Source organism: Sorex fumeus, unplaced genomic scaffold (assembly GCF_029834395.1).
Source record: "Sorex fumeus unplaced genomic scaffold, SorFum_2.1 ptg000092l, whole genome shotgun sequence".
Lineage (NCBI taxonomy): Eukaryota > Metazoa > Chordata > Mammalia > Eulipotyphla > Soricidae > Sorex > Sorex fumeus.
Window position 1 is genome coordinate 9,201,513 of NW_026606149.1, and position 121,583 is coordinate 9,323,095.

General features: G+C 54.1%; 3 protein-coding genes and 1 non-coding gene across 4 annotated transcripts; 2 read left to right on the forward strand and 2 right to left on the reverse strand.

The window, feature by feature from the left end:
* Positions 1-7,636: 7,636 nt before the first annotated feature.
* LOC130039628 (cytochrome b5) lies at positions 7,637-34,768 on the reverse strand. The gene is made up of 5 exons (XM_056131513.1): positions 34,536-34,768; positions 14,158-14,286; positions 12,037-12,066; positions 9,184-9,218; positions 7,637-7,936 (listed from the first exon to the last, which is right to left on the reverse strand). The coding sequence occupies exons 1-5, from the start codon at positions 34,662-34,664 to the stop codon at positions 7,855-7,857; spliced, it is 405 nt and encodes a 134-aa protein (XP_055987488.1). The 5' UTR covers positions 34,665-34,768; the 3' UTR covers positions 7,637-7,854.
* Positions 34,769-43,584: 8,816 nt separating this feature from the next.
* Positions 43,585-43,748, forward strand: LOC130039667 (U1 spliceosomal RNA). The gene has a single exon (XR_008794946.1). It is a non-coding gene; the product is annotated as a U1 spliceosomal RNA (small nuclear RNA).
* Positions 43,749-45,546: 1,798 nt separating this feature from the next.
* Positions 45,547-93,918, forward strand: CUNH18orf63 (chromosome unknown C18orf63 homolog). Its single transcript, XM_056131526.1, has 13 exons — positions 45,547-45,680; positions 47,346-47,424; positions 48,638-48,694; positions 49,603-49,714; positions 51,871-51,912; positions 53,663-53,739; positions 58,909-59,018; positions 61,255-61,351; positions 61,461-61,552; positions 63,105-63,288; positions 76,374-77,174; positions 86,756-86,827; positions 93,808-93,918. Exons 1-13 carry the CDS (start codon positions 45,547-45,549, stop codon positions 93,916-93,918), a joined length of 1,968 nt encoding a protein of 655 aa, XP_055987501.1.
* A 2,062-nt stretch (positions 93,919-95,980) lies between these two features.
* Positions 95,981-109,291, reverse strand: DIPK1C (divergent protein kinase domain 1C). Its single transcript, XM_056131517.1, has 4 exons — positions 109,106-109,291; positions 101,748-102,365; positions 97,692-97,856; positions 95,981-96,234 (listed from the first exon to the last, which is right to left on the reverse strand). Exons 1-4 carry the CDS (start codon positions 109,289-109,291, stop codon positions 96,016-96,018), a joined length of 1,188 nt encoding a protein of 395 aa, XP_055987492.1. The 3' UTR covers positions 95,981-96,015.
* Positions 109,292-121,583: the final 12,292 nt, after the last annotated feature.

Genomic DNA, 121,583 nt, shown 5'->3' on the forward strand with positions numbered 1-121,583 from the left:
AGCGCCCGGAGCAGCCCTGGGAGATTATAAAGATGCTTTGACGACTCCCCCGCCAAATGATTGTCGTGGGGGGATTGTTTGGGCCACACCCGCCCCTGCAAAATCAGAACTTCGTCTTATTTCAAGTTGGCTTTGGCTCAGACCTGCAGGCCGGCCCCCTCGGCAGGGCAGCTGTCTGTCCCTGCCCCCTGCCCCCGTGAGGTGCCGGGGCCGTGCCCGCGAAGGTGCTGGCTGAGCCCGACACGGTGAGAATCATTTCTCAGCCGCTGTCGGCCACAGCAAGACTTGAGGCAAGTGTGCAGACGTGTCCTGGGTCGGACCCTCATCCGGGTCTCGGCATTTCTCTCCTCTGCCCCTCAGAAAGATGCTGTGGGGACTTCATCTCTGCCTGCACCCACAGTGCTCAGGGGTGCTCACCGGGAGTCTGCACCCAGGAAGTCTCTGTGGTCAGGAGCTTGTGAATGTGGGGCAAGGCAGCATGGACATAGGCCAGGGGAAGTGGACAGAACAGGGACCACATTTCCCACATTTGCTGCATGGAGGGATGGTCCGTGGGAAGCGAACCTTGGGGCTGTATGCCTGGGACTGCCTTGGGTTTCCCTCCCAGATCAGCCACTCCTCCTGCAAATGTGCGGCCCCAGGGCCTTTGCACCTGCTCTCAGAAAGGATCACAAGCAAGGAGCCTCAACTGTCAGGGAGAAGTCTGTATTCCTGGCTGTCTGGTGGGCGGTTGGGGAGGGGTGTGGCAGTGGGGGGCATCCTCACAAGTGGTGATCTTACGTTCAAGTAAAGCATTTTTTTTCTAAGAAAAAAAATATCTTTCGTGTAAAAACTAAACTCTCTTGCTTCACAGAAAGAAAAAAAAAAAAGTCTGAGGTTCTGGAGCTCAGCCCTCGGAGTCTGGCGGCTTTCACTGCCCCACCCCGCGGCCTCGAGGCCTCTGATAAGCTCCAGCTAAGCTCCAGCTCTCCCAAGGCCTTGGCCCAGCGCCAGAGCTCGGTGTCAAGAGTAGGGTCAGAACACGCCCGCTCAAGCCGGTGGAAGTAACTTGCTGGGTGGGTCAGTCGATTCGGCTGGTGCTGGTCAGAGCGAGCGTGCGGGAGGAAAGGCCTAGCCGTGCCCAAGATGCCCCTTTGAATCTCCAGGGCAGAGTCAGGAGCAATGCCAGGCATGGCCCCCAGTAGGAGCTAAGGACTGACGGCTCAGCCCGAGTGGGGCAGCAGCAGCGGGCAGGGGTCTCCCTGCGTTTCCCGGGCCTCTGGGCACAACTAAGGGAGGGTGCTCACGGGCAGAACCCCCAGTGCTCTCCCACGGCCCCCCGAGGCAGGAGAGCACTGGGCCAGGAGGAGACCCCGGGGAGGAGCAGACCCAGCTCCCCAGGGACCCCATTCTCGGGCTGATGCTCCCCCCGCCCCTCGCCCAGGCTGTTCCCTCTGCCCACACCCCCACACCCGCCTTGCTGCGGCCCTGTCACCGGGGGCTGGCTGGGGGCGATCCCCACGCCGGGGTTCCGGGGAGCCGCAGACTCAGGCCCGCGCGAGGACGCGCTCTGGGCAGAAGGAAGGCCAGGCTTCACCGGCACAGCGCGTCCCCAGCCAGCGCCTTGCCTGCACAGGAGAGAATCTCAGGACACAGAACAGGGAAGCAAAGTCATTTTTATTGAACAAGACTTAGAGAGAAGGGCTGGAGTGACAGCACAGTGGGTGGGGCGTTTGCCTTGCACACAGCTGACCCGGGTTCGATTCCCAGTATCCCATAGGGTCCCCAAGCACCGCCAGGAGTAATTCCTGAGTGCAGAGCCAGGAGAAACTTCTGAGCATCGCCAGGTGGGACCCAAAAAGCAAATAATAATAATAATAATAATAATAATAATAATAAAATAAAACACAACAAAACAGACGTGAGCAGGGAAGGAAAATGTGTTCAAGAGAGAACTTGAAAGGAAAGGCAAGAGAGGAAAGAGAAGAGAAAGAAAGCTGAAGGGTTTGCGGGCCGAAGGCTTTCCAGAGGAGGCATCGCGGTTTCTCTGGATTAATTTCCCTAGAGCTCCCCCCACGCAGAAGGCAGCTGGGCCTTGTCAAGGGTGCCGGTGGCCTCTCCCGTCTCGCTCCTGCACTGTTCGAGGCCCCTTCATAATCTCGTAGAATCTTCTGTAGCTTCTCCTTCCCTGCCGGGTCCTCCCTTCTCTTGGCTTTCTGCATCACCGTGAAGCCTCAGTTTCTCCTCTTTAAAGAGCTTAATATTCGCACATCCAAGGGACGTGGTCCGCACACCTTGGGGCTACTCAGGACTAGGCAACTTCTGCTTATGTTTGATCATTCCCTAAAGCTCCTTCCCCGGGCCCTACCCAGCGGGCTGCAACAGAACCAGGGGACGTTTGCTTCACACTGACTGACATCGAGGCGTTCCGCCCACCCACGGGGGCACCCTGGACTTTTTTTTTTTTTAATTTTTATTAGTGAGACACCATGAAGTACAGTTGTAGACTTACAAGCTTTTGTGCTTGGGTTTCAGTTATACAAGGATCAAATAGCGATCCCTCCACCAGTGCCCATTTCCCACCACCACGGGTCCCAGTATCCCTCCCACCCCCACCCCCCATCCCCCCCATCCCCCCTGCCTCTGTGGCAGGGCATTCCCTTTTGTTCTCTCTCTCCTTTTGGGTCCTGTGGTCTGCAAAAGAGGCAATGGGTGACAATCATGTTTGGTCTATAGTCTACTTTCAGCATGCGTCTCCCATCCTGGGAGGATCCTCCCAACACCCTTTACTTGGTGCTCCCTTCTCCGTCTGAGCTGCCTTACCCTGGACTTTCTGAACTTCCTCAGGACTGGCTGGGCTTCGGGGCGACAAACCTGCCCCCACCTCCTTGCCCAGGAAAACCGAGGACGGCCAGTGGCATGGGGCGGAGGGCGGGAGGATGACGCTGTCCTTCTCTCTGTCCTCCCAGAGCAGAGCCCTGATAGTAGCCGGCACCAGGTGTGGGCAGATAAGGCACCACTAAGTGGGCACAGCCAGGCAGGCGCGGGTCCGGGCTGGGGCAGGCTCGGGGCTCCTGCCCAGTTGGCGGTCACTGAGCTGCTCTGCTCGTGGCCACATTTCCCCAGACTCAGGTCTCACCCACTAAACACCAACGTCCCAAGGGGGAGCATGAGTTCTCCCGGACGGGCTACATCAGCCGTGACTCAGGCCAAGTGCAGAGAGAGGCAGTGTCTAGAGAGGGAGTCCCGCGGGGGTGGTGGTGGGGGACAGGGGTGACGGGTGGGGGGGTCGGCTCTGGGCAGCTGCACGGGACTGACCTCGAGTCTCACAAGCCCCGTAAGGTGGTCGTCAAATCGCACCTGTCCCCGGGCGACGGTCCCTGACACCCGTTTCCCGGGCACCGTGCAGCCCCACCTGGGGCCAGAAGTGGCTGCGGGGAAGTCAGCCCTCGATTCGGCCCAGATTTTCCAGGTCTGTTCGCTGCCTTCGCTCACAGGGAAGAATTCCAGGAGAACGTGAAGTTTGATGGATGTTTGGGGGGTTGCAAGGGGGTTTCTCGCTGCAGTGGGGAGAGCCAAGTCCCTGGGACAAAGAGTGTGTGTCCAAGCCACGCATGTCCACATCCCCGTCGGGGTCGCAGCCACGGTTCAAGCAGGGGAAGGCGTTGCCCTGCCCGAGCTAGCGAGTGCGGCCGCGGCTCCACGCTGCCCTCCATGTCCGTGGCGGGGGCTGCCGAGGAAGGAGCTGGGCTGTCCAGGGTCTGTGACTGACGCCTGGTGTGGCCCCGTGGGCAGGGCCTGCCTGGAAATAAATCTGCCTCTCAAAGGCTCCTGCCTGGGCTCCTGCCGCGGGCCCGAGGCCTCTGGGCCGTCCAGGCTCATCTCTGCCTGGTGGGGCTGGGCCGAGCTGGCTACCCCTGAGGACTTCCCCAGTCCCCCTTCCCCTCTTGTTTCGGGGGCCACTCCCAGTGGGGCCCGGGAGACCACGTGAGCCGCGCAGGTGCACACAGGCAAGGGCCTTCTGACCCTCTGTCCTGTCTCACCGACGCCCCATTCCGGAGCCAGCCCCTCCCCCACTCTGGAGAGCCAAGTCCATCTGGAGGCCTCCACTGGCCCAGCCTGCTGGCCGCCTCCCCCCGGCCGGCTCTCTGCTGGAGAGTGCACATGGCGAGCCAGAGTGGCCTCCAGCCCTGCTGTGGAGGATGAGGGTGTCCTGGGCAGGGAGGGCAACATCACAGAAGGTTCTGGAAAGAGATGCCAGCTGTGACGGGAACGTTTCTGACGGCCCACCCCCGGTCAGGGCCAGGACGGCTTCTTTGATAAACGGATCAAAGACTGGACTTCTCCCCCTCAGAGCACGTGGGTGCTGCCCTCTGGGGAATGGGTGCCCTGCTCAGGCAGAAACGTCACGGCCGGTCTCGTCCCGGACTTTTCTGAGGGGGGAGGGAGGGTGACACACTCACACTTCTCTCCCCAGGACCTGTGCAGAGCAGGAGAAAAACACACGGGCCGGAGCTGCCTGCCCAGAGCCAGGAAGACAGGGTGGGCTGCTGGGGTCTCCGCCCGCCCACCCACCCGGCACTCGGGAAACTGCTAGACAGGTCCAGTCACAGGGCAGGGCAGTGGGACACAGGCACTGGGTGACCGGCTCCCGTGAATGTGCCTGTGGCCCTTAAGAAAGGGACATGTGGTCATGGCAGTGGGGGGAGCCTTGGCGGGTCCCGGATGGCCCGGGTCCTGCCCACTGGCTTCCGGCAGACGGTCATCCCAGCCTGCACAAAGCAACGCTCGCCACTGCCTTTCCAGAACCTTCTTCCGGAGACTCTCCTCTGCCCTTTCGCTTTCCTCTCACCCTGAAGTCGTTTCGGAGTCCGGCCATGCGACCTCAGCCCTTGCTGTCCACCTTGACCGCTCTGAGGGCCAGTAGCGGAGTGACCACCTCCCTACAACCCTTCCTGCTGACGCATGGGTTCCCGGGCTGCGGGACTCGAGACGGGGGTGCGGAAAGTGGGGTTTCTCCCCAGCTGAGACCCTGTGGGGTTTCCCAGCACCCTGAGGGGCAGGGGGCCACTCGTAGGGGGGCAGGGGAGAAGGGCCAGGTTAAAGTAAGAGAACTAGCAGCCCTCACACACACACAGAGCCCAGAAGCCGGCTCAGACTTGTATCACCCACACGCTGACTCTCGCCCAGGGGGCAGACGGACACCAGTTGAAGGCAGCTCTGAGCGGCTGCTCCTGCCTAAGGGGCAAGAAGACCCCAAAGTTAAAGTTGCCACATCGAAGCTTCCTGGGAAGATGAAAACACGCTGTGTTAGTCAGAAATCAAGAAGGGGGAAATCACGGCCTCCCCCCTGCAGCGCCCATCTGGGACCCCCTCCCCAGTATCTGTCTGGGGCCCCCTAGCCGGCATCCATCTGGGACCCCCTCCTGGTATCTGTCTGGGACCCCCCTGCTTGGCGTCCATCTGGGACCCCCTCCCTACGGTTGCTTCTCTCTGCTGACCCATGTGCTGTGTCTTTCTTCCCGGAAAACGTGCCAGGTGGTGTGAGACCCACGTGTCTTGTGTCTGCGCCTTCAGTGGTGGGGACAGGGACTTGTCCGCAGTAGGGGCAGCCCTGGAGGTCAGCCCCAGAGGTCAGCTTCAGGGAGGGGCTGAGGACTGGAACTTCAGCACCCACAAGCACCCTCCTGTCTGAAGATGTCCGGGAAGGTCTCTGGAACAGTCGTCTGTGTTGCCACGGGCATGGCTGGGGCAGGGGCTGGTGGCTGTCCCCGCCTGTCCCCGTGACCCCCCAGGGAGCCACAAGCTGCACCGTTTGTCCCCCAGCCCACGGCCAGAAGGAAGAGAGCAGGCACTGACGAGCGCCTTCAACATCCACACATCATGGCCCTGCACATACCTGACCCAGGTTCGATGCCTGGTGCCCGCTACAGTCCCCGGGCACCGCCGGGAGTGATCCCTGAGCCAGGAGTGATCCCCGATTACCACCGGGTGTAGATCCAACACCCCCCACCCCCCGCCAAAACCCTCCAAAATAAGAATCTGCAAATGAGGCTCGTCAGCACTTGGGACAAGAGAGCCCTTGGTTGGGGGAAAGGTTTCTCGCAGCGCCCAAGGCTGAGGCTCTCAAGCCGGACGTTTCCAGGGCCTCCAAACCAGCCGGTCACTCACTGAAAGGACTGAGGCCGCGAGCCCCGGCTCCAGCTCTGACTCCTCCCCGGGCCGCTGGCCCCTGACAGTGCTCGGGGTGCGGATGGGCCGTTAGACGGGACACCAGGGCCGCGGCTGCGAGAAACACAACAACTCTGCCCTGGCTCCCCCTGCAGGAAACGTCCTCTGGGCCCCCGTGGCCACGACGAGCTCACTGCTCCCGCCCCTCGGACTACCGCTGCCCAGCCAGCCCCCCCGCCCCCCCCGGCCCGCACCTCTTAAGAGTCCCGGCAAGGGGCAACTGCAGGTAGCTCACGCCCACCCCCGGGACTCAGCAAGGCGACCCCAGATCCGCGGAAACTGGCGCCAGGCCACGCGAGTGAGCTTGAGCCTCTGAACTGGCTGCTCAGGGCAGCGACACGGCGTCCAGGACCTGCGAGGTGCTCCTCAACCCTGCACGAGGGGCCCCTCGATCCTGCACAGTCAGGCAACACAGGACTTCACTTCCCAAAGGACTCGCAGGCCTCCTGTTTCACCTAGGGGAGGAGAGGTCTGGGCCCCGTGGAACAGTGCTCAGCTGTGCTGAGGGGTTGCTAGGGGACCGTGCAGGGCTGGGATGGAGCCCGGCCTCCCACATACGACACACGCACTGCATCCACTGCACGGTGATTCAGCACCCCCAAAACGTGCTGGCCGGCCTCACCGCTCAGAGGCTCAGGGGCTCCCTCCAGACCATGCGGGAAAGAACGTGGGAGGAGGAATGAGCAAGCCAGCTCCCGGGAGCACTCACCCAGCCCGGCCTCTCACCAAACAGTCCCGGAGGCACTCACCCACTCTGCTCCTCACCAAACAGCTCCCGGGAGCACTCAACTAACCCTGCCTCTCACCAAATTGCTCCCAGGAGCACTCACCCACCCTGCTCCCCACCAAACTGCTCCCAGGAGCACTCACCCACCCCACTCCTCACCAAACAGCTCCCAAGAGCACTCACCCATCCCATTCCTCACCAAACAGCTCCAGGCCTCTCACCTAGATCCCTGACACCCCTCCCTCTCAGACTGACTTCCGAGCACTCAGGGATGAGATTTCCAGGAGTGGGGAGAGGGGGTGGTAGTGAGCCCACCCCTGGCGCTGGACAATTGCTGCTGCTGCTGTACTCTGCAATTGCCGGGCAGACCGTCCAGGGGCAAGGCGCTCGCCCCGCACACGGCCAACCCCGGTTCAATCCCCGGCAGGGCAGCGTCCCCCAGTGAACCAACAGAGAAGAGGCGGGGTCTCCCCGGGTGCTCCGGCTCTTATCTGCTCAGCGCCCTCTATGGGGGTCTTGGGGGTCTTCCTTGGTTTCCTTCACTGGAAGGTGCCCCGGAGGGTTTCTCAGCCCCAGAGGAGGCAGCACAATGGGGGCCACGGACACCCAGAGCTCAGGGCCCAGCGCCAGGGGTGGGACCATCAGACACGGGCGAGACGCCGAACAAAGACCACCGAGACCCGCACGCAGCACACGGGCTACTGAAAAGCCAGGTGTATTCTTTCCAAAGGCCACCCTAAAAGTGGGGCGTGACAAGGCACACGGCAGCGCTGAGGATGGGCGGGGACAGTTCTTCGGGGCTGGCTGGTCTGCAGCACGGGGCGGGAGGACGCGGCGTCAGGTCACTCCGGGGAAGGCTCACTCGGGCTCCCCGCGCCGCGCCTGGAGCCGGCTTCGCTCTCGGGCCCGGAGACCGGCTACTCTTCAGACAGGTACATGCGATACAGCAGCGCGACGGCCAGCGCCGAGACGGCCGGGATCACCCAGTTGGACCACCAGCTGCAGGGGAGACACAAGGGCCGGTGAGGGCGGCCACCCCGCAGCCTGTGTGTGGCCCGCTCACCCACGGGGGACAGGAAGCCGCTCGGAGCTGCTGAGGGGCCGGGGGCGGGCTGAGGGCCAGCTGGCGCCTATCTCCGGAGCCGTCGAGGAAACACATGAGCACGCGGGACCCTGGGTGCCACCTTCTCTGCCCCTGAGCCGGTGTCTCCAGACCAGAGGGCACCAAGGAGGGTGGAGTCGCTCGGACCCATGCCAGCCCGCTCCGGGAGGCTTAGAATCACAGGGTCTCCCTCTCACAGGGCCGCTGCCCACCCTGCAGGCAGGAGTCACAGGGGTCTGGACGCCATGGTCACTCGGGGCCGGGGCTGCCGGGTCCCACACCCTGGGATGCGGCTCTGCAGAGTCAGTGAGTGCAACGGTGCAAACACTTCTTCACGCATGAGGGTCTGGACCACGCAGGGGTGCAGCTGGCGAGTGCTTCCTGCAGGGCTGGGCCCTCACTCCTAAGGTCACGGAAACGAAGGTTGCACGGCCCAGAACGTGAACGAGGCCAGGCCCTGCTCACCCCACATCTGCGGATCGCCAGGAACCTCTGATCCTCTAAGACCTGCGCAGACACACCTGCCCCTTTCAGAGATCAAGTTCAACGGGAGGCTTTAAGCTCCAAAAGGATCGCGGGTGTCATTTGCATCGTGGGGTTTTCCGTTTCCACACAGAGGTCCAGATAAAACACAGGGTGGGGTGGTGCCGTGTGCAGGCTGGGCTGGGGGTGGGGGGAGGGGCAGAAAAATCTGATGGTGAAATAAAATCAGCTAAGACGTGTGGGTCCAAAAAAAGGGGGGGAAATGTGATGGCAACTATACAAATCCATGTGGTAGAGATGCCAAGAGTGCGAACGTGATCCCGAACTCTGGTAAAGAAATCCTGAAACTGGGTACATCTAATTACTGGGTTCAACGTTAGGGCCAACGTACAGAAGGCACAAAGGAAAAGTGAGCCATGCTCGGGGAGGCACGCTCACTACGCTAAGGCCACAGCTGGGCGTCACACGAGGACAGACAGTGGGAGACGGGGAGGCACTCCGAGGAGCACCCACAGTGGCTCAGGGTGGAGTGGAGAGGACCCCGAGGGTGCCACTCCGAGGGACCTGAGCACCTTTAAGGCGCCATCCATTGGAGAAGAAGCCCCAGTACCTCACCCTGTGGCCACAGGCCCCTCAGCTCCTCAGCGAAAGCCCCACGTACCTGGAACTCGATTCCACAGTAGTGATGAGAGATTCCTGGAACACAAGAGAAAGTGTCGGCCGTTACCGGGAACACTTGGACGGTCACCCTTAGCCCCTGTTCACCGCCTCACCCAATGCCTTCTGCACACACGGAGCGAGGGAGAAGTTCAGGAAAAATGTCTCTTCACTGAAATGCCTGGTCAGGCCGGAGAGACGGCACAGCAGGCTCGGCGCTGGCTTTGCGTGCAAGAGGCCCGGCCCATCCCCAGCACCCCATAGGGCCCCCTGAGCACCACCAGGCGTGGTAAGCCACCGGGTACAACCCAAGCACCAAAAACATCTTAGAAAAAAAATTAAATAATATGTTCTGAGTGGGGGATAAAGGGTTTATCTATGTTTAAATGATGAGCAACATAACCATGTGGAGAGCCTCACGGAAGGTCCACAAGGTGCATCAAACACCCGCACTGTCATTCAGGCCTCACCAGGGGGACGGAAAGGACCTTGCTGCTGTGTTGGGGCAGCTGGGTTCCCCAAAGGCCTCAACCGATGTCACTAAACATCAGTTATTCTCATCACTGAAAGGTTGTGTCAGCCCAACAGAGAGAAAGGGGAACTGTTCCCTGGGCATTCGGAGCTGCCCTCTGACCTCCCAGCGGACAGGACAGTTCTGGAAGATGCTGACTGTCCACACTGTCATCCGTAGGAAACTTCCAATGAGGCTGAGCAGAGGCTCTTCCATGGTGAGGGCATGCTATTCCTTCCAGAACTTTCTAGAAGGTCTCCTTGTGAGTTTTTAAAAAATGGTTTGAAAAATTTCATCTGGAAAGAGAACTGAGGCTGGCTCTGGGGAAATCCCAACTTCCCCGAACAGCCAAAGCCTCATCAATCACAAACGTTGGAAGCCGAAACTGTGTTAAGAAGCTTTTCTTTTAGTATTCACACCAGCCAAAGTATTAGTGTGTCAAGGAAGCCATAAATAAGCCAGCTTCATCAGAATCCACTTCTGGAACCCCCACGGGCATCAGAAAAGAAAGGCATCAGCAAAACACCGGCAGTCAGCAAGGAAGCAAAGCCGCACTCAGCAAGCAGAAACTTCTGGGGGGAAAGGCAGAAATCTCAGCGGAAAAGGCAGAAATCTCAGCGGAAACGGCAAGAAAAGCAGTGAAGAGACCCACCAACCTTTCAAACATGGCCTTTAAGATTCCTGACACAGTAGGGGGAAAAATAAATTATTTTCAAAAGGAAAACACTTAAACATTTTTAAAAGCAATTCAAGTAAACACTTTGAAAGCAACAAACGGCACACGACCTGTTAAATCTTAGGAAACCACAAAACGTAGTCCGAGCACTGCAGGACTTGTTCTCGAATTTTGTAGACTGAATAGGATTAACAAGGGTGAGCAGAAATATCTAGACATGCAAACAGACAGTGAGCAATGAGCGGGACGACACGGCTCTGAGCGTGAAGATGCCGCCCAGTGGCTGTGGAATAGGACCTCGTGCTGCCCAGGGTGAGCAGAGCCAACGGGACCTGCGCGTGAGCCGGCCTTGTGGACCAAACGCGGGCAGCACTTCAGGGAAACGGCACCGGCGCCGTGAGCACTCACGTGAAGCCACCAGCACCACTTCATACCGGTGACCTTCCAAGGAACTGAGTCTTAAGACAGATGCGTTCACACACACACACCCACACACAAACTCCATTTTTAAGTGCTCCTTGTCTGGAAGGCTCTTAATTCAGAGATGCTTGAGGTAAAGCCAGTCTGGGTTACCACTCTGATGCGGAAGAACATGCTCGGAGGGGTCCAAGTGGGCTCCAGCATGCAGCTCCCTAGGGCCAGGGAGAGCACGGGGCAGGGCACTGGCCCGGCACACTGGCCTTTCTGGCCAGAACCACGTAAGGTCCCTGGAGCCCTGCCAGGAGCAATCTCTGATTCCAGAGCCAGGAGTAAATGAGCGCAGAGTCCCACGGGCTGCGGCCCCCAAAACAAAAACAGAACGAAGAGTGCAAAAGCTTTCTCCCCGCTTGGTATAAGTCAAACTTTCCCGAGTCCTTTAATCAGGCTGCCTGCTTGGACTTCGGAGGAACTTGGAATACTGCCTCCAATTCTCACTCTGGAATCACACTCAAGTAAACCAAACTGACCAGCTTGGAGAGAAGGGCCGGGGAACCAGCCTAAAATTCATATTCCTGGGAATAGTTTCCCTTCCTAGGAAGAAAAGTCTCGAAAATTATCTCACTTCATTAAAATTAAATTTCACCTTAAAAATTTATAATATATCTAAATCCCAGAGCTGACGAACTGCTGAGGAAGGCATGGGGTGTGCTGAAGCCGACTTTCAGTCTTTAAAAATAAGGTCTCAGGTGGCTAGAGCCGTAGCACAGTGGGTGGGGCATTTGCCTTGCACGCGGCCAACCCGGGTTCGATTCCCAGCATCCCATATGGTCCCCCGAGCACCACCAGGAGTAATTCCTGAGTGAACGAGCCAGGAGTAAACCCCATGCATCATCACTGGATGTGACTCAAAAAGGCAAAAATAAATGAATGAATAAATAAATAAATAAATAAATAAGGTCTCCGCCCAGGCCAAACCCTTCGGTTGGGGAAGCACAGGGCTAATTCCACAAAGAGGCGCTTCCAAGGAGTTAATTAGGGTGAAGAATCACATTGTCTGCTGGAGTCCTCTGAGGAGACCCACGGGCTCCCTTGAAGAGAACATCACGGCGGGTGGACAGGCAAGCACGAGCCTACGGAGCCACACGGCCACCTCACCCAGGCGTGGGAGCCCTGGTCGGGAGCACAGAGGATGGCTGCTTTCCAGCCGAGAGCACGGAAGAACAAAGGGGCACGGAGCTGGTCACACTTACCGCGGGCTTGGCTATCTTGGACCTGTCGTCCTGCAAGACAGAGAAAAGAAAGCATGTCACTGATGGAAAACCCCTCTGCCAATAACCCTCCGCCCCTGTAACCAAAGATTCCCCAAAGCGTTCCTACTAGGGACCAACACTTGCGGGGCCGGGGGTGGACGCTGGGGTGTTTAAACAGCGAGCTTGATCCATGCGCCTTGACTGCGACCTTAGTGGCCGGTGACACTTCCCAAAGGTCACATTCACGGGACAGTGCGTGTCCTTGTGGCACTCGAGCTAATTCGGGGAGCAGTCACGATCCGAGTATGCTCTGCCCTCCCCTGGAGAGCATGATCTACTCATGGATGTCACACATCTATCCGTACATGGGATATGCAGTACACAAACAGCTCGGGGTGTCTCAGTGTACGCACAGACATGCCTCTGTTCTGTGTATGTAAACAAACATGCATGTTTTATCAATGGCACGCACATCATTTTGAGGTTCTTGTGCACACGGATACACACTGCCCTGCGAAGGCTCGGCAGGGCAAGCCTCAGACAGCCTGGAGCACTTCAGGGTGGGCCAGGAAGAAGGATCTGGGGTCCAACTCTCCCAAGGCACCACCTTCCACCACCCCTAAACACCTCCCCGTGCCATGCAAATGGGCGCGGACCAGGCGCCCCCTCCCTCCCCGCCCCCGGCCTGGCCCAGAGCCCCCGCGAGTTGGGGCTGGGGCGGGTCTTCCCACCGACTTTGGTGCTCTGTGGGGTCAAGGCAAGCTGCCTGGTTTCCCTGTTACTGAATGTGTGTCTGGAAGCGCCAAGGCCGGCTGCTGGGGCGGTGCCAGCAGGAGGTGCTGGGTGTGAGGACAGGCCCCTGGGGTCAAGGGGAGGAACGAGTGCCCGCAGCTGCGGGAACGCTGCGTCCCCAGCTGCCCATCCCGCTGACCTCAGTGGACAGGCAGGGCAGCGGAACAACCACACAGTCACAGAAAGGCCCGACTTTATGTGCAGACCTGGGCTCTGTGAGAAGCTCAATGCAGCCTGTGTTTGCTGAGAGTCAGCGTGGCCCGGGGTCACAGAGGAGTTCTCGGGGCTGGCAAAGAGTGAGGAGAACGTGTGGGTCTGCAGGGGCAGAACGGAGGCGCTGAACGCCGCTGCCTCTTGCACCTGAACCAAAGTAGCCTCAAAGGGACGGAAGCAGAAGGAAAGCGAAGAAACTCACTCCGGTGCAAACAGGGGAAAATATACCGAGACCTACGCTGGCTGAATGGACCCCTCCCCCAAACATACAAACACACACACACACACACACACTCTCTCTCTCTCTCTCTCTCACACACACACACTCACACACACTCTCACACACACTTATACACATACAAAACACTCACAGACACACACATACACACACTCACTCTCTCATACACACACACACTCACACACACTCTCTCACACACACACTTATACACATACAAAACACTCACAGACACACACACACTCACTCTCTCATACACACACTCACACACACACTCACACACACTCTCTCTCACACACACACACTCACACACACTCACACACTTATACACATACAAAACACTCACAGACACACACACATACACACACTCACTCTCTCATACACACACTCACACACACACTCACACACACTCTCTCACACACACACACACACACTCTCACACATACTTATACACATACAAAACACTCACAGACACACACACATACACACACTCACTCTCTCATACACACACACTTACACTCACACACACTCTCTCTCACATACACACTTATACACATACAAAACACTCACAGACACACACACACAGACACACACACACACACCCCTTTCCAGAACCCGCTGCTCCACAAAACTTGACCACAACACTCTGCAGCCAGGGCAGGACCGTAGGCTCAGGACTCTGAGGGTCTGACAACGCCCCCGCCCCCACCCCACGAGGCAAATGCAAAGAAAAGACAGTCCTTTGTTTCTGGCCTGGGGCCTTCTACGGAAGAACCAGAAAACACCTCTTGCTTTACTCCTTGTCAAACGTGAACTATCAGGTCCAGAGCGAGGCCATCCAGAGCCGCCCACGAAGCGGGAGAGGCGCACCCAGCACCTACCGGGTGCAGCTCCCCGATGATGTACGTCTTGGACAGTTCTCGGGCATCTGTTGAGTGTCCGACATCCTCGAAGTTCTCCGTGGCGTCACCACCGGCCTGTTCCCGCAAGACTTCTTCCCCACCAGGGTGCTGCTCAAAAGGAAAGAGGGAAAAATCAGAGCGAGAGAAAGGTGGCTGGAGTCCCGCCCGTGCCTGGGGGTCAGCGTCCTCGCTCCACTCAAGTCCAGCCCTGACTGTCCCGCAGGGTCCCTCCCCGAAAGCGCGACGCCCACTTCCTCCACTTCCTGGCTCCTTCGCCTGGCACTGACGCACGAGGCAGGCTTCTTCCAACCCCCCGACGATGTCCTCGTCTCCCATCACTGTCCTGACCTCTCTCTCCTGGCGGCCCATGCCCTGGTCTGGATGCTAAGCTGGTGGCCGTCACATGGCTGGGCCCCTCCCAGAGCAGAGCAGAGGAAAGGGAGCCCAGTGAGAGGCGCTCCACGTCCTGCGCCCCGGTAGGAAGGGAGGGAAGGGCAGAGAGGGGGTGTAGGAAGGACCCCTCAACTCGCTCCTCAGCTGGATCCCTTGGCCTCGGAGGGAGCTGCTTGGCCCCATGCTGCCCACCGTGTCCAGGTGCTCGGCCACTTTCCTTGGTCCAACCAAGGGCAAGACGCAGCCGACTGCAGAGACGCACCAGCTGTCAGGCGAGCGGAAACAAAGGTCTTGGTTTTCCCAAATATTTTTGTTGGGGAAAAAGAAACGGTTCTTAACCGAAGCAGCTGTACCAGCCTGATCTGAGCCTGAGCGGAACCAAGTCAGTGCTGGCTGCGGTCTAAGGGGGCCCCATCTGGGTGCAGCAAGGGGACCCCCAGGGATTCTCGGGACCATGCAGGTTCTGTGACGGGCAGGATCACGCTCGGTCTCGCACGTGCGGGCGACAGCTCTAGGACTCTACAGTCCTCCCGGGAGCACGAGAAGCACAAGATATGGAAAAAGCGGGACCCCCCCCAGCCCGTACTGAAACCCGCCTCTGCCCCGCCACCATTTAAATGGCGCTGGGATGAAACAAATCTATTGACTTTTTCTTGATTATTTGTGCAAGTTACCCTTTCGCATTCATGGAGAGGACAAAAAATAAATCAAGGTTGCCCAGAATCTTGCCTCTAGCAAGAGCTGGACACAAGTGCATGGGGGTGATTTTTCAGAGCACTTTCCCTGAGCACACAGGATATGCATATGTGTATGCGTGTGTGTGTGTGTGTGTGTGTGTGTGTGTGTATGGATGGGTGATTTTCAGAACACGTGGGATACACGTATGTGTACATGTCGGGGGGTAATTTTTCAGAGTGCTTTCCCTGAGCACACAGGATGTACATAAGTGTACGTGTGTGTGTGGGGTGATTTTTCAGAGCATTTTCCCTGAACACATGGAATATACGTATGTGTACATGCGGGGAGAGGTCATTTTTCAGAGTGCTTTCTCTGAGCACAGGGGATGTGCATATGTATACGTGTGTGGGGGGGGGGGGTGATTTTTCAGAGCATTTTCCCTGAACACACAGGATGTGCATGTGTGCATGTGTGTGTGTGGGGGGGGGGTGATTTTTCAGAGCGCTTTCCCTGAACACATGGGATATACATATGTGTACATGTGGGGGAGGGTAATTTTTCAGAGCGCTTTCCCTGGCCACACGGGATGTACAAATGTGTACATGTGTGTCGGGGGGTGATTCTTCAAGCGCTTTCCCCGAGCTCACCACTCTCAGGAGGAAAGCAGTCTGCCGAGTGCAGAGACAGTGATGCCTCACGGCACCGCCAGCTCTGAGAACTCAGCAAACGCCAGGACTCGCTCATGGGGCGCGACGGTCGTGTCTGGCACCGAGCTTCAGGCCGGTACATCTTCCCAGCATATTTCTGGGAAATATGGTCCAGTGGGGGCAGGAACGAGCCCGCACACGGCCCCACCCGGCGCCGGGCTCCCAGGGGAGGCAGAGCCCAGAGAGAGAGCTGAGGGCCCAGTGTGACCCTGGGCAGCACATTGGCCCCTGAGATGGGCCAGGTGTGGCCCTGGAGGCTCCTGAGCACTGTAGGGGGAGGACCTAGGGACCCAGCACTGAGGGTCTCAGCTGCTGCACCTACTAGTGACCATCTGATGGCTGGGCATCACCAGGAGCAGCCCCGAGGCCCCGAGTAAGCCTGAGACCCACCCCACCAAAGTTTCAGTGTCCTTAAAACTCTTCCTCTATGTGACTCGTTTGTCTGGCTATACTTTCAGCAAACACAGTGGCCCAGGCAGGCACTTCCTGCCCCAACTCCCAGTCCACCGCTGCCCGTTCCAGGACAGCCTGCTTACTCCTGGGGAGAACATGAGGGCTGTAAAGAGACGGACTGACCTGGCCCCCAAAGACCAGCTTGGGGTGAGGCCTTCGTGCTGGGCTCCATGGCCAGCAGCCGTGAAGACCCAGAGAGTTCAGAGCAGCCCTGGGGAAGTGGCTGGCTTGGTGGCACCTGGACGGGGTGGGAAACACAAACTGGCCTTTGCTAGAGCCACAGAGCTGTGGCCTCATGGTTTTCTAAGGGCGAGAGGAGAGGAGGGTGTCCAAGACTGTGCGTCTGCGGAGAGCGCCCCGGCCCCGCTAGGGAAGAAACAGCTTAACAATTCGTGGGGAAAACACATCGCTGAAAAATTGCCTTGGGAGAACCACCCCCATCTCCATGGGACAGAAAGAGACATGGCGGGAGGGGGGGAAATACGGCGCAATGCCCAGCTTCTCCCGAGGACAGAGGCAGAGATGCAGAGCCGGACACAGAGAGCCCACACGTAGCCAGTGGCAAGAACCCGGGACCAGGCTGAGGCAGGGCCAGCAGGGACTTCTGTTGAAGCTTGGAAAGTGTCCCCTCTGTTTCTTTCTTTCTTTGTCTTTTTGGGTCACACCTGGTGATGCTCAGGGTCACTCCTGGCTCTGCACTCAGGAATTCCTCCTGGCGGGGCACAGGGCATCATACGGTGTGCCAGGGATCAACCCCGGGCTGGCTGCATGCAAGGCACGCACCCGGCCTGCTATTCTGTCGTGAGATTTCCTGAAGGATCCAGGAGGACCAGCAGGTCCAGGGCGGGTGGCCAGAGGGGAGCGACCGGAAGAGGTGAATGCACCAACAGCAGCCGAGTCCAGGGCCCGTGATGCCCAGCGGAACCAGCCCGCACACAACATTTGCGCCTCGCGCCCAGCTGGGCAGAGCCCAGAGAGAGGGCCGGGGGCACGGGAGGATGCGGACACAGGGTTGGGATGGGCGCGCTGGATGGTCAGACCCAGCAGAGAGCGGCCCAGTACTCTTTCCGCCTGTTTGCTGAAAGAAGGGAGATTTGGGGAGTCCCCAAGAACACTTTTTTTTTTCTGAAAAGGCACCAGTAGGTCGAAGTTTGGGAAGCTCTGCTCTAACCTGATCAAAACCCGCTTTCTAACCCATCTAACCCAGTGGCGGGCCACAGGCGGTAACTTCTGGAACATTCTATGTGCTTCTCCGCCGGGCTCGGCCAACACAGGCTGTCAGGGCAGCCAGCTGTAGGGGCCATGGGCGGGCCCCGGTGCCAGGGCAGAACTGCCCTCTGCGCGGAGGGTGAGAACTCGGGAGGGCTTGGCACGGGAGTGGACAGCCCGAGCCAGCAGCGGCCAGTGGAGGGGGTGGTGGCCAGGAGTGCCCACTCCACACCCTCAGAGCGGGCAGGGGACTTGAGCCAGGAGGAACGAGGGAAGTGCGGGCAGCACAGCAGCAGCCTTGGGCCTGGGGTGCCAGGCCCGGGGCGGGTGGACGTGCCCGCCAGATGTGGCCGAGAGCAGACGCTTCCTGGACCAGGAGTTTGCACAACTGGCCAGGCCAGATGGAGACGGGCTTCAGGGCAAGACGGGTGGGCAGAGTGTCCCTCCCACTCCCCAAGACCCCCCCACCCCATCCCCGACCCCACCGAGCTGGGTTACAGTGAGACCAAATCACGTGTGAACGGAGGGTTCCAGAGAGCGCTCCGATCTGCCACCGAGTTAGCCAGCAGGCCCAAACACGCAGCAGTCATGAGCAGGAGGTGTGACGAGTCACGCAGACACACTCAGCACACCTTTGGGAGACGGCCGCGGAGGGCTGAGGCCTGTCATTCATTCGCGGGATGGGAGGTGCAGAGACGAGGAGGACCCAGAACAGCCCCTCTGGGTACGCAGATGGCCAGAGGCGTGGAAGAGAGGAATTCGGGCCGGCGCGTCTGACACACGCATGGAGATTAGAATGGGAAGGGTGGCCCTTCGCGGGGCGCCGTGCAAAGCAACAGGGGCAGCAGGGGGACCCTGGCAGTGGCCGCGCATTTGCCCTCCCGGGTCAGGAGACTCCCAGTGCAGGCCACGGGCTGTAGCAAGAGTCTGGCACAATCCTCACTACGTGGGAAGAAAAGCTTTTGTCAGGGACTCCGTGAGCCGTGAGCCGGTCACTAACCGGGACTTAGGATCAGGTCTGACCGGTTTCACTGTCTGCCACTCCCGGGATTTAGGGGAAGGATGGAATCTTTCCCCACGGTGACAATGCCCGAGGCTTCATCACCTGGTCCATTTAGCTGACTTAATAACGTGATATCGTTTTATGGCACGAGCCCCCATTTTAAGCAGAGCCAAAGGTCTACGTGGTCTCTCGAGTGCTTTGGCTGCCCTTCAGGTAAGGAGAGAGAAACCACTGCAACTGTACTTGTGGCTTATAGGACTTGGAATCTCCTAAAAGCGTAAATGAGAAGAAGAAAGAAGGTGTTTAGGTGATTGGTGCTAGGCAATGCCATGCAGTGCCCAGACCCAGAGGAAGGCGAGACCCCTCCCCACTACCTGTGACTGGCCAGAGCTCCAATACCAAAAAGGGCCATCACAGGCCTGGTCAGTAACTCCTCCCTGGACACCACCTACCCATGAAGAATGACGGGACATACTCAGTCATTTGGCCAATGTTAACTCAGAGAGTGAACAGCAGTCTCCCCTCATGCTTAAATTTATTATTATAATTATAATTATAGCTATAATTATAATTATAATTATTATTAGGCTGGAGTGATAGCACAGCGGGTAAGGCATTTGCCTTGCATGCAACCGACCCGGCCGACCTGGGTTTGATTCCTCTGTCCCTCTCAGAGAGCCCGGCAAGCTACCAAGAGTATCTTGCCCGCACGGCAAAGCCTGGCAAGCTACCCATGACGTATTCGATATGCCAAACACAGTAACAAGTGTCACAATGGAGATGTTACTGGGCCCACTCGAAAAAATTGAGAAACAACGGGAGGACAGTGACAGTGATTATTATTATTATATTTTGAGGTTGGGACCAGAGACTCTAAAACCAAGGTCCTGGAAGAGAAAAAGGCAGAGTCTCCTGCCCCCGTGCCTGGCTGTCCTCACCAGGGCCCCTTGGAGGAGGGCCGATTGAGTTTCCCTCTCTGCGCGGAGCAGAGCCCCGACAGCTGAAGACCTCCGAGACCCAGCCAAAGCCATGCTGAGACCACTCTCCACACACTTGAACAAGGAACTGGCAGACGAACCCAGGTGTGCGGGACCTGGGGCTGAGATCTCCAAGCCTGCTCGGTTCGGGACTGGGCCTCCTCCACCCAGCTCCCCGACCTTCCAGTAGCTAGACAGTTACGCCCACCAACTGCCGTGTAACCCCATCCATGGCCAGGATCCAGAGACTCTAAAACCAAGCGGCCACGCAACCTCTTATTCTCCAGTTTTCACTCTCAGAGAACCCAGCAGGCTACTGAGTATCATACCCGCCTATATGCCAGACTAGGAACACCTGCAAAGGTGATTAGAGGCTGCCCCAAGAGCTTCCATCCGTCTCGAAGAGCCCGGCAAGCTACCGAGAGGATCCCGCCCGCACGGCAGAGCCTGACAAGCTACCTGTGGCGTACTCGATATGTCAAAAACAGTAACAATGAATGGTCCTCAGTCCCCTGATCCTGAAGGAGCCCCCAATATCTCATTGGGCTCCACTAGCACGTGACAGGGACGAATAGAGACATTGCTGGGCCCACTTGAGTGAATCGATGAACAACGGGGTGATAGTGATAGTGAGGTTGGGGCCACACCTCTCAGTGTTTGCTTTATTATTATAAACACGTGTAACACACTTATTTATTTATTGCTTTTTGAGTCACACCCGGTGATGCACAGGGGTCACTCCTGGCTCTGCACTCAGGAATTACTCCTGGCGGTGCTCGGGGACCCTATGGGATGCTGGGAATCGAACCCGGGTCAGCTGCATGCAAGGCAAACATCCTCCCCACTCTGCTATTACTCCAGCCCCTAATAATACACTTTAAAGGTAAAGGGAAACTCTGATCCATGTTCTCCCGGCAGTGCCTGGGGGCCTGTGAAGCGCTGGGGATCGAGTCCAGGCTTCCTCCCACAAGCCAAGCACGTGCTCCAGCCCCGGGGCCACTCCCCATCTCCCCTCACCTTTAGTGAGGGGCACTGCGACCCCACTTTCAGGCCGACCCACCCAACAGGTGCTCTGAGGATAGCACACTGCCCTCCACCAGCTGGCCTCGACCTGCGACCCCACCCGCCTTCCTGCCCACACACACACACACAGCCTAACAGGAAGAAGCAGCTTGATCCTGAACCATTGTGTGTGTGTGTGTGTGTCTGTCTGTCTGTCTGTCTGTGCAGTGCTCTTGGGATTGCTTCATATTTTTTTTCAACATTTTTAATTAAAGCACCATGAATTACAAAGTCATTCACAGCTGGGTCTCTGCCATCACCGGTCTGGCCACCAGTGTCACGCTCTCTTGGGGTCACTTTCTTGAGCAAGAGCCTGGTGGGCTGCTGGGACCCGCACCCAAGGGGTAAGTTAACATCCTAACCGAAGGTCTAGAAAGCTCAGCCAGAAGACCTGGGGTCCACAGCACAACTGTACACCCCGCACTGTTATACCTGACCAGCTGTATGACCCGAGCTGATGGAGCTGATGGTGCCGGTCACGGCCCTCAGGGCAGCTGACAGGCCAGGCGGGGCAGGGCCTGGCAAGCCTGGCTTCACCTGACTCCCGAGGGCCCACGCTGTGCAGACTAGTTAGGGGGGCGTACCCCACGCAGCACGCACCTGTCTCAGCTAAGAGCCCACACGCAGGAAGAAAATAACTCGGTGCAGAGAAGAAGGGCAGGAAGAGGCTTATAAGGGGCGGGAGAGTGCGGGTGCGAGTCGAGGCCAAGGACAGGGTGGGCACTAAGGTGAACCACGGGTGACAAGGCCAAGAGCGTGGAGGCCCAGGGTCCCCTCTGGCACCAGAAGAACAGCAACGCCGAATAAACAAAGAAACGCAGCGGCTGAGTTTTCACCACAGCAAGGATGTTTGACACGTTTAGGAAACCCCGTTTTTTCACCCCAGAAGGCATTAAATAAGAATAACAAACGGCGATAAGGCTCTACTCTGGCGCTGCAGGAACTGGGAAGAGAAAAAGACAGGCGAGGGTGCCACTCTGAACACAGGTCACGCCAATAAACCCTAAAGTCGGGGGAGAAGCAAGACTGGGAGTGAAGAGCCGGAACCACTCGAGACTCGAACACACGGTGGGCGGGCGCACAGTGTGGCTTCAGCACTGCGCCGCCCGAGGGACGCTCCCCTGAGGCCTCCTCCCCCCTGCCCTTGGGCTCTCTGCCCAGCGGTGGGCACCATCTCGGCCACTTGGGGCCTCTCCGAAACGCCTTTGAGGCTCTTCTTTTGCCGAATCCTCCACCTGAACTGCTAGAACTCCTGCTCTGGGCAGTTTCAGAGCAACAAGGAGCGACTTCCCAAACCCAAGGCCAGAAGGCTCACGGCCATGGCGGGAAGCAAGTCCAGGGAAGGTCCCGGCAGGCTCCTGGCCCGACACCGAGCGGAGCCGCCTCCCCACGCCCTCACCCCCCGTCATTCTCATCTCACGTCCTGCTGGTGGAACATTCACAGACGCCACTCCAAATCCCCCACCCCGCTGGGTTCCCTCAGGCTTCCCACAGCGCCTCAGCCGGGCCACCAGGCCACCGTGTCTGTCCCCAGTACGACCCGCCCTGCTCAATGCGCTCCTAAAGGAGCCGCGCTGAAGCTCTCAGAGCACTTTTCTCTCAGTCCATGTCTGTGCGCTCCCCCGACTGTGCCAGGGTGCTCGGACCTCCCCTCCCCCAGCCCTGCTCTCCAGCTGGGGGCCGCCCTGACAGGAAAGAGCTCCCCTGTGTGACTTCTGGCTCTGCGATTGTAAGAGGCGGATGAGAGGAGGCCAAAGAACCTTCTGGAAGCATTAGAACCTTCTAGAAGCTCTTCTTTGTGTGACTGGACACCCTTTGTCCTTTCTTCACCCTGTCATGTGAACTGAGGAGGCCGCCAATGGCCCGAGGATGAGGTCCAGGCCCTGGGCAGGGGGAGGCGGGAGGTAGGGGGCAGCTCCCTGGGACCACCAGCGCCCACACTTGACCACAGCTCACTCCGACAACAGAGAACAAACAGCGACGCCTTGGAGCACTGCTCTGGGGGGTCCATCAGGGCCCATATTTAATCATCAATCAAGGCATCGAGTCCAGGGGTCAGCTGCCAAGGCACACAGGGGCGCTGTGGACACACGCAGGCCCGGGCATCCAGGGTCCTCATCTCCCGGAACCCACCAGAGATTTGCTGCGAGCCCCCCCCTTGTGTGGACAAAACATAGCTTGTGACCAGCGAGGAAGTGTCGCCTCGTCCCCTTCAGGGCGTTAGATGCGGAGATTTCAGGAAGCACGTGAGCAGCTGGCAGGTGCCAGGCCTGGCCGCGGGTCTGAAGTCTGGATGAAGGGAAGGATGGAGGGAAGGTGGGGGTGGAGGTGGGGGGGAGGGGCGGGGGGGGTGAGGCTATCTCTCCCTGCCGGCTCAAAGTTCCCAGGGACAGCCAGTGACAGCGGCCGGGCCCTTTCCCCTTAGAGGGAAGGTGGGGAGGACGAAAGTCCACGTTTCAACAGGACCTTTCCATCCAAACACTCCCACTCCCGGCTGCCAAAAAGGGTGGGACAACCGCCCGGCCGTGCATCAACAATGACTAGGCAGAAAGGGAGGAAGCCCTTAAAGCGATTATGGCCCGAGTTAAGCCAAAAACAAAAACAATTCAAAGGGCTTTGGAGAGCAAACAGTTGACACAAGCTTGAGAAAGAAATCGGCCAGAGAGCCAAAGACAAGAGCGCCATCACTTCAGAGACTGTTCTAGAAGGCCAAGGGTGAGGCCCGAGTCCCAGGAAGGGGCTGGCACCCGGGCGGCTGGTGCTGTCCCTTGGGGCCCAGAGCTCTGAGCTGTGCGGTCCCAGGGGAGCCATTGTCTGCAGCCCTGAGGTACAGGGCGGGTCGCAGGGAGGCCCACACAGGGGCTGAGTGTCCCGTCCACTCACACTGGGACACTGAGGAGCAGGGCAGCAGGCAGAAGCCTGGGGCCATAGGGACCTGAGCAGGGGATGGAGGACCGGACAGTGGACATTGGGGACCCTGCAGGAAGAAAGAGTGAGATTCTGCAATGCCCCGTGGGGGGGGGGGGGGGTCTCCCACTGGGCCCAGGACAGGAGGAGGGGTCACCAGCAGGGAGAACCAAGCTCGTATCAGGTCACCATCCCCCTCCCACCCGCCACAGTTCCCAGCTGGGCCCAGGCTCCCCACAGCCCAGATGGCGCCCGCTCCAGTGAGCTGCCTGGCGGGGCTGAGTGGCCAGGAACGTGCTGGACCCTTCTAGGGTTTTGGTTTCTGTTGTTTTTGGGTCACACCCAGCAATACTCAGGGGTTTCTCCAGGCTCTGCACTCAGGAATCGATCCTGGCGGTGCTCGGGGGCCGCGTGCAGTGCCGGGGACTGAATTCAGGTTGGCCACACGCTGGACCGTCACTCAGCCGTCTGGATCCTTCTGTAAAGTCTTCCCAGGCCAATGGCACAGAGGCGGGGGTCCCAGACCAGGGGTGGAAACTTTTCCCCCAGAGGGGATGATCTTGAAACCAGCACGGCCAAGTCCAGCACGACCCCACCCCCAGACACAACCTGCCCCACCCCCCTGGACGGAGGCGGGGCGTCTGTGGGGGCCCAGAGGGCAGCATCCCCACTGGAAATGGTCTCCCCTAAACTCAGGCCGTGCCCTCCTGTGGGGGCCCAGCCGTACCAGGGGTAGGAGGAGCCGAGGCCCGCAAGGACAGTGCGACCCCCCTCACCTGGCAGAGGACGGTGGGACAGACGAGGGTGCCATGGTCCATCCCTGCTGCCCAACCACAGGCTCAGGCCTGACACCGCATCTGGCCAGAACCACAACTGGCCAGGAGACCAGGGGTGGCCGGCTGGGCTGTCATTCCGCACCACAGGGGCCGTGCTTCACAGCTTGAGGGATGTCGGGGAACAGGGGGTGTGGAGGAAAGCCCTGTGCTACAACGGGTCAAGGCAGGTGTACGAGAGTGTGCACCCAACACACACTCACACTCACAAATACACACTCGCACAAAACACACACACACACACCCTGTGCGGTAGGGCCGGGGCAGGACAGCTGCCGCTCACGTGGTCAGGACGGGACTGCTGTCCAGGGCGGAGGACAGACGGGAGAGGACAGAGGTGGGTGAGCTGGGGAGGAGGGCCAAGTGGCAGGGCACAGGTGTGGCCGTCCACCACGGCTGTCGGGGCCCGTGGACATGGTTTGCCACGACTCACATCAGAACAGTCACAGAGGACTGCAGGACACTGAGGCCTGTCCTGAGGGTCCGAGAATGTTTCACACCCCCAGTCTGTCCCACACATTTGTCGTGACTGGAGCGTCCCCTGGGGTCCATGCCGGGCGTCCCTCAGTCTGTCCTGGGCACCCGATGCTGGTGGCCGGGGGTTAGAGAGAAGAGTCAGGGAGCACTGAGCCAGGATCCCCCTAGGCAGAAGGCTGGCTGCCTTTTGGGGTTTGCCACACGGGGAGAAGAAAAGGGAAGAGGGGTCAGAGAGAGTCAGGAGAGGGCGTGTGTGTGAGCGTGAGCATGTGTGACTCCATAAGCATGTGTGTGTATCTGTGTGAATGTGTGACTGAAGAATGTGCGTGTGAGCATGTGTGTAAGAGTACCCGTGTGACAATGGAGTACTATGTAGCTGTTAGAAAAGATGAAGTCATGAAATTTACATACAAGTGGTACAACATGGAAAGTATCATGCTAAGCGAAATGAGTCAGAAAGAGAGGGATAGACATAGAAAGATTGCATTCATCTGGGGGATATAAAGTAACAAAGTATGAGATTAATACCCAAGAATAGCTGAGATCAACACCAGGAGGATTACTCCATAGCTTAGAGGCCAGCCGGGTATTCTAGGGGGAAGGACAGTTCAGATAGAAAAGGGAGCACCAAATGGAGGGTGTTTGGAGGATCCTCCCAGGAGGGGAGATGCAGGTCGAAAGTGGACTATGGACTGAACATGTTTGCCACTCAATGCCTCTTCTGCTGATCACAACACCCAAAAGGAGAGAGAGAACAAAAGGGAATGCCCTGCCACAGTGGCAGGGTGGGATGGGGGGGATGGGGGGAGGGATATTATCCTGGTGGTGGAAAATGGGCACTGATGGAGGGATGGGTATTTGATCATGGTATGACCGAAATCCAAGCACAAAAATTTGTAAATCTACAACTGTACCTCATGGTGTTTCACTAATAATAAAAAAAAAAAGAGTACCCGTGTGAGTGAGAGCGCGCTGAGCGTGCCTGAGAGCATGTGAGCGAGGACCGTGTGAGTGTGCGTGTCACTGTGAGCATGCTGCGTGAATGTATATCAGTGTGAGTGACTGAATGAACTGGTCCATGTGAGTGTGGGCACGTGTGAGTGTGTAGCTGTGAATGTGTATGTTGTGTGTGTGCTCATGAGTGAGGACGACCAATGCCGGGTCTCTCGGCGGGGGGCCTCCCCGGATGCGACCCTCAGCAAGGCGTGGAGGGGTGAGGCAGGGGGGAGGAGGTGCAAGGGGTTAGGCAGCGGGGCGGGGGCTTTCTGTTCTGCCGACATGCTCGGGCGTCACTGCTCTTGTGCCTGGAATCGAATCCTGAACAGCAGGCAGAGTCCTGCCGTCGGGGGAACAGAGCTGCCAAGGGGCAAGCAGGGCCGTGAACGAGGATCGGGGACAGTCGCCCCTCTCTGGGGAAAGCAGAGGAGGGACTCGGGTCCACATAGTGGGCGCAGAGGCGAGTGGAAAGGGGTCAGGGCAGAACCGAGCCTGACTGTCTGGGCCGGGCAGGGGTGAGGCAGGGGGGGGCCTTTGGGAGTGTGCAGGGCCAGTTCCCAGGATGTCCTGGAGGCCACGGGGCGGGCGCTGGGGAAGGACGTCCTGTTCCCACCGGGTGGCCTGGTCTGAGTTTCTCTGCACAGACATTCTGGGGTGGGATCCTGAAAGGACTCGCGCCAAAGGTGTCCCAAAGAGAGCGCCATGAGGTGGGGGGAGCCTGAGGCACCCGGGGGACAGGCGCTCAGGGTCTGGCTCTGAGGGAGGGAGAAGGGGCCTCCAAGGGGGAGCCAGGGGAGGGAGCAGAACCAAGGGAGGAGGAGGACGAGGATGACGAAGAAGAACAGGAGGAAGAGGAAGAACAGAAGAGGAGAAAGAGGAAGAGATGGAAGAAGAGGAGGAAGGAGGAAGAGGAGGAGGAAGAAAGGAGGATGAGGAGGATGAGGAAGAATTGGAGGAAAAGGAAGAACAGGAGGAAGAGGAGGATGAGGAAGAACAGGAGGAAAAGGATAAAGAGAAAGAGAAGGAAGAAGAGGAACAAGAACAGGAGGAAGAGAAGGAAGGAGGAAGAACAGAAGGAAGAGAAAAAAGAACAGGAAGAGGAAGAGGGGAAGAGGAAGGAGAGAGAGGGAGCAGGGGGAGTGCCAAGGGAGGAGGAGGAGCAGAGGAGGAGGACGACGAGGACGCGGAGGAGGCACAGGGAGGAGGAGGAGGAGTAGGAAGGGTGGTGCCCTGCTCCGTGCTCGGTTCCTGCTCCGTGCTCGGCTCCGAGGAGAGCACGCTGGGGCAGTTACATAAGGGCTGTCCAGAGCCACCTCCCCCGGCGACGCCCTTCCTGCAACAGCCGTTCTTAGCCCTACACTCGAAGGCTCTTCCAGATGTTGCCAGCGTGAGGAACAATCTAGAAGACGCCACCGCTGGGCCCCCACAAACTCCCCCGAGAACCGGCTTTTGCTTGTTCCTCTGCTTCAACTCCTGGGGAGAGAAGGGGATTGAGCGGGGAGGGGCCACAGGGACCCCACGGAGGGTCAGGAGGGTCGTGGCTCCTTCGAGCGTCCCTGAGGCTCCCTGAGGACCCCAGCGTCCAGGGGGCAGCTCGCACGGCGAAATGTTTCTGCCTCCCACCTCGAGGTTTCCACGTTTCACCCGTTTCCACGCCCGACTCTGTGCTTTCTCCTCGGTCCCATGGGGAGCCCAGCCGGGGGGGTTCTCGTGCCAAAGCCAGGTGGGGCAACTGCGCATAATGGGGTGCTCCCCCCCCCGCTGTTCGGGCTCCTGTCACATCGGAGGCAAGGGGCTCCAAGTCCTATGTTGGGGCGCCCCCCCCCCCGACTGCTGGGCCGGAGGTCACTGCTGACCCCCGAGACAGTTTTACAAAGAGGCTGGGGGTGCCTGGGTGGCAGAGAGGGGGTGAGTGATGCCACGTCTCCGGGGGTCACAACGCAGCGCGCAGTGTCGCACACCTGGAACCGATGTCCGGCCACCAGCGTTGCATCCATCAGAAGGATGTGGCGAGGAGTATGGTGGGTGGGGGTCTGCCAAGTGGGAATCAGGAGGCCAGGGACCTTCCCACGAACCACGAAACGGCACATTACGAACACATCACGGCAACCAGGCTGGGGCAGTGCAGGGCCCAGGACGCAGGGACCGGCCTCCAGGCCACGCCTGGCGGTGCCCAGGCACTTGTGCCAGGTCAGCCACAGGCAGGACAAGCACCCCGACTCCCTTCGGGCCCCTCCAGCCCCGTCAGGAGTTTTCTCTACGGGATCACCCCCTGAGAGGGCGACACGAGGAACCGGCACATCACGGGCACATCACGGGCAGGGAGCGTCAGGAAGCCCCGAGGGCGAGGAGTGGTGAACACTTCCCAAGGAAGGCGGCAGGCAAGAAGGTGGGCGCAGTGTCTGGCGGCTCCGAACAGCTCTGCCCGGGATGGGCCCGGGAGCGGGAAACCCCCCTCTGGCCAAGCCCCCCAATCCCGCCCCGTGGCTGGAACCCGTGGGTGCCAGAAAGAGATCGCCTTGGGGCATCGCCTCAGACACGGAGCAGGCTCACGCGCCCTCAGGCCCGGGGTGACTGGAGACTGCCCCTTCAACGGCCTTTCCTGACCCACAGCACCCGGGTCAGACACGGCAGCAACGTGTTAATGAACAACCCATGCAAAGGCCCAGGGACAAAGGCCGTGGCAGAGAGGCTGAGGCGGTGCCCACGTGCAGAGGCAGGCTCTGACCTCCACGAGCACTCAGGGGCTCCCTGGGCGAGCAACTACACATCCCACTCCAGGGGAACGACGCGTGCTACAGGGGGACTGTCCTCCCTCTCACCGCCCCGCTGGCTGCCAAGCACACGCCCCGACGGCCACGCTCTCTGCGACCCCAGAGACCAGGCCTGCAGGTGTGAGCCGGGGGCTCTGGGCACCTTCTCGCCCACCTTCCCTTCTAAAGACTCCCACCAAGACAGAAACACGGGCGGGAAGTTCAAGAACACACACGCAGGGCCAGGAGTTTTTCCTAGCACGAGCGCAGAGGACGAGGGCAGGGGAGAGGGTAGCCGGGGCCCCTCGGGACACTGCCACAGGAGAGAGGGGCGGAGGGCACTCCCCGCAGGGCCCAGGAGGGCATTCCCCTGGGCCATTTCACAGTGCCCACCCGCTGACCAAAACCACACAGTCTTTCTCCCAGACAAGGAAGCTGCAGATTCTTCAACTGCCAGGACTCAAACCTCAAAGCTCACGCATGCGAAAGTTGTGGTTTAGAAGGTTCCGGAAAAGGGATTATACTCTGCCCTGAGCACTTAGTCCTGAAAACGTGTATTGACTGTGACTATTTGCATTTCACCTTTTTGTGTTTATTTGTTTACTAGCTGACATAACTTCTGAGGTGCGTCCTGCAGAATAAACGTTGGACCTGTCACCTACCACATAACTCACACCGTTGAAAGCGATACTATCCAAATACTGGCATGTATTTCCAAGCGTCTTCACACAGTTTACTCCTCTCCCCAAATTCACAAAACTGAAGTAGACACCTAGGCCAGAATAGTTCCATTTTATTTATTTATTTATTTATTTATTTATTTTTGCTTTTTGGGTCACACCCAGCGATGCTCAGGGGTTATTCCTGGCTCCGCACTCAGGAATTACTCCTGGTGGTGCTTGGGGGAACCATATGGCCTGCCGGGGATCGAACCCAGGTCGGCCGCGTGCAAGGCAAACGCCCTACCTGCTGTGCTATCGCTCCGGCCCCCAGAATAGTTCCATTTTAGAACCCGACTCGTCCATAATCACCTCAAGAATCGGTCTGAGGCTAACATCTGGTTTTCCCAGTCGCATTCCAACACTTTCCCACAATCGTCTACTGACCAGGTTGTTCAGGGACCATTTTATACAAAGATACTTACCATCTTTCATGGTTCTGAAGGTCTAACAGAAAATCAAGCAGAAATTCGTGTGATGTCTTCCTCGATTTACCCAAACTGGCTGGCATAACGGTTTTCTTTTCCTTCCTCACTAGAACTTTCATCCACCTCTACAAAGGCTGACAGTCTCCGGGGGTTTGGGGTTTTGTCATTGCTACGGCCATCGCTCTTACTGCTCCAAAGCAAACTAGGTTCTCACAACCACTTCTCAAAAGTCGAGAGAGTCACCAAACGAGGCCAGGGCGAGATGCACAGAGGCCGTGCACATGACCCGCGCATCCTAACCCTAACCCCCACCTGGGCGCCTAAACACCCACCCAGCTCTCGTGCAGCTCACGCTGAGTGAATGTGCGATTCTTCTTCCGTTACGCTCCTCGGCAACAGGTTTGGCAGTTATAGCCTTGGGCAGATTCAGCATCTCATGAAACTTCCTCGAAAACCGCATATGGATGTGAAATTTTTTTTTTAATTTATTTAAAGAAGAGTGATCGGGGCTGGAGCAATAGCACAGCAGGTAGGGCGTTTGCCTTGCACACGGCCGACCCGGGTTCGATTCCCAGCATCCCATAGGGTCCCCCAGCACCGCCAAGAGTAATTCCTGAGTGCAGAGCCAGGAGTAACCCCTGTGCATCGCCGGGTGTGACCCAAAAAGAAAAAAAAAAGGAAGAGTGATCGACAACATTATTGGCGGTTGAGTATTAGATATATAATTTGGAATTTTGGCTCCACAGTGGCAGTCCTCTCAGGGGTATTCTTCAGAGGAAGACGCTGAGCTTCAAGCTCACGTCCTCTCCCACTCTGCATGTGGGAACCACGCGAGCAGAAACCAAATTCACAAAAAGGGAATCCCTCCAACAAAACTATAAAGAATCCCTCGAACGGCTCCAAAAGCAGAACTGGGTGTGGAGCCAGGAGCTTTGAGACGGACGTTTTAGAAGCACTGAGAGCTCCGGGCGGAAACAAGGACTCAGAGGCCCAAAGCTCCAGCGAGGCCCCGTGGAAACGTGGGCCCCAGCACTCTGCTCCCTGGGGCTCTCCCGAAGATCTCTGAGACTACTAACTCGGACTACTAACTACTAACTCGGACTCAGGCAACTTGCTGAACTGTCACCACCGCTGTGACTCCTCGTCTTCCAACAAACGGAATCCACGTGGCCACATAAATCACACGCAAGGGCAAACAGCAGCTCCCGTCACTGGACCTCACAGCTCCAGAACCACCCGCGCTCTTAATGACATCATCAGGCACAGCCACACTCAACAGAATATGCATTCAAAGACTGCAGTTTATTCCTACAGGGCTCGGAACATGCATTCAAAAACTATAAATATGCATTCAAAAACTACACCTCCTACAGGGCTAGAAATATGCGCTCAGAAACTATAAATGTGCATTCAAAAACTATAGTTTATTCCCACAGGGCTAGGAATTAAAAAACCTCAAACCTTTGACCCACACACGTAGGCAGCCAAGCTGTAAATCTCGGTAGGTCAAAAGGCAGAGCCAAAAAAACACCTGTCGCTGCTAGCGATTCCAGTCGGTCCACCTCGCCTGGGTCCCACGCCCAGAGCACTGCACAGCTTGGGAAGCTGTGATTTCAGCAGAGGCTGCGCCTTGCACAATAGAGAAAGCTCACCAGAGTCCCGGGGCGGAAGGATGTCGCTTTTAAATACCCTCCTGGCCTCACTCGCCCGCTAGTTGACATCGTGCTCCCATCTCTGGGGTGTGGGCAGGGGACACGACACAGCCGTGCCCGTGGGGGCGGGCGACATCCCTCCTCCTTGCAAGAGCGGGGACTGTCACCAGCATTTTCCCATCCTCTCTTGCTGCGAATAGCAGTGCTCTCCTATTCTACTGCAGGGGGCACAGGGTACTTGGGGACCCCTTGGTCCATCACTTGAGAGCCCATTCCCGCCCACGCCAATACAGACACGCGGAGACAGCTCCGCTTTTCTGAAAGAAGCCGTGAAAGTCGCTTTGCCCGGTGGGTGAGTGCCTCCTCTAAGCACACAAAAAAATGACTGAAAATCCACTCCAGAGGCAGGAAGAAAACCTCAGAAAGGACGCTTCTTTGTTCATGGTTGGGTAAGTCAGGGAAAAGAAAAAGCTCTTGCTGCTGAACACGCGAAGCTCCGTGAGTTGCTGGAGCTTTTAAAGGAAGGAGGGAAGGAAAAGGCAGGGAAGCAGGGAGTGAGCCAGAGTTCGTGGGTTCCTTTCGCTGGTGAGGAAACAGCCTGTGCCACTGAATTCCCAGGAGGGCCCTGAGAAGAACCCCACGGCCCACACCTGTGGATCTTGGAATGAGGAGAGTCTCGAAGATGTAGGGGGCTACCTGCAGGAAATCCTCAGAAGCATCTAGAACCCAGAGGCAGTCAAGGTGGAAGGGAAAACGGGGGTCTGCCCAGGAAGCGGGCCCCCAGTGAACAGTTGGCCCCAGGAAGACGGCAGTCAATGGCCAGCTGTATCCCAGCTTCCTCCTCCAAGCAGTCCACCATCCTCTCGGCCTCTCCTGCCCTGCCCCACCTGCCCACGGTGGCTGCACTGCTGACCCGAGGCTGGAGGTTCACTCAGGACACAGAGTCCCACTCCCTCAGGCCCACAGTCCAGCCCTGAGGCCAGGACTGCCGTTACCAGCACCTTTTCCTGCGGCTCCTGCCTCCTCCCAAGGAAGGAAGTGGAGAGAGAGCCCACACGCCTTCCTCTCCGTGCAGGCCAGTGGCTCAGCAGACCCAGGTGGGCTGCGCAGAAGGGCCTGGCCAGTGGTCCAGAGCGGAGGGGGCAACAAGGAGCCTCTCACCAAGCCCCAGGGAGCACACTTTTGATTTCTCACCACCGGAAATGCATGCCTTAAGGGTCGGTGATAAGCAACTGTGAAAAACGTGGGCATCTCTCTGCCTTTGAAAGGCATCTGCTGGGACCCCTACAGAGGGAACATTTTCAAACTGGGAGCCAGAAAGAAAGTAGGAACGTGTCGTCTGCTCTTACCCCTTTTGCCTATCTTGCCAGAACAGGCTTCAGAAGAATGAAACCCAACCAGCCGGCCCTTCAAAGCTTTGTGCGGGAGAGGCCAGGATTCACCTCCGAAGGACTCTGACCCCAGGGGACATTGAGCAATATCTGGAGATTTTTTTTTTTTATTGTCCCGGCTGGAGGAGGGGGTGCTGACATCTGGTGGAAGGAAGGCGAGAACAGCTGCAGTGCACACCTGCTGTGTCTAAGACCCGGTGACAGGACGCAGGACAGTTAAAGAAAATCTAATGGCGAAGAGGTTCTGCATTTAGCAGAGAGCCAGGACAGCTGAGATCCAACCGCTGCTGCAAAGCCCAAAGCCCCCCTCATGAAGTCGGGACACTTTAGTCTTCATCGAAAGACGACAGCACAGTGCTTTACAAGTAAATATTAATGCCAACTATCCGACTATTTTGAAACGGGTTTCGAAAATAAGCAAACTCAAAAGCCCCCCCTAACTTGAACTGGGGTCCAGCTAAGACCAGGCGCCTATGTCCATTTTTCTCTCGCACCACCACCGAAGAATCCCGGTCTGGGCAGTCTCCTTCACTCCCGGCCGGGAGATCAAGGAGGGTTCAGTATTGCGGTCAGGTTTATGATTACGGCTCCCCCACAGCGAGTTACACAACGCGCAGGAACAAGCCAGAGGTGGTAAAGAAAAGGCCTTTAACGAAGTATGGAAGGGTCTGGAAGACCGCCCGGCAGGCTGGGGCGCATGCTTTGCACGGAGCGTGCAGAGCAGGGAGCAAATCCCGGCACCGAGCTGCCAGGAACCCTGGGCACAAGTGGGTGCGGCCCAACCCCTGCAAAAGGGAAGGAGGCCCTTGGCATTCACCGCCAAGACGCAGGAAAGTGTCAGACTCCCCACTAAAGTTCACTGGACAAAGCCGCCGAAAGCACCTACGGATTCTGCTGGACCCCCGGCAGTGTGGACTCCTCAGTCCCTCCGTCTTCCTAAAGACCCACACTTGGTCCCCGGGGCCCCGCGGCGGCTCCCGGGCCGCGCTCACCAGGGAGCACTGTGCCGGGGGAGGTGTGGGATGGGCCCGAAGTTGCAAGCCGGACCCCTGTGCTGGGACCCCTCGGCACTGGCACTCGGGGCGGGGGTGGGGGGCCGGGCTGGCTCCTAGTATGCATTCGCTCTGGGCAACCGGGATGGAGACGCCCCCCACCCACCTCGCTCCTGTGCCAACCCAGAACCCAGGGGCTGCCCCCTCTGTGCCGCCGAGGGCTGGAGCGCGCCCTCCCGCACACGGAGTCCCGCAGGACCCCCGGAGCAGCCCGCCCGGCAGGTGGGTGGGTGGGTGGCCCGCAGGTGTGCGAGTGCGCGGATGCGTAGGCGTGCAGGTGTGCGGGCGTGCGGTTGCGCGGGGACGTGCGCTCACGCAGGTGTGCGGGTGCGTAGGTGCGCAGGTGCGCAGGTGTGCGAGCGCGCGGGTGCGCAGGTGTGTGGGTGTGTGGGGAGGCGCGCTCACGCGGGTGTCGGATGTGCGGGTGCGCGGGTGCGTGGGTGTCCGGGTGTGCGGGTGTCCAGGTGCACGGTGCCCGGGTGTGCAGGTGCGCGGGTGTCCAGGTGTGCGGGTGTCTGGGTGTGCGGGTGTGCGGATGCGCGGTGCCTGGGTGTGCGAGGGCGCAGGTGCGCAGGTGTCCCGGTGTCCGGGCGTGCGGGTGCGCGGTGCCCGGGCGCGCGAGGGCGCAGGTGCGTCCTTCGGCCGAGGGCCCCCGCGGCGCGCTCACCTCCTCCAGGAACTTGGTGAGGTCGTACACCTTGTGGTGCAGGATCAGCCAGGTGCTCTTGCTGTGGTTGTGCTTCTGGATCTCCTCCAGCCGGTAGTACGTGACGCCCTTGTCCGACTTCTCGGCCATGTCGCCGCGCAGCGAGCCGAGCCCCGCACACAGAGCAGCCGAGCCGGGCGCAGCCGAGCGGAGCGGAGCGGAACGGAGCGCGCGTCCGAGCCGCGGGCCGGGAACCTGCGGGGCGCGCGGGGCGGCCGAGCCCGGACGGGGCGGCCCGCCGCACGCCGCCGGCGATTGGCCGGGAGCCCTGTCACTCCGAAGCCCCGCCCCGGGCTGTCACCCTCCGCCAATCCCCGCGCGCCCCGCCCCGCGGCCGCGGGCTGATTGGGTCCTGCGGACGCCCGTCACGCCCCCTCGGGCCTACGGGGCGGGGCGGGGCGGGGCGGGGCGGGGCTTCGCTGACGTCGCCCCGCGAGGGAGGTGCGAGGGGGCCGGGGCAGGGTCCCGCGCCGCGCTGGGGGCTGCCGCCCGGATTTCGCCGTCACGTCGGCCAGGCCTGGACGAGGTTGTGCGACCGAGGGAGCCGGGCTGCGAGTCCCGGGCGTAGTCCGAAGGGGCGGTGGGCTCTCAGGCCCGCGGAGAGTCCAGCTCCTGGACCCGGGCTGGACACCCCTGGGCGCTGTCGGGTGGGGTGTGCGCCCCACCCCGCGCACAGCCAAGGCAGGAGCAGTAGGGAAAGTGGCTGCGTAAGAGGCAAAAGCGCCTCCTTGCTCCTGCTGACCCCTGATTGGTGCTTCTTGGTGGTACTGTGTGTTCTGTTTTTTCTTTCTGGGTCACGCCCAGTGATGCTCAGGGGCTGCTCCTGGCTCTGCGCCCGGCGGGGCTTGGGGACCCTATGGGAGGCCCGGGACGGAGCCCAGGCGGCCGCATGCAAAGCAAACGCTCCCGTTTCGTGCATTGACAGTATTACTAGTCCTAACAGTATCACATCTCGGTAGTGCTGTGATTAGGATAAACCCTGCACAGTCGGTGGGAAACGCACCTGGAGGAGCATTTCCCCAGATGGGCCCTTCTGGGAAGTTTTGCAAGTCTGAGAAGGGCAGGTGAAGGAGAAACAGCATCGAAGAAAGGCCTCTGATGTTTGCTGTGTTCTCTTCTGTTCTGGTAATTCGTTCCAAGAAGAATTACACAATACGTTGCACAGGCAGGTCACCCTGGGTGCAGAAGGCTTTGAGAGGAGGTGCCCTGTGAACCCCACGTTCCCTCCTCTCCCTGATTACAGCCTCCCCGGGAACAGGGAATAGGGACCAGCAAGAAACCATTTCCCCGAGCATTCCAGCTGTTGTTCTTTCTCTCTCTTCCATGTCAAACACACACTGTCAGTGTAGTGATTTGTGAAGTTTTGTTCCACTTTCTCCTCTGTTATTCAGTACAGTTTTGGAAGTCCTAACCATAGAGATTGGCAAGAAAAAAAAAATCGAAGGGATCCACATTGGAATAGAAGTTAAACCATTTGCAGATGACATCATAAAAAGCATGTAAGACTCTTAAAAAAAAATCTAAGGAACAACAGACCAGTACAGCAAAGGAGCAGGGGAAAAAATCAATACACAAATCTCTATTGTATTTCTATATAAAAACAGAAAACCAGGAAAGAAAAAAATTAAAAAGCAGTCCCATTTAAAAGTGTCCAAAACATCAAATGCCTAGAACCAATTTTACAAAGCATGTTATATGTACATAAATCAACTACAGGTCTTTATTGACAGAAATACAAGGGACACGAAGGAATAGGAAAATATCCACATTTGTGGATTAGAATTAATATTGTCCAGAATGATCATCCTACTCAAAGCAGTCTACAAATTCAATTTTAAATTCCTATCAAAATTCTGATGACATTCCTGAAGTACTTAGAACAAACTCTTCTAAACTTTGTATCACTATCACCCCATTGATCATTGATTTGCTCGAGCGGGCCCAGTAACATCTCCATTCATCCCTGTCACATGCTAGTGTAGCCCGATGACATATTGGGGGCTCCTTCAGGGTCAGGAGAATGATGACTATCGTTGTTACTGTGTAAACTCACACAAATTGGGGGCGCGCGGCACCCACACGGCGGCGGCTCTATCTCTCCCGCCACCCGCGTTCGGTAGTCTCACCCTTCTACCACCCCGGAGAGGTCGATGGCGATGGTCAGGCGGGGGAAGGAACGAGGGCCAGGCTGGTTGGTATTAGTCGTAGTTTATTCTGATTCTTTCCTCTTCTCCCCTTGTCTCTCTCTCTCTCTCTCTGCTCCCATCTCTCTCTGTTTCTCCTCGTCTCTCCTGTCTCTGCTCCCATGCTACTTCATTCTCCTTCCCCATCCCCCTTCATCCTCCTCTTCCTTCTGATCCTCTCTGAACTTCTGCTTCTTCCTTCTGCCCCTCTCTGAACTCTCTTCTTCCTTCTTCTGCCCCTGTCTCACTCCTACAGTACAGTTAAATCCTCTCTCCTGAGGAATTGGGGGAACAATTACACATAGGTGTGGTCACAATCAATAGGGGTGGAGATGAACAGGGGTAGAAATCTTAGCCTCAGGGAAGACCGCTCCTAGGACGATCCTTCCTCAGCAGGAGGACCCACCCTAGAGCAGAATTCCATGGGTGTGCCTCTCCTCTCCTTGTCCGACAAGCATATAAAATATTATATAAATCATTTTGTATGGATACAGTAAGAAATATCTTAAACTTATAGAATTGCTCTCCTAGGGCCATCTCGATCTCAGACTACGGTGCTCAGGCCAGATAGTCTTTCCCACCCCTAGCAGGATCCTAGTCTTGTCGTTACCTTGGATCATGACAGCATTTGTCCATGATCAAACTCTTAACTTATAGTTAAGAATCGTGGCACTTTGGCCTGGCCCATTTCGCTGCCAGGGTAGCTCACCGCTTGCCCTGGGTCCATTCAGTCCCTCGTCGGGACCCTGCTTTTGGGGTGTTAGGAACTATGGGCAACTGAGGCTTAAGTCGAGAAAGATGATGCCCGGGAGTGAATAATATTCAAGGCCAATCAAATCCTAAATTACAAAGCATAATGTTAACGGTCTTTCTGTATCTATACAAAAAGGATATTACTTTAAAGTAAACTGTTCATAAGGCACAGGGAGAGGAGAAAGGCAATATTTCACTCATAAATATAAAATCATAAATTTCTGGGAAACTGATCTTACAAATTAACAAAGTCTGATTAAGGGGAAAGCTGATTAACTGGGTGGGAGAGCATAGGTAAGATTGTTTACAGATAAACACAATGGAAGTGGAAGTGCTTCAGGAGCACCGTGATGGGTGTAACCAGATTAAACCTAAACTTCTTGAAGGACAAAGCAATGTTACCCAACAGTTACTGTTTTTGGCATATGGAGTATGCCACGGGGAGCTTGCCAGGCTCCTTTGCCGTGCAGGTGGGACACTCTCAGTAGCTTGCCAGGCTCTCCGAGAGGGATGGAAGCTTTGGGGGCAGATTCTAATCACGTTTACATGTGTTCGCAGTCAGGCATATATGCAGGCGTGATACTCTCAGTAGACTGCCGGGTTCTCTGAGAGCGAATTAGAAAATAAGAGGTCTAAACTTTTTAAACTTTGTATAAAAGTATAAAACTTCCTGTATGCCAAAGCTACTTTGAGAAAAGAGATGGGAAGTACTATATTTTCTGACTTTAAAATATGGTACAAAACTATAGCAATCAAAACTGTGTGGTATTGAACAGACTCACAGACTCACAGACCTGGAACAAAATTGAGAACCCAGAGATAAACCAGAATTGAGAGCCCAGAGATAATTGGTCATAAAGATCTTTGAGCAATTCATTTATGAGCAGTTTGCTAGATGCATGGAATGGATCAAGAAAAAATCTTCAATAAATGATGGGGGAAAACATATATATGAAAAAAAAAAGAAAAGAAAACAAACTGGATCTGTACCTCACTCCATACACAAAGGTTAATTAAAACCGAATTATATATATCAATGTTAGACCTGAATGAATAACACACGAGGAAAATTTGGCAAAACTCTCCAGCATATGGATTTCAGAGGTGTCTTCTGTAATTTGACTCCATTGGCAAGATTAACAAATAAATAACTGGTTGGTGCTGGAGCAACAGCACAGGGGGTAGGGTGTTTGCCTTGCACGCGGCCGACCCAGGTTTGATTCCTAGCATCCCATATGGTCCCCTGAGCACTGCCAGGGGTAATTCCTGAGCGCAGAACCAGGAGTAACCCCTGACCCAAAAAGCAAATAAATAAATAAATGGTCAAAATAACAAGTTCAAAATTAAATGACACTATACTGAAAGGGAGAAGATATCTGCACTCAAGCATCAGATACAGGGTTAATATCTAAAATATATAATGCAGTCATAAAGCTCTGTACAAAAAAAGCCAGTAAGTCCATAAAAAAAATGGGTAGAGGAGATCACCCGAAGGGGCCACATGGTTGACGAGTAGGCACATGAAAAATGGTTCATCATTACCTGTTTTCAGGGAAACTCGTCAAAATGACAATGAAGTATCATCTCACACCAGTGGAAATGTCTCATATCATAGAGTGAAAACAGCCAGTATGGCAGGGGTATTGTGAGGAAGGGACCCTCACTCATTGCTGCTGGAAGTGCACTCCTCAAAAAAGTTTAGAATAGAGCTTTCATAGGACCCAAAGATCCCAAGTCTTGGCATCTATGCCCCAAACACAAAAACACTGATTTGAAAAGAAATCTGACTGTGTTCACTGCAGCTCTTAGAACAATCAATAGACAAGAGTATGAAAACAACCCAAATGTTGCAGGAAAGATGAGTGGGTAAAGATGTCATATTTTTTTTTTTTTGCTTTTTGGGTCACATCCAGCAATGCACAGGGGTTCCTCCTGGCTCTGCGCTCAGGAATTACCCCTGGCAGTGCTCAGGGGACCATACGGGATGCTGGGAATGAACCCAGGTTGGCCGTGTGCAAGACAAATGCCCTACCCACTGTGCTATGGCTCCAGCCCCAAGAAGTCACATTTAATATATACATAAATGTACATATATAAATGAGTTTGTGTAGCTATGAGGAAAGATCAAATCCTAGAGTTCATTCACTGTAACGTGGATGAAACTTTGAGGGCAAAATGCTGAGCTAAGGTAAAGAGAGAATGACAAATATCGCATCTCACTTATCTTACTACACGGTGAGACAAAGCAGGAGAATAGGAGGTCTGTCTGACCTTTTATTAAAAACAGGTCACCAAACAGGTCGTGATGATATGAAAGTAATGAAGGGACAGATGAGGAGTAACATGAAGACAGCTGATGGAGAGTCCTGGGCATTTTTCTGGTGGTGCAGTGCAGTAACTATGAACATCAAAACCACAAATGTTAAATATATAAAAAAAAAAGAAGTCATTGGAGGCTGTGGCAAGCTCGTGCACGGGTCCAGAGGTTGAGCGCGTACGGGGTGCTGCGGGCAGGGGCTCCGGGCCTGGCGGTGCCCGCTGGACGCTGGGGCGCCAGTCAGCATCTGGACTGACTACGCCGGGGGCAGGCAGAGAACGGGCACCCCTCAACGTGTACGCGGGGCGATGGACCTGCTGGCGCGGGGACCCTGGGAAGCAGTGCAGCTCTGCGCGTGCAGCAGCCAGGGGCACGTGATACTGCAGGGCACGTGACACGGCGAGGCCCCGCCCACCCCGGCGGTGTGTGCGCTTGGGATGCTGCAGGCGCAGTGCATCCTGGGAGCGCAGCTCACACGTGGCGAGCGGTGCGTGCCGGAAGTACAGAGTACGCTGGGAGGGGGGAGGGGAAGGGCTGGAGGGAATCGCACATGGTGCTGCGGTGCATGCTGGGAGCGCAGTGTATGCTGGGAGCGGGGGGGAGGGGAGAGGGAATCGCAGGCCGTGCTGCTGTGGTGCATGCTGGGAGCGCGGGCTCGCACGTGGCACTGCGGCGTGTGCTGGGCTTGGGGGGGGGGGAGGAGGAGAGAAGGAATTGCACGTGGAGCTGCGATGCATGCTGGGAGCACAGTGTCTGCTGGGAGCAGGGGGGAGGGGAGAAGGAATCGCATGTGGAGCCGCCGTGCATGCTGGGAGCGCGGGCTCGCACGTGGCACTGCGGCGTGTGCTGGGCTTGGGGGGGGGAGGAGGAGAGAAGGAATTGCACGTGGAGCTGCGATGCATGCTGGGAGCACAGTGTCTGCTGGGAGCAGGGGGGAGGGGAGAGGGAATCGCATGTGGAGCCGCCGTGCATGCTGGGAGCGCGGGCTCAGACGTGGCACTGCGGTGCATGCTGGGAGTGGGGGAGGAGTGGGGGAAATCTTTGCACGTGGCGCTGCAGTGCATGCTGGGAGCACGGGCTCGCACGTGTTGTTGCAGTGCATGCTGGGAGCACAGTATGTTGGGAGTATTGGGGGGGTTGGGAGACTCGCACGTGGAGCTACGGTGCATGCCGGGAGCCAAGGGGGGGGCTACATATAGTGCGGTGCACGCTGGGACCACGGGCGAGCGGCTCGCACATGGCCCGGTGGTGCATCTTGAGAGTGCGGGCTCGCACGTGGCGCCGCGGTGCATGCTGGGGGCTCGCACGTGGCGCCGCGGTGCATGCTGGGAGTGGGGCGCCTCCATATATAGCGGAGCATGCGGCCGGCCGAGCCAGAAGCCGGGAGCCGCGGAGGAGGCGCGTCGCGGGCCGGCGGCTGGGCCAGGAGGCCGCGTTCCCTGAGCGAGCCGAGAGGTGGGTGGGCCGGCGCCGCGGGGCGGGGTGGCAGGGGCGGCGGCCGGGTCCCTCGGCCCCTTCGGGTGGGCAGGGCATCGCCTCACCCCGTCCTGCGAACGCCGCGCCCGCGGGGCTCCCCTTGCGGTGCGGATGGGTCGGAACCGGCCGTGGGTGAACCCGCTGGTTCTCGGGGCGTGCGGGCACCCCGGCTCCGTGGGCGCTGCAGCCCCTGGGGGGGCGCCGTCTCGCTCCCTGGCCTGACCCGACCCGGTTCCCTGCCAGCTGGGAGCCCGTGGGCCTGGCGGGGGGCGGGGGTGTGGGTCGGAACCGGGCCGTCGGAGAACCTTCTAGCTCTCGGGCCGTGCGTGTTCTGTGGAGCGGGGGGCCCTGCCAGCCCAGACCGAGCCGGGAAGCCCCTGGGCCCAGCGGTGTGGATGGGTCGGAACTGGCCGTCGGGGAACCCCCTGGCTCTCGGCCACGCGCGTTCCGCGCCAGGACTCCGTGGGAGCCGGAGCAGCCGCCAGCTCAGCCCCGCCTGGGGCGAGTCGCCCGCGCCGTCCCCGGATATTCGCGCTGAGCGTTCTGGGGGATTCTAGAAGGATCCGCGGGTTCGGCCTGGCCCGATTGGACGGAGCGGACGGAGATCTCGCGCGGGCATCTCGCGAGGCTTGGGCACGGCGGTGATTGGCGGCGAGGCCAGGCGGCCCGCCCCCAGGTCTCGGTGGGCGTGGCCCGCAGCGTCTGGGCGTGGCTGGGCCGGGGTGTGCGAGGGGCGGGGTGTTGGGGGGGGTGGAGGGCGCCCCCGGCAGTGCCCCGGCCCCGCCCTGGGGCTGGCCTGACCGTGCTCGGGATGGGCCGTCCAGGACGCCTCCCGGTCCAGTGAGCCGGTCTCGGGGGCTGTGGGCACTGCCACTTCCCCCAGGACTCGGCGGGGCACACGGCAGGCTGCGGCCGCTCTGGATCCCTCGGGTGGGGCGTTGCCCATCGGAGCCCTTTATGCACACCAGGAAGGGGAGGAGCTGACCCGGGGCTCAAGGGCTGGCGGGAGCACCGCACGTGCGTTTCACGCTTGCGACTTCCGGTCCGGTTCCCCAGCACTGCTGGGCCAAAGGGCACCACGAGGTATGGCCCCAGCGCCCAGAATCGAAGTTACGTTAAGGTACTTTGAGCCTGTCTTCCCGGGAGGGCTGTAATTCCAGCAGCAGCAGCAGAGCTTGAGTTCCCTGATGTGGCTCCGCGGTCTGTCCTGTCGTACCCGAGTCTGCCCGTACCCAATACCTGAAAGGTGTGCCTGTGAGTTGCCACAGGTTCACATTTGGGAAAGGTGTCCCCAAGAGACGTCGCATTTATGGTTTTCTAAATTTTTATTTGCCCTTTGTATCTGAACACCGGGGTTTACAAAGTTGGTCATGACGATTTGTTGCAGGTACTCAATCGCAATCAATCACAAATGATCCTGTTATTCGTCAATTGCCTCGAGCAGGCCCCAGCAACGTCTCCTCCATCCTAGCCCTGAGATTATATTCAAGGCTCTTTAGGGGAATGAGACCCGTCATTGTTACTGGCATTGGGCATAATTTGGCAGGTATTCAATATGCCAGCACAAATTCTACCACCGTTGCTCCTTCCCACCACCATTATCTCCAGTTTTCCCAGCCACCCCTTTGAGCCTGCCTCTGCAGCGGGCCCTTAATTTTTTTTTATATTGCTCGTTAGAATTTTCTAAAGAACATCAAAAAGTGTTTTCTTGGGAGAAAGAGATTATGTGTCTCACCATAGAGCTATTAAGCCTTTGTATAACAAAGGAAGATGTTCCAGCTTAAGCCTTCAGTGTTGCTATTGTGTTGATGGAGATTAGACGCCTTCCACGTTACATCCCATCCAATCTGATGTACTCCAGGTTTGTCAGTATTCAAAATACTGTTTAATTCAAAATGGATTAAAGATCACATACTCTCGGAAGAGGAAGAGCGTCACAGAATGATAGGCCACAGATATGCCTCTGGACCCCAAAGGCACCATCCAGGTTTTTTAGAAATCAACCTTAGCTGTATATTTAAAATTTTCAAATTCCTGGAGTGCGCAGCCACATTTGCAGCCACATGAGTCTCATTCTTATACCAGGACTTAATGGCCCCCCCCGGGGTGAAAAAAAAACAATCTTCACATACTTTAAAAATTTTTTGAACTATTTTTAGTGGATTATTTGTAAAGAGCAATGTAAAATTATTTAAGTCCTGCTTTGGGGGTTGTGGAGAAGACATTTGAAATGTGGTGGTGGGTAGGTGTAATGGTGTTGGAATATTAAACGTTAGATCTCATTCTTACTGGCAGGGGAGATACCATGGTCATGAAGGTGGTCTTCCTAGGGCAAGGCTTATCCATTGTACTGCAGATGTGCTGACTCCTGCAATTTCCCCAAAGGTGGGAAATTTCGTTTGCATGATTTATGGTAGTTCGGGGCTGCGTTCATGCTCTCCCTTGGGGGAGGAGGGGGAACCAAAATGGATTGAAGGTCACACTATCAAACTAGAAACCATAAATTATACTGAGAAAAAAGTAGTCAAAGCTCTTTGTGGCGTTGACTCCAGAGGCGTCTTTAAATGGTTTAGTGCCATTCACCAAGCAAATGGAAGCAAAGATATAAATAGTAGTTTCTGTATCACAAATAAATAAGATAAAAAGACACCCCAAAGACAGGGAGAAAATGTTTTCTCACCACTTGCTCTGACACAGGGTTAATATACAAAGTACGTAGTTTTTTGTAAGACTTAACAAAAGCAAGCCCATCAAAAAGTGGGGAGAAGATATGAACACTTCATAATTTTTTAGTTTATTGATTGAGGTTTTGTGGTTTGAAATGCTGTTGATGAATTCTTAATTCCAATACCACACCCATCACCAGTTCTCTCCCCCGAGGACTCCTCCCTCCCTTCCCCCCACCCCCCACATATCCTAACCTGAACAGGCACTTTTGAAAGAAGACATACAGGGAAAGAGGGTATCTCGCCCACTTGGCAAAGCCTGGCAGTCTACCCCTGACGTATTCCATATGCCAAACACAGTAACAATAAGTCTCACAACTTGTTGTGCGGCATTACTGGTGCCCACTCAAGCAAATCAATGAACAACGGGAGGACAGTGACAGTGATGAAAGAACAGGGAGTGCACATCAAAACAAGAATGAGATGCTATCTCTCACACCAGTGACACTTTTTATATAAAAGGAACAACCAGTGCTTCTATGAATATGTGGGGGGGGGACCCTCATTCTCTGCTGGCGGGAATGTCAACTGGTTGAGCCCCTTTGGAAAGTAGTATGGACACCTCAAGAAACTAAAATGGGTGTGATCTAAAAATTCCACTTCTTAGCATCTGCCCCCAAAGACCCAAAACACAATTATCGCTGTTGTTTTCACAATAGCCAAAGTCTGGAAACTTGAGTGTCAAAGAACAGTAGAGTAGAAAAAGAAACTCATATACACACAATGGAATGTTACTCAGAAGAAAAGATAAAATTGTTCAATTTGCTGCTGTATTGATAAAACTAGAGTGTCATATGTAGAGTGACCTCAAACGGAAAGGGATAGGTGGCAGAATGATACCCGTCATACAGGGGTAGAAAGAAACAAAAGACGGCCAAAGGCAACAGAATTGGTGAGTTGGTCTACAGAACTGAGCTTCCCCGAGGGCAGGGGGGTGGGAGGGATCCCTGGACATTCATGGAGAATAGCAAGCATGTATGCATGAAATTATCATTAACATTATTGTAACTCACAGTACGTTAGTCAAAATGGAAAAGAACTCTAAAGTTCTAAAAATAATTGGGGGGGCTGGAGCGATAGCACAGCGGGGAGAGTGTTTGCCTTGCACGCGGCCAACCCAGGTTCGATTCCCAGCATCCCATATGGTCCCCTGAGCACCACCCGGGGTAATTCCTGAGTGCAGAGCCAGGAGTAACCCCTGTGCAGGAGTAACCCCTGTAACCCGGGTTTGACCCAAAAAAGCAACAAAAAAAATATTTGGGGATGTTATGAAAGTGTTCTCAACTATGTAGTGATGGCTTCATAATTCTGTGAATATAGCAAAAGGAAATACTCAACTCACATTGGATTGTTACTAGAATTTCTCAGAGACGAAATGTCGATGACTTATTATCCACTTCTGATGCAAGAGCAAATATTTTATGATAGGTTGATGTGCGTACCCTAGTAGTTTTTTGCCACTTTATTCCTGATTGTTTTCAAAGGTCTGAGTGCCCGGGCATCCCACCAGCGGGAATATGAATGTTCCTAAGCAGCAGTCGTTGTTCTTCATCACTGTTCCGGATTTACACAAACTATGTGCCACCAGGATAACACTGAAGAATGGCATAGGAGAGCCTGAGATTTGGAGTAAAGTGCTAAAGCTGTGCAGGTAAATTCTGTTTTTGCTTCTGTTTCGAGGCATGTATGAGCTGTTATAGAAATATCTTCTTTGAATCAAACATCGGTATGTCATTTTAAAATTAAAAAGTTCCATTTTGTTCTAGCCGCACATGAGTGAAATACATGTATGGAGGGATTTAAATAGTCAAACGAGGGACTGGAGAGGCATTACAGTGGGTTGGGCACATACCTTGCATGTGACCCCTGAGCACAGAGCCCGAACTCAGCTCTGAGCATTGCTAAGAATGCAATTTGGGACACACATGAAGTTTGTCCCCAAAACAAAAAATCCTCAGTGGAACGAGTACAGTTTCTTAATTTTCAAGTTAACACTGAAGAGCATTTCTCCAAGAAATACCTTAAAAATAACTGAATTCTATGATATAAAACTTCAGGATTATTTAGAATCTTCCACGTATTAGTCTTTAAATCATTTGAGGCCCTTGAAAGGACTTTGAGAATAGCTGACAAGGCTGGCTCTCAGTACCCGATTTTCTTGAGATTGCTCGGGGTCAGAATAAAAGGAAGACACACTTGGGGAGGTTCCATCTCTCTCCTGTGTAGAAAATGTGCTTTCTTTCCTTTCTGTATTTTCCCACCCAAATCCATGCCGGAGTCTGTGTCCTTCATGCAGTGTCTTCTGATAGCCATTTGAGCGTCTGCCTTTGCCCCTTTGGGAAACAAATTGGTAGAAAACGTTAAGCAAGATTTCCATCTGTTTGCCCTCAAGTTGAAGAGGGCAGTGCCCAGAGCAGTTATCTTGAATTGCCCTTCTAGAAATTGCCAGAGAGAGGCTGGAACAGAGGGAGCAGAGAACTCCAAGACCAAAACAGGCCTGCTACCCATAGAGCGCGTGAAATCCGCCTCCCTTCTCTGGGTATAACTTGACACGTGCAGGCTCATACCTGTTAAAAGTTGTCCTTGACAACCCGTTCTGTGTTTCCCCCATGTTTCCTTGACTTTGAAACAAAGTTGTTGTTAATTTAAAGTATGATGAATTATTTTTGAAGTTTATTTTATTGTTTTGTCAGAGAATGCCCTAGCCATTTCATTCCAGCTTAGAAAGAATCTCCTTTTTCAAGGAAATTTAATCAGTTACAAAACTGAGGTAGTTGATAACATCACTGTTGAGCCTTGGACTCTTACCTCCAGCGTTTCCCAGCTACCTACCGCTTAAAAACAGTTACAGCCGGTAAGGCACTTACCTTACACGAAACTGGCATTGCCAGGAGCACTGCCAGGAGCGATCCCTGAGCAGACCCAGCAGAGTAAGCCCTGAGTGCAGGTTTTTGTTGATTCCCAAAACAAGAAACCACATGAAAATAAGAAAAAGGTAAGAAACAGTCAAAAGAATTGAGTTCTTTACAGAACTTTAGATTTCTGTATGTCTACACTTCAGACTTCAGTGCTGTTCATATTCTGTTTCTATTTTGCTGCTCTTCATATTTGAAATGTTCACAGGTTAAAAATAAGAAAGCTGAGAAACTGATTAGCGCGTGTCCAGCATACATTGCGAAGGGGGAGAGAGGGAAGCCAGTCCTTGGCTAAAGGAAACAAGTTTGTGATGTGAATTAAAGAATTGCATTTTAAAATGTAGCAATAAAGTAAAAATAGTACGCAAGTGTACTTAAATGAACGTGTTTCTTCTCCACAGGCAATTGCTGTTTCTGTACCAAGATATTCTGATAGCGCCTGTGCCTGGAATATTGAGTGAAATTTGGATAGTGATGGCGGTTAGTGTAAAAACTTGTTATTAAGTAAGATTATTACTGGAGGCAGTATTAAGGACTTCCATTATTATAGCAAACTGAAGATTATTTGTAAACGATAGATCACAATAAATTGTGGGGTTTTGTTTGGTTTTGTGGTGCCAGGGCTCCAGCGCAGGACCTCATGCATGCAAGGCAGGCACTCTGAAATGGCTGTGACCCTGGCGTGGCTCTGTGTTGGGGTTTGATTCATTCATGTACAGTTGATTTTTATCGACCTGCTACTTAAAATCCGTATTTGTGTTTCTGATGTTTAGTGTTCTTCATCACAGATACTAAGGGAAAGACTGTTGATGAATTAAATACAGCACAGTTTGTTAATCGAGGAAGAACAAGGCTAGAGGTAGTTCCAGTTAAAGTGCTTCCTGGGCGTGTTGGTGCACCTGGGTTCAAGTCAAGTACCACGTATGGTCCCTGAGCATCGCTAGGATTGACCCCCCCTCATTGTAGAGCTCGAAGAACAATGGGTGTGGCCCCCAAGGAAGTTTTTTGTAATAGTAAGAAATGGCTAATCCTTATACTATGTAGAATTGTATTTAATTAAATGAAGAAATTTGTCATTTCAAGATTTCCTCGTTTTTAAAAACTCAGATCATCATTTTTCAATTTGGAGATTTTATTTACAATTTTTTCTGTTAATAGCACTAATACGATGTCAGAATTTTTTATTTCAGGCTATATGATTGTGTGTTCATCTTTTATCTTCTCCTGAATATAGTTTATTTTGAATGGCTAAGGCCACTTTGGGTGTGCTGAGCTTGAAGGACTTGGGGGGTCACCAGAGCCACACCTGAAGGTGTTGAGGGCCATGTGGTCAGGAAACTGTATGGGTCACCCGTGTGCAAGGCAAACGCCCTACCTGCTGTACTATCACTCAAGCCCCCAAATCCATTTAATTATTAATTTTAAAGAGCTTGTATATTAAGAAAACTTAAATATTAAGAAAACTTAAATATGGGAAAATAATTGTTCTCTTCTGGATTTGTCACTTTTAGAATATACCCACAGATTCTATTTCTGTAGCAATGGTCATTACTGTCGTCTCCACATAAAAACTGTTTGATGGACCTGATTCTGTACACTCTGCCATTGTCATGTGATTTTAAATTGTTGTTGCTTTATCTTATTTACTAATATATTCAGTAAGTCATTTTTAATGTGATTTTTCTGGTTACAGGTTTCATTTTATAAATCTGGAAAACTTGATGCCTATTTTGAAAAATACGAAGCTAAGGTAACCTTTTTAAAGAAATAATTCCAGATGCTATTTGTTTTTTGTTCAATATCTTTTGTCATTAAATGATAGTTAGAATATATTTTGTATAGGTTATTGCTATGCAGATTAAAACATCCAATAGTGTTCTTCCAAACAGCACCTTTAGTTGAGAAAGGGGAAAACCTTAATTTTTGTTGAGTTTTTTTTTGCAATTATTTATTGACAGGCATAATTTTATTTACTACATATATTTCAAAAATATAATTAACGATAATGTAAATATTATAGTATACAGTGCTAAATAAACTTAAGGTAAGGTGGCATGTGGCACGAGTCTGCAGAGACCTAGAGCAGGCATACAACTAAGCTGGTTTAATCCTTGGCACCTTATATGGGACCCTTGCCAGGAGTAAGCCTGAGTACCACTGGTTGACCCAAAAAAAAAAAAAAATAAAGTGTGTTCCCGGAACACTATCAGAGTAATAAAGTATGTAGTGTTTACTAGAATTATACAGGTCTGGCTTCTTATGTGTGGAGCAGAATCCAAAGTTAAGTTTAATATTATAATGTAGGAGTTGTAATAGTCCTGTGGGGCCCAGGTGAGCATGCATTTTGGAGTTTAAATTACAAATCATCAGGTAGAGTTTAACCATTATAACATGACAGAAGTCCAATTCAAAGGAACCATCTTTTGAACATTTAAGTTTAGAATTAGATAGCGTTAGCTATAATGGTAGCCCAGAGACCAGATTTATACACAGAGGAACCAGGTTCTTGGGTTGTAATTTTGTGGGAGGAGCCAACTGTGCTCAGAACTTATTCCTGTCTCAGTGCTCAGGCCTGGGATTGAACCCAGGTTGATCACATTGCAACACAGTGCCTTGCTTGCTATCAATTTGTTCATGGTTGCCTCTTACTGTTTTTAGATGGAGACTACACAGAAAGTACTTCCCGTGGTACTTCAGAATTGCCTTTCATTTACTCTCACGGCGAAGCTTGCTCCATCCTGGAATAGAACTGGCCATCTCTTGGTGCAAGGTGATGCTTGGCTTTAGTCTTTGGGACATGCTGAAACATACTAAAGCGTACGACTGTTTTTAATTTCAGATTGTGTCCTCTTTAGAGGATAGTTTTCACTTCATTTTCGGGGTGGAGAGTGAGTTTGTTCTGTACTTGCCCATATTTAGGGCCTTCTCCTGGCTTTGTGCCCAGGGATCTTTCGTGAAGTACTCAGGAAAGCATGCAGTTCCAGGGCTCAACCCTAGGCCTCCCCCACGCAGAGCGTGCACTCAGCCTCTTGAGCAGTTTCTCCAGTGTTTGAGGACAGTATTTATGTTTTCAGTTAAGGTCTTTATTTTTTCGATTTTTGTAACTAGGATTTAAAAGTTATAGTTGAGTTTTAGGCAAATAGTATTTCAGCACCAGTCCCATCACTAGTGTCCACTTGCCTCCACTAGTGTTCCCATATTTCCTCCCCATTCTCACCTGTCACCTTGAAGCGCCCACTACAGTTTCAGTGGTCGCAGCCGTGATCTCGTGTTTTCAGTGTTGTGGACTCTGTTTTGGGCATATTACTGCACCACTCACTCATATCACCAGTACAACTGAAGTGCTGATGCCTGTTCATTACTTCTCATTCTCTTCCCCACTTGATTTCTTTCCTTTTCTGTCTTTCTCGCTAAACACTGAGATCAAGGGTGATGTAGGCCTCCTGCTTTTACAACATTTTACAATATTTTTCCTCATCTTGTATTCTATATACCACAGGTGCATGAGATCATCCTGTGTTTGCCTTTCTTAGGGTTTACTTCACTCAACACCATATCTACTGGTTTCAACCATATTGCAGCAAATTGCATGATTTCATCATCCTTGCAGCTGCAAAGTGTTTCATTGTTTAGAAGTACCATACTCCATCTGTTGCTAGGCACCTAGGCTGATTCCATATCTCGGCTATTGTACTGAATGCATAATGGTGTGCATATCCTTTGGAGAGAGTGTTTTATGTCCTGGAGGTAGATGCCCAAACGTGGAAGTGCTGGGACTTAGCGGCGGTTCAATTCTGAGTTCATTGAGAACTCTTTATACTGTTTTCCAAAGGAATTGTACCAGACAGCATTGTACCATTCAGCATTAGTGGATGAGAGTTTCTTTTTCACCACATCCCCACCAAAACATTGTTCCTGTTATTTCTGATACGTGCCATTCTCACTGGTGTGAGACAGTGTTTCATTGTCATTTTGGGTTGAATTTCTCTGATGGTAAGGGATGCTGAGCATGTCTTCATGTACCTTCTGGCCATCCCCTGTTTTCCTCTGAGAAGTGTCTGTTCATTTCTAGAGGACAGTTTTTAAAGCATGGTCTTGGCAAGCCCACAACCTCACAGTCTGCTCCTTACTCAGGGATAGTATCCAAAGGCTTACTGGTGGATTTTCAAAATTTTATTCATTCCCCATAGAATTACAAAGTCATAAATTATAAAATTACAAATTCATGGTTGGGTTACCCTTCTCCCCATTTGCCTTCCACACACCAGTCTGCCTCTAAGCTGATGGTTTATGAAAAAAATATTAGCTAATACTTAATATTTCAAGAATAAATACGGGGCTGAGACGATAGTACAGTGGTCTGCGCTTGGCTTGTACCTGCCAACCTGGTTCGTTCCCCGGCATCCCATATGTTTCCCAAGTACCACCAGGAAATAATTCCTGAGTACACAGACAGGACAGACCCCTGAGCATCCCTGGGTGTGACACACAAAAAGAAAGGAATAAACATGTTACTAAGCATATTCATCAGAACCAAAAGGCTATCCTAAAATTTCATATTGAGACATGATTGTTTTCTAAATTTTTGTTTTTATTTTATGGGTGGATACAGTTATTCATGATTGTGTATTAGGCATACAATATTCCAACACTAATCCTACTTCACCAGTGCTCCAGTCTTCTTCGTGACAGGTACTTTTTAATGACTTCTGGCACTGTGGTTTATTTTCTCGATGTTCTATGCCAGGAAATACTCATGGGAGAATTTAGCTATTTATGAAAGATACTTCATAAATCTTTTAATTGAAAAGGCCCTTCAAAACACTTTTTAAAAATTTTTCTTAGGTTTGATAATTTCACATACATAGAGCTATTCAGCATGATTTGTAAGTTATAATAATATGGTATATCCTCTGAATTTTTTAGGCAAAGAATTTCTTTCTCAGATGGGCAAGCTAAATGCTATTGGTAAGTACATAAAATCGCACTAGTCAGTAATAGATAAAATATTACCATCCGGGCAGAAGAGATAGTGCAGGGATTAAGGCACTTATATGTGGCCAATCCTAGTTCTATCCCCAACACCACACACAATCTCCTGCGCCCTCCAGGACACGCCTGAGCACAGAGCCAGCAAAAGCTTTGACACTGCTGATTTAGGCTCCCAAAAGGAAAAAAATTAACAACTGCTACTTAAAAAAATTGCCTATGAAACAAATATTTTCATCGGATGTATTATCACAAAAGTTTCATTCAAGAAACCACCTTGTGGTCAGTGTTCCAAATGTTAGTGTTATCTATAAAAGTAAAACCTCTTTTCTTTTAATGGGAATAAAAGCTATACTTTTTACTTCTTTATTTAAAGGACTTCTTTGTTATAATAAAGAACTTCGAATATGCGGAATTTACTGACTATAGTTTCCAGATAATACCATTAAAAAAACCTCTTTAGTACTCTTGTTAATAAAACTATTTCTTCTGAGAACAAGGTATTTTTCTCCTAAAAATCAAAGGCTATCTAAAAAGACACGCATGATCTAAAATAGCAGTGTGTTACATAATCAAATCATTCCATTGATACCCACGGTTACATTGCTGGTAGACCCATTCCAAAGCAGACAGGTGAAATCTGGGCCCTCAGACATTATTGGTGTCAGTCTCAGTAACTTTCAGTGACAGTCTTGGTGACTTCATCACTGTTGTAGAGACTTGAAATCCTGGGCTGGTGCCTAGAATCCACGCTTCCACCAGAGCTGACTTGGAAGATGTGCCCTCTGCACTCCTTATGCTGGGTTTTATTTTTAAGTTGGATGGTGGCAATCACTGCAGTCAAGCTCTGGACCAGTGAGTTGATTTCCAAGCTACTGTGAGAATAGAGTTTTTAGTCTTTAAAGAAACAATTTGGGGGCTGGAGAGAGAACACACAGGTAAGGCACTTGCCAGGCATGTACCTGACCTGGTTTTCATCCCCGGTACCCCATATGGCCCTTCAAGATTGCTTAGGAATGCTACCTGAGCGCAGAGCTTGGAGTAATTCCTGAGCACCACTAGGTGTGGCTCACAGCAAATAAAAAATAATTATTCAGAGGGAAAATAAAATGTTTTTACTCTATTTAGCATTCCACAGAAAAACTGATAAATTGTGATAGCTCATCAGATTTTCGCAGACAACATATAGCCTTGTAACTAGTTCTCAGAGCAGGGACCCAAACATTACCAATCTACTTGATGCTTCCTCATAGGTTTTGCTGGTACCCTCTTCCCAAGATAACCACTAATCATTTTAATAAGATTTAAACCTAGAGGTGGGGCTGAACTGTATTTCCAGTATATTTGAGCACATTTTTTTCTAAAAGACAGCTGAATTCATAAACATTATGTACAACCTCTTCCCTGTATGTGAAGGTGGTTTCCAGTAATTCCAAACTCATAAAGGCATTTGTTGAATTTCCTCTCAAGTGAAGGAAATTTGTTTTACTACAGTGACCTTCACCCAACCAGATACACACGAATTGTTGAAGTCTCTTGGTGTCACCTGTTCAGACTGTCAAAGGTTTATGATGATTATTTTTATCAACATGTGAAGAGATTTTTCATTCTTAATTGTGTTCTAATATGAATAAATTGTTAGTGCCGTTTCTTCTCTTATGAAAATACTTGATTTTATATCATAGAATAATGATTTCAGAAAGTTCACAATTAAATATTTTATTTTTAGCATTAGACATCAATGTTACAGAAAGTCAGATTTGTCTAAGTGTAGAAGCTTACATGATCAGACTACCACCACCTCAGGTACCACATATTTTTATTTTCTAATTAGCTTTACTGTGTTTACCATATGTTTAATGTGTTTATTATATGTAACTTAATAAGATTTCAGCATAAAAATTCTTAAGTGTTTGATACACAGCTAGCGTTCAAACTGTTTACGCAAAGTAGGACTGATCTAATTCTATTATCCTGCCCCCAAGTCGCTTTGGGTAGCATTCAACACACTACACGACCTAATCCCTCAGCAGCACGCCCTTACTGCCCCATCTCTCGTCCCCAAATGCTAAAACTAATCCTTTCAGCCCTGTTGAAACGTAGTATTCCGCCATTGCAATCTAGTAGCCATTTTTAAAATATGGAATACTTAGCAGACTTGTTCGTAGACTTACCTTTTATTTTGCCTTTTCTTGTAGCAACCAGCTTACATACTAAATACTTACGTGGCAGTGAAGGAAACCCACGCACTCCCTTGGAAGATTAGGGGCCATTTCCCTAAAGTAACTTACATACTTATAGTCACTCAATATAGGTATTTTCCTTCCTGTAGACTTGGCGTTCCATCAGTACTCACGGGGTGGAGAGAGACTTGGTTATTTTGCTCCACGTGACACATTTGGTCACCTCTGTGTCAAGAGAGAAAGAGGTATTCCTCTGGCAGTTAGTGGATACAGACTGGGCTTGCTGCTAGATTCTCTAATACCCTGCGCAGTGACCCCACGCCTGGCAGAGAATGTCTGGCCCAGATTGTCGGGGGAGTCCAGGCAGAGAGTGCCCAGGCACCGGCCATCCAGCTTTCTCTCTGCCCAGAGCCGTCCTGCTGCTTGGCTCCACAACCTGTTCGCCTTTCAGGGCCAACCTAAATGCTGGTCCTTTTATAGTTTTGTTTCAGTTTGGGGGTGGCCTGTCATTGGATGAATGGCTCTGATCTCAGAGCCACAAAAGTTATATAAACTAGTAGGAATGGTGACTTGGCTTTCTATTGCTAACATGGGTCAGTGACATGAACAGCTTAGGAGTTCTTCTCCTGGAGTTGGGACACCTTCCCAAGGGCCCAGGGACATGATGATGTCTCACCGCCTCTGAAACCTAGGCTTGTGTTGGTAGAGTTACTCACTTTTATGCCCTACTCATCACAAAGTATTGCATTTTCCTTTTGTATTTTCTAGACTTGCTACCTCAGTTTTGAACCAGCTTAGACATTGACAGAAGAACGAGTTCGTAGTATTCCCACCTTTATGCTAGGAAAAAATTGTTCATCACCTCAAATGAGCCCTGTATCAGTAAAAGACATAATAGCATAAATAATTGGGTATAATTAGAATTTGGGTATAATTGGAATTTTATGCCCATGTAATTGGAATAAGTTAAAAATTAAATAAAAATTCTATGTATTCACATAGCAGAACAGTTCTTGGGCCAAGAGTCTTCAACAGTGGAATGAAGCTCAGGTGTTTGTGATAGAATATCTCTCATAGGGAAAACGTAGACGCTACTTAATTCTTACAGTTGATTATAGAAAGGGGTTTTCAGATGACTGAGACTTGATTACTAGTGATTATCTGGTATTAGTTTAGAAAATTTGTAAGCAATAACCGAAATTGTTTCTCTTTTCACAATAGTTTTACTTACAGGGCTTAAATGGCTTTTGTTTAGGAAATTTGCGAGTTTAGTCTCCATTAAGCAGAAATATGGTATATCATTTATTACTTAAAAAAAGTAGCACATGTTAAGTGAGGTCTGAATCACTGAACCCTAGGATTAGAGAGTTTGACTTACGGCAGTGAAGGAAGCCCATGCGCTCCCTTGGAAGATTAGGGGCCATTTCCACAAAGTAACAGAAAATGCAGAACACCACTTACAAGCTGTAGGTTAAGAAGAAAAGGAAGGAACCAGGTAAGTTAACCCTTTGCCCTGGTGAAAATTGAATTAAAAATGAAAATTGAATTCTGGGCAGAAGAGCAGCACCAGAATATATATTTCTTAACAAAGCAGCCGAAATGGGTAAAATGCAGTTACGTCTTCGACCGTATTATACCCTCAATACATAGCTGTTTGATTAAATCAATTTACTAAATTATAATTAGCCATAAGCTCCTCTAAATATGATGTTTCTTTTTTGATAGAGTATTTTTCCATTGTGACTGCTTTCAAAATTAGTGTGCCTATGTTCTTACTTAAATATTTGAGTCTACGTCCTGCCCTATTTATCTTTGTTCCCCATAAATACTAAAAGGTGATTTAATTCTGCTTTCGTCAAAAGTTAATATTTTTATAGGTCAGCGAGGGAAAAGACAAGGAGGAAAGTATGTGCCATTTCTCACCTCTCTGTTTATCTTATACTCGTTCCCCTTAAGACTTGGTTTTCATGATCTTTTAGATAACATTTCAGTTCTTTAGGAATGGTATACAAGACCTTCAGCAGATCAATTCAGATGAATCTGATAGTAGCACGTCTCTCATCTTCCCTCCCTCAAATAGCCAAACTACCTTTCTTTCAAAGTTAAAGCAGCTTCCACGCTTACATGTGTTTGCTAAACCTGCTGTCTAAGCTGGCTTAGCCTCTTCCCACTCTTCGAGGCATAACTCACTTTTTTCATCTCCCCTCCCCAGGACTTCAGTCTTATTTCTTGCTAGACAAAGTCCCTTGACACAGATTTGGATGTCTCCGCGCCCTACAGAAGTAGATATCTAATGTATATGTTAACTTAAAAATAGGTAATAAGTTAATGCAATTAATTATTAAGGAAATAGAGCACCACAGTAAGTACTGTAGGAACTGCATCATTTGAGGAGTTCAGAGAAAAAGGAGATGCCTGCTGACATCTCTGAAACTTATACTATCTTCTCCCCTTTCCTCTTTGAGCCTGTCTCCTTTGCTGATTCCTTAGAAACATCAGAACCTCCTGCTTTTTTTTTTTTATTAAATCATCATATGATAGAGCATTACAAAATTTTTCATGATTGCATTTCAGTCGTACAATGTTCCGACACCCATCCCTCCACCAGTGTAATTTCCCAGCACCAGCACCCCCCGTTTCCCTCCCACTCCTTCAAGCCACCCCCGCCCCAGCCTGCCTGCTCATGGCTCTTCGCTGATGGTACGTGACTGCCGCTGTGCCCCAGGCTTTTACTTTCACCCTCTCTCCCTCCCCCAGTCCAAGTGTGAGACTGTACTTAGGTCCACGCAGACCCTGGAACCGAAACTCTGCTTATCACACTCGCCAGTCCCAACTTGTCCTTGCTTTGCATTGACTTTCGGTTCTCGTCTCAAGTCGGTTGAATCCTCGACACTCTTCTAATTTTTAATACCAGGAGGAGAGGGAGGGAGGACAGGAAGTTCTCCTTTTTGATTTTGTGCCAGGGCTAGAACGTGGGCCTCACATGTGCAAGGCTTGGCCCTGCCACTGAGCTACACTTCTAGTCCCTGGCCCTAATTCTCCATCTCCGCCCTCTGCCCAAAGCTCTGAAATCCATTGGTTTCTGGCACCCTCCTCATCACTCAGCTCTTCCTCCCGTCTCAGGCCCCGGTTGTCTGCTTTTCAGTTCTTTCCCCTTCTGATCTATACTCCGATTCTTCCTCAGAATCTAGAGTTCCATTTCTAAAACAAAGACCCCCAAATGAAGTATCTCTACTGTGTCAACACTGACTAAATGAGTCCAAGTTCTCCTGCTGTCACAAGAAAGAAGTGATGTTTATCAGTATGGGTCTGTTCACATAACAGATACTTATTAAATAACAGGCTGGCAGTCTCTGGATAAATGGGAAGGGTTGGATAGATTGTAAAAGCTCAGAATACGTGTTGAGAGAAACCAGAGTAGACGTTTAGGGCCAATCCCGTGGCAATCCTGCCTCAATTGACATAATTGTCTAAACAGTGTAGGAAATTCCCAGAGGATGTAAAATCAAGCTAGGAAAGCAGATGTCGGCGAGGACCCAAACTTGGACCATTTGGAGCTGCAACGTGCCCCTCCATTTAATTTTTGTTGTGTTCCCTCCAGGAGTCTGTGCACCCACCTGTAACAGCCTGGCGTCCTTCCGGCCGTATCTGCACGGACCTTCCTTAGCTTATCAGGGAGCTGGTCTCAGGCCCCAGCTGGGGCAGCTTGTCTCTCCAGCACAGGGATGGCAGCTCGGTGCTTATCTTGGGACACAGGGCAATCTGTATCCTTCTTCAGACTTGGTGTTCTTGCTCACTTCTCTCTGAACCAGTGTCCTTATCTCCCTCTGCCTGGGTTCTTCCCATCAGAGTGAAAAGTACTGTAGGAATTCTGAGGAAGATTAGTCACCGAAGTTACAGGAAACTGGTGCAGATCCAGGCCGCCCAGGCTTTCGTTGGTACATCTCTATCCATCTGAATGGGAGCAGGATTTGAAGTCCATGTATTGCTAAAATGTCCATGATGCGTTAAGGCAGTGAGAAAACTCAGCCGGTTTAGCTGGAGTTGCTTGAAAAGCAGTCAGCAATGAAATTAGACGCAGTTTTGTTAAAGGGGTTGGGTGGAGCTCTGAACCCTTCTTTCTCATCTTCATACACCCTGTTTTTTTTTTTTAATACTAATTAAGACCTTATTTTTCTTCTCACTTGCAATGATGATGAAGAGGGCTTCTCTGTATCTTTGAGTAAGGAAATGCCCACAAGATTTTTACCTAGGTTGAGAAAAATCTTTGAAGTTGCAAATTAATATTGCTTAGCTAACAGCTTAAATAGTCTATAGATTGAGTCCTTTGAAGACAGAGTGAAGAGCATTCCCGAGATAGAATTTGAATATAAAAGGAGAGTAGCTTGTATCAGCTTGTATCCCAAACCTCCCAGAGTCCCCTAACTCATCCTTCACTTGGAAAAAAGGCGAAGTTTTAGACTGTAGCAGTTTTCTTAGGAAACTTTAATACTTTCGTTTGGAAGAAATTTTGTTTCCTACTAACAGAACCCCAAAAACTGAAAAAAGTTGAAATAAGCACAAAATCGGAGTTTGAGTTTGGGACCAGATGAGGGAATATTTGTAGTACCATTTTCTGGAGAAATGGCATGAGTGGCAACATGAGGACAGTGAGTGGTTTTGCAAGGAGCAGAGGGACTCCACCTGCTTACCAAGCGGCTTAGTGTGCAGAAGAAATGTGTACGTGCTCAGTATTTTATTTTGTCAAATTATTTTGAGAACTTCTGCATTAAAATTTTATTTCTGTTAAAAGATAGAAGACTTCGCTGTTCCTCAGAATGTTATAACGGAGTTTTATAAAGATAAGAATGCCGTCATCGAAGGACATTCGATTTTAAACAACTGGTGCTACGTTTTACCAAGGTGAGATTTCAATTTGTAATCAATAGAATGAGGGCCAAGATTTATTAGTTTTTTTTTCTCATTTGCTCTAGCATTAATAATGTGCAAAGCCATTTTTGTGACTTCCTAGAAACAAATTTGAATTTTAAAAAGATACTAAAAGATATTATCACATAAAAGCTATCAATATATTTTCCCAAGCTACTAACATGATACTATTACACACTTGTCATTTTTTAAGATCTGGTTTTAAGATTAAATTCTGTAGATACCTCACTTGACATGACAACCATCATAATGTAAATAAAAGCTTATAAACATGTTCATCAGTTACTGGTCTGTTACCATTTGATATGAGCTGAGTATAGCACAGCAGGTAGGGCATTTGCCTTGCATGTGGCCGACCCGACTGACCTAAGTTCTATTCCTCTGCCCCTCTTGGAGAACCCAGCAAGCAACCAAGAGTATCTCGCCCACACGGCAAAGCCTGGCAAGCTACCCATGTTGTATTCGATGTGCCAAACACAGTAACAACAAGTCTCACAATGGAGACGTTACTGGGCCTGCTCAAGCAAATCGATGAACAACGGGATGACAGTGCTACCTGAAACATAGTTTATAATATGTACAGCCTCCAAGATGGGGGAGGAGAGGAGGGAGTCTTACTACTAATACAATTGTAAAAGTAATTTGCTCGAGCGGGCCCAGTAACGTCTCCATTGGAGACTTTGTTGTTACTGTGTCTGGCATATCGAATAATTGTAAAAGATCAACCCTAAAATTAAAGGTTAAATTTTAGGATTGGGGGTGGTAGGGGGTTAAGGCACTTACCTTGCAGGGGTCTGGCCCTCATTTGATCCTCACACATGGTCCCATGATCACACTGCCAGTAGTGACCCAGACTCCGGGCACCTCCAGGAAATGCCCAAGATCTCCTCTCTTGGGCATATCTACCTCAAGAAGATATTTAACCTGATTAAGAAGAACTTGAATTTATTTTGGCATACTTTTACATTTTTATTCTAATCATCCCAGTAACCCTGTGCATGCTGCATTAATATGCTCATTTTACAGATGAGGACATTTCCACCAAGATAGAAAAATGAAATAAACTAGCGACGTGCGCAGAACATAATCACTGAAGCAGGTGTTCTGTGGGAGCTCTGGCGATTTCTGTGAAATCCGGAGGGGACAGGTGGCAGACTCAGGAAGGAAGTCTACGGCTTCCTGGTCGGTCACTCAGGAGGTGACTAAGTAAATAGCCTGAGTCTGGGATGAGCATCTGCAGACTAGCCTCAGATCTCGCTAGCGCCACATGGTGACTGTCAGACCATCCCTGGGGTCCCCTGTGCTGCCTGCCCAGGGTCAGAAATGATTCCTGCCCCCCGGACTGGAGGGAGGAATTGCTCTTAGTAGGAGGGGAAAGTCAGTCCTTCAGGCCTGTCGCCTTTCCCTCGCAGAGTAGAACTTGAGGAGGAAATGGATGGTGAAGTCAAACAAATTTATTGGGGAAATAAAGGGAGAGAAGGAGTTAGAGATTCATACTTAGAAGAGAACATAGGTTTTACCAGAGTGAAAAACAAAAACATCTTAAAGTTCACCTCCCAAGGAGAGATGAGAATGGGGCACCTTGACGCAGGAAAGTCTCCACAGGAAGCCTTCCCCCCTCTCTCACGGCCCAGTCCTGTCGCTGGGCTCCTGGCGTGGGTCCTTCGCGTCAGGCCTCATGCTTGAGGTGGCTTCGCTTGCGTACAGTGTTTTTCCCATCCCCTCTCTTCCTGCCTGCAGCCCAGGGACGCTCGGTCGGGAGCATGCCCGACTTCTGGCTCAGATTCACTCTGTTCCTCTGGGGTGGTGGGGAGGAGAGGAGGCCCGGGGCCTTGCAGCGCTCAGGTCATTCCCAGCCAACCAGGTGGTGTGGTCAGTAGCTTGCCAGGCCTGTGCCTTAACCTGCCTTCTGTCTCTCAGAAGACCCCTGTCTCTTACCAGCGCTCAACAGACCATTTCCTCATCTGACAGCTCCCTAGCACACTGTAACGTGGCAGCATTTCATTGGTCATCTCTTGGTTTATCGTGTAACTTGGTGTGGTTGTTCCAAACAATTCCTGTTGGTGAGATTTAGCTTGATACATATTTGGAGCTACAAAGCATAACTAGGTAATTCTATGCATATAGATGACCACTGACTTTTTTGAACTTTCCCTGAATCACACTGTTCATTTGTCAGTCTTACAATACTTTGACTCTTCACTTTCAGTATGAAAATGGGACAGATAAGAAGTGTTCTGCACATGGCACCCCCCAACTGTCCTTTCCATTCCTTTGAAGATTTCCAGAAGCACTGGAACCACCTGGTAAGGAGTAAACATCTGTGAGGTGGTTTAAGTGGCCAGCTTTTACTTGGTGTAATTTAATAGTAAGGGAGCTTCCTCTTGAGGATTTAACTTTGTTCTTAAATTTTAGTATGGCTATAAACTCCCAGAAGAGCGTGGAGATATAAATACTCAAGTTTACTGCAGCGTGCACTTCAAAATGATGGGAGGAAGAACCTTTACATATCCTTTACACCCCAGGAACCGGTGCTCCGGCCACTTAGCCGGCCTTGCGCTGCATCTGACGCATCGTCAGGTCCGGCCTTCTCTGGGTGGGATGAAACGGTTTTCCTCCAGACTTTTTTCCTTCTTCAGATTTGTTTAGTGTTTTGCTTAGAATTTTTCTGTTTTTAAATCAACCCTCCTCTAAGTTCATCCCCAGCTGGGGAGTTGCTTTTCCTTTCTCTTATACTTTCCAAAAAAAAAATTTTTTCCCCTGGTGTTTCTTAAGAGCTTAATGATGATAATTTATTCCTTAAGCATTATGCCATAATTAAGATTGCAAAAGAGATTTTAGAGTAGATAGGATAAAAATGTTCACAGGCTTGGCTGGATAAGTTAAGGAGGGAATCGTAGGATCCCCTGAGCCGAGGGCGCCTCCCAGTGGCAGTTGGGACTTCAGTGAGAGTCTGGGATTAAAAGACTTCTTTTAAGAAGAGTATTTAATTTTACGGGTGACGATTAGAGGATTTGACTTGTATTTAATGTATATTTAAAAGGTAAAAGGTAAAGGCCCTCCCGTTGATCGTCGATTTGCTCGAGCGGGCCCAGTAACGTCTCCATTGGAGACTTTGTTGTTACTGTGTCTGGCATATCGAATACTCTCGGTAGCTTGCCGGGCTCTCCGAGAGGGACAGAGGAATAGAACTCGGGTCGGCCACGTTGGCCGCTTGTAAGGCAAACGCCCTACCCGCTGTGCTATCGCTCCAGCCCTTATTTTAAAAATCTATACACAAAAAGATCATTAGTGCTCAAGTGAAATTGTAACTCACCGTCCTTGGTCACTGTAAATTAAAATTTCAGAATGGAAGAGCCAAGATGTTCGTTCTTCTGTATTCTGCAGTTCTTAACCCAAATTATAATACAAAATTGAATTAGAAAGATATCAATTACTCCCTTTCATTAGATTCCTGAGTTTTCAGATTATTTTCCTTTTTTTAAATTGTTCTTCAAAATTATTTAAATTTTTTTTTTTTTTGGCTGACGGACCCTACGTGGCTGTGCTTGGCAATGCGGGATGTGGGGAGACCCTGCTTCTAGAGATCCTCACCAGGGATCTGACCAGGCCTCCAGCATCGAAAGAACGCACCCAGCTCACAGAGCTGACTTTCTAGGCCAGCAGAATGTTTTTTTCACCGGAAAAAGTAACTGGATTTTTGAAAGAATTTCCTTTGAGATTCAAAAGCAATCTATTTGAGTTGCTTCTCTGTACAAAATATTTTGTTTTGGAGATGCAACCTGTTATTCTTTACAACAAACATTTACTTTTATAATCTATAAAACTTACAGTGCTGCTTTCTGATAATAGAAATAAAGTTTATGTACAAATAGAGCTGAGCTGTTCTATTTGTGAGTGTTAAAATAGATGTAAATTAGTCCGAGAAAACAAGCTTTTAGTTCTGTTTAGTGTGACATAAACACACGCTACAGTTAGGATTTACATCGTTTTCACGGGATGGGTGTGTGTGCTGCTTTCTGTCTGTCCAGTGAGCATTGTGTTCTTTAACCTGGTCACGTACCCTCTCAGCTGCATCAGGAGTCAGCCCGTGCAGTTCTTCCCAAGAGTAGACATGGAAGACGTGTTGAAAAGCTTTTTTTCAGATCTAAAGTCTAATCTGCCTCACATATGTGGATTTCCCATAAACATCACATCTCAGCCTTGCTACTACACGATGGAACTGACTAACCCTCAGATACAGGTAAGAGCTTGTTTGTCCCTAATTAAGGTCTCCCCATCCTTCTCCCCGGGCGCCCCTGCCTTCTGTGTTCTGCTGCACGGGCGTCCTTTCTCCTCGGTTCAGTATTTCCATGACCCGGTCTGCTGCACTTTACCGCTCATCGTTACTGCTGTTGATTTCCACGTGGATTAGAGAAGCTGTTGTTTATTGATTTATTGATTCTGATTTACATGCACTCGTGGAGGGAGAGAGCAGATTCACCTTGTAAAACCAAGTACTTAATACCTGTTACATAATAGATACTTGTTTAATAGTCAAATTGTCTTAGAGATTGTTCAGAAACGTTTTCCTTCTACATATCCAAGTTGACTTTGAACTTCTGCCACTTCATTTGAGTCTGATCGAAGTCTTTGAATAATATTTCTAGAAATTTAGCACTTTTATTATAAGATGATACACTAAATCGAAGTTTATTTTGTGTGTAAAAGAACAAGTAATTAGCAGTACTTATAAGATATAACTGTATTTATAATCACTGTATTTATGATGACTAGAGTAAGATTTTCTTCAAAAATGGGCCTGGGAGAGAGTACATAAGATGTGTACCCTGGTTTCATCCTGGCATGAGTATGGTCCTCTGAAGACCACCAGGAAATGAGCCCCTGAGCGCTGCCGGGTGAAGCACAACCCCTTCCCCAAATAAAATTATAAAATTAAATTGGTAGATTTTTCTGTTTTGTTTTGTTTTGCTGTTGCTTTTTGGGTCACACCCGGCAATGCACAGGGGTCACTCCTGGCTCATGCACTCAAGAATTACTCCTGGCAGTGCTCAGGGGACCCTCTGGGATGCTGGGAATCGAACCCGGGTTGGCCACGTGCAAGGCAGATGCCCTACCCGCTGTGCTGTGGCTCCAGCCCTGTAAATTGGTAGGTTTTTAAATGAAAAATTTAAGGATATTTCAACAGTTGTCTTCCTGTTTCATGATAACATGGTTTTAGACATTTCAACCAAATTCATAGACTAACAGATCGGCAAATAGAAATTTTTCTATTATGTTAAAAGTATTTGAGATAAGCTGTTAGAAAAAGTGAGATTATATACCACGTCGAGTAGCAACAAAATGTAAAAATCATATGTAGGTAACCTTGTTAAAAAGATTGTCGGGCCAGAGCGATAGCACAGCGGATAGGGCGTTTGCCTTGCACGCGGCCGACCCGGGTTCGATCCCGGGCATCCCATATGGTCCCCCAAGCACTGCCAGGAGTGATTCCTGAGTGCATAGCCAGGAATGACCCCTGAGCATCGCTGGGTGTGACCCACAAACAAACAAAAAAAATTGTCAAACACAGAATTTATGTAATAGAAGAATAAAAATTTTAGTTCCTAAGTCAGGAAACAGTGGATATGAGAGTATTGTAAAGGGGCCAGGCATAGATACACACTTCCAGAGTTAGGGGCCACAGCGATAGCACAGAGGGTAGGGCGCTTGCCTTGCACGCAGCCAGTCGGGGTTCAATCCCTGGCATTCCATATGGTCCCTGAGCACCACCAGGAGTAATTCCTTAGCGTCGCTGGGTGTGGCCACAGAACAAAAATCAGTCAATAAAAAGTTTTTACAGTTTTGAAATAGTTCCTCCACATTAAGGATCTGAATGAGGAGTTGTTGGTGATGAGGAGGGAATCTGTGGATTAAGTTTCGAGAAATTCTGTCAGGGAGAATTTAGTTCAGTGGGCGCCTGCCTCTTGCCAGGTAAATGGTAGGTTTCTGTGCACCTGTGGAGTGCTCACGTAGGAAGTCGGGCAGAGCCAGATCGTGTGACCCCGCTTAGAAATGACTGTCCCCAGCGACATGGCTCCACAGTAAAGCATGTGCCACGCTGCACGCTGAGGCTGGCCGGATCTCCCATTGCAGAGAACAGACCAAAGCAGGTGACTGGAACTTGTTCGTTGTTCCTTTACCTGGGCCTTTCCTTCAGGACTCAGCCCCTCTGCATTTTTCAAATCCTATTTTTATCCTGGATTATACGAGTAAAGTATACAGCTTAGTGAATAATTACCAAACACGCCTATGAAGACCACCCAAAGCGGAAAGTGGGCCCATGCCATGGCTTGGAAAGCCGTCTGCTTTCACCCCGACCATAGCTTCCTCCCCGAAAAGGCTGCTGCTCTTAGGACCTCCTTAGGAATCATTTCTTACCTTCTTCATTTTCATTTCTCAAGAATGTATCCTTAATCACAGTAATTTTGTTTGACCCGCTATTGAACTTTGTGGAAAGAAATCATAAAAAACTTCTTTTGTATTGACTTCTCTTTAGCTCATCTTCAAAGTCATCCTTGTTCTGCTCACCTGTAGTTGACTGCTTTCATTTCTGCGTAGTATTTTGTATAGAGTATTCTACAATTGTTCTCTTGAAAACAGCGGAGGGCTTTGTGGGTTCTTCTTGGGGGCGGTTACAAATCAGGTGCTGTGGGCACTTGCGAATGTCTCCTGGGGCACATCTACAAAAATCCTCTTAGAAGTGGAAGTCTTACAGATTTTGAACTTCAGCAATTGTGCCAAGCTATTTTCCAAAGTGGCTGGACAAGTGCGCGCCCCTGCCCCAAGCCATATGGAGCTTGCTCCAAATTTGGTGATGATTGGTCCATCTAGTTTCAGCTCCTCTTCTGTATTCAGTATCTTCTGTTTTTATCATTAATGAGGTTGAACACCTTTTTGTGTGGATATTGGCTATTTGGATACCTTTTTAAAGAAATTCAGTTGATTTTATCTTTCCCTCACTTTCTTACTTGTTTGAAAGTATTCTTCCTGTATACCAGATAAAAGTTACTTCAGTTTATCACAGTTGTTTTCTACCATTTTTCCTGTTTTTTCCTTCATATTGCCTTTCTGTTGCCCGAGAATCTGTACTATTACTCTGACTTTTTTAATGGTTGCTACTTTCTGTTTCCGTTTAAAAATTTCTTTGGTACTTCAGTTTCATGGAAATGTTTTTCTTCAATATCTGATAAAGGATTTATTTTTTTCCATTCATATTTAGATCCACAATCCATTTGAACTTAATCTGATAATGTAGTCTGATATGGGGAATCAGATTTCTTTGTTAATCTGTATAATCAGTCACATGACCAGTAATAATTATGAGAATTGATCTTTCTCCAATACTGCTCAATGCTCCCTTTGTCATGAATGAAGTTTTCTCTGTGTGGTATTACTTCTGGCTCTCAGTTCTCTCCCTCTTATCTGTTTCTTCATACACTAATTCACATTTTCAGAGTTATAATTGATCTTAAATCTTACAGATGTTTTGAAAACTGAGAAAGCGTCTTGGTTTTCTTGATTATTTCATTTACATACTGAATTTGACTGGGTTTTATAATTCATAAACATTTTATGTTTCCACACTAAAGATGCCTTCTTTAATAGTTTATAGCTTTATTTGTGAGGAATTGTGTACTTTTCATCAAACTTGTTACTGGTGGTGATATATTTGAACACACAAAATACCGCTATCCTCAAGTGGGCCCAGTAATGACTCCATTTTGAGACTTGTTGTTACTGTGTTTGGCATATCGAATACATCATGGGTAACTTGCCAGGCTTTGCCGTGCGGGTGAAATACTCTCGGTAGCTTGCCGGGCTCTTCAAGAGGGTCAGAGGAATCGAACCTGGCTTGGCCGGACTGGTTGTGTGAAAGGCAAACGCCCTACCACTGTGCTATTGCTCCAGCCCATATATATTTGAACATTACTATAAGTATCTGTCATAATTCTGTATTTGTGTAAATTAAAAATTTGTATTTTTTTAAATTTATTTTTTATTAGTGAAACACCATGAGGTACAGTTGTAGACTTACAAATTTTGTGCTTGGGTTTCAGTTATACAGTGATCAAGTACCCATCCCGCCACCAGTGCCCATCCTCCACCACCACAGGTCCCAGCATCCCTCCCACCCCCCATCCCCCCCACCCCACCCTGCCTCTGTGGCAGGGCATTCCCTTTTGTACTCTCTCTCTCCTTTTGGGTCCTGTGGTTTGCAAGAGAGGTACTGAGTGGCCATCATGTTCGGTCTTTAGTCTACTTTCAGCATGCTTCTCCCACCCTGGGAGGATCCTCACAACACCCTTTATTTGGTGCTCCCTTCTCTATCTGAGCTCCCTTTTCCCCTAGCATGTGTGGCTGGCCTCCAAGTCATGGAGCAAAATTCCTGGTATTAATCTCGGCCACTCCTGGGTGTTAGTCTCCTATTTTGTTACTTATGTTCTCCAGATGAATGCAATCTTTCTTTGTCTGTCCCTCTCTTTCTGACTCATTTCTCTTAGCATGATACTATCCCTGTAGTACCACTTGTATGTAAATTTCATGACTTCATCTTTTCTAACAGCTACATAGTACTCCATTGTGTAGATGTACCAAAGTTTCTTTAACCAGTCATCCGTTCTCGGGCACTCAGGTTTTTTCCAGATTCTGGCTGTTGTAAAGAGTGCTGCAATGAACAAACAAGTGCAGATGTCACTTCGAGTATGCTTTTTTGCCTCTCTGGGATATATTCCCAGGAGTGGTATTGCTGAGTCAAATGGGAGATTTAAAAATCTTTTCACCTTTTAACTAGAATGATGATGTCTTGGCCCTGAGCTCAGTCCCTCGTGCCCTGTGGCTCCCTGAACACCATGGAGTGTCATTCTGGTTGTGTCATGTCAGCTCTGCTGGGTCCCACACCAAACTGTCACTTCGCTACCTGTGCACCAGAATGTTAACCCTACCCCAAAAAAGTGCGAATTGGTTAGGGGCGGGAGGGATGAGGGAGGACTGCTGTGTGCTCTGCCGGGGCTGCCCGGCCCAGGGCGGCCCCACCCACACAGCATCCGCTGACCATCTCTGGCTACAACCCCAACCACTTGAGAAATCTCAGCTGACTTGTTTTGGTTTTGCCTCGGGCCGCACCCCTTGTGCTCAGGGCTTACTTCCTGGCTCTGCACTCAGGATCACTTCTGACAGCCTTGGGGAGACCCTTTGGGATGCTAAGAGTTGAAGCTAGGTCCGCTGCGTGCAAGGCTGCAAGCCTCACCAGCCTACTGTCTCTTTGGCCCCTCAGCTGACTTTTGAAAGTTGAAGTCGTGAGCCTTTAACTAAACTGGTCTTTTGTTTGACTCACCGAGATTCTTAAAGATGCATAAAAGAAATGAGTCCAGTAAATCTTCACAGGCCTGCGGTACAGCTCTCCTTAGAGGCGAGCAGTTAAAATGGAGTCGTTTTCAGCAAATCTAACATATGATCTTACTTCATCTCTAAAGACTCCAGTACACAGGTCTGTCTTATACAAGCTTTAAAAGAACTGACTTAACTTACTTTCCTGTTCTCTAATAACAGATCAGGTTTATTTTTAGCACTTTTGTTTCAGGCAGACTCCGAGCAAGGTCCACATAATTTCCTTCGGTTGTCATAGCTCTTTATGCCTCATTTACTCTGTGGCATTTCAAACCCACTTCCTTTTAATTATGCCAGTTATTTGCTGGAAAAAATGGATCATGTGTCCTGGAGAATATCCAGTATTGTGGACTTGACTGATTCTTTCTTTGTATCATGTCATTTAAAGTTAACATATTCTTCTAACCACCACATTTCCTACAGACCTGTGGTTAGAGCTCAGCTGCGCTGAATTTGGGCCAACTTTAATCAGGAACCATCGCGGGAGGGGCAGTGCACGGAGCCAGACTTGGAGATACAACACATTTGATCCATCACTTTGGACATCTCTTCAAGTTGCATTTGATCAGAACCTTGATTTTTAGACTTCCACTTGATACCCATTTCTGTCTAAATACTCGTTTAAGCTTTTTATTTTCTCTCTAGCTATGTTAATATGCAAAGTTGCATGTATCATACGTAAACTTCTAGCAATTGAGTCAACCAAGCCAGTTTTTCCTTAGGCCACATTTGTCCGCGATGTCAGTAGTATGATGACAATAGCATAGTGAGGCATATGTTTTTTGTTGGTTGTGACTTCACTGAACATTCTTTTGAACATTTAAAGTATCTTAAATTCTGTGAATTATTTATGATCTCATCTGTTTACACAGAACCTTTATATAGCCCTCCTTTAATACAGATTTTGAATATTAACCTAGATGTTTCTCCCTGTGGGCTATTTACTCTATTTTAGAAATTGAAGGAATGCGTAAATAATATATTGACAGGCGAAGGGGGTAAAGCAAGACCCTAGAAATTAGTTTCAGGCCTTTTTTTGTTTTGTTTTGTTTTTTGCTTTTGTTTGGGGGCCGATTAATGCTCAGGGCTTACTCCTGGCTCCGTGCATATGTGGGACCAGGGGTTGAACCAGTTCAGCCATGTGCAAGGCAAGCACCCTAAGGGCTGCTTGTACTGTTGCTCAGGCCCTGCCATGTGTATCCTAAGAGACAAAGATGAAATGGTTTGTGAATAAACACACTCGGACCCATATTATTGATAGCTTTTCTGTACCCAAATAGAATTAATGTTCTGCTTTTTTTTAAACTACCTGAGTCAACTTTCAAACGTTTTGTTTTGAGTCTACTTTTAAAATTGAAATCTCGAGAGAGGGCAGATTTGGCCCTCACCCAGAGGCGCTCGGGGATGAATTCTGGTGATGCGCGGCTCACCTGTGAGGTGCTAGTGATGGGACCCACGTCAGCCACGTGCAAGGCAAGGGCCCTCCCTGCTGTACTATTCCTCCAGCCCAAATTAAATTTTATTTTAGTGACTCCCCAGGCAAGGTCATTAGGAGAAGAACTGCCGGGGCTGGAGAGAGAGTGCAGTGGGCAGGACACTTGCCTTGCATGTGGCTGACCCTGGTTCGATCCCCAGCCACATGCTCCCAAGCACACCTAGAGTAATCTCTCATCAGCACTACGAGTAAACCTTGAGCACTGCTGGGTGTGGCCCAATAAAACAAGCCCTCCACCCCAGCAGAGACCCCAAAAAAAACCTCAAGAGAAGGACTGCGTGCACCCAGCTTTCCTTTGGACACTGGCTGTGGGCGCCAGGCTGCCACTGTGAGGAGCCCAGCACGAAGAAAGAGGTGCCTGAAAGGCTTGCAGGCCATGGCAACACCGGTGTGCACACACGCGTGGGAGGCCATGGGCACCCCGAGCTCTCTAACCCAACTGCCCGAGACTCCCAGGGTCTTGAGAGAGATTCTTTTGATTTGCAAATTATTATTTCCAAGTATAAATTTTTAGTTCCAGTCAGCTTTGTAGCTGAGTGGCAAACCGTATGCTTTGCATTCCAAGACCTGAGTCTGATGCCTAGCACATGAAAACGAAAATGCTTCAAGCTATGAGTCTCTGTTTTTGATATAGCAAGAGAAGAATTTGGTTTAGCATTTCAGACTTGTCACCTGGAAATCCTTCATAGGTACTGAACTTGATGAAGTTGTATTTTGTTAATTATGAATATTTCATATCAACAAATAAATGCTTAAACAAGCTATAAGTACAGGCAGTGAGATATTATTCACTCACAAAAAGGAAAATCTTGATGTAGGAGACCAAATGAATCACCCCTAAACACATTGAATGAGAAGACAGTCCCTGACTGGTGAGCTGTAGGGAGTCCCCTTACAGGAGACCAGGAGAGTTCCCGTGGCAGAATGGCGAAGGACATTATCAGAACTGCTTGGAGGAAGACGGGAGTTACTGCTAGGAACCAGGGTGTGTGTTTGAGATGAAGGAAAGTTTCGGGAGATAGTCGTGATGGTCATGAGATAGAAATACAATGGAAAAGATACTGCTACTGAACTGTATCCTTTTTTAAATTTTTATTTTATAAAGTAGTTCAGAATATTTGATTACGTTTAATATTTGAACACCAATCCCACCACCATATTTCGGATGTTTCAATCCTAAACCCCAACCCCTGCCCCAAAGCAGAACCGAAATAACTTATTTTGTATTGTTTGCTTAATCACTTAATCACTTAACTTCCCGTTAGTCGTCAATTTGCTCGAGCGGGCGCCAGTAACGTCTCCATTTGTCCCTGTCACGTGCTAGTGTAGCCCAATGGCATCTGTTCGCTCCGGGAACATGAAGGGCCTCAAAGTGATCGTTCATGATCTTGACGAAGAAGTCTGACCATCTGGTAGGTGGGCGGCCACGCGGTCTTTTGACATCCCGTGGAATCCAGTCAGTAACAGCTCTAGTCCAGCGGTCGTCTTTAAATCTCATTACATGACCAGCCCATCTGATTTTTGACACCTTGGCAAATGAGACAGCGTCCCTGATCCTTGATCGTAGACGGATGTCAGAACTCCGGATTCTTTCTCTCACTTGAGTGAAACGTGATATTCCAAGCATAGCTCTTTCTATTCTTCTTTGGGAGACCTGAATAGCGTTCTCATCTTGTTTGCCTAGGGCCCAGGTCTCTGAGGCATATGTTAATGCAGGAAGAACAGTGGAATCAAAGAGATGTGCCCGGAGCCGGGGGTTCTTCGTCCTCTTAGCTATTTCTTCGACGTTCTTGAAGGCGTTCCAAGCCGCTCTCTTCCTCCTGCGCAGCTCGGGTGCCAGGTCATTTGTCATGTTGACCTCTCGACCTAGGTACACATATCTGTTGCATTCGGAGATGGTCGTTCCTTTGAGAGCGAATGGGGCGTCAGGAACAAGGCTGTTTCTCATAAACATTGTCTTCGTAAGATTCAGCTGTAGTCCTACCTTTCCACACTCACGGTCAAAGTCGGCCAGCATTTGTGCCGCTTGGCTGATGTTTGGTGTTATTAAAACAATGTCATCAGCAAAGCGGAGGTGGTGTAGTTGCCGACCATCTATCTTCACTCCCATTCCTTCCCATTCCAGTCGTCGCATGATGTTCTCGAGGGTGGCACTGAAGAGTTTTGGTGAAATGGTATCACCCTGCCGCACCCCTCTCTTGACATCAACGATCACTTCTTTATAGAATGGTGAGATCCTGGTAGTGAATCCGCAATACAGCTCACGGAGGATCCTGATGTATTGGGCTTGAATGCCCTGATTGGCTAGGGCTTCAATGACCGCTTCCGTCTCAACAGAATCAAAGGCCTTCTTTAAATCAATGAACGTTAAGCAGAGCGGCATCTTGAACTCCCGAGAAACCTCAATGAGCTTGGTTATTGTGTGGATTTGGTCGATGGTGCTGAATCCTTTGCGGAACCCTGCTTGCTCGCATGGTTGTCCTTCATCTAGTGTTCTGCCAATCCTATTTAGGATGACTCGAGTGAACAACTTGTAGATGACAGACAATAGGCAGATCGGGCGATAGTTGTCAATGTCATGGATGTCTCCCTTCTTGAACAGTAGTACGGTCCTGCTGGTTTTCCATTGGGACGGAACCTTGCATTCAGACAGGTAGCGAGTGAAGAGCCGAGCCAGTGTATTGATGAGTACTGACGGCAGGTTCTTCAGGTATTCAGGTCTGACCTTGTCTGGGCCGGGTGCTGTTTGTTTCTTTACTGACGAAATGGCGTGTCGGATTTCGGAGGGGAGAACGTTGGGAACAACATACCCATCCTGTGGAATTTGGTATGTCGGCAAGTGGACATGGCTATCGAAGAGATTTGAGTAGAAATCATAGATAATCTTCTCCATTGCCGTTCTGGAGGATGTGATGGATCCATCAGGACGTCGGAGGGCAGTCATCTTGGTCTTGTAGTTGGCGAAGGACAGGCGGGCGTTACGAATACTTTTCCCGGCTTCTGCCGCATCTACCAGTACTTCTGCTCTTCTCTCTTTGAGGTCTTCCTTGATCGCATCTCTGCACTGCTTTGCAAGCTCGGACGTTAGCTTGCGGTTGCCTGAGGCATGCGCCAAACCACGCTGGCGAATTAGCTCAAGAGTTTTCCAAGATAGGCGACTTTTTGTGGCTATCTCTCTCTTGGCGTTCCTCGCACATTCATGGAGGTGCTGAACCAGTCGATCGTATTCCTCGTCAATGTTGTCAACAATGGCATCTTCCCATGTTGCCGCAATAGTACCAAAGAGTTCCCAGTTGGTAGTCATTCTGGGAGTTCTCTTTTTGAACTTTGCAGCCCTTTCTCCCCGCTCTGTGAAGTAAAATTTTGCACGAAGGAGACGGTGGTCCGATCCCGTTCGAAATTTTGGGACAACAGCGACATCGGTCAGGCAAAACCGTCGATTGAATATGATGTGGTCTATTTCGTTGTGGAATCGTCCACCGGGAGACTCCCATGTCCATCGTTTAGATTCTGCCTTCTGGAACTGTGAGTTACCATGAATGGTCTTGGTCGACATGATGAACTCAGACAGTCTCTCACCCTGTTCGTTCCATTCTAGGCCATGGGTCCCGATGTGAAGTTCTTCAGCTGATCTTCTCGGTTCTATCTTGGCATTAAAATCACCCACAATGATCTTGTAGAAGGTGTGGTCTTCTTTATAGAACTTCTCCAGCTCCATGTAGAACTTCTCGATTTCTCTTTCATCATAATGAGATGTTGGTGCGTAGACAACGAAGATAGAAACTGCAGGCAGTGAGCCACATCTATTCAAATGTAAACATTTGGGTTGTTAGGCATTCGAATGAATCAATGCTCTTGGCCAAGTTTGTGTTGTTTGCTACCAAAAAAAAAAAAACTGAAAATACTACAAAAAAGTTCCTTAGAGGAAACAGTGTGAAGATGGTTGTATTTCACCTAGTGGTCACTAAGTTCTTCTGTAGGAGGTCACTAACATGTTGTTAAAAGGTTGAGCTTTGTGTACGTGTGTGTGTGTGTGTGTGTGTGTGTGTGTGTGTGTGTGTGTGTGTGTGTATTTCCCTGTAAGGTTGGTTGCCTCCTAAAATCCATCAAATGTGGTGCAGTACTCTTGGAGTACGGGTGGTGTGAGGTATGAGTTGTCTCACAGTCCTGGAATAGGTCACTCTTGGGTGAGGCTCGTCCCAAGTGCGTGGAGAGGGGCCTTGAACAGGGTGGCAGTTGGGTTCTGGAGGTTTTTGGCTGCCAGGCTGGGTCCCTTAGGGTGAGAGGGGTCTCACCTGCTCACCTCGGGGCACCCTGTGTGAACCAGCCTGGCGCAGGATCCAGTGGCCTGGTTATGGCATGTGTCATGTTATGTTCCTTTCGGGGAGAGGACATGCAACTCTGGATTGTGTCCAATGACAAGATTATCTGGTGCCAGCCAGCGGTGGCTTATGGGCGTGACGGCTGAGTTGCTGGAAACGGGAATACAGGTGGAGGACCCTCATTCTCGTTTCCATTGAACCCGGAATTTTCAATCACAAAGTCCCATGTACGTGGGTTTTCTGCGGATTCACTTCATGGGTGAAGCACCTGAGCATGTAGAGTTGCTGTGAGCATGGCGGCAGTTGAGTTCTGGAGGTTTTCAGCTGCTGGGGCTGGGTAAATTGTATCCTTTAAAATTATTTCCTTTTTTTGAAAAATTGATTCACTGTGAGGTACAGTAGTAAAGTACAGTAGTAAAGCTTTCATATTTGAGTTTTCATCATACAGTCACCAACCACCCATCCTTTCACCAGTGCACATTTTCCACCACCAAAATCTACAGTACCCCCCTCCCTCCACTCCACACTTCCCCTGCCTGTGTGGCAGACAATTTGCACAATACTCTCTACTTTAGTTACCTTAGATATTTTGAGACCAGCCCCACCACCACTCACACCTGCCGAAAAGGCAATGCTAGACAGTGTGTTCTGTGTTGTTATGGATGCAATATAATGGGAGGCTACGAGCTCTGGGAATTCTAAAATTTTAATAATTGGGGTCTGAAGAGGTCGCTGCAGCAAGTTATTCGGGTCCGAGGTTCATTTTTTTGTCTCTGGATAAAATGATTTCAGTGGCAAAATAGACAACCCACACTTTACATATGAATATCCTTTTGTAAAGAAGACACTTGGGTCCTGGTCTAGCCACCATGGCAGACCCTTGCGGAATTGCTGCCAGGTTGTGGACAATAAGAAAGACTGGATAAAGAAAGATGTATCTACATCTGCACAGTGGAATACTACTAGGCCGTAAGGAAAGATAAAGTTGTGCAGTTTGCTGCTGCATGATGGACCTGAAGGGTAGTATCATGCTGAGTTACACTAGTCAGGGAGAGAGACCGACACAGCGATCTCTCCTGTGTGGGATATAAAGAATCATAGTGGAATAATTGATTCCTAACGGTAGTGAAAACAGAGAACCCGAGGACTGGTATTCAGTAGGAAACCCTGCCACTTAAGGGGCTGGATAGGGCGTGGGGCAATGCCTGTGGTGGAGGTGGTGCTGAAAGGTGGTATAATGTTATGTGTGAAACCCGACAGCAGTGTTGAAATAAAAAACCACAGAATAAAGCACATACACAGCACCTCTCATAGAAGCAGGCAGGTGTGTGGAAGCGGATGGGGTGGGGGGCGCTATTGGTGGAGGCGGCAAGTGGACACTGGTGAAGGGAGCAGTGCTGAAGCATCTTATGTCAGAAACCCAATCATTACTGAAATAATGACGAAATTAAATTAATGCAAGGCAACTGCCGCCCTTAGTCAAGATCCTACTTGTCCCTAAAATCTTACTGTTGTAGATGTTCCAACTTCTTTCATCTAGTTTGTGTCTTTCAACAACTAGTTGTAGCAACTAAGATTGTGGAGAGTGACATAAATGAGCTTCCCTTCGAGAATGCAGTATCTGCTTGGGCAGACACAGGCTGCGGGCTGAAGGTTACTGTGTGCTGTTTGGATAGTGACAGAAAGAAGCCCCAGTTGCTTCCCTCTGAGAATGCATTATCAGCTTGGGGAGATGGAGGCTGCTGCCTGAAGGATACTGTGCGCTGTTTTCTCTGACATAAGCACCAGCTGATAGCAGAGCCTTGGGGAGTTGTGTTGGAGAGAGGAGGGAGTTCCTTGAGAGAACATGGTTTGTGCTGGGTTCTAGATTTGTTTCAGGTGAACTATAGAGCATAACCACTTATTCCCTTGGCAGAACTGTGTTACAGGAGCAGACCTAAAGAACGGTGGACGTTTTCTCCCAAAAACAAATTCATTTGTCTTTACTGTGTCCTGTATTGTTACACTCTATTTTTATGATGTGTAAGTTTTCTATTAAGGACGTTACTGCACTGTAAAACTTTCTAATCTCTGTCCTTACAGGAAAACAAAGTCAAGCCACCTAATTTGACCACTAAAAGAATGCTCGGGCCTTCTGTGACTCAGGTCGCACCCACCTTGGCTCCAGTGCAGTGCTTGGTGCAGTGCTCGATAGCAAAGGGCCACAAGGTGGAGCTTTTGGCCAACCAGCCCCAGGAGTCCGCAGCTCCGCCTGCTCAGGTTCCCCGAGCTCAGGGAGAAGGGCTGGCGCCCAGCAGAGGGAACCCCACAGGGTCAGGGAGCGCACAGCCCAGCTCCCGAAGTAATACTGCCCCGAAATTTACGCCAGTTTTCAAAAATCAGTTGTTGCAGGTCAGCGCTAGTTTTCTAGAACCTGACGACCAGAAGAGAAAGCAGCAGCATGTTACAGAGTCTAGCGTGGCAACAGTGAAAGCCAGCACTGTCCCGGGTGACAAGCTGAGTACACATCCCACCATGAAAAAAATAGCCACTTACACAATAGAGATGAGTACTAGAAGTGTCAATCACAGAGTTTCCGTGCCTCAGCAGGAGAAGAACCACCCCGGTGGAAAGCGAGGTCAGCACCTCCCTTCTAACGGAAAGCTCTCGGCTCTGGGTGCCGCTGAAAGTCACCAGCCACCTCACGGCACAGTGCCAAGCCACAGCGTAGACGGAAAGAAAAGTGCTGCTAATTTCCAAGGGAACGAGAAGAGAAATTTCACTAGCAAGTACATCACACAGGTTTTAGGGGAAGACCACATGTCACTGAAAGTGAAAAGACGCCCTCACATTGTTGAGTCAGACACAGAACCCGAAGATCCCCAGGCACTGCCGCAGCAGCCGGTAACCCAAGTGATACAGGTTGATAGGAGCGAGCACAGGTCGATGGAGAGCCAGGCGGCCCACCGATCTAAGCGAAAGCTAGGCCAGGATCCTTCGAGAGCTTTGAAGAAGCCCCATCCCCATCCCACCCTCTGTGCCCAATGCAGTTTCTCCAAGAGACAGGTAAGACAAAAGTTTGTTCTGGGGATGTGTGTCAGATGATGGACGTTTAAAACCTATAACTAGAGACATAAAGTATGTGCCCCAGATGATCTAGAAGCATACTAGTTAAACTGTTTGTACTCTGCTGTAACTCTGTAAATGCATGGACATAGCTTATTACAAGATGCATTCCTTTCATTCGACACAGGTTCTTCATTCAGAGCAGTCAAAATCTAAGAAACCAGTCACTCCCAAACCTTAGAACGAGGATTTTGAAGAAGGAAAGATCTGCCAGGTAACAGAAGTGAATGTTTTGATTTCTTCACATTGACTGAATTGAGATTTTCACATTTACATTTCCTTAGCCTCTTGGTCAGAAAGGTATGTGTAAGTTCCTCGCAGCTTTAAAAGCAGTAAGGAAGCGGGGAAGTTGGAAGAAGTTGCCTGAGCACGGGTGCGAGGGCTGGTCCCGAAGGTAAGGCGCTCGCCTTGCATCTGTGTGCCGTAAGGCCCCTGAGAGGGCTGGGGAGGGCTCGTCCCACCCCCGCCAGGGCACTCTGAAGACCAGCAGCAGCACCAGAGGCTTAAAGGTGTGAGGTTCCACAGTCACTAGAAAGTGTGCCCTTGGGGGCTCTTACCCAGAAGATTAACCTTAAATGACACTTCCTAGGTTACTCATTGAACTAAAATTTACTTCCCCCAAATTTTCATAGCAACCAGAAGTCTTGGCTAAAGATAAACTTGAGATTCAGCAGCTCCTGCTAAGTCCGTGGCACTCAGTTTACAAAACCATCCATCTGGAAATCAGATTCATTCCACTGGGCCATCTGTTCTATTCTGAGAACAAACTTCTACTTCTAAAGTATCACATAAAACTGTTGGAATACTTTCAAAAAATTAATAAACCAGAAAACACTTTTTTCTCTTCCAAATGCTATTTATTTCCAGAATTAACAGAATGTTCATCCTGTTGTGAATAAATAAAAAGGTACTCAAGTGTATTCCCATATATTTTATAATGTGTCTCACGTGAAGTTTGACCTCTTACACTCTAATGGATTCAGTAAGTGATTGAGAAAAAGTGTATATATGCTGGCGTGCCTCAGTTTTCCACTTCTTTTTTTTTTAATGAAATCCAGTCCAGATTTCACATTTTGAGAAGTAAGGTTCACTCTTCCTTGGGGAATGCAGGGCTGAGGAGGGGCCCCTGCCTCCACCTTTCGGTTGGTGGTACGTGTCTGACTTCTCCCTCCATGCCTGTCAGTACTCTAGTCTGTGAGGGAAAGACCTGCAGAGAAGGATTTTCCCAGAGACAGGGACCTAGTATGGATCAAACCCGTTACTCAGGCCCAATTACACAGCACGCCCCTGCTTTGGAATAATTGGGACCTCGCATGATGCTTAGAATTGGAAAATCATTCCACCACCCAGAAAGAAAAACAATGAGAAAATTTATAGGATCTCATTTCCTATAAGAAATGAAAGTAAAATGTATTCACTTTACTTTCTGTAAAAAAAGAAAAATTTACCTCTGTAAGAAACTCTGTAGTATTGTCCTCCTTTTGTTCATCGATTTGCTCGAGCGGACCCGGTAACATCTCCATTGTGAGACTTGTTGTTACTGTGTTTGGCACATCGAATACATCATGGGGAGCTTGCCGGGCTTTGCCAGTTTGGGCAAGATGCTCTCGAGGGTAGCTTGCCAGGCTCTCCAGAGAGAGGCAGAGGAGATCGAACCTGGGTCGGCCGGGTCGGACCACTCGAGCAAATCAATGACCAGCAGGAGGACAGTGACAGTGAAGAAATTCTGAATGGTACAAAGCAGTTCAAGAAAAAGGTGAAAAGATTGCCTGTGATTCCTCTTTGCAGCAGTTAATGACTGTCTCCCATCAGTGTCTGTTTCCCAGGACTGTCATTTTACCTTCTTCAGAGGGGAACAGCTACTTCAAAGCCCATTTTGAGTGCTCTTCTCTCCTTCTCTAACGATGTGTTGGCAGTGAAAGCCAGGTGTCCCTTTGTGGGAAAGCACTGTGGGAAGTCTGTCGGGAGTCGGCTTCCCCGAAGCCCACTTCTAGTCAGCCAGCACCGTGGTTATGATGTCTTGCACACGGCCAGTCTGGGTTCAATCCTTGGCACTGCATACAGTCCCTCAAGCTCCACCGTGAGTGATCCCTGAGCACGAAAACATGGGTACACACTGCCACGGGTGACCAAGAACTGAACAGAAGTTTCACTCTGCCCTGAGGCTCACTTCCCATGTTGCCAGACTTGATTTTTGCTCCTGTGTGCGGTGTCGCAAGGAGTGTGTGTTGGTCCCTCCTGCAGAGACCAGTGCAGAGTCGGTGCGTGCTGGTGGCTTCCGATGACTTTTCAGTCGCGCTCCCATTTCCAGAATGCTCCCCTGCCTCTCCACTAGTGTCCAGCACAGGGCTTGAGTGCCACATGTATGTGTGTGTGTGTGTATAATCTCAGGGACTGTTCCAGCCCCATGCCCAGGGCTCACTCCCACTGGTGCTTGGGGGACTGTGCAGTGCTGGGAATCGAACCAAGGACCTAACACATGGAAACAAGTACTCTACTACTCAGCCACATCTCAGCCTCTAGAGTAGGATGATACTTTTAAATATTGATCTTTATGACAAAACTTGCTTGTATTGGGATCATTTCCGTTTCTGGTTTAAGACAGGTTTCATTTTCATTTTGTAATGCCCTAAGAAGAGCTTAAAAGCTTCGTGTGTGTCTCCTGTGTGCGATTCACTGCAGATGCAGCCACTGATGGATTCTTTACCTCTTCGTGTTGAAAGAAGTGATCACGGAGCATCCTGCTGTGTCCCTCTGCCAAGGCCACTGATGGAGAGATGTCAGTTCACGTGAAAGGCTGCAATTTGGAGAGCTCGGATGATTACGAAGCTGAATTTCTGTGAGTTTTTGATGACCGATAAGAAATACGGACACAAACATCAGTACGTTGGCCTGAAATTAGTCTTTGTGCCCCAGTCTTTGTGTATATTAGCTTTTATCTGCTCATACACATAATCTTAAAAGATCAGTATTTTCATTTAAGAACAACCAAATATTACTACGTTTTTATCAAATTCTCTTCATAGAAGTGGAAAAGTGTTTTTCATGTACGATTTATACTTTGACTTTCACAGCACTTATTGCTCATCATATTGTTCTTTGGTTTTGCTTATATTGTTTTATATATATTTAGATTCGTTGCTGCCATAACAAATAGGTTTAAAACTGGATTTGGTAGTGATTAGCTTTTACCTGAAAATTCCTCTAAGCAGGTTTGTTCCCTTTATCTACATACTGGGTCTTTATTGGTAATCGAGACTGGCCAGTATCTATGAGTGTCTAATGATGTCACAATTATTATTTGTTGATGCTCAAAATGTTTGTTGTTGTATCCTACATCTTGTCTTAAATAAAAAATAAAGATGCTTCAAACAGATGTTTGTCATGTCAGAGTGATTGGAAGAGTTTAAATGACAGGTTCTCTGTCTGTCGAGTTTGTATGTGCATTTGCTCTCAGACGTCGAGACACTCTTGAAGCTCCTTTCTGCACATCTGTTCCGGAAGCCCTGCGCTGTTCCCTTTGGTATCGTCTGTGCCAGCTCCACTGTTAAGTTCTTGGGCTCCATCAGTGAACACCAGCCTTGCTGCTGCTGCCAGGGCTGAGGGAGGACCAGGCTTGGAGCCCCCTGGTAGCAGGGAGGGGTGGGGCGGGGCTGTGTGAGGGCGCAGCCTTTGCTGCTGGCAACAGTGGCACCGTGGAGAGGGAGGGGCCAGGAGCTCACACCCGGTGCCTGTGGGCCTGGTCAGGCTCTTGCTGAGGGTGACGGTCTCCTGCCTCTCCCTGGTCTCAGGACAGCCGCTGTTCACCCTCAGCTCGGGTTCTGTCCCCTCCTGCCCTCTCACCCTCGGGTCCTTCCTCGTGGCCATGGGAGTGAAGGTGGCAGGGGAGGGGGAGGGGCTGTAGGAAGGAGCTTTACAGCCAAACGCTCTGGGGATGCTCATTTCCATGGAGCACTGTGGCCATCGCTGCCTGGAGTGGCCTGGGCCTGTGAACGGGCTCGCACCCCCTCCCACCCTCTCCTGGGGTAGTGCCGCCCTGGCCTACCGCAGCCCTGGGCCTGCCACCATTCAGGACCCTCCCCCTAAGCTCAGGACTCCTGACCTCCTGACTCCTGACTCGTGTGGGTGCAGGAAGACGTTTATGACCTATGTAGAGAACAAATCACTTTGATAAGCTCTAAAATGGAGCCCGCCGTGTTCCCCAGAGCAATAAACACAGCCTGCCTTTTTTCTCTTAAAAACTAGTTTAAGTCTTCTGTAAACTGAAGCTGCGCTCCTCCCAGGGCCGAGGAGATGAAACGAAGGAATGTATTTTTAGTCATATTTCTCTCTAACCAGATTTACCACGTTTCATTACCCCGCTGCTCTGCGGTCCCTAAGGAAATAAAGAGATGAAATTGAGAGTGAAAGCAACATAAAGTGCGACATTCAATCCCCAGGCCGCTCCTGCCCGCTGGGTCACCCGTGATTGCATTGAGCTCTAGTTAACCTAATTTCAAGGGCAGCTCGGCTGTGGTCGCGCCGAGGATGGAATGTGCTTTCTAGATGGGCAAATGTTTATGTTGAAACATATGGTTTGGCGTTCCCCTGCCACAGAGGAACATTAGCTCACAGCGGCAGGCTCTTCTCTGAGAAATCGCTGCTGTTGGCTTCATACCGTCTCCACCCAGGTTTTATTGGGCCAAAGAGAATATTTGCACGTGCTGACCCCTCCATGAACACCCGCACTGGGGCCACCGCTGCCCTGTGCGATCTCGGACCCTCTGTGCAGGACCGTCCCTTCGGAGCGCCGCAGAAGGGCAGGCAGCGCCTGGCACACTGGGCACCCAGCCTCGAGGCCTTGCCAGTGTGTGTTGAACGGAGGCCGGGAGATGCCCACATCTGGAGAAATCAAAGGAAGAATCTGCAGACATCAAACACTAACAAAACACAAGATGCTGTCATTTTTTGTGTGTGATGAGGGCGGGCGGGGGCTGGTGGTTCCAACTAAACTGGGTTCCGTTTTGCCCAACTGGCTTGAATCAAGCGGGTTCATTCACTCTGCAGGGGCGTGGGCAGCGGGCCGCGGCCCCTCACAGCTCTTTCCACCTGCCCGCTTCTATGGAAGGACAGTGGAAGAACAGAAAGGGAGGCGGCTCACGGCTGCTCCCCAGGCAGGAGGGACCTGGACAGGATGCCAGGGCACTGCAGGAGAACAGAACTCCTCGTCCCTCACACGCTCACCAACCCCTTAGCAGCCGGGAAAGCTGCAGTGGCTCCGAGGGTTTGTAAGGCAGGTGTGAGGAACAGACGTCATGTGAGACTAGGGCCAGCCACCCTGAGCTGCACAGACCCACCCGCCGCAGTTCTGGTTCTCTCTCTGCCCCCTCGGAAGTAGCCACACTTTGGACTAGCTGGTTCACCTCCCCTAGAGAGTTCTAAGGCATCATCGGTGAAACACGTAACTGGAGATTGAATTGAGCTCGGGGGCCTGTGGCTGTCCGCAGGTGGGCGCTCCCGAGAGCTCTCTGGGCGCATCACAAGGGTCTGTAATTCCGTTCCAGATCCTCATTGGCTGTGGTACCCGCAGGGTTCGGTTCACTGCAGCGCAGTGCCCTGGCAGCTAGAGTTCTCCCTCAGCTCTGTGCTTGTCTCTGTGCCTGTGTCTCTCTTCTCTCTTCCTGCCTTGCTTGGGAGTCATTTTTAGGATTTGGTTTTACTGCTACAACAGTGGTCTGCACTTCTTGCTGAAGTATTTACTTGACATGAACCATACATAGAGGTTGCTCTAGAGTCGGCGGTATGTATTTTTGACCTATCACATTGCACCTTTGCAAATGAGCCATTGGTTGTCTATCTGTTTCTGTCGTCTGGTCTGCTTTTGTTGTCATGCAGCTTACTTCCACAGCAGGTAAGAGACCTCACAGCACATTGAGACTGTTGTTTTCTTTCATGAACAAAGTTTAAAGGAGATTTAAACGGAAAACAAAACTTCTTAATATTTACCAGCACAGATCCATTTCTGATGCCTCCCATTATTTTAATTTTTGATTTGGGATCATACCAGCAATGCTCCAGGCTAATTTTAGCGCAGTACTCGGGGTAACACACTGGAGACTAACGCTGAGGCTCCAGTGCAGCGTATGTGGCCCTGGCCTTTGAGCCACCTCCTAGTCCCCTAACAAACTATTTCACATCTATTGTAGCTCACAAAAGTTACGTTTTTGTGCCTCTAAGACATACACTTTTCCTCTCTCTCTCCCTTGTCTTTTCTCCTTCCATCTCTCTGCTCTCTCTCTCTCTCTCTCTCTCTCTCTCTCTCTCTCTCTCTCTCTCTCTCTCCTGGGAATTAGGGTTTTCAATAAAGGTACTAAAAGACTAAAAAGTTTTCATGTATGCCTTCTCCTTTTGAAGGTACACTTTCTGGGTATAAAATTCTAAGTTGACAGATTATTTTTCCTCCAGTCCTTTAAAAATACTGCTTTATTTTCTTCGCTGGGAGAGAGAATCTGTTCTCATTGCTACCTTTGCTCGTCTAAATGGATGTCTCTGTTTTCCTCTTGTTGTTTTTATCAAGGTAATCCCCAATTTGACCGTAAGTCATGATGCATGGTTTTCTTTACAGTAATTTTGAGCCTGAGTCTTTGCTTTAGATATTTGATCCAGTCCAACTATTTCTAATGAGTGCCTGCCATAGAGACAGGCTGCAGGGGCTGAAGGGAAACTGGGGGCATTGGTGGAGGGACGTGGGCAAGCGTGAAGGGATTGAGGTTGGGACGTTGAATGCCTGGAATTCCATCATAAGTACCTTTGTCATTCATGGTGAGCCTACTTAAAAACAATGTTTTTCTGACATCCTTTCTTCATTAATGTAATTCTGGCTCTCTTCCTCTTGCTGGAGCTTGACTAGGGTTATTATATTCTTGACCTTTTTCAGTCTTTTTCACGCTTTGTCTTCAATGCATTGATCTTTTCTTTTGCTTAGAGTCTGCTGTTGGTCACAAACCACCGCATTGTTCATTTCCAATTGTACCTTCAGCTCCAGACCGTCCTTTTAGTCTTACCGCTTATGGTTTCCCTTCCTGTTTCCTGTAAATATTTGAATATGTTTAAAATAGCTGTTTAAATGCTAAATTCATCATTTCTTTGAGTTGTTTCATTTCCCTCTAAATTGGTTCACCAGATTTTTCTCCTATGTGGGCCACAGTTTCTTCCTCTTTGTCTTGCAAAAGTGGCAGCTTCTCAGGAGCCTGCCTGCTGACATTGGGACCTGCAGGGTTTAGTCACGTGGAAAGTCAGACACAGAGACACTTCCCTGAGGGTGGTCAGGAAACGCAGGAGTCTGGCACAGCTGAGCAGACTCATGGGGAGGGCAGGTGCCCGGGTACTCGGGTGTGTGCATCATTGACACTGTCTGTGATGTCCTGTGTCACCATAGCTGACTCTCTCTCTCTCTCTCTCTCTCGCTATATATATATATATATGTATATATATATATATTGTTCACTGTCCCCCCGTTCATTGATTTGCTCGAGCGGGCCCAGTAACGTCTCCACTGGAGACTTTGTTGTTAACTGTGTCTGGCATATCGAATACGTCACGGGGAGCTTGCCAGGCTCTGCCGTGTGGGCGAGATACTCTCGGTAGCTTGCCGGGCTCTCCAAGAGGGGCGGAGGAATCGAACTCGGGTCTGCCATGTTGGCTGCGTTGCGTGTTATATATTTATATATATATCCATATCCATATCCATCATCCCAGCACGTGGCATGGATGCTGCTCCATGGATCGCGTTGAAGGCAGGAAATGACCTAAGGAGTGGGGGGCTTTGAGAGACGAAACATGGTGCTGCCGTGAGCTTGTGTTCCAGGGAACCTCCTGGGAACAGGAGGACCGAGAGAGAAGCTGTGTCGCTGGGTCGGGAAGAGAAAGACACGGGGCACTGCACGTGTCTGCGGAGCCTGGACACCGAGCAGGGCCTGCAGAGCCCCAGTGCCATGCGCCTGACATGAGCCATGAGCACCAGGGACTGAGGCTGGGCTGGGGCCGGCCCTGCTGAGATTCTCCCGCCTGCAGTGTGCTCGCCCCCTGCCCCAGCCCCGGGGTGCTCCTGCCCCGACATTCCCAGGAATCCGTGCATCTGTGCAGTTCCAGAACCCCCGAACCTACACGTCTGCCATTCCAAGACCCCCAGGACAGGGGCAGCCCCACCTGATAGGGCCACGTGCAGGTCAGAGGTCTTGACTGCCCAGCCTCCTCCTCTGCCCTTTCCTCTGGAAAGTCCTGGAAGTTTCTCTGGCCCTAAGAAATGGGAAAATGTTGAGGCGGGGGGGGGGGGGGGGAGCAAGCCAAGGGGGGCGGAGAGAGCTCAGGCATGCAGAGGGCGCTGGTCAGGGCCCTCCTGTCCCCCAGAGAAGGCTGGGGCAGCTCCGCCTGCAGCCTGGGCCTGCCTGTGCTGGCGGGGGCATGCCCAGAGCGGAGAGGAGAGCCCGGCTTCCCTCCAGGGCCATGAGGCCAGGGGCAGAGAGGGCACGCTGGGTCCACGGTCCTGGTCTCCAGATCCTGACCCTCCCAACACTGGCCAGGGACACTCAAGGTGTCTAGGCAGGAGCACTGTCCTGCAGTCTGGGCCCAGAGCCCTTGGAGGGTGGGGCGGACAACGCGTGGGGAACTCTGGGCGTGGGTCGGCTGAGAAGAAACATGGTGAGAAGCTGAGGGGAGGCCCCTCCCCAGAGAGCCGGGGCCAGCACGGGGCCTGCAGGGTGGGGGCCTCAAAGGCGCTCCAAGCCAGCTGGGGCACACCTGGGGGCACACTCCAGGGTGACAATAGCACTAGATATGGCCCTGCGCCCTGCAGCTCCACCACTAACTCTTCCAAAACCCTCTTGTCACCCGGGCACCAAACTCTGCACCCGCCCCTGCGGCCACCCACCCATCCTGTGGCCACTGGCTCCTCTTCTGTCCCTGTGGTGTCCATGCCCCGGGAGCTCCCCTGGGGACTTCACGATCAGCCCAAGACCTTTGAGGGTCCCAGGGGGCAGACTGTCCCTCCTGGGTGGGTCCAGCGCTACAGGGTGGGCTCTGCTCCCACCTCTGGCTGCAGGCACTGGGCAGGGGTCGGTCAGGACAGGGCCTGAGGTCACCTGGTCTCCATCCCCAGCACAGGGTAGTCCCCTTTGAGCAGGGACCAAATTGTTCCCACACATGGCCCACATCCGCACCCCAGTTCCTCGGGGGCTCTTCCGCCAGCACCGATGTTGTGGTGTCAGTGACGGTGCCCGGGCTCTCGGCTGTGTCTCTCAGTGGCCCGGACATAAGGCACCAAGGCGGCGACACCCGGCAGCTGGTAGGCGGCTGGACCCCGAATGTCACCTGTTCCCCAGGTCACGGCTCATCGACGGCAGCGGGATCCTCTGCCCACAGAGCGAAGCCCCATGCTCGAGACCTTCTGGCAGGTGTGTGGATCTCAGCGTGATACCAGCTTCAATGACCCCTCAGAGGACCCTGGACCTGCCATGGGAATGGGCACCCCATCTGCGAGCTCTGTAAAGAGGAGCTCATTCCAGGGGCAAGTGCCGGCCTCCCACGCGGTCAGCACCCAGGGTGCTCCCATTCCAGACTTGGGCCATTCAGGAGAGTGATCGCACACAGGGGAGTGATCGCAAGAGAGTGATCTCAGGAGCGTGATCTCAGACAGAGGAGGGATCTAGATGAGTGATCTCAGGGAAGTGATCTCACACATGGCCGTGATCTCAGGGGAGTGATCTCGGGGAGTGATCTCACATGGGAGTGATCTCAGGGGAGTGATCTCGGGGAATGATCTCACACAGGAGAGTAATCTCTGCTCTCCGCCCCTTATCACAGTGCCCACAGTGTCTGCCAAACGCAGTGGGAATTGGGTTTGTTCTGGAGCCTTCCATGAGGCCTCATTCCTGTGAGCACGTGGGCGCCCTGATGGGTGGCTAGAGCAGGGGCTGGGCCTGGGCAGCCCCGTTTGGCCCTTCAGTCGCCTTCTGACCCAGGTGCATTAAGCTCCTTCAAAGCCGCCTTCTCCTGTCCCCGGGCCCTGTGGCCTGTCAAGATCGCTCCCGGGGGCACAGAGACCAAGCCCAGCACCCTGGGCTGCCCGCCCACTGCCCCTCGCTGCCTCCTTGGACAGTGCCGGGCGGCCGGACGTTCCCACGCCCCCACACTCCAGGGCTCCGCTCATGGGGTCTGACCCCAGCCGCAGCCCCCCAGGGGAGGGGGCGTCCTTCTCAAATGCCTTACTTGGTGCCAGAGACAACACTATTAGTCACTCATTGATTGAAAGCCAAGAACGTCTCTCTTCCTGCGGCTTTGAGTCCAGAGATGGTCCATTCATCCCCTGGGTGCCTTTGAAGCCCACTCCCTGGCTCAGACCCCCACACGGAGCCCCTGCCGGACGCTGTCTGGGACTGGGAGGCTGGCCGCATGCCCTGGGCACCTGTGGGGCCGGGCCCCTGGGCTTCCCCTCACAGGTCCCATCTGCAATTGGCCTTCGAAGAGGAACAATTCTCCAAGCTGACCCTGGCTGCTGGCGTTGGGACAGGAGAGGGCCCGGGGACATGTGGAGCAAAATGGACAATGCTGGTGGGTATCTTTCTGGGACATTGTACTTTTGAAACGTAACTATGAAAACCAATGTAAATCACCATGCTTTAATATTTCAAAGCCATTTTAATATAAGAATATTTGAATTTTTCTTAAAAAAAAAACAGCGTTTCCCTTGGAGACAGGGAAGGCTCGGGACAGAACCCGTCTCAGGTCAATGCAATGTGCTGGTGACAGGCACGGATTGCGCAGGGATCAGGGCTCTTGCCTTCTATGTGGCCAACCTGGGTTGGGTCCCCAGCACGACTTAGAATTCCCCGAGCCCTGAAGGAGTAATCCCCGAGTGTTGAACCAGGAGAAAGCGCTGAGTACTACCACCAGGACACAGCCCAGCCCTCAGAGCGGGCCTCCCCAGCCCAGGTGTCACCCATGCAGCCACTCAGGGGGTGTGGGGAGGGGACATCCGGCCCTCTGCTCTGCTCACAGTCTGGTAAGGCCAAGGCGGCGGCCAGCTGCTGCAGGCCTGGGAGGACCCGCCCACACCCACCCGGCTGAGCGAGCCCTCGTGGTCCCATCTTCACCCTGCCACCCTTCTTCTGTGCTTTGCTTCTTGCAGGGTTGGGCCACACCTGCCATGGTCACGCCCTAATCCTGGCTCTGCGCTCCAGGGTCAGTTCTGGAACCTGGGCTGGCCACAGGTAGGGCCACGCCCTAAACTGTTATCTCTGTAGCCCATAGTTGCTGATTTGCTGTCGAATAGTGACCTGGAGACAGAGACCAACAGGGACCTGGCCAACAGGGGCCTCAGAGTAGAAGTGACAGTGAGGAGTGTGGATGTTAACCCTGCGTGTTTCAGGCTTCGTCAGAGAATTGCCCCTTTCCACCCCACACCCTTGGACTGGAGCGATAGCACAGCGATAGGGCGTTTGCCTTGCACGCAGCCAACATGGGCGGCCCGAGTTCGATTCCTCCGCCCCTCTCGGAGAGCCCGGAAAGCTACCGAGAGTATCTCGCCCGCATGGCAGAGCCTGGCAAGCTCCCCGTGATGTACTCGATATGCCAAACACAGTAACAACAAAGTCTCCAATGGAGACATTACTGGGCCCGCTCGAGCAAAACGATGAATAATGGGAGGACTGTGAGCTGTGACACCCCGCCCCTCCCAGGGAAGCTCACAGTGCTCTTACGAGCATCCCAGTCCCCCGAGTTTATCTTTAACCTTTCCTTTGCGATTCCCCAAGTCAGGCTTGGCTACTTCGGTGACTCTGGGCCACGTACTCGAAGTGAATTGCTCGCTTTTCGTTTCCCCCGTGGCCTTTCTACATCTTACTATAGAGCAACGTTCTTTACTTAAACACAGAAAGACCATTAATGCCACGCTCTGATATTTGGGAGTTGGTCGACTCTGAAATATATCTACCCCTGGGCATCCGTCATAATTACTTGACTCATACTTTGGTTGCTGTCGTTCCTAACACTTCAAAAAGTGAGTCCGACTGTAGGCCTTGGATGCAAATAAAGGGCAAATTAAAAAAAAAAAGAAAGAAAGCGAGAAAGAAAGAAAGAAAGAAAGAAAGAAAGAAAGAAGCGAATGGCAAAGCTACTCCGGCATCAAAACAGTCTAGAAAGCATAAAATCACGGTCTTGATGCAAGCCATTAAGACTTAAAAGACAGGACCCACATGGAGAAGAAAAAAAGCTGAACTACCTGAGGACTTAGTCTGGGACTTACGGAAAAAGCCTTGCTTGCTCTCAGAGCCCAGAGAACTAAGTTTTGGAATCTGTATCTCTTACTGCTTTCATCCAAATAACTGCGAGTATTAACAAGAAGAAAACGTAATTGTTTAATATGTGCAACTTAAGGGAAAGAGAAAAAGCAATAGAGACGTTCCTGGGAGACCTAGTCCCCCCAGAAGAACTGTCTCCACTGAAAGGCGTTCCCTCTAAATGAGCGGCCGCACCTCCCGCAGTCCCAGACTCGGACCTGCTCAGATGTGCTGTAGGACTCTGTGTCATTTGGGCCATTTCACCATCGGTCTGTGTTCGCCTCTGCTGGGGAGGCCGAGGAGGTGTCCTGTGCCCACTTGCAAAACCACACGAGGAGGGGGCAGGAGGCACGGATGGGACCAGGGGCTGGGAGGCACAGGAAGGAGTGGTCTCTGTGGCTCAGGGCAGCAGTGCCCCCAAGACCCCGTGAGTCACTAGATCAGTGACACAGAACGGCGGCCAATAGGTACCGCTTCTTCAGAGGAGGAGAAGGGGACGGTCAGGGTTGGGCAAAGTGTTTTGCCAATTGAAACACAGAACCGACTCATCATCCTCCTAAAGAAAACAAAGTTTCAGAAGGTCGTTTTGGAAAATCGCAGAACATAAAGAAGGCCATGTCAGAAATACAATGGGAGGAAGGCGGCTGGAATCTGAAGGCAGCCAAGAAGGACGAGGGTGCACATGATGCCATTATCTTCTCAGACTGATCGCAGCCTACCAGAGAAGCTGCATTTTCACAGGGTCTGATTTTCAAACACATTTCAGGAAACATAAAGTCAAGCGGCTACATGGGAAAAAAAATCACAGCGTCTGAGCCTGTTCAGACATAGGTAGCACCTATTTTGAGCCTGAGAGAAATGCTCAGCTTCCTAACTGTCCCATACGAAGGAGCTGAGTAAAAATAACCTTGATTTTTATAGACTTGTAGTTTTTCCAAGGCCTTGGCCCATAATCTTATTAAATTTAACAGTTCAAAATAGGTTTCCCTGGGAAACACTGAACATCGACTCTTGGAAGACTGACTTTTAAAAACACATGTTGTCATTAGCTGTCATCACCAGAAAGAATCATTACCAGACAACCCAAATTATGCGCTGTGGGAAAAATCTTATCTGTGACCTTAAATATGCACCCTTCCCTAAGAACATGGAGAGGCTTGGTGTGACCTGGAATTCACCAGCCTACATGCTGGCTTCGTGGTTTAGAATGGGTGAAAATGTGCCGTTTCTGCTGCTGCTGCTCACAGCGCCCCCTGGTGGGGGGAGGCGCAGCGACGCTCAGCGCAGGCGAGCGCCTGGGGGCCCAGAGCCCTGGCCAGTGGCTCCACACTCGCCCCCTCTTCCGACTCCAGAGACCACCAGGGCCACCCCCGGATCCCCGGACTGCGGCGAGCCTGGCAGAAGCTCATGGGCTGATGGTCCAGAGGAAACAGACAGAAAAGGAGGCAGGGAGGAGAACGTGCAGTTCATTTGCTTGGGGTCATCCCTGGCAGCAGTTTGGGGGGGTCGCGAGATTATCGGGATCCTCCACATCCTCGTGGCACCCCGGGTTGGTTCCCAGCCTGCAAATGCACAGCAGGCAGGACACCAGAGGAGACGGGGGCCGAGAAGGGAGATGGTCCCAGTGCGGCAAGACGGTAATGCTGAGCCTGGGGGCTTTGGGGGGTCATCCCGGAAGCCAGTGGGTAGCACCAAGGGGTGTCGAGCTCCAGCCCCAGAGGGCTGCCTTGAAGCAGCAGGAGTGGGGGGGAAGTAGGACAGCAGCCGCCCCCCTCCCCGACCCACTTGTTCCTCAGCGGCCACACTCACGGGATTCCCGCGCCCACGGCTGCACCCACAAGCCACTGCTCGGTTTCCCGACGCCCTTCCTTGGATCTTTGCTCAGGTCGTGATGATGCACAGAAGACCCCAAAGCCACCTGGCCCAGGAGGACCGGCTTCCAGAGCAGGGAGCACAGAGGGGCCCCAGGGACCGCCGCGGGCCTGGAACCCTCCCCAGGCTGGAGTCCACTCTGGGGCACCTGCCCCCCTCGTCTGGTTCCATCCGGCGGAGCTGCCTGGCCACATCTGTGCCCACTCCCGGCCTCGTGCCCGTCTCCTCCCAGCAGCCTCTGTCCTCACTCGCCGTCACGGTGCCCTGCAGTGGGCAAAGGACAGACTCACGGTCACCACCAGCACAGGTCCTGGGGGCAGACCCCAAAGAAGGCCTCTGTCCAGAGAAAGCAGCAAACGGCCAACTCAAGTTTAAAGCCTCGGTCGAGATGCATCCCGGCCCCTCCCGGTGCCCCGTCCGAGCCTCTGGGAGCCCCACCAGCGGGCCAGGATGCCAAGGTGGGTCTGAACGCGCGTGTTGGGCCAGGAGGCCTGGTGGAAGCTTGCTGTGAGTGGGGGCCTGGGAGAGGGCGGCTAGGACAGGCCAGGCACCACTGTGATCACTCTGGACAAGAGCTGACAGCAGGAAAAGGGATGTACACGGTGACCTCTCAGTACCTGCTCTGTAAACCACAAAAGGAGGGAGAAACGGAGAGAAGCGTGTGCCATAGGGGTGGTGGGAGGGAAAGGGGGGGCCTTGGCGGCGGGAAACACGCACTGAAGGGACGGGCGTTGGAACACCGCATGCCTGAAACCGACCATGAACAACTGTAACTGCATCTCACAGTGATTCAATAAAAATAAATAATATAAAATTTATCAGCATGGGGGAAAAAAAGCCAAATAAAACTATTTTTTTGTAAATGTGCATCTCACGGTGATTCAGTTAAAAAAAAAAACTTAAAACAAGAAAAGAAAAAGAAATAAATAAACAAATAAATGCCCAGTACCAATCCCGCACTCGGGTTCCGACCGACCCGCTCAGTTCCCCGCAGAAGGTCCCCATGGCGTCTGCAGGTGGCCGTTGCCTGGTCTCAGTCACCCCAGCAGAGAGCAGAGAGCAAGAGGCCTTTGCCCCAGTCCTCCATGAGGGGTTTCAGAGAGACGGGCGCACCCTGCCGGTCTATAAGGCCGGGGTCACCGTGCGAGGGGATGGGACCAGCGAGGGGGGTGGGCATACGAAAGCTGCTGGGAACACACACCACGGGTCGAGGAGGGGGGTCCCTCGACATGTTCCGCCCAGGGGTCACGGCGTCTCTGGGGGCAGCCCCCGGCTCTGTTCCCGCAGCACTGCCCCCAGCACCCAGGGGTCCCCCCAGACCTGGTCGCAGGGCGCTGTCATGTCCTGCCTGCATGGACCATTTCCCTCTCCTCTGTGACACCCCCGGGGCTCAAACATCAGGCGTGGGGACTGGTGACCACTGCTCTGTTCCAGATGTGACCGCTGGGCCTCTCCAAGCCGTGGTCCCCTCCCGGACAGTCCAAGAGCTCCAACTGTGTGAACTTAGTTTAGCTCTGAGATGGCCTCGCTGGACCTGTGTGGTAGCTACACTCCAGAACATTCCGTCCTTCCAGATATCTCACAGGAGAACGTACAGAAGAAGAGACCAGGAGTCGTCAGGGCCCCTGCAAACCCAGGAACCCCATGGGGGTCTGTCTCTACCCCAGCTAGGTGTCCCCCCACCACACAGGCCCAGTGACCACCTCTGTGATGCATTAAAGCTCAGGGCACAAGGTCCAGCACATGCGTGAGGGTGCCCCCAGCTGTGAGGTGAGGGCGTCCCAGCTGTGGCCCCAGGGGGTTGCGGCCATGCGCTGTCCGAAGCACTGGGTGACGTGGCCGGACCCAAGCCAGGGGCTTGGGGCAGTGAGGCCAGGGGGCGTGAGGGCAGTGAGCCGGCCTTGTCCTCTTCCCAAACCCCTCCCGCACAGGGTCCATCTGTGGGCACCCTGGGGAAGGGGCCTGTGCTGGCCTCCTGGTGGGCAGCTGCGGCCAGACACTTCCCCCTCACCCGTGAGAGGCAGGGGTGGTGAGGGCGGGTGAGCAGGGGCTGGTGCCCCCCCCCCCACCACGTCCTTCCAGGACGGGGACACTGCACCAGGATGTGGGGACACTTTGGCGCCGGTCAGGGCAGCCGGTGGACGCGGCCCGGGAGATGCCAGCCAGGCGCATCTGCTGACCAGCTGTGCGTGCCCGAGCTGTCCACTGGTTTCCGGAATTCCCAGCCAGACTTCGGCAGACACTCGGAGAACAGCTTCCAGACGAGTGTCCAGAAGAGCCCTGCTCTGGCGGCCGTCCGGAGGCTCATCAGGGCAGCACAACTGGGCAAACCCTGAGGGCTGCCTGGAGGAGGTGCACCGGGAGCTGTTTTTGCTGCTCACTCTGTGGGGAGGAGGGTTGAGAAAGGTGTGCGGCTCAGACCTCACGGACGCCCAGCCCCGAGATGACCAGAGCAGCGGTGGCCAGTCCCCACGCCTGATGTTTGAGCCCCGGTGTCACAGGGGACAGGGAAACGGTGCTCCGTGCAGGCGGGACATGACAGCGCCCTGCGACCTGGTCTGGAGGGACCCCTGGGTGCTGGAGGCAGCGCCGCGGGAACAGAGCTGGGGGCTGCCCCTCTGGGAGAGGCTGGGTCGGAACCGCTGGGCAGCTGGACCAGGCCGAGTCTCTGGGCCACAGAGTGATCCTCGGGCCTTGCGCATGTCCAAGGGTCACTCTGCAAACACCCAGAAATGGCCTGATGGCCCCGAGCGCAAGCCATGGCGGCGGGTGGGCGGGTGGGCAGGTGCGGGATCTGGAGTCTGGGGTCGGGGCGGCCCAGCCCAGTCCCGGTCGCCGCCCAAGCACCAGAGCATTTGTGTCCACTTGGTCCAGAGGAAAAGGGGCTTTTCCCTGGTGGGGGTGAGGGGGGCGGCTGCAGCACGGAGCCAAAGCTCAGGGGGCCAGGGCAGGGCCCACCCCACCCCACTGACCCGCCCAGGCCCCACTGACCTGCCCCTGGGCCCAGCTCAAAGCGTGCCCAAGCCCAGGTCAGCCTGGGACTCCTGTAGGACACAGACGACAGCAGGGCCAGCCGGTCTCCACTAGGGCCACGGGTCAGGGGCGGGGGGCCGTGGGCGTCAGGGGCCAAGGGCTAGGGGGTTGGGGGGACTGCAGGGCAGGGGCGGGGCCCAGGGCAGGAGCCATAGAGGGCCAGAGAACAGAAGGGGCCTTGGATGCCCTCGGGCCCGCAGGACTGGGGAGATGCCCAGGCCAGCCGCCCCGCGGGCAGCCTCAGGACGGGGGCGACCCTGCCTGACCTGCTGGCCGCGCGTCGGGCCATCACCCCCACCCAACCCCTCTCCAAAGCCCGGGGGTTCCTGGGGGTGACCCGCTCCCTGAACCCCCTGCCTCGGGACCGACCTGAACGTGGCTCAGGCTTTGCCCCCGCAGAGAAGCCCTACGGGACCCCCTGGAAGGCTGAGACAGGCAGACACGGCCTCCGCCAGGGCTGATCCTTCCCCCGGGGGGGCGCCCCAAAGTATGACTCAGAAACCTGAGGATTCCTCCACTGCCGAGCATGTCCTAAACACGCTCCCGGCCACGGGAAGGCAGCCCCTGCTTTATTGCTTCCAGGGGAAAGAAGGGCACAGACCCGCACGCATGTGCCTGACTCCACACACGTGTTCACACTCCTGCACACATGCGTGCATGATCCCACATATGTCCACACTCCCACACACGTGTGTGCTTGACCCCACACATGCTCACAATCTTGCACGTGTGCACTATTCTGCACATGTAGTACCCGATTCCACACAAGCGTACATGATCCCACACACGTTTGCACACGCGTGTATGTTCTTATGTGTGTGCGTGATCCCACAATGTCCTCACACTCCCGCATATATGCACTGTTCCACACACGTGTTCACACTGCCACATGTCTGCATTTTCCATACATGTGTGTATGATCCTATGCGTGTGCACAATTCCACATGCCCCACACGTGACACACTCCCACACGTGTGCATACCCCCCACACGTGCACAGTCCCACTCACATGTGTACACTCAGACACGCACGCACAGCTACCCAGAGACACACACCTGGAACTCAGGGACAGCCGTGACAGTGGTCAGGGAGAAGGGCTGGGTGCAGGGGTACCCATGCCAGGGACAGTGCCCCTCCTGCAGGTCATTTGGCAGAGACAGGCCAGCGGTCAGTGTGACACTGCTGGCCAGAGCAGCCTGGCCCAGGGATGAGGGCGCAACGTTAGTGTCCCCCTTCCAGGCAAAGGGACCCCTGGAGTCACTCGTGGAACATCTCTCTCTGCCGCAAAGCTGGGCTCTGAAGCCACCAGCCGAGTGAGCACTGGGCTCTGAGGCCTGCAGCCATGGGAGCACCGGACTGTGAGGCCCTTGGCCCTGGGAGCACCAAGGCTTCAGGAAAGGCTACTTGGGCTCTTCCTGCAGTTCCAGGAGTGTGGCCTGGAGGAGGCGCTGAAGCTTCCAGAACACGTCAGGCACGGCGGTCTGGGGGCTGCCGGCGGGTGCTCCGGGGGCGGCACATTCCTGCACTGCCTCGAGGACCTGCTGCTGCAGCCGCGGGGAGACGGCGGCGCCACGGAGCATGGAGGGGAACCAGCGGAGGAATATCTTGTCGCAGATGACCTGGAGGAGAGGACGCGAGTGAGGGGCAGTGGCTCCCGCACCCAGGGCCGCCCCGGCCTAGAGGGAAGGGAGACAGCCTCTGAGCAGAAGGGAAAGTGGCATTTCCGAGGACAAGTGGTGGGATCACGGCCACTGCCCTCCCCGCCACACACACGCACGCACGCACACACACACACACACACACACGCACGCACGCACGCACACGCACACGCACACACACACACATACACACACAGCCACCCCGTGCCTGGCAGCCATAGGGACCCAGGTGGAAGGGCCAGCTCCAGGGTGGCCAGTGGTGGCCAGCGTGGCCTTATGAAGAGAGGCTGGGACACCCGTTTCCAGAGCGCGCGGGAGGGAGAGTTCTGTGTGGGCCCATCGCAGTGTGTCCACCTCGCTAAGCCCTGACCGCAGCTGGCTTTCTGCTCACCTAACGAGCGCTTCGTTTCCCCTCGAATCCTTAAAACATCATTTCATTCCCAGGACCTCATCCAAGAGCAATAATCAGCTGTGCACAGTGGAATTTCTCGAGTGCAGAGGAATCATTTCCAACACCCACACAGGCTCCCTAGAGACGTCCGCCTCCATGTTGTGGATCATCACGGAAGCACAGCCACCCTCAGAGTCCATCCCATTAGGGCCCGGAGCCGAACCCGGTCACAGGGACCCTGATCTGGTCACAGAAGCCCAAATTCTGCCTTTTGGTCAGGCTCTGGATCCCAGGTGAGGATCCCTGTGACTGGGTGGATCCCTGTGATCCCGTGGATCCCCTTGACCCGGCAGATTCCCATGAGCAATGGATCCCTGTGACCTAGTAGATCCCTGTGACTGGTGGACCCCCCATGACCCAGTGGATTCCTGTGACTTGGTGGATCCTTGTGACCCAGTGGATCCTGTGACCGGGTAGGTCTCCATGTCCAGGTGGATCCCCATGTCCTGGTCGATCCCTGTGACCAGGTCTGTGTGAGGCTGTGCTGTTTTCTGGCTGCGGCAGGGGAGGAAGGGACGGGAGAGCTGGTCCGAGCAGGGAACGGAATCTCAGGCGAGTATGAGGCAGAGCAGACAGAGACGAGCCTCTCACAGAGACAAGCCGCAGGTATTGGGGGTAGAGGCGGGCAGGCGGCCTCGAGTCTCTGCATAGGGCCCGGGGCTGCCCACGGCACAAGGGCTTCAGCCAGGGCAACAACAGAGAGCGGCCAACAGAGAGAATCAAAATCCCGCCCACACGTGTCCCCGGCTCCAGCGGGGCCGACTGCGTGGACAGATGGGGAGGGCGTCTCTGAGAGCCTGAGCATGGGGGGCCCGCGGCGAGCTCTGCAGGGGCCACGCCCCACAGGGACACGGGGCCCAGGGCCCCCGTCAGACCCCACAGGGACCTTATTTGCCCGTTTGTCCAGTAAGATCAGGGGCCCCTTTGACCCTCTGTCCCTCCCGTCCCGGGGGGCCGCCCCACTCACCTGCAGGTTGCTGTTGGCCCGCTGAGCCCCACACCTGTGCACGCGCAGATCACACTCAGAGACACAGTCGAAGAAGTTGCAGTCCTCGGGGCCCGTGCAGTTCTGCTCCAGAATCTCCCTCATCTTCGGCTCGAAAAAGGCCATGTCCACATCAATGGCCACGACCTGGGACCCAGGGGACACAGGGCTCGGCTCTGCCCGGGGCCGGAGGTCAGGGCCTTGGGCTCCGAAGAACAAACAAGACGCCCGGTCACCCTGGGAGTGCCCATCGCCGGCCTGGTTCCATGGTCACACTGACCGCGGAGAATCCCCGTGGGGCAGCCTGGCGTGCACCCGCACACATCTCCCTGACTCTACTCGCTGCGTCTCTGCAGTGTCCAGGAGGGAACCCAGCCCTCAGCACCCGGCGTCCGACCTTCCTTCAGGTCAAGCTACGCCCACAGAGGCTCCTTCCCAGAGGGCAGGGGCCAAGCTGGGACCAGCCAGTGGTCCACGCGGGGGGTCCATGAGGACGTCCCCTCACAGGGTTGACCCCTTGACCCACAGGTTTGAGGGGGGTCGCTGGAACTGGTCAGGCCTAGAGGTCAGACTCGGGGCCAAGAGGGGCTGCCCCGGTGGCAGCAGCTCTGTTCCCATCAGGTGACCGGAGTCCCCCACGCTGTTCCTGGCCCCCGACTGGACAGGCTGCAGCCCCGGGAGGAGAGTCACACCTCCCGCGGGCAGATCTGCGCCACCTGAATGCGGAGTCCAGGGGGCCTGCAGCGCCCACGCCGCGTCGGGGTTCGTGGTTGACAGGCAACGGGAGGCTGGGAGGGGGGCCGTGGCAGGTGCGGCCCCTCTCAAGGCCCCTCGCAAGCCGACACAGGCACAGCGGCCCCTCCTCGTCTTGGAAGCTGCTCAAAAGGAGCCTCCTTGGGCCCAGATTCCCCGCGGGGGCCAGGTGGGAGGCGCCCCCGCCAAGACGGGAGGTTTCCCTCCGGGGAGAAGGCAGAGAGCTGCGGGCTTCTAGGAGATTCTTAGAAAATCAATCAGGAGAGGAAGCTGGATGGGCCTGAAAATTGCAGGTGGGGGTTGGGGCTGGAGCGATGGCCCAGCCGGGAGGGAGGGCGTCTGCCCAGCGCCTGGCTGGCTGAGGTCCCACCTCTAGCACCCTGTATGGTCCCCAAGTCCCACCAAGAGTGAGCACTGAGTGCAGAGCCAGGAGTTAGCCCCGAGCACTGCCGGGTGCAGTCCAGAAAGAAAAATAAAAAAGTGGATGGGGGTTGGACACAGAGGGCGGAGTACGTGCTTTGCAGTTGGCTGACCCAGGTTTGATCCTTAGCTCCACCAGGAGAGGGCCCTGAGCACAAAGCCAAGAGTCAGGCCTGAGCACAGAGCCAGGAGTCAGGCCTGAGCACAGAGCCAGGAGTCAGGCCTGAGCACAGAGCCAGGAGTCAGGCCTGAGCACAGAGCTAGGAGTCAGGTCTGAGCACAAAGCTAGGAGTGAGCCCTGAGCACAGAGCCAGGAATCAGGCCTGAGCTCAGAGCCAGGAGTGAGCCCTGAGCACAGAGCTGGAGTCAGCCCTGAGCACAGAGCCAGGAGCCAGACCTGAGCACCACTGGGTGTGTCCACCCCACAAAAAAGATGAAGAAGGGGCTGGAGCAATAGTATAGCGGGCAGGGCGTTTGCCTTGCACGCAGCTGACCCGAGTTCGATCCCCAGCATCGCATATGGTCCCCCAAGCATCGCCAGGAGTAATTCCTGAGTGCATGAGCAAGGAGTAACCCCTGTACATCACTAGGTGTGACCCAAAAAGCAAAAAACAAACAAAAAAAGATGAAGAAGAGTGAAAATAAAGAGGAGCTGTAACCAAAGACCCCTCCCTGGTGCTGACCGGGGCCCAGTGACCCGTCACGCCGACAGCCAGCCTGGGCATGTGCAACCGGTGACGCTCCCTGACAGCCCACTTTCCCACTGATTTGTTGTCTGGCGAGCAAACCTCTGAGCACATTGGATGGATCAATATGTGGTATTGGTTGATCCAGGTGCTACTTTAACAGTATAGATTGGGGCTAAGAGCCGGTGACGAAGAAAAATGTCCCCACGAGTAGCATAAGCGCTGGCTCAGGAATGGGGCCGAGTGGTTTTCCTTTTGCTAACCAGCAGTTTCCATTTAGACGATTTTCTTTAGGACTTTTTTCTCTGCTTGTAATTTTAAGAGAAACATTTGTTGATGTGTTTTTAATATTATCAATAAATGCTTAAACTGGTTTTGCAGAAGAATGGGGAAATTTTCCTTATTTAAGAACTCTGCCTCGTTGCTAATTCTGGCGCAGAAAGAGGAATTGTCCTTTAAGTCTATTTTTCCTCTCATTATTAGGCCAAAAGAAATACTGGATTTCATTATTCTCCCCGCTAACACACTAGAAAGCGTTTGGCTAACGAGCCTGCTGTCTTCACAGGAGAGTATCAGGGCGCAAGACTTGGGTTTCTTCAGGGGGCAGTATCGGAGTGAGTAGCCTGAGGGTTCAGACCCTGACCTGCCCCAGCCGTGCTGGGCTCAAGGCCAGGTCACACACCTGCACCCTGGGCCCTGCACCCCAGCCCTGAGCCCTGAGCTGAGCCCTGAGCTGACCCTGAGCCCTGCACCTGAGCTCTGAGCTAGCCAACGAACTTGCCTTTGAAAGCTAATGGTCACGTGCCCTGCGGCTCCCATAAGCACCAGTCACAGAGGACGGCAGGGTCCAGGCTGCACCCCCCCACACACACCCCGTTCCTCCCCACAGCCCCTCACGTGAAAAGGCCGGGGTTCGAGCTGAGCAGATGCTCCTGACTGGATGCCGGGACCTACAGGCCCTGCAGGACACTGCCCACTGCCCACTCCCATGGACACCCATCACACTGCCTGCTCCTGTGGACACCCCACCGCTTGCCTTCCTGTTGAGCTGGTCCTGGGACCCACTCAGACAGCCTCACTGACCTCCCTGAACCCAGAGAACCTGCAGCAGGCAGGGCGGGCAGTGCCCAGTCACCCCCCACCCCCACACATAGGACAGGCAATGCCGAGTGGACGTGGCCAACACCCCCAGTGGTTGTGCAGACCCCATGGTTCGTCTCTGAGCAGGGAGCGGCTGGCCCTATAGGGGCTTCTCTGGGGAAGAAAAGGGGGCCCTGGAAGCCCCTCCCTGGGCACCAGGGAGGAAGCTAGGGTTGGGCTTCTGCTCTGAGGAATGGGCTGGGCAACACCCCCCCCCCCCTTCGTGACCACCTGACCTGGAGGGCCCACAGGGAGCTCTGGCCGGCAGCTGGCCCCTCCAGAGCTCACTGTCCAGTCGACAGCCTTCCTGGAACCTCCCAAAACTTTCTGGAAGAATGTCCCAGAATCTCCTGGCCCGTTTCCTGCCTCTCCTGCACTGCCCTGGCATCGCAGCTTCCCTAAGGGACAGGACATCAGGCAAAGCTGGGAGGTGACCAAGGAGGGGGCTGCAGGTGTCCACCCGGGGCTGGCTCTGTGCTTGGTGCCCTGAGGCCGCTGCAGAGCTGCTGTCCCTTGGGGCCAGTCAGCAGGGCCTGGAGGAGGCGATCAGCCTTGGGTGAGTCCCGGCCCTGCCCTAGGGCCCTGTCCCAGTGTGTGAGGGCCACCGGGCCCTCGGCTGGAGAAGTCTGGGTAGAGACACACACTCAGGCCCCTTCATGGCCAGGACAGTGCCCTGTGGCCTCCACGGGCCTGTGCAGTTCCCCTTCCCAGCCTCATCCTGGAGAATCACGGGAGCAGAAAGCAGCAGTGCTGAGGCTACTCGGCCATGTCCCCCCGCACACTGGCCCTGCACGACCCCACCCCGGTGCCTCTCCTCGCGCTCCTGCGCCCCTCAGCTCCTAGGAGGTGTCTTCTTTACTCCCCGCCCCGAGCTGCGCTCGGGAAGCCCCCGACCTGGGGGTGATGCGGCAAGGTCCCTCCTCTGGGCACAGCCACAGCCCGCAGTCCCCAGGCCCTGGGGCTCGGGACGTAGCTGAGCCGGGCTCTCTGGGGACCAGCCTCCGGACGCCCGCTCCCGCCCGGGCCCCCCGCCACTCACCGTCAAGTCGGCCCTGATGGCAAAGTTCTCGGGCTTGACGTCGCAGAGGTGGAGGCGGTGGGAGAAGTCCCGGTCGAAGTGGCTGACCATGTCCAGGAAGCTGAGGGCCATGCCGGCCACGGCCCGCGCCCGGTGGCTGCCCGCCGTGGCCGCCAGCGGGAACAGAGCCTGGTGCTGGGCGCCGCCGGCCGCCAGGAACTCGACGGCATAGAAGTGGCCGCAGGAGCCAAGCAGCGGCAGCGTGTGGCGGCCAAGGGCCTGCATCAGGCTGAGAAGCAGGAACTCCTCCTGCTGACACAGTGCCCACAGGCTGGCCAGCTGGCCCGGCCGCCCCGCCGCCCAGCGCGGGCCCAGCCCACCGGGCGCCAGCTCCAGGCCCAGGGCGCTGCGGAGCTGGCCGGCCAGCAGCAGGGGCAGCTCGGCGGCGGGGGGTGGCGGCGGGAAGCTGGAGAAGGCCGCCTCCCGGGCCTTGAGCACCACGGGCCGCCCGCGCCACTCGGCCCGCAGCACCGTCTTGCCGCGCTCCCAGTACAGGCAGCTCCGGTAGCGCAGGCGGCCGCCCACGCACAGGTCCTCACACAGGCTCCCGGCCAGCGCGCCGCCCCGGTAGTCCCGGCACTGCAAGGAAGGGACAGTGGACAGCGGTCAGACGCTGGGCCCTGCGGGCCAGAGAGAGGTCGCGGCCACCGTCCAGTCGTGGAGGGACAGGTGGAAACTTCCCGTTCTGGCCTCAGGGACATCCAGGCGGTCTCCCCGCAGCCACCCAGGAGGGCCCGCACAGTGCCCCTCAGAGCCAGACCCCCTTCCCAGGACAGCCCCCCACACACAGAGATGATCGCCATGACAGCAGCCTGATGCCTGCAGTGACCATGGAATGACCCCTCCCGTGACCACAATCAGCACACTTGCAGTGACCACGGAATGGCTGCTGAAGTGACCGCGGTAACAATCCCTGCAGTGATCATGGTAATGACCCCAAAATGGTTCCTGCAGTGACCATTGGAATTTCCACAGAAATGGCCACAGAAATGACCAGAGCAGCAAACACTGTACTGTCCACAGGAGCGGGCACTGTGGCCACCACGGTAGTGACCCCTGCCCACTGCAACAGTAACAACCACACACAGTGACCCCAGGGCTGACCACTGCAGTGCCCAGGATGAACACATATAGGGCCACTGGGGTGCCCACAGTAGAGAGGGCAGCGATGTCTGCATTGATGGTCAGCACCGCAGCCAGCCTAGTGACCACAGCAATGAGGCAGTCATGGCCACAGAACAGCCCTCGAGGCATTGCTCCTCGGTGCCTGTGGGCAGCAGCTCCTGGCCGGTGTCCGCACATTGCTGCAGGGCACAATGCAGCCTGGAACCCCGGAGGCAGGACCGAGGGCAGGGCCTTGCCCAGGAGCCAGAGGGGGCCTGCATCAGCCCAGCTCCAAGGCCCCCCAAGGGACCCCCATGTGGAGCAGGGTGGGCCCAGGGCACCGCAGGGGTCAAGGGGGACGGGTGCCCTCTTGTGCTGGACCCCCAGCAGGACTGGATCGGGTTTCTCTGCCACCCACCAAAGCGTCTTCCTTCCACGGGTGGACAGCCCCATTCTGGGGGAAGTGCAGGTCACTCAGGAAGGCCCCTGCCATCCCCCCCCCCCGCCCCCCCCCCCCCCCCGCCCGCGCCTACTTGGGCGAGGCTGAACTCAGCACACAGCCAGCGGGCAGCACACGTCAGGAGCCTGGACGGGTCACCTGGTGCGGTGTAAGGGTAACAATGCTTTGTCCTTCTTCCACAAGAAGCTTAGGTTTACCTGGTTACACCCATCAATCTGGTTACACCCATCACAAGTGCTCCTGAAGCACTTCCACTTCCATTGTGTTTATCTGTAAGCAGTCTTCCCTATGCTCTCCTTCCCACCCAGTTAATCAGCTTTCCCCTTAATCAGACTTTGTTAATTTGTAAGATCAGTTTCCCAGAAATCTATGATTTTATACGTATGAGTGAAATATTGCCTTTCTCCTCTCCTTATGCCTTATGAACAGTTTACCTTAAAGTAATATCCTTTTTTTATAGATACAGGAGGACCGTTAACATCATGCTTTGTAACTTAGGATTTGATTGGCCTTGAATATTATTCACTCCCGGGCATCTGCTTTCTCGACTTAAGCCTCAGTTGCCCTTAGTTCCTAACACCCCAAAAGCAGGGTCCCAACGAGGGACTGAATGGACCCAGGGCAAGCGGTGAGCTACCCTGGCAGCGAAAGGGGCCAGGCCAAAGTGCCACGATTCTTAACTATAAGTTAAGAGTTTGATCATAGACAAATGCTGTCATGATCCAAAGGTAACGACAAGACTAGGATCCTGCTAGGGGTGGGAAAGACTATCTGGCCTGAGCACCGGAGTCTGAGATCGAGATGGTCCTAGGAGAGCAATTCTATAAGTTTAAGATATTTCTTACTGTATCCATACAAAATGATTTATATCATATATGCTTATATGCTTGTCGGACAAGGAGAGGAGAGGCACACCCATGGGATTCTGCTCTAGGGTGGGTCCCCCTGCTGAGAAAGGATCCTAGGAGCGGCCTTCCCTGAGGCTAAGAGTTCTACTCCTATTGATTGTGACCGCACCTATGTGTAATTGTTCCCCTAATTCCTCATGGAGAGAGGATTTAACTGTACTATAGGAGTGGGCTGATGGTTCATAAGCAGAGATCAGAAGGAGGAGAAGAAGGATGAAGGGGGATGGAGAAGGAGAATGAAGTAGCATGGAGAGAGAGACAAGAGCAGAGACAGAAGCAGAGACAGACAAGAGAGACTGGTGTAGATGGAGAGAGGAATGAAATAAACTGCTACTAATACCAACCAGCGGGCCCTCGTTTCCTTCATCCGCCTGACCATCGCCATCGACTTCCCCGGGGCAGGAGAAGGGTGAGACTACCGAACACGGGCAGCGGGAGAGATAGAGCCATCGCCGCTGTGTGCCGTGCCCCCTTTTTGTGTGAGTTTACACAGTATGGGACGGGCTGTCGGCCTCCATGCCCACCCGCCTGGCCACTGTGGGCCTCAGATCCCTCCCCAGGGCCCACTGAGGCTCACTGGGGACGGGGCAGTTCGGCTAAGTGCAGGCTCCAGGACCGGCCGCAGAGGCAGCCCGTGATGCCCGCCTGCCCGGCTGAGCAGGGACGGCTCCCTGCCCTACGGGAAAGTGGGAGAGAGCCCAACGCCCTGCAAAGCACGAGGCCCCCCCTGAGGCTCCCGGGCTGCCGCGTCCCATGGAAACAGCTACTTTGCTGCAGGTGATTGATTTGTTTAATCAAGGGGGAGCTGCCCCACCTGCAGAATATGTGCTCCTCCCTCCCCCAAAGGCGCCCGGAATGTGAACCCCGGAACACTCTGCAAAGAACTAGAGGGGCCGCGGCCTGCCCTGGCTTTGCTGCCCAAGGCTCACTGCTCAGAGCACTTACTTCAGAGAACGCTTCCCTGCTCCTGCAGCGCGACCCTGCGGGGCAGACCCACTGCGGGTAGCCACTGGTCAGTCGCCAGCGAGCCCCTCAGTCACCTCACCTCACCCCTGCGCCTTCCACTGCAGCCCCGCCCACCCTGCCCCCTCCCCATTGTGGTGGGGGGCTGGGGCTCGGGGTGAGGGTGTCGGGTTTGCACAGACAGAGGTGCAAGCCGTGAGCCCGCTGGCACCCCACTGGGGTTGGAGACCCAACGCTGCAGAGAGCTGTCCCCACGCACCCGCGAGAGCTTCAGCCCCTTCCTTCTGGAGCAGGTCAAGCCAGAGTCCCAGTCAAAGGCCATTCTCGCATGGGATGGCCAAGCCCTCTCGCCAGGGCTCGGGGAGGGTCTAGCCTTGGCCTTCAGTGCCCACACCTGATGAGAGACTGCAGGCTTTTGAGCAACGGTGCAGTCATGGCATTTGGCATACGCCTATTGATTTGGAAGCTGGCATTAATTCGGGCTGTTTTTCTGCAGATCAGCACATTGAGGAGTGTCTCTTCCAGCCAGCAGCCGGCAGGGGTGCCGCCGTCTGCACGGGGAGCAGGACTTGGGCCTGCCTGTCTTCCCCCCACCCACGGGGCCACCAGCCAGCACAGGCAGTGTGGTTCATGCTGTCTCTCAGTGCCATCGTGCCCTCCCATTTCAAAGGAGCTGGATCAAGACGGCCAAACCAAGAAGACACTAAAAGCACCCCCGAGGCTGTGTCACATGTCACCACTCTTCCTTGTGTTCTGGAACCTCACTCTCTGCCCTTCTGCGGGACACAGACCCTCACACTGACACACCGCTCACCCACATCTGGGGAACACTGCGGACCCTTCCTGCAAGTGTCATCCAGGAATCAGAGCCAGACTGAATCTAGGACAGCAGTGACGTGCGGGGACAAGCGGTCACGTTTCTTCGTCAATTAACTGCCATCATGTCAGACACAACAGCCAAACTATCCTCTTAGTAGCGGGTCTGCTGAGGAAGCTGTGTTGTTCTTTTTAACTCGGTAGTTTATTGACTTTAGTTTCAAGACCAGACTTCTCACTGAACAGGAGGCCGCCAGCATGTGTGTGTGTGTGTGCGCACACACACACACACACACACACACACACACACACACCACTTGTCAGACAAAATCCACAGGCACCAGCTTCAACATGAACCAAAGACGCTCGCCACAGTGGCTTCCTGTCACCAACTGATGTTTCTAATTCACTGCACTCGCAGGGAGACTGTGACTTACGTGCTAATGCGAACACATTCCCACACCCCTTAATTCTTCCAGGAAGTTTTCCTAAGGGCTTGCCTTTCCCCGTTGGCACCGGACTCTCTGGCGAAAGCAAAACTTCCACTCCAGTCTCAGAAAGGACAGGCAGGGCTCCCCCGGTGGACTAGGGTCGGGCCTCCCGCTGGGAGTTTGCTTTTGTTTTTTCAAGGGCTATTCAGTTCCCCAGCCCCATTCAGCGCCCTGGGGAGTGACCCTCAGTCCCCAAGCAGTCACTGGACGCTGAGATTCCCAGAACCACCGGCCAAGGCATTGGCTGGCGCCTGGGCCCAGGGACACTTGAGGCTGATCTGAGGGAAGCAGAGCCACTGCTCTCTAGAGGGGGGGTTGGGCACTGGGCACCCCTGGCCCGCCCCACTCAGAGCACCAGCCTCGACTCCTGGCACTGCGAAACCCAGGAAGATGCCACTCTACAGCCCATCTGGGTCTGGGGTCCCCGTCTCAGCAGAATGACACAAGCTGGTGCCATGATCTGTGATTCTGTGACGCCGCAGTCAGCCGATTCCAGCCCCATCGCTCTTTCCCAGAGGAAGAGCCATCTGCGAGACACTCGGCCACGACGGGCTGGGGGCAGCTAAGGACCAGCCTCTCACTCAGCTTCGCTTCTGCAGAGCCCCTATTCCTCAGCCTCCCCCAGAGACGCCAGCGAGCATCAGCGCGTCTCCGTGCCTCTTCTGCGGCTCACCTTGGCCATCTGCACAATGGGCCACAGTGACAGCACAGACCCCCCAGAGATGGCCCAGACCTCAGGGACAGGCTGTGGGGAGAGCCACATCAGCCGGTGCCTGGGTCTGGGGAGCGTCATGGGCACGGTCCCTGCGCAGCCGCAGATGGGGCACAGCCTGGCTCAGAAATTAGGGCCAGGGGCTGGAGTGATAGGACAGTAGGGAGGGCGTTCACCTTGCAGGCAGCCGACCTGGGTTCAGTGCCTGGCATCCCACATGGTCCCCCAACGCCTCCAGGAGTATCCCTGAGTGCAGACCCAGGAGGAACCCCTGAGTATTGCTGGGTATGGCCCAAACACAAAACAAAAAGCAAGCCCGGGGGCAGCCTGGAGGAGAGTGCGGGTCCCCTGCCCCCCACCCCCCCCGGCTCCCACCGGCTGCCCTGCCCCTGGGCTCCCTCCCAGCGCCCGTGGTGGGCCAGACCCAGCTGGCAGGAGTCCTCTGCGGAGAGAAAGGCTCCAAGAGCAGGACTCGGAGAGAAAGCTAATGAGCCTGGAGCCAGTCAGAGGACCAGCCGCCCCTTTTATTCCGGAGGAGAAAAGCCAGGCAGGGTGAAGGGAGGACGGAGGGCGGCAGGGAGACAGAGGCACCATTCAGCCAGCCCTGGGCTGCGGCACAGACGGCGGGTTCCCAGCCCACCCCCTGGACCTGAGCGTCTGAGGCCAGAACCTGGGGCGTGCTGTGGGACTGCCACCAACTGCAGGCCAGGGCGGGGAGAGGGAGAGATAGCCGAGCCCTGGGATCTTAATCTGCTCCCCTGCACGGGGTCCCTGGGCCACGGGAGACCCTCAGACAGACAGACAGACAGACACACACACACACACACACACACATACACACACACAGCCCCCTTGGCATCCCGAGAGGTCAGTCACAGAACCAGACTCTCCCACGGTGAGCCCCGGGATGCTGTGGGTGTCATCACAGTGATGACAGAGACAGTTTTCGGCTACTTAATTTCGGCTAGAAGTCCCTTCTCACTTATCCAAGGAGGATAAGGGGGAACGTTGGCTGCGGTCAGCTATGGCGCAGAGACCACTGTGGTCTCTGCACACAGGATCCGTCCTGACTGAACTTCCTTTGCGTTCACGGCAGCTTGTTCCGGGCCAGGAGACCTCTGTAAGTGAGAGGAGTTTCTCGGAGAAAAGAAGCCACTTGTGCAAGCTTGGAGGAAATGTGCTGGAACCACTCACTGGCCTGACAGGTGACAGGCAGCTGGACCAGGGAACCCGGGAAGCAGGGACACTTCCTCCCAGGTGATGGACCACTGGCTCCCTGCCCCAACCCGCTCGGGAAAGTGATCTGGTCCAGTTTTCCCAGTCAGCAGCACATTTTTTCCAAACTCACTTAAAAAAAAAAAAAACTGACTTAAAAACCTTTGTGCGACCAGACTGTGAAAAGCGCCCGCGATGTCTCAGGAACCGGCGCCGAGCCCGGGCGCGCGCGGGGCCGCTGCTTGGGGGACAGTGTGGAGTCGCCGCGACCCCGGCCCGGGCTGGTCTTGGGGGGTCCCACCCTGACTCCAGGCTGCTCACGCGTCTGCCCAAGCAGAGAGAGTGGATTTCGGCTTGGGGGTCAGCCGAGGGCAAGGGAGGCGGTGGGCGCAGAGCCCGCGCCCCGGGCGGACCCCGGGCCAGCCCGCCCGCGCCTCGCAGGACCGCGCGCGCCCCGCGTCCCCGCCGCGCCCGGGCTCGGGCACAGCCGGGGACCCCCAGGGGCGCACCGGGTCGCCCTCCCCCGCCCGGCCTGGACACCCAGGGGCTGCAAACTTTGCCGGGGCGCGGGCTCGGGCGGCGGGGCGCGGGGACAAAGAAGACACCGGGCGACCCGTGGGGGTCCCGCCCGCAGCCCCCCGCGGACCTACCAGCGCGGCCAGGATGCGGCGGCTCTTCTCGTCCGTGCAGCGCCCGGAGGGAGCGCCCGGGGGCGCGCGGAGCAGCCCCAGCAGCAGCGCCAGCGCCCAGCCCAGCGCCAACGCCGCGCACAGCACCCGCGCCCGCGGCCCGCAGCGCCCGCCGCGCCCGCAGCGCGCCCGCCCGGCCCGCACCATGGCCCGCGCGCGCACCGCGCCCACCCTGCGCCCACCCCGCGCCCCGCGCCCCGCGCCCGCCGCGCGCCCACCCCGCGCCCCGCGCCCCGCGCCCGCCGCGCGCTCCGCACTCCGCTCCGCTCGCTCGGCCGCAGGGGGAGGGGGCGCGGGCCGCTGCGCGCAGGGGTGTCGGGGTGCGCCGAGCAGTGTCCGCGCGCGCGGGGGGCTGGAACCCTTTTCCACTTCCCGCTTTGCGCCTTTCCCAGCCAACGCCCACCCACGTGGGCCCCTCGCCCCTCTCTCGGGGCGCGGCCCTAGTTGGGGCTGGAGCCTCGCCTCCCCCGCGCTCACGGGCACCGGCCCCTGCCGCCCCTGACCTCTCCGCTGATGCGCCGCCCCCCCCCCACACACACACCGTGTCAACTCCAGAGTGAGTTACACACACACACAAACACACACGCACCCCGGGGACAGCGCCGTGGGCCGGCCCGCTGGCTTCCCTGCCCAGACGGCACTCACCGGAGGTTTCCGAACCAGGCGAACCATGGGGCTTGTATGCAGGTACCGGGAGGGGCAGGGTCTCTAGGGCCAGGTGGGCGCTCAGACCCTGGGGTTTCCAGCCCAGCGGATCCTGCGCCCCGAAAGCGCTCAGGCAAGCGCAGACGTGAGCTTCCCGGGCACGCCCCCCCTCCCCCCAGCTGATGCCCCGGCTGCAGAGTAGGCTGGGTACCGAGACCCTCCTGCCAGCCTCACAAAGTGATGGTGGAGTGAGTGGAGGACGGGTGCAGGGATGGCTCGCTCAGCCCTCAGGGTGGGCCCAGGGTCCCAAGACCCCTGGGGCCTGGGGATCCCTGCAGGGGGCAGTCCCCACCCCCCACACCCCACCCAGGAGTTGGTGCTGGATACAGGGGACTCTCATCTCAGCACCCACCGCTCCACTGCCCTGACCGTCCTCTCAGGACTGTTGCCTGAAGGGGCACCAGGACAGCAGGTCAGAAGCACCCACGCTTCTCCCTCCCAAGGGAGGGATGGGCCAGAGAGAACGGACTAAGGTGCACGCCTCGGGCACACTGGCAGGCTTCAGCCCCTTCACCGCACAGGCCCCCAGCACCCCTGGGTGTGATCCCAGATCTCCCCAGCAGCACACGGCCTGATCTGTGCCACATCCCGGGTTCTTGCATTGAACCATGAGCTCAGTTGGCCAAGAATTGTGGGAAGGGGCCCCAGGGATGCTGAGCCCCGCTTGGCAGACCCCCTACACACCTACACACACCAAAACAAGGAAGAGGAAAGCTAAGAGTAAAACCTGGGTTGGGGGGGGGGGGGATGCGGAACCTGAAGTCCAACGATTAGCAGAATTTCAGAACAAGGTTTGCCCTTGCGTTGCCCTTAACAGCACTGCCTTGGGCATTTCCCCAGGAGCCATCCCTGGGAGACATGGAGATCAAGACATCACAAACCAGCAGCGCTGGTTGTGGGGGCATATGACCCCGGGAAGCTCTTTTATTTATTTATTTATTTATTTATTTATTTATTTTTGCCTTTTGGGTCACACCTGGCGATGCTCAGGGCTGACTCCTGGCTCTGCACTCAGGAATCACCCTTGACGGGGCTCAGGGGACCCTATGGGATGCTGGGAATTGAACCCAGGTCTGCCGCGTGCAAGGCAAATGCCCTACGCGCTGTGCTATCGCTCCAGCCCCAGGAGACTCTTTTTAAGTGACCTTTCCAGGGCCGTGGACAGGACAGTGGGTAGGGCATGGCCAGGTACACACCCGACCCAGGCACACACACACACACATGCCCCCCTGAGCCTGCTGGCGCCTGGCTGGGTGTGGCCCGGGAGTCCCTGAGCACCTCAGGGGTGGCCCCAGGGATCATCGGTGCTGTGAGAAATGAGGGCCATCGTTCGTTCTGCTGGTCAAGGATCGTCAGGTGTCGTCTCGGAGCCCCTCGGAGCCCCTCGGAGCCACATTTGGGCCCCACAAAAGCACCCGCCTAAAGGGGGTCGAGTGTCTGTGTGCAGATGCCTCCCTGGGCAGCTGTCTTAGGTGTTAGATAAACGCATGGATGAGTGAGCAGGCCGGCAGATGCAAGACGCGCAGACACAGACTCACAGACGCACACAGTGGAGAAGCTGCAGGCAGCGGGTGGCCTCCTCGAGTCCTGCTTCCCGCGCTGCTGGTGGCACCAGCTGCCTGGCAGGGGCCTGCAGGTCAGGACTGCGGGTGTGGGCAGGGCGGGGGTAGCTGGCCCCGTGCCTGACTCATGGCGAGTTGATTCTAATAGACTGTGGTGGGCTCATGAAGCCTGACCCTGTGGACACTCCCTGCTCTTTCCCCAACGGCCTCACACTGGGCTGGACCCCCTCAGCCTGGCAAAAATTCCCCGGCTCCCCTGGCTTGAAGGCGGGGGACATGCAGCTGTGGGCACCCCGGGGCACGTGTCCCATGAGTGGGAGAAGGAGGTGGCCTCGCCCCACGCCGACACCTGCCCTGAGACTCTGGTGCCCTCGCGTGTACCTTAGAAGCTTCGACTCTGCTCACGCTCCAGAAATTCTTTTGTTTCTGGGCCATGCCCGGCAGTGCCCAGGGCTTGATTACAGCTCTGTGCCCGGGGGGCACTCCTGGTGGGGTTCCTGGGACCCTATGGGGTGCCAGGGATCGAACCCAGGCAGGGAGCACCCAAGGCAAACCCCTACCCATGCTGCTCTCCCTGGCCCCTAATTCTTCCTCTTCTCCAGTTAGCCTGGAGAGCCTGAGGACAGGCAGGAGCCGTACCGTCTGCCCTGGTGGGTGGGAGCAAGGCCTTCCGCCTCTGGGTGGGAGCAAGGCCTTCCACCTCTGCCCGAGAAAGGGGTGGAATGTACGAGCTCGTGCTTGGGAACATCACAGAACGCTGAGGGCTCCCTGCGGGCTTTCTGCACCAAGATTTCTTCCTGCTTTCCAGAGGCTGAATGCGTGGGGTCCCCAGAGCCCCTTTGGGAGTGTTTGAGCGCAGGGCTGGAGGTCTGGGCTGGGCCTGGCCCCTAGAGCCGGCCAGGCTGTGCTGCTCAGAAGTGCTGGAGGGCAAGTGAAGCCCACCCATTCCCATTCTCACAGGAGCCAGCTGCGAAGGCTGTGGGGGGCCCTCTGGGCACACAGGCCGGCTGGTGCTGCAGTGCCCGTGGACAGGCCCTGCGTGTGCTGGCGGCCGGTGGCCTTGCTGTCCAGCCCCGCGATGCCTCCATGCCAGCAGAGGCAGATTCAGAGAAGCCCGGAGGAGGGTGTGAGATCCTGAACCCCCGGGGGGAAGGGAAGTGGGAGAAGGCTGAGTTGGGGCCCCACCTCTCAGCTACGGCAGGGGGCGACCCCCAGAGGCCAAAGCCAGTCTGACCTGGGCTCTGCTGCTGACGTTCACGGTCTGCCTGAGCACAGGGGACTTCAGGATGAGGCCGGCCCTGGACCCGCACGGACGCCTGGGTGCTCCTTCCCCAGGACGCCTTGGCGCTCCTTCCCAAGGGAGCCTGGGTGCTCCTTCTTCAGGGAGCCCTGGTGCTCCTTCCCAAGGGAGCCTGGGTGCTCCCTCCCGAGGGAATCCTGGGTGCTCCCTCCCGAGGGAGCCTGAGTGCTCCTTCCCAGGGGAAGCCATAGACAGCAGCGGCCACTTTCTGTACCCTCTTCACTCGTATCCCCCGACATGTGTGCTGGGCAGGGACAGGAGACCTCTGTGTGGTTCAGAGCCAGCAGCAAGGCGGCCCCGCAGAGCTCCAGTGGGAGACAAGGGCCCGGGAGACACTCGGCGCCCCGCCAGGTTGAGAGTTGCTTCCCCCTGTCTCCTGCCGTGGTAGGTGGCGGCTCATTCCAAAGGCACAGCCAGCGTGACAGGAGCAGGATGGATGTGGGATGGACACAGGGCTCGCAGCCTCCTTTGTGGGATTCTCCATGCCCCCATCCCAAATGTGCCCGGAGATCCCCAGGAGGATGTGCAGGGCCGTGAGGTAGGGGGTCTCAGCCAGGCCTGGGGGGCAGCATCGCCTCTGCTCTTCTCATGCACCCCGGGGCCACCCGCTTCCCACATCAGCACGAGCCTCGGGGACGGCCTCCAGGGAAGCCCAGTGGCTCCTTCCAGGGCAACCCTCCTGTGAGCCCGTCCCTGCCCAGGGGACGGGGACAGGGCAGGGGCTGGGCCGTGGGTCCACACAGGGCTCCCACACTCGCTGTAGGCCCGTGTGTGACGGCTCCTGGGCTTGGAGTGGGGGTGAGTGAAATTCAGTGCATCTGGAGCCGTGTGGCCGGCACCACCTCCCAGGCCGAGGGGTTTCTGGGGGCCCCTCTTGCCCAGAGTCCCCACCCCGCCCCCGCCCGGTAGCCCCTCGCCTGTGTCTGTGGGTCTGTTTGCTCTGGGTGTTCTGTGCACCCGGGTCATGCAATCGCTGTGTCTGCCCAAGTTCCCCGACGGGCTGTGGTGGGCGCCACATGGGCCAAGAAGCAACCCACAGGGTGGTGGTCACTGGGTGACCTTGAACCCCGGGGTTCTGAGTATCATGCTCGAGTCTTCCCATGGACACGAGCGTCCATGCTCCCATCTTCCTGGGGGCATGAGGACCATCCTCTTCCCCTCTCCCTGAGGACATTGGGCTGTCCACCCCCCTCTCCCTGAGGACAGTGTTTCCCTTCTCCCGGGTTCCCAGCAGCGGGCCTCTGGTTCTGGGGTGCGTTTCTGTGAGCTGCTGCCAAGCTCTTCTCTGAGGGGGCAGCCCCTCACGCTCCCCGCAGGCCAGGACAGGCCAGGGCATCTGTGGGGGGCGCCCCAAGGGCACTGCCACGTTGCCGGGCCCGGGAGTGCTCGGTCACTGCTGACCGTTCTCTGCCTGTCCTGCAAGTCTGCTGTCCTGTGCCCCCCACCCCAGATTCAGGCGCCTGTCGGGTCAGGTGCGCTGGGCAGGGCGGGGCATGCAGGGCTGAAGCCCGGGACCCGCCCGTTCCATCCTCTGGGGTCTGAGGTGCCATGGCCTGGCCTGGGTGGCCAGGGTCTCGGCACACAGGACCTCCGGGGCCCACGGGTTCCAGTCACCACCCTGCCCACGCTGGCCAGAACGGCTGCGTGTGGTGGGTACCCACCCGGCCCCTAGGCTTCCCCTGCCCTGACTCCAAGTCCTCCCCAGCCCCACCCTCTACTCCCCTCTCTCGTGGCCCCACGTGGCCTCTCTGCCCTGTGTGGCCTCATCTCTTGCACAGTGTCCTCACGGCTCCCCGAGGCTGGCCCTCACATGTGAGTGGACTTCCGGGCAGTGGGGTTGGCATCCAGGCCCAAGCCTGGCACCGTATATACTCCCCTGACCCCCCCAGGAGTGATCCCTGAGCGCATCCCAGAAACAGAGAAACAGAACGCTCTTCCTTTTCACAGCTGAGTAATGCTCCATCATAGAAATTAAACCCCTTCGTGTTTACATTCCCCTCTCAGGGAACCCTGGTTTCCTCCGGCCGCTTTGAGCGTGGGGGTGCAAAGGGCCCTCCCGGGGGGCAGGGCACCGCAGTGAGACCTGGGAAGGCCGTGGGCCTCAGCGCGACACGTCAGCACTGTTCAGAGGGAGCGGAGCTACGGCGGCCTTGTTTGCCACTTGTGCCAGGGCACTGTGTGCGCTCAGGAAGACGCACTCTGGCGGCAAAGGCTCCGCAGGGCATGCCAGCAGGTAGTTCTGGCCAGAAAAAGTTTCCCGTTGCCTTTCACAGTACGGCACACATCCGAGGGGGGGGAACCACACAACCGAGGGGGGGGTTGGCGGGTGCAGAGTGAGGGCCATTGGGGTCTTTGTGGGGGGCACCGGTGCCAGGTTTGCTGCTGAAATTAGGTGCGTGAGGAACCATCAGCTACAGTCTTGTAAATCACAGAACCTAATCCCAAAAAACAGTAAAGAGCTCAAGTTGCCTTTCAGTCCTGCAACCAATTAGCGTCCCCCGCCCGCCCCTGCCCACGCCCTCGGCGCCGTGGCCAGGCACTCTAATGCCGCCCCTGCTGCCAAGTGCACTCGCGGATGCCCGGCCCCCGGGGGTGCAGGCCGGTGAGGGGTCGCCCACTGGAGCAGGGAAGTTGCGAGGGTGACATGAGTGTGTGAGTGTGGACGTGGCCCAGGGAGCCGCGAGCTGCCCCCAGCAGGCCGGACCTGGGCCACCCCCCCCACCCCCCCACGGAGGGTGAGGGCATCAGGTCCAGAGGCCGATGCAGCCTTCCGGGGCGTGGCTCCCTGTGACTGGCGTTCTTCGGTCCTCCTGGCTCCCGGCGGTTCTTGGCAGACCCCTGGCTTAGTCACCGGCACCAGGGAGCAATTGCCTCTTCTCTAGAGAGAGGAACTGGGCCCAGCTCCAGAGGGGCGCCCACGGGGTTGAGGGCGATAGCACAGCAGGGAGGGCGTTTGCCTTGCACGCGGCCGACCCGGGTTCGATTCCCAGCATCCCATAGGGTCCCCTGAGCACTGCCAATAATAATTCCTGAGTGCAGAGCCAGGAGTAACCCCTGAGCAACACTGGGTGTGACCCAAAAAGAAAAAAAAACAGAGGGGCGCCCAGGCCCCTGTGCCCTTTCTCTGGCCCACCCAGTCTGCGAGGGGTAAGGCAGTCTCTCCCCATTGGCCTCTCCCCTGCCCTCCCACACAGGGCCACGCTCTGGTCTCCTGCTCTGGCTTTGTTGTCGCTCCTTGTTGTCCACAAGGATGGCAGGAGCAGCCTCAGGCCTGGCACTTGTTACCTTTTGGGAGATAAAATCAGACATTGCTTTGGCTGTAGAAGAAGAATAAGGGGCCTGGGGCACGTAAGGAACTCCCGGCTTCTCTCAGGCACCTGCCCCGGGAGGCGTGCCCCGTGCCCACGTGTATGCTGGGTCTGCCCCCAGCTCGTCCAGTCTCGTCTTCCAACTCACCCAGTGCTGGGATGACTCCCTCTGGCGTCTGTGTCCCTCAGTTTCCCCTCTCACCACTGCTTCTATGTGTCCTGTCTCTCTTCCTGTGGACAGACGGCAGCAGTGAATGTCCAGTTCAGTGGACGGCCCTGTCCACGGGGTGGAGCCACCGACGTCCGCGGTCATGCCCTGCAGGGAGAGGAGGGGGTAGCCGGGCCCACCGTGGGACTCTGTTATCTGGCACTTGCTGTCACCGAGTGGACACCGCCAACTCAGTTTGCTGGGCTTTGTCAGAAACCCACCAAACCCACACAGGAAGGGTCAGCGTCTGTGGTCGGGACCGAAGTTCGTATTTTCTTCAGAAACACGAAGGAGGGAGGGCGTTGCGGCGTCGGCTCTGAAAGACGACAAGGGCTGACTCAGCCCCTGGGTATGTTTCCAGGGCTGTGGGTACGCTGTTGCCCCAAGATCCGGACTTTATTTCTTCTAGCTAATCCGCCAGATGTGGGATGTGTGGGGGGTGCTGCCGTGACCGACTTCTTCGCCACTGAAACAATCTCGGAGACGGGGGCTGGAAACTTCCCACTGCAGCTTCGCCTCTGCCACAAGCAGCCGCACCCCTGCGCGGGGCGGGATGGACACGGAGGCAGACGTGGCTGAGAGGCGCCATGCCCGAGGGGCTGGCCTGGTGTGACCCCCCCCCCCCAGCCTCCGGAGAGTTGGCACAGCCCCACTGTGAGCCCTGGGCTGCGGGTCACACTCCCTGAGCATCTTGAGAGCATTCTAGAAACTCGTGCTTGGCACTGAGCTTCCCGACCATTGCCGCCGTGAACTTTCTCAGCTGAGACTTGTACGTTGTTTTCTCCCTGCTCACAAGAGTCCCTCAGCCTGGGTGGGGTCCAGGCCGCACTGCCACCGCTGGGCACAGAAGCCATCCCAGGTGGCCACCCGGCCACCCGGAGCTCAGCACAGGCCCGGGGTGACGCTGAGGGAACAGGGAGGCCCTGGGCTTTGGGGGGTTCGAGGACAAATGTGTCTCCCCTCTGTGCAGATCCCACAGCGCCTGCAGCTACCTGTCTGGGTGAGAGACCAAAGAGGAAGTTCAGCGGTTCCGTTTCAGACGGAATCCAGAGGTCCAAAGGCCAGTTGGAGAGATGTTGCAGGTCGTGGTGCTCACCTTCCACGCAGCCCACCCCGAGCCACCCTGACATCACCTGGTCCCCTGACATCACCTTCACCCCCAGGTGAAGCCCTGGAGCCCATCCCGCTTGGCTGGGGTGACTGGGAATCACCAGGAGTGTCCCTGAGCCCCCTGGGTGCCCCGGGAGCCCACGATACCCGCAGAAGGACCCACTGAAGGGTTCCTGCGAACGGGAGTTTGGAGGCTGTTGACACAGTGGTTACTGGGGAGGGGTGACCCCTCTCTGCAAGGACTGAGCAGAACCGGTGAGGAGGAGGGGCGGCTGTTGCCTGAAGTCGCTTCTGAAGCGCAGTAGCTAGATATCGGAGGCTGGGGGTGGGGGTGGGGAGAGTGGTATTTTAGCAGGTTCTGGGCGATGCTCAGGAGTTACTCCTGGCTCTGCACTCAGAACTACTCCCAGTGGTGCTCTGGAGACGCTGTGGGATGCCGAGGGCTGAACCCAGGTCAGCTGCATGCAAAGCAAATGCCCCCCAGGCTATACCATCGCTCTGGCCGGAATTGGGCATCTTTGAGCCATCCTGCCTCAGCTGAGCACACTGGAGGCCCAGTGAGTCTCCAGCCTCAGCTCGACACGCATGTATAACTCAGAGCTACAGCTTGCCCCGGGGGACCGGAAGAGCAGGGGAAGGGTGAGCCCTTGAACTTCCAACCACTGGGACTTTTGTCTGTGGGCGGGAAGAAGCTTCATACCCCCCCCCCCCACGACTCCTTTTCCTTCTGGTCCCCACGAGCACTGAGGAGCTGCTCCCTCTTCTCAGTCCCTGTGACCCGCGACCTGTCAGTTTTGTGTGGACGTAGCACAAACGTGACTTCCAGAACATTCTTCCCCAAGTTTCCAATTCCTACGGCCCCTGCAACTCATTAACAGAAATAGATGTCTGAAAAGTTACCTGTCAGCCCAAAGCAAATCCAGTATGTGCTCCTGTCTTCGTAGCCGCGTTGTTCATGGTCCAGCCTGGGGGTGGGGTCCAGCCTGGTCCCATCCCAGCAGGTACCACCTGAGCCTGGATGGCAGCTGTGAATTGGATGGTGAGACCGCATCGCCACCTGCTGGCGGCTCTGACCTCGCGCGCCCGTTCTGGACCAGCGGAACCTGGACCCTCTGGGGAGAAGAGGAGTCTTCAGAGGGATGCTGGGGCCCACAGATGCTGCCCACACCTACACAGCCCCTCCCCCAGGCTCGGGGCTGCGGGACAGGCGGGCCCCGCCGAGAGTCACTGCTTATCAGTTTCCTTCAAAGCAGAATAGCTTTATTGAGGGAGAAGACCAAGGAGAACATAGGATGAGAGAGAGAGAGAGAGAGAGAGAGAGAGAGAGAGAGAGAGAGAGAGAGAGAGAGAAACGTGGGGAGGAGCAAGGAACTGGGGGCAGAGGAAAGGAGGAAGAGGGAGAGGGAGGGAGAGGAGAGGTGAGAGATGAGAAGAGATGAAAAGTTGATGGCCTGAAAGAAGGTCACCGGACCCCGAGTCGGGATGTGGGGGACACAGAGAGGAGCGTCAGTACCTCCATGGCGATGCTGTGTCCCCAAACTCACGCTGAAGCTGACCTCCAAAGTGGGAACTCCGGAGGCAGAGCCTAGACCACCTCCTGCACACGAGGCCGGGAGCAGGAACAACACAGCACCTCCCGCTGGACATGCAAACTGAACCCTGCTCTGGGGCTTCTGGCCAGGACTGTGATGCGGCCGGTGTGTCAGCCCACTGCCCACTGACATGGTTGGACAGAGGCACCGGCCGGCTCTGTGCCATCCTGATGGGCTCTTTACAAGCCTCAGAGGGGCAGATGAGGACGGGGAGGGCGCTTCCTTGCATGTGGCCAACGTAGGTTCAATCCCCGGTACCACGTTTGGTCCCCCGAGCATTGCCACAAGTGAGTGGCACCTTAGTGTGGCCCCAAAACAAAAAACAGCAAATTGCGCCCCAAGGAGGGAGGATGGGAAATTCCTCAAGGATGGTTGCCAGGGGACACTGGGGAGTACTTTGAGGATGGAGGAGGTTCACCTTTCCACGGGTAACCCTGGATTTCTTTGCATGTTGTGTTCTCTTAGCTTTTGTTCAGGCGTCACAGGAAAAGCTTCGAAGGATAAGTGGGTTTGGGTACAGCAGGGGGAGGAGCACTTGCCTTGCACCCAGCCGACCTGGGTTCGAATCTTGACATCCCATATGGTGCCCCAAGCACCCCCCAGTGCAGAGCCAGGAGTAACCCCTGAGCATTGCCGGGTGTGGCCCAAAGAAAAAGAAAACCATAAAATAAAATAAAATGAAATATTGGATAAGCAAGTTTGGACCCAGAAGACGCATTGCACCTGGCTCAAGCTTTCTTAGAGCTTTCTGGCTACAATACAGCTAAAAATATTTTGAACCTTTACATACCGTTCTTTTGGAGAGAAAAATGATACCCTCATCCACAAAAGACCATCAGATATTAAAATGTTGCAATTTGACAAACTCCTGCCAAGGACATGGGTGCTAGATATTCCTTAAGGAAAATAGACTGCGTATACTTGAAGGGAGAGCCCATTATATTTTAAAACACGAAAAAGCATTCTCCTTGCAAGTGTTAAACGTGCCGCCTTTTCAAAGACAAGTTAAAGGACGTGGGAGGGGTGCAGGTTCGCAAAGCCTCTCCTGGGACTGGACTGTTCCTCCACTGCAGATGTGCAGGACGGCCCGCGGGAGGGACCGCAAGACCCCTGCAGAGGCCGCCTCCCCGCATCCCCGCGGGAAACAACGGATTCAAACGCCAAAGCAGCCGGGAGACACAAAAGCGCAGGTCCAAGCCCCGCCCCCGAGCCTCAGCCCCGCCCCCAGGCTCTAGCTCCGCCCCCAACCTCGCGCCTCGGCCGAGCAGAGCCAAGACCCCGCCCCGCCCGCGCCCCGCCCACCGCCCCGCCCCGTCCCGCAGCAGGCTCCGCCCCAAGCCCGCCCCTGGCCCCGCCCCATCCTCGCCCCGCCCCGCGCAGGCTCCGCCCCCACGCCGGCCCCGTCCGTCCCCGCCACCCCCGGCCGCCGAGGGGCGGGGCGACGCCGGCCTCGGACGCGGCCGGGGATTGGCTGCGGGCGCGCGCCGGGGGCGTGGCCTAGGCACGTGGTGCGGAACCGGCGCGGCGCGGCCGGCGGGTGAGCGGGCGGCCGTGGGGCTGGCCGGGGCCGCGGGCGCCGGGGCGGGCCGGGGCGGGCCGGGACGGGACGGGACGGGACGGGACGGGCCGGGACGGCGGCCCAAGCCGGTTGCTTCGGCTCCGGGCAGGGCCGGGCGGGCTCCGAGGGGCGGGCGTGGCCGGGGGCAGCCCCGCCGCGAGCCCCGCCTCCGGGCCCGCGCCCCGCGCCTCCTCGGGGCCAAGAGAGCGGAGATCCGGGGTCAGGGGCCAGAGGTCAGGGCGTGTCGCGGGGACCCCGGGCCAGGGGGTCTATCAGGGACCCCGGGCCAGGGGCACCGGGGTCAGAGGCCCTGGGTCATGGGGCCTATTAGGGACTCCAGGTCAGAGGGCCTGGAACAGAGACTCGGGGTCAGAGGCCCCGAGTCTGGGGTCAAAGGCCCTGGGTCATGGGGTCTATCAGAGACCCCGGGTCAGGAGGACGGGGGTCAGAAACCCTGGGTTAGGGGGACCCGGATGAGAGGTCCCTGGATCAGAAGTCCCGGGTCATGGAGTCTGGGGTCAGAGGGCCCAGGCCCGGGTACCGGGGTCAGGGGTGCCGAGTCTGGACGTCTGGGGTCAGGGTTGGTGGGAGGTTGTGACTGACAGGTGCAGCAGGCTCTCCCGAGTGGACGGCTTTGATTGAGGGACCTTGTGCCTTGAGACCGTGGGACACTGGGGCCGTCCCCGGCTCCCAACTTGGGGAGGGGCGGCTGTGCTGCCTGCAGGGTCCCAGGAGGCCAGCGAGACCCCCGCAGAAGCGCCTGCTTGCTGTCAGGCTGTGGGCCCGGCGTTGGACCTCTCCTGGCTTTATCCGACTCTGAGGCCGCCGGTCAGGACTTTATAGCCTCTGCCATGGCTTTGTCCTCACGAGGGACAGGCACTTCGGCTGTGGGCAGGCCCTGGACAAGGTTCCAGGCTTCTCCGCCCGCTCCGAGTTTCAGTGTGTCCAGCTGTTCCTCCGTGGGAACTGCGTCTCCAGAGGGGAGCGAGACTGGCACTTATCTCGAGGTGACACTTGCTCCGTTCTCACGCACAGCACTTACACCTTAGTAGCTGGGCTCCACCGGGGTCCGAGTGGGCGGGAGGAGGTGGCCACT

Bases quoted from the DNA above. Each gene is read 5' to 3' on its own strand.
- CUNH18orf63 (XM_056131526.1), top strand. From the start codon at position 45,547: ATGAATGTTCCTAAGCAGCAGTCGTTGTTCTTCATCACTGTTCCGGAT. The intron at 49,715-51,870 runs GTGATGCTTGGC...TGAATTTTTTAG, and splicing joins TGGCCATCTCTTGGTGCAAG to GCAAAGAATTTCTTTCTCAG. The intron at 63,289-76,373 runs GTAAGAGCTTGT...CTGTCCTTACAG, and splicing joins TGACTAACCCTCAGATACAG to GAAAACAAAGTCAAGCCACC.
- DIPK1C (XM_056131517.1), bottom strand. From the start codon at position 109,291: ATGGTGCGGGCCGGGCGGGCGCGCTGCGGGCGCGGCGGGCGCTGCGGG. The intron at 97,857-101,747 runs GTGAGTGGCGGG...CCTGGGTCCCAG, and splicing joins CCATCAGGGCCGACTTGACG to GTCGTGGCCATTGATGTGGA. The intron at 96,235-97,691 runs GTGAGTGGGGCG...CCTCTCCTCCAG, and splicing joins GGGCCAACAGCAACCTGCAG to GTCATCTGCGACAAGATATT.
- LOC130039628 (XM_056131513.1), bottom strand. From the start codon at position 34,664: ATGGCCGAGAAGTCGGACAAGGGCGTCACGTACTACCGGCTGGAGGAG. The intron at 14,287-34,535 runs GTGAGCGCGCCG...CCTTTTGAGCAG, and splicing joins TCACCAAGTTCCTGGAGGAG to CACCCTGGTGGGGAAGAAGT. The intron at 9,219-12,036 runs GTAAGTGTGACC...CTTGTGTTCCAG, and splicing joins CCAAGATAGCCAAGCCCGCG to GAATCTCTCATCACTACTGT.